This window comes from Thamnophis elegans, chromosome 13 (genome assembly GCF_009769535.1).
Source record: "Thamnophis elegans isolate rThaEle1 chromosome 13, rThaEle1.pri, whole genome shotgun sequence".
Taxonomy (NCBI): domain Eukaryota; kingdom Metazoa; phylum Chordata; class Lepidosauria; order Squamata; family Colubridae; genus Thamnophis; species Thamnophis elegans.
This window is the reverse complement of record NC_045553.1, coordinates 30,244,654-30,388,832: the sequence shown is the minus strand read 5'-3', so window position 1 is coordinate 30,388,832 and position 144,179 is coordinate 30,244,654. Positions and strand designations below refer to the sequence as shown.

The 144,179-nt window shown below is 39.0% G+C and overlaps 1 protein-coding gene across 2 annotated transcripts; it reads left to right on the top strand.

Annotated features, from left to right (window-relative positions):
- The first annotated feature begins 96,974 nt into the window (after window positions 1-96,974).
- ADRA1A (adrenoceptor alpha 1A) lies at window positions 96,975-138,427 on the top strand. Of its 2 annotated transcripts, none has more exons than XM_032229315.1 (4): window positions 96,975-97,213; window positions 97,311-97,390; window positions 101,348-103,017; window positions 137,436-138,427. In XM_032229315.1, exons 3-4 carry the CDS (start codon window positions 102,123-102,125, stop codon window positions 137,951-137,953), a joined length of 1,413 nt encoding a protein of 470 aa, XP_032085206.1. In that variant the 5' UTR covers window positions 96,975-97,213; window positions 97,311-97,390; window positions 101,348-102,122; the 3' UTR covers window positions 137,954-138,427. The 2 variants fall into 2 exon arrangements, with proteins under 2 accessions (XP_032085206.1, XP_032085205.1); XM_032229314.1 differs by having other exon boundaries at window positions 97,306-97,390.
- Window positions 138,428-144,179: the final 5,752 nt, after the last annotated feature.

Below are 144,179 nucleotides of genomic sequence, written 5' to 3'. Positions count from 1 at the left end.
CCTTATTTTGGCACTAAGAACAAACCAAGCTTAGTTTATTCTTTGATAGTTAATCCCCTTCCATTAGCCTTCCAAAGTCATCAACTTCAAGCAATAACACATTAAATGTAGGCTAATGCCAAGCTATGACATTTTGAATAACTGGGAGATGGCTCTTGAGAAAGAGCAAACATCGTAAGAATGTTAACATTTGGTATTATTCGAGATGCTATGTAGTGCTATGTTTTATCTCAGAATCACTCCAAATTCATCACTTTTTTCTTTTGCATACATCTTCAGCTTCAGTTTTTGCAAAAGATGCAAAAGTTTGAAATACTTCCTCATACTCATATAAATATACAGGTCTAGTGAAAATTAGCTTAATTCATGCAAGTAATAGCAATATGCACTATCTCCTCTGAATATTCTCTAAGATTTACTTGAACTGAAAGGCAAGTCCTCTTCAAAGAATGCAGAAAGAAGTCACTCATAGATGTGAATAAAAGCAAAGACTGGCTTACCAATGAGATCTGCTTGTAAAGATGAAGTGCTTTCAAAGAGTAAAATAAAATCTTGCAGGCGTCGTGCACAGATTTGTAACGAGAGAAGTATTATTTCATAAATAAATAAATAAAGTTTGTAATCATAGAGATTTCTATCTTTCAAGTCATTTGCCTACAGTTAAAGCACCTTTAAAAAAAAAAACTGGAAGAAAACCTGTAATTGCTTCTCAGCACATATTATTTGTGGTATGCAAAGTTTTTTAATAGTATATTTTTATGTACAAATTATGCAAATAGAATTTTCACTTTATGGAAGTTCTCTTTAACAATTGCAAATGAATCAGCCACACTGCTGTGGAAGAACGCATTAACCAGGGCATCCTATAATGAATAGATAGTCAGCCCAGGTTGAAGGAATTTAAATTTAATTTAAATGCTTTATTGGTGGGTAGGGAAGGCTTACCTAATCTTGAGAAAATGCAACATAAGCAGAGTGTTGTGCAGCATTCAGTGCCAAGTTATGGAAAAACAGCCACTAGGTTAATCTCCCACAATGCCTCTAGCTTAATTTGAATTTGCAGCATTGAAAATTAAGATAGCGGGTAGACTCAGGCCTCCTGCAAGCCTCCTCCGACAAAAATAGCCTTAAAATAAAGGCATTGTGAACTTGTAAACTGTAATCCACCCATCTCCCAATATGTTGTATGGAAACTCAAGCTTTTTAACAGTTCATTAGATTCTTGGTGGGAAACGTTCTGTAACTAAACAAGAGATACAAGTCTAGATCCATGTTTCATTCCGTATTGTTTTACTACTAATACTGGAGTTGGATATCACAGGGTGTAATAATTGCATCATATATCATGGGAAAGACTATTAAAAAAACTGACTTATATTATATCTTTGATCTAACTAGCCCAAAAATATTGACCCAAACTAACAGGATTTCTCCCAAATATGTTTTTTGAGCCTTAACTGAAATTGAATACAGAAAACATTTGCAAAGTATCGCATGTTGTCTACTATTCTGAGACCACCTTTGTAATATGATAGCTCCATATTTAATCTTTTATTAGGACATGCTCATTGAAATTGTCTGTGTGTACGTGCTCTTTTGAGTCAGCGTTCACTTCATACAACTGCCTGGATAATTGAAAATAATTGAAATAATTCAAGCTGGACATTTTCTTGGCAAGATTTCAGAAGTGGCTTGCCATTGCTTGTCCGTAAGGTTGAGAGAGATTGACTGGCCCAAGATCATCCCACTGGCTTTGTGCCTAAAGCAAGACTAGAATTCACAACCTCTGGTTTCTAACTTGGTCCCCTAACCACTACATCAAACTGGCTGCTTCCCATTGAATGAATGAATGACATTTAAATTCTTTAATATTTATACATTATTAAATCATTCAATTATAATAGTGTCCCCTTTGTGTAAAAATACACATTAAAAGAAAAAAGAGAACAGAAGTAAGAATAGAAGTGAACAAAAAGAAGAGGGTTTTTTGTACCAGAAGCAAAGAACCTGTCATAATGTTCAGTTGTGCCTTCAATGTCCAAGAGAATTAGTCTTTTGGCTACAATCAATGATTCTCAGTGTCATTTTTTATTAATGTGTCACCCTGGATTTGAAGGGAATCCACTACTGGATTTGAAGGGAAAGGGCAAATGTTATACAGTAGGTGAAGGGCAGGCTGTTGCTGGATTGATCTTTCCCTGTGGCCTACTTAATATCTGCCACTTGTAGCAACTGGGAGAGATTGTGGCAGGCTGAGAGACTACTGAAAAGAGCATTAGATATAAAAAAACTAAGAAACAAGGAGGAGAATCCATTGCTAGCTCATCTATAAATGGCAATTCAGCCCAGGTGGCAAAATACCCCAGCAGAAATGGTTCAAAATGTTGCAATGAATTCACCAACACATATGGCTTATAAATTCCAACAGCACTTTCCAAGATTCTTTATTTATCCCCAATTCTAACATAAGATTCTGAAAATTGTTGAAAAGATGGAATTGGGGCTTTCTTGATCTCATGTTCAGCTGTGAGAAATTTAACAGCAACTGCTTCATTCCACAGAATGGAGAACTGGACCTGGATGCAGAAGCTCTCAAGAAGCTGGTCCCTTAACAAATAGCTATTGTGATTAAGTTGAGGACAACTGAGGCCAAGAACATTTGGAAAGTTAGAATTTACTCACTTGTTATCCAAAAGGGTCTAATACTATTGCAAAGCTTTATAAACACTCATAAAGGGGTTTTTAATTGAAGCACACATAATCCATTTATCACCATTTCTCATACAGCTCTTTCCTTGAAGATCCAGGATCATCCTGAGCATTAAAACAAGCCTTTAAAATATGTTTTGTTTTCTTGCAGTGTCTGTTTTAAAATATCTGTGTCCAATAAAGGTGTAAGGATTCAGGAGCATTGTATGCTGCCCAACTGACAGTCAAAATTGTTATTTGTCATACTTCATTAGAACCATTTACATATTCTGCACATATATTCCCTAACAATGTTGTCAATGCTCTTGTCAAGCAACTTATATTTAATATGCTTTCTAAATGTAGAGCAGTCCCCTTTTTCCAATCTTACAATAGTTACTGTCTATCAAAAAGAAAAAGAAACATAATTTACCATACACCAAGATGATTTATTAGGCAATTGTGGCCAAACCACAAATTCTAAAATTGTTTCCTCCCCCCCACCCCCTATGAGAAATTTTAAATTGGGCATCTTCATTTGGGCTAAATCCTCTTCACATTCAGCCCCTAATGTCCATTGGAGTCTAGAACAACTTTCCATGGCTGTCTCCCTATGGTCATCTCCTCACATCCCTATCACTGCGGGCGACTTGCTGCAGCCAACTCAAGTTGCTACAGTGAGATGGTGGCAGCAGGTGGCTATGGCATAATGGCCGTGGCAAGATGGGTGTGGCAGGTTGACCATGATGAGATGGCTACAGCAAGTGTTCTCATTCCATATCCATTGATTCCCACACTTAGGTCAGCAAAATAATGTCATCTTCATGTATGGTCTTTGCTTCCCCAGGCAAGAAGATCTCTGTTGCAGCCCTCCTGCTATAAAATACTCTACTACTAGAGATTTAGGCTTCCTGTTCCCTCCCAGTATTTCATAAAGAGATCAAGACAACTATATTCCGCTCTTTTAACTTTAGTTTATTTATCTGAGGCATGAAGGAGGTATCTTTTGTTTATTGTGTTTTGTACACTACCCAGAGTTTTCAGAGGATGCTGATGGAGAAGGAGGAGGAAGAGGATTTAAATTTGCATCTCATCCAGCATCAAATAATTCAAGGGGAAAAGAATAAAAAACCTGTAAATAAATAAATCTCAATAATTGTTGGGCTTTGTTTTGATCTTTTTCTCCTGTGCAGAACTGGCCCAGTTTAGAAGAGCCCAGTCTCTGTGTTATGAGGATGTGCACAATTTTTAAACAAAGTAAGCTAGGCTGGTGATCTTCAGTGATGACAGAATGATGCTGAGGGATAAACCAAAGGAGATATGCTGCATCAATTCACTGGTCAGACTCCAGCACATAGATAATCTTATAAGTAAATCACATATTGGGAAATGGATAATTTCATTCTCAGCCATTCTGAGAAGAAACAGAAAAGCCAGCTGAGCTTTCTTTAGCCTGGAAAATAAATAGAATTGTTCCCTGGCCAATGTTGGCCATCATTTACCTGCCCTGCCTCATAGAATGGAAATTTCTGCTGCATAAAAGCACATATTTATTTATGGGCAGTAGCATTCCATACAGTAAATGAGTTGCTATTTCTGTTTCCTAAAGTGATGCAAAGCTGAATGACTTAATAACCAAGACAATGTGTACTTTAGAGAAAATCTTGGTCTGGCTCCCAGATTCTTGAGCTAGAAGAGTAAATTTGGACCACTAGTTTACGAAACAGAGCAATGTACAATCAAGGGTACCAAAACTGTGGGAGTCATAACCACAATTAATGGAGGAGGAGGAGGAGAAGGAGGAGGAGGAGGAGGAGGGGAAAGAGAAAGAGGAGGAGGAGAAGGAGAAGAAGGAGAAGGAGGAAGAGAAGAAGGAGAAGGAGGAAGAGGAGGAGAAGAAGAGGAAGAAGAAGAAGAAGAAGAAGAAGAAGAAGAAGAAGAAGAAGAAGAAGAAGAAGAAGAAGAAGAAGAAGAAGAAGAAAGCTTCTGAATCCCACCCAAATGCCCAAGGAATTTTCCAAGTAGAATAGCAGACAATTTCTAAAATGTATTAAGGAAGCTGCACATACATATCTGTCTTTCAAAGCTCTTTGTGGGCATTTGGCCAATGGATGCTTTTTTTAAAAAAAAAATCTCCTTGGGAATGATTATCTATTTTCATTTGTCTTGATTTAATCTTGGCACCAGGTATTACAGAAGCATGCATATCTGTCAGGTAATAATGCTGCATAAAGCTGTATTAATGAGACATAGTTCAAGAGGAAGCAAATGATAAGATCTTAAATGGCAGCGCCTGATGCTTAGCAACCTTCTCTGCAGAAGCAAAAGGAATCAAAGGCCTGGGGCCCTTATGCTATTCTTTTTCTTTCTAGGGGGAGAGAAAAGCCCCGGAATTAAACATGAATTGGGTAACAAGGATCAAATGGTCACATGCTTCAGTCTTAGCGCTGTGCAGAAACAAATTCTCCCGCCTGTTCTCTCAAATTAATTAAACATTGTTGGGTTGCACAACTTGCTTTCAGAATAGATAATTACTGGGAAGTATGTCTGGGTGAAATGTGGCATTGTCAACCTTGTAAGCTTCCACGCTATTTTTTCATAATGTCTCTAGAGGAACATTTCAAGGGAAATTATAACTTTAATGAATTAAATTCCTACGATGATTGTGGGAAATTTAAATGGTGGAGCCAGTTTGCTGTACTGAGTTGGAGGGTCAGTCTTCCTCCACTCTTAGTATTCCGACAGGAACACTGTTTCAGAAAAACGGTCCAATTTTTGTACTTCCTGGGAAAATACAATCTCAGGATATCCTTTCAAATCACTTGCTTCTACCCTTCTACATCTTGTTTCCTTATATGGTAAAAGGTAAAGGAGTCCCTGCAGATTTTACTTCGCTACTTGTTGCCAACTCTAGGGGGCAGTGCTCATCTCCATTTCAAGGCCATTGAACCATGCTGTCCAAAGACATTTGCACAGTCATGTGACCAGTATGACATCATAAGATGTTGCTACCTTCCTACTATTTATGTACTTGCATTGAGCTGCTTTCGAGCTGCTAGTTTGGCAAGAGCTGGGACGAGGATGGGAGCTCACCCCGTCATGTGGCACTCGGGTTTTGAATCTGGGCAGCCTGCAGTCAACAAGCCCAGCATCTTAACTGCTGAGCTACTATGCCACCCTTCCTTATATAGTATTCTTCCTGAATAATAGATTTATAATTCTGTTGTCAACTCGCAAAGCCTTCCCAACCTGCTCTTGAGTTGCCATAGGCAGGGCGATGGGGAATCAAGCATCGCAGCTGTATCAAGGGGTTTGCACTTTTGTCAAAACAAAACACATTCCAGCCGGCAAACGTCAAGGCCATCTCCATGAAGATCCACAGTGGATGGAGGGAGTGACTTCTACAACCCGTGAAATTACTTTGTGGGGAAAATGTGACTGATGACACACCTTGAGGGGAAGGGGAAACAGGGTAAGTGCCAAAGTACGAATTAAGTGAGAGTTGGCTTCACTTGGTACGTGCTGACATGATGCTCCTAATAAATAACTGGATTTCTTTTGAACTTTGGCTTGACATTCGTATTTTAATTAGGGCATTGGACGGAGCCCTGAAATCTGTTTTAACTCATATCCACCATCTATCTATCTATCTCTCTCTCCTCTCTCTCTCTCTCTCTCTCTCTTGTTTTCTACTTTAGGTTTTTGAAAATTTCAGAATTCAATTGCATTTTTTTTCTACTTTAGATAATTATGGATCATCAAAGTTGTTACTACAGAAGGAAAGATTGGGAAGCAGTTTTATAGAAAGCTTTAGTAGTCTTTCTGTCTGACCATTCAGATATCAGCTATTTTGTCACTATCTAACCTATCTGCTAACTGGATTAAAAAATATTAGTTATTTATTATTTTATGAACTCAGCAAGGACAAGTGTTACAAAGAACATAGTGTCTCTAGCCTTTCATTCTAGATTTGCATGCATTAGTAAGTAATTTTTAGACCAGTTTTATAAATAAGAACCTTTTTTAAAAAAAAATTAAAAGAGAAACAATTACAATTAGTGGTGGATTGTCAGTGGGTAGTCAAAATCTGCCTAATTTTACAGACAGTAAAACAAAGTTTAGCCACAAAGAGACTAAATAATACTGATCTGATAACAGCTATTATATGTAAAAAAGATTGGTGTTTCCCGGGCATTTTATTAGGTGAGGTGTTAAAGCAAAAGCATTTAGACTTATAGTCTGCCCCATAATACTTCACAGCACTCTGGACGGTTTACAATGTAGAAGCACTATATGCATATTGCCCCCAACAATCTGGCTCCTTATTTTAATGACCTTGGAAGGATGCAAGGGTGAGTCAACCTTGAGCTTGGTCAGTATTGAACTCCAAGCTCTGGACAGAGTTTTGCCTGCAATACTGTACTTTAACCACTGTACCAACTGGGCTCATTTATAAAGTGGGTCCTTGAGTCCTTATAGAAAGTGCAGTATATTAGGATGTGGGCTGTGGTTTTAATGACCCCTTGTTTGCATCATTCAGGACATGTTGAATAATCTGAAGAGAAACCAGAGTATATATTTGGAAGAAGTATATGTTTTAGTACATGTACAGTACTAAAAATACATGTGACCAGAACTCAATGTACTATGTGTATGCATTTAGGCTTCCTTATAGTGCTGTCCTACAATTGAATGCAATAAAGAGTGCTTTCAGGAGGAAAAATAAGAAAGGAGCTTGTGAAAACCAAGTCCTTACTTACTGATTTTCTCTCTCATTATTGTCAGGGATCCAAGTAACAGATCCAATGCAATCAAAACTCCGAGGCCAAGGTGCTCCTCAAAGTCCAAATTTATTAAGCATATCATATTGGCACATCTGGTGAAAATATGACACTGAAGGTTGCGAGGTTTTCCTCACCCAAATTAAAAAATCAAAGTTCTTTCCCCCAGGACACATGTCCATCACCTGGTCCAACCAGGTCACAGTCTCAACTCCAGCTGCCTTCAGTCCTTGCCTCCCCAGGACCTGGTGGGAACGTCCCTGGTTCCCAGGAGAAAGAATTTTATTTTGGCTACAAGTCCCCAGCTATCTCTACTCCCCCCTCTCATTCCCACACCTCCAACCAGTCTTGCTGTGGCAGCCCTGAAAATGCTCCAAAATGGCTTCAGGGTTGACAATTATTTGAAGCAAACACTTCATTTCCCCCAGGCATACTGTTTTCTAAAGCATATTTCATTCTACCCCATGACTATTCTTTATGGATCCCTCTGAAGATTTGCATGGTGAGATGACCCCATTGCCTAATGTATACCTAAGCAGGCATAGAGGCAATGCTTCTACTGAGCCAGGGCTAAATGGCAGAAGATTATTGGAAGATCAATCAGTCTTTCTCCCCTGTCAAACAATGAATACTCTAGGCGACTCCTGCCTATCTTGCTAATTTTCCAATAGTACGCATCATGTTTATGTGGTATTAATTGTAATTCCCAGAAGGTGTTGCTTGTTAACAGATGCCCATAATTGTTTTTTCCTCCCCAAGAAAGATGTAAACTCTCAAAAGCTCAATAAAATATAGTCACTGTGGAAAATATTAAAGTAAGGTACATAAGCAAGTTGGGCCTGATCCAGTCTAATCTATGTCAGAATGAATGAATGAATGATTTGGCCTTTCTATTTATCAGCAACTGCTTTTATCGTCACAAAAACAAAGAGATAAACTTGGGTTTTTTTAAAAATCTAAAGCCTCCTAGATTTTGCTTCAAAATGTCAGCATTTCATCAGCAATCAGAATCTTAACAGCAGCATAAATGTCACATCCGTTTTTAGTAATCTAGTGCAAACACCTGTTTCTTCTCTGGTGTCTAGAAAACGTGATGATAATTGCTTTGAGAACACAAGCCATGAATATTAGGTTTTCACAGTTCAAGAGTTTTCCTTGCCTGAATCTGGCCAGGGAGACATCTGCTAGTATCTTGTTTTTCATTGTCTTTTCTTTGCTATTCTGCTGATTGCCTGGCTTCCAGTCCCACTAAAACCCAAGAGAAGACTTTATAATGGAATTCAAGTGATGGAGATTTATTTATTTAATTACTTACAAATTAAGAAGTGATATTGGAAATAATGAAAAGGAAGGGAAAGGGAAGGAATAAAAAAGAAAGGAATCCTCTGAAAATCATGACACACACTACACCCCCCAAACTAATCAGATTTTATATTGTTAATAGATGGGACAGATGCATTTAAAATGAAATAAAATCTGTACTTTGTGGCATTCGATGTTAAATAAATATTCAGTATCATTTGTCTGAACTACAGCCATAACTTAGTGGCAGAAATTGACAAGGACTGCACATTTGTGTTCTTAAAGACTTTTTAATCCCAAGGTAGTAGTAGAAACTAATCAGCCCACATATACCTAAATTGCTATATCAAAATTAAACTGAGTAAAATCCTCCTATCTCTTCCAATTTTCTTGCCTGAAACTGAAATTTGCATTGGACAATCAGCTATCCCCAAACAACTTTCACCTTTTGTCTCCCTTAATACAGGTGGTGTAGCTGCAACTTAATCTTTATATGCCACTCATAGTGTTGCATCACTGATCCTTCCTAAATCCTTCCTAAAGCGGATTCAAGATAATACAACTTTACAGAATTTGAAGTTTTAATAGCATTTTAGCCTTCCTTAAGATGTTGGGACCATGGAAATAAATCCATGGATTTAAGGCTTTATTAGCAAATATTAGGATTCAGTGTTTGACAGCCCAAATACCTGTGACTGACTTTAATATTCAAGGAGCCTGTAGAAAAAGAACAGCCCTGAAAACAACAGCAATAATGAAAAAAACCTCACATAATCCCATTGACGTTGAAAATAGAAGTTTGGCATAGAGATGAAAAGAGATTATACAGTATCCATCTAACATGTTATTGCCCAGAAATCTCTATCTACAACTCAGTTACATTTTTAATTATAAACTGCTGGGGAAAGTAGGTTTCCTCCCTTCTCTGAAATTTAAACCCCCTCCCCCTCCAGATGGTTTGAATGCAGAATAAAGAGAGTCTTGAAAATCTTTAGAGGTCTTTAAATCTAACCCCTGCCCAAACAGGAGACCCTTTACAAGAGGTCTTCAAACTTGGCAACTTTAAGACTTGTGGACTTCGAGTCAGTAGCCGAGCTGGCAGTTGAGTTCCCTAGGCTTATGGTGCTGGGGGACTTCAATCTGCCTTCGCTCGGTGAACGCTCTGATGGAGCGCAGGAGTTCATGGCTTCCATGACAGCCATGGGCTTGACCCAGGTAATTCGAGGCCCAACTCACTCAGCGGGTCACACACTCGACCTCGTATTCCTCTCGGAGCAGTGGAGTTGTGATCTTGGTCTGAGGGGTAATGAGATCATACCCCTGTCGTGGTCAGACCACTGCCTACTGAGGCTAGACTTCCGGAGGCCAAACCCCCACCGTAGGGAGGAGGAACCGACCAGGTGGTTCCGCCCCAGGCGACTTATGGACCCTGTAAGGTTCCAGACGGAGCTTGGGGTCATTCCTGATACCCTCGCCCACAGTTCGGCGGAGACTCTTGCTGCTGCCTGGCACTCGGCAGCGTCAGAGTCTCTGGACCGGATTGCGCCACTACGGCCCCTCCGGGTCAGCAGCTCCCGGAGGCCTCCTTGGTTCACCGAGGAGCTCCGGGAGATAAAGCGCCGGAGAAGACACCTAGAGCACCAGTGGAGATCCGATAGGTCCGAACCGAACCGAGCACTTTTGACAGCATGCACCAAGGAATACATCCGGGCATTAAGAACAGCTAAGAGAACACACATTGCCACCTTGGTAGCGTCCGCCGAGTCCCGCCCAGCCGCCCTGTTTAGGATAACCCGCTCCCTCCTAAATAGGAGGGAGACAGGGGACCCCTTACAGGGTAGGGCTGAGGAGTATGTTCAGTTCTTGGCGGACAAAGTTGCTCGGTTTCGGGCGGACCTGGACTCCACTCCCGCAGATCCAGCCGAGACACAAGGGAATGACTTGGCAGACCATCTCTGGGTTGAGTTTCAGGATGTTGCCTCCGGGGATGTGGACAAGGCTATGCGAGCTGTGAGTGCTTCCACCTGTATACTGGACCCGTGTCCCTCCTGGCTGGTTGCCAACAGCAGTGAGGTGACACGAGGCTGGATCCAGGCGGTTGTTACCGCCTCTCTTCGGGAGGGGTACTTCTCCACCGCGCTCAAGGCGGTGGTGGTGAGACCCCTCCTGAAGAAACCGTCCTTGGATCCAGCTGTTCTTAATAACTACCGTCCAGTCTCCAACCTCCCCTTCGTTGGGAAGGTTGTTGAGAAGGTGGTGGCCTTCCAGCTTCAGCGTACCTTGGAGGAAGCTAACTATCTTGACCCCTTCCAGTCCGGCTTCAGGCCCGGTTACAGCACAGAAACCGCTTTGGTCGCATTGACCGATGATCTCTGGAGAGCCAGAGATGGAGGCCACGCGTCCATCCTGGTTCTCCTTGACCTCTCAGCGGCTTTCGATACCATCGACCATGGTATCCTTCTGCGACGACTGCGGGAGGTGGGGGTGGGCGGCACTGTTTTGCAGTGGTTCTCCTCCTACCTCTCGGACAGGTCGCAGTCGGTGTCGGTGGGGGGACAGAGATCGTCCCCGAGGCCCCTAACTTATGGGGTGCCGCAGGGTTCGGTCTTATCCCCCCTGCTGTTTAACATATACATGAAACCGCTGGGCGAGATCATTCGGAGGCACGGGATAAAATACCATCAATATGCGGACGATACACAGTTGTATCTGTCCGCCCCGTGCCAACTCAATGAAGCGGTGGACGTGATGAACCGGGGTCTTGAGGCTGTTAAAGACTGGATGAGAGCTAACAAACTGGTACTCAACCCGGACAAGACCGAGTGGCTGTTGTGTTTTCCTCCCAACAATTTGGCCGATGTTCCATCACTCAGGCTGGGGGGTCAAAATTTATACCCCTCAGACAAGGTCCGCAACTTGGGAGTCCTCCTGGACCCACAGCTGAGCTTCGATCATCACTTGTCAGCTGTGACCAGGGGGGCATTTGCCCAGGTTCGCCTGGTGCACCAGTTGCGGCCCTACCTGAACCGGGAGGCCCTCACAACAGTCACTTGAGCCCTTGTGATCTCTAGGCTGGAATACTGCAATGTGCTCTACATGGGGCTGCCCTTGAAGAGCATCCGGCGACTTCAGCTAGTCCAAAATGCAGCCGCGCGAGTGATTGTGGGCGCACCACGGTTCACCCACATAACACCGATCCTCCGTGAGCTGCGCTGGCTACCTGTTGATCTCCGGGTGCACTTCAAGGTCCTACTTACCATCCATAAAGCGCTCCATGGTAGTGGATCTGGCTATTTGAGAGACCGCCTTCTGCCGATTACCTCCCTCCGTCCCATCAGATCGCATCCTCCGAATTCCATCCGCCAGTCAGTGCCGACTGGCGACTACGCGGAGGAGAGCCTTCTCAGTTGCAGCTCCGACGCTATGGAACAATCTCCCCGTGGAGATCCGCACCCTCACCACCGTCCAGGCCTTCCGCACAGCCCTCAAGATCTGGCTATCCCGTCAGGCCTGGGGATAAGACTTTACTCTCGCCCCTCCCGAATGTTGAATGAATGTTGGGTTTTTATTGCTAATTATTTTTACTCACATTTTCTTTTTGTGTTTTGTCCTGCACTCCCCCCCCCCTATTATTGTAAGCCGCCCTGAGTCCCCTCAGGGAAAAGGGCGGCCTATAAATGCTTAATAAAAATGAAAAAAAAATGAAAAAATGACTTCAACTCCCATAAGCCAGCTGGAGAATTCTGGGAGTTAAAGTCCACAAGTCTTAAAGTTGCCAAGTTTGGGAACCCCTGTCCTCTTTCTTTCTGGAGAAATGGCCATCCAATCTCTTCTTAAAAACCTCCAGTGTTGGAGCACCCAACTTCTGAAGGCAAGCCCTTCCACTGATGAATTTTTCTAACTATTGGGAAATTTCTCCTTGATTCTAGGTTGCATTCTCTTTGATAAGCCTCCAACCATTACTTCTTCTCCCACTCTCAGCGGGGTTTGGAAGATGATTGAAATGTTGCTAATGTATGCAGTGAATAATTATCAAGACAAGAGCCATTTCAAACCAGCTGAACAATATGGGAGCTTATGGTCAGATATGGAATTAGATTCAGAGTATTTTATGATCCTTTATGAGCATTATCTTGCATGAGAAGCTATAATTAGACTGAAAGAACAAGATCATAGTTTTAATGCCACAAAAACTAGACAAGTGTGAAGATGTGAGGCAAACTACTACCAATATTAATATCACTATTCTTTTTGAAACTATGTGCCATCAAATACTTTCTAGATACATTAATGTCTTTGCTTTGGAGGGGGGAAAGCGGGAACAAAATCAAGAAAGCTCCCTAAAGATCTTTAAAAGTAGCATATTTATTATGACAAAGATTTATGGGTGCAGTTCACATATTTCACAAACATTTATGCCATAAAACAAGTCTTTTTGGTGTCTAAAGTTTTCTTGTTTTCTGCCAAGGAATGATACTATCACCCTTCCAAATTTCACACACTAACAGCCCCTCACACACACACAGAGAGATACTTAAAAGTTTGTGAATCTTTTAGAATTTTCAATATCTCTGTAAAAATATGGCCTACAATGTTCTCTGTTCTCCACATAAATCCTAACTATAGGTAAAAGAATCCAATTAAATAAATGAGTACAAAAATATTATACATGTTTGTTGAGGAAAATGGTCCAAAGCTATATATTTATGTATGACAAAAATATGACAGCCTTTGCTTTCAGGAACTGGTGTGCTCCCTTCAGGCAGCAAAACTGCAGTGACATTTTTCCCATAACCTTTTTTCCAAGTTTTTTATTTTATTTTATAACATATAAAAATTCCGTTTTCAATTAAACAGTGTGTTGTCTGGTAAGAATAACTTTAGGAAATAGTAATCACAGTGTTCATTACAATCATCATCATCATCATCGGAAGGTTTAATTAATACTTGCTGCTCAAGAACAAGCATTATAAACTAATGCCATGAAAGCGAAGATACAAAAATCTTGTAGAGTTTTCTAATTCAGTATTCATAGTTCCATCAAATAGTTCCATCAAAGTCAATCTGGTCTAGAAGCAGCAAAGATTCTTATCCAATTTGCAGTGTATTTTTTTTATCAAATATAATGCTTTTCCTTCAAGCAAAAAAAAATATATTTCTATTTTGGTCTCATCTGTTAGAAATACTTCTAACAGCCTTCTGGCTTATCCAAGTGGTGTTTTCCAAATAATAGACTGTCAGCAATGTTCTTTTTGGAGTGCAGTAACTTTCTTCTTGAAACCCTGCCCTTCACTTCACTGTTATTCAATGTTCTTCTGATGTTCTGTTGATTACTTGGCTTCCATTTCCACCAAAGACCACTGTTACTCAGGCAAAGGTGACTGTTCAATAAGAAAGTTCTTATAGATCTTCCTATCAATGGTTACCAGAAGAGATACCTCTCATACAAAGACAGAGGATTTTTTATTGCTTGGAAGAAACAAGACTGGAAAAGCTAAATGCATCCATTTTTCTTCTCAGTCCATTTCTCATCTCTCCAAATAACTTAGTTTGCCCAACTCTGTATCAGTTTGAGAATTACTTCACTGAAGTCAGAACTGAAGAAGCTTCTTGGATGAGACGCAAAATGTCTTCAAGGAAAAGTCCAGCTGCCTTTTGAAAAAGCACCTTTGGGATACCCACACAATTGTATGCATGCCAAAAATCAGAGAAGGAAAAAGTGTATAATTTTTTTTTCATTTCAGCTTATATTTTGATCATTCATCACAGGATAAAACATGAAACAATCAAACTTTGTTGTAATTTCAAATGCAAGCCACAATGTTAGCAATTATTGACTTAAACGACATGACATGAGTGACATCAAGCTGGCCATGCCCCCCCTGATCCCCCCCCAAGGTCAAACACAACCCTGATGTGGTCCTTAATGAAATCGAGTTTGACACTCCTGACTTAAACCAACACTTCTGAAGAAAACATAAGTACATTTTAAATGTCAGTTTTGACATTTAAATGACAAAATCAACTACCTCGGTGTTTATTGCGATGGAAGCTACACCGATAATGACCAAATGCAAATATGCTGATTCTAGCACCAGTGTTTAATTTATTAGAGGAAGAAAATATAAGCACGATCTGAGATCAATAATCGAGGTACTGTGAAATGAATGCACATATTTGATTGTGTTTGCATTTGTCTTTCCTTTCTTCTTTTTTACAGGACATCGAGTTACAGAATATAATATTCCCTCCCCCAACTCTCCCCTCCCCGCCAAGAACAACCTTCTGCATTTCATTAACATAAGGAAGATTGTAAACAATCCAACCATCAGTTTATTCAGTGTTTTTGAGCAATATTTAAAGAAGAGATGCTTGTTCAGTTTGGAAAGAGAAATTCCAAAAGTGGATTCCAGAAGAATCTGTGGGGAAATTTCTATTTCGGTTTCCTCAAGGATATTGCCAAACGAAGTACTTTATTTTTCTGCATGCACATAATTTTGGCTGGGCCTGTCTCCATGTTGCTCAGAGTGCTTGTAAGAACCCCAGGATATTGAGAGCCAACTCCTCAGAGGTTTTCCAAAAAATAGATCACTCGAAGGATACTTGGAATCATTCGGCACTCAACTGGAATGCAAATACAGCATATAATGTCCTTAAAAAGTAAAAAGACTTTTCCTGAATTTGAATAGATCAGCAACTTCGATGCAATAGAATAACCTTACAACTGTGAACAACAGCTTCTGCAGCCCACTCTTCCATCTGAATCTACCAGAAATCAATCCTCAGAAATAGACAAATTCAGTTTTCTAGATGTTCAAAAGAATTTAGACCTGATTGTTTGATTCTGTTTCTATTCTCCCAAATGTAAATTATCCGCAGCCTGTCTGTACTTCAGTCCAAATTTATATATAAAAAAGTTGCATTTGTATAAAAAATGTAAGTGCATGTGACTTTTTCCCCATTAACATATTTTTGTTTACATTTTGCCCAATATGAAGAGTTTTCAAAAAGAGTTTTATTATAATGAATCATTCTATATATTTTCTGAAATTTATTTATTTATTTTAGAAAATTTATAGTGCCACCGATTCACACATGGCGGCTTACACAGATATTAAACCAATATAAAAGAAATAAAAATAATAAAATAGTAAAATAATAACCCCCATTCCCCCCACTCCAGCAACACACTCATACAAACCATTTAATGTAGGGTTCACCAACATTTTGGACCTCAGGGACCACTAAATTCATAATTTAAAATCCCGTGGACCACTAATATGATTTTTTAAAAGATAAATATTATGTAGTGCAATATTAAAAATGCAAATAATTTTTCTGCCGACCACCAAATTTTTCTCGCAGACCACCAGTGATCCACGGCCCACTGGTTGAAGACCACTGATTTAATGGGCTCCATCCCGCTTTGGATTTCCCCTCCCAGGTTGGCAGAACCAGGCCTTCAACACTTTCCAAAAGAATATAAGAGCGCGGGGAGGGGGCAGTCTAATGTCTGGGGGAATGATTTCACATAGAAAACTGACAGCAGAAAAAACCCTAGTGGTCCATCAAGTCTGCCCTTTGAATTTGGTTTTTTCCCCTTATGATTTATGATTGATTGATTTGTTTGTTTATTTATTCTTATATATTGTTTTATTTTATTTTTGTCAGATGAGAGATATGTGTTTATCCCAAGCATGTTTAAACTTAGTTACTGATGACTGACCCACTACTTCCACTGGAAGTTGGAATTTCTTTGTTCTGGAATGAACAAGCCGGTTGGCTAAAAATGAGCCCTAAACCTCACGCTGATGGACAGGTTCCCCCTGGGTGGCAGCCTGAAGGCTGACAGTCCCAAGGTCCCTCCCAAATCAAAACCCAACATTCTTGCGCCCAGGTCACATGTCCATCACATGGTCCAATCAGGTCACTGTCCCAACTCTCGTTAACTTTAGTCGATGCCTTGCCAGCAGCTAGTGTGAACGTCCTTGGCTCCCAAGAGAAATAATTTTATTTTGGCTACACATTCTCCCACTATCCGTATCTTCCCTCCTCAGGTTCCCACAGCTCCAACTGGCCTTGCTGTGGCAGCCCTGAAGATGCTCCAAAATGGCTTCAGGGCTGACAGACAGCCTATATGAGATAACTGGTTCTTGTCTAATGGTTCTAATTAATCACTTGAAGTGTGGAAAATCAACTTCACTTCACTGAATGGCTTTGGATCATCCACTCTCTGTCAACCCAACCTACTTCACAGAGGACTGTTGTGGGTAAAACCAGGAGGTGGCTGATGAATGAAGAACAGGGTATAAATCTAATAAATAAATAAAGAGAGCATCTCTTTTTAATAGTCACTGATAAAATTCCTTAATTCAGTTAATTATAGGCTTAGCGAAATACCTCAGTAAACCTTCATAAGTTAGTCTAGAAAAATAATAGAAAAATTAAGAAAGAGTAATATGAATAACATCATTTTGTGGTAAATTGTTGGTATTTGAAACAAATTATTATAAATTATCCATGGGAAGCAAATTAATTCCAGATGTAATGGTCTCCAGATCATCTCGTGGTAGGAAATGGATAAAGTAGGAAAAATGTTTTTTCAAAAGTGCTCTCAAAAGATTTTCCCACACTTAAAAAAAAATCACTAGGAAATAATTTACTAAAACGAACCTTTTTATGGCGAATCCATGATGATCAAAGCTTCTTTCCAGATATCTACCTTTCTATTAATCCTAACACTTTATGTCTGCTTCTTTATATCTAGATATAATGACAAACGGGTTTAAAATTCTTCCATCCTACCTTTGTCCTTTACCCCCTTTTTTTACTTGTTAGATCTCCAATTCTAATTAAAGAAAACAAAGGAAAGCTCATGTCTGAAGGTACCCTATTGCTTAAAGGGCCAACTTCTTCATCCCAATATCCCTCTTTTAGAAGAAAGATCAACTTTCGGCAAGTTCAGAGAGCTCAATTCTGATCAAAACATTCCAAGCATGGAGACAGCTTCCTTTCCCAACAAATTCACTTGCAAATTTTTTGTCTGTTCTACTTTAATGTCAATCAATGATTCTTCTTTCTCTTGTTAATCACCTCCCCCAACAAGAAGAGAAAGTTGTAGATCTAGTTGTTCCGGAAGGAAATGTGAACCCTCCCTTGTGGCTGAAGTTCTCAACTGAAATAGGAAGCTTAGAGACATAACTAGGTCCATATTCTAAACCTGACACTCAGACGATAAAAACTCAGGAACGCCATTGCTGTGTATGCATAGCATGCTAAGGAAAAGGTTGTTAGACAATTCGGACCAAGCTAAATTGCTGTAAGTAGAACAGACACACACAGACAAACACACACACACACACATACATACATATACACATATACATACATACACACTAAACACACACACACACACAAACACTTCTCTACAACGTGTTTTAGCAGTTGAAACATATCAGGATCAAAGTGGCTTTAAGGATAGCCTGTCCCACAAAATCAATGGTATGATAAATCTTGTGGGTTTGTCATTGTCTGTGGCAAGGTTGGTTTGTAAAAAAAAACTTTAACCACTGGAGTTCAACCAAACCCTGTGCATTTACCTCATGAAGAATAATATAGAATTAAAAAACCCGGCTAAATACATATTATACCCTTAAAATATGTATTTAGTCTGGCTTTTTGATTCTATATTATTTCATTTTTGTATTTTATATCTATCGGGCTTTGTTTTTATGGACATTTTTATTACATCTTTACAAACAATTCAAAACTGGTGGAAAGTAAGTAGTATTTAATACTTAAAAAGAAAAGTAATACTTGCAAGATTATATCTCTATTTTAAAGTACCAGTTTGAGAATCTGTTTTTTTTAATGTAGCTTTGTGAAATCCTTTGCATTAACAGGTAAGTCCCTTATACCAGTTACCCAAAAGGGATATCTATTCTCTTTGTGCTGTACTCAAAGTTCGGCTGATCTTTTGCTTTCTTTCTATTTGATTTCCTCTTCCAAGTGTCAGCGTGGCTGCTTTCCATCTTTGGACAGCTGAAGTGGTTATCGGATCTTGCCTTCTTCTGAAAAACGAGATGCTTAAGTGTCTGGGTTATCCTTTGAAGTGTTCAGCCAAGCCACAGAAGAAAAACAACTCTGAGTCTGAAGAGCTACTTCAACAGGGAAAAAGTAATGGTCATGCCTTGTAAGAATCACTCCAAGGAACAAGAGCTTTTTTTCTACCATACAAGAGAGATTAAAGACCTAAGAGATAAAGTGGCACTCAATGGACATTCTTTGCCAGGCTGATAAATTGCTAATCAAGGCTCTCCTTTGGACTAATGGACGAACCTTGGCAAAAAGCCCATATTTTTGCTGCATGAAGTTGGTTTGTTTACCCCTTCATTCCATCATCTCAACTCCCAATGAATCAAAGCCATGGTGGATTCTATTTTAAGTCCACTCACTCATTCTGATGTGTGAGTCATGCTCATGCCCACTGAGAGCCAACATTCATGGAGATAATTCCACTTTTATTTTTAATTCCATGCAACACCCCCTCCCCCCACTTTCCAACATCAACTAGAATAAGACTTTATACTTTCATTATTTCCAATTTAAGAAAAGTACAGAGAGTTTGGACTCTGTTCACCAGTGTGATGACACTCCAAAACTTGAGCAGAATTAATTCAAATTATGTATAGGGAAGAATTCAGTAAAAAAAAACTTTAAAAAAATTTATATACTGTTTTCGTTTTTAATATTTTATTTGTACAGAGTACCTCTTACAATTTGATAAATAAATATAGCAACTGCACTTAGACTTATATACTACTTTACATAGTGCTTTACAGCCCCCTCTAAGTAGTTTAGAGAGTCCGCATATTGCCCCCAATAATCTGGGTCCTCATTTTACCGAAAAGCTGAGTCAATCTCGAGTCAGTCAAGATTGAACTGGCAGTTGGCAAAATTAGCCTGCAGTACTGCATTCTAACCACTGTGCCACCATGGCCCTATATAAAAGTCATATTAGCAAATGAGACGAATTAGACTACTAAAAATACAATTAGACTACTATGGGAGAGGCAGTTAGGTGGTTGCTCATAATGCTACCAGTTGCTCCTTTCTAAGGTCCATCCAATCACAAGATTCAGAGCCTCACCTGTGTTTCCTAGTGCACGGGTATCAAATTTGCAATGTCGTTTTGCGATGTTTTTTTCCCATTCACAGAGCTGGGGTAGGTGTGGTCTACATGTGATGCATCCAGCCCATGGACCTCCAGTTTGACACACACACCCCTGTCCTAGTGCATCAAACAGTTAAGCACATATAGAGGTAACACAATGGGAGAGCAGAGAGATGTCTTGCAATATTTCGTTACACAAAAGAAATATAAATGCCTCCTATGATCACTATGAAAAATGTTCTGCATACTTTATCTTTCCATGATGATGATGATGATATTTGTCCATTGTTCTCGAAGAGGACCTTGACATCTAATGGGTTGTGGGCTTTCCACGGTTTGTCCACAAGTGACTGGTAAGGCCTATAGAGGAACGGAATGTTCTGCCACATATCGGGCAGACATGCCCGGGCACTCTTGTTGCAACATTTGCAGCTCTGGCTTCGCGGAGTGCTCGGTTCTCTTGTGCTGTGGTTGTCCTTCTGTCCTCAGATGTCTGGCAGCCTTGGTGGATCAGCATGCATCATGTCGATCAATCTTGTGCCAGGGTTTCCCAGGAGGTGGTGTCGATATCGAGGGACTTGAAGGAGACTTTCAATGTGTCTTTATATCGCTTCCTTTGAACCCCGTCTGGTCACTTTCCTTGAGATGGCTCACCATAGAGAAGCTGTTTAGGGATATGGTGGTCTGGCATTCTTGCAACATGGCCTGCCCAGCGCGTCTGGTTTTCATCAGCAGGGTGTGAACTGATGACAGGCTTGCTCTGCGGAGGACTTCTGTGTCTGGCGCCTTGTCCTGCCACCAGATGCTCAGAAGTCTGCAGGTCATGTGGAATTGGTTCAATTGCCTCGGGTGCCTCCTGTATACAATCCAAGTCTCGCTGGCATACTGTACATCAGGGTAGTTAGCACTACTGCTCATGAAACTTTGAGATTTGTAGCAAGGCTTTCCATAAAGATTTCATGCATGTTCAATATACACATATCTCTCTTTCTGTTTGCTACCATTCATCTTTGATCCTGAACAAATGCACTGAAAGCATACAAGCAGTTACAAACATATGGACAACATTCTCTTTTCAGTGTGAATTTAAATGGTCTTAAATCTCTAATGTACAAATCTCTATAGGAAAAAAGAAAGAGAGGAAAACTAATGAATTCTATTATAACCTTTCTCAGCTTAGGACTCAATTGTTGTGGGATGTCAATTTTCACATTTTCTTGTCGGCATTACCCAGAAAGGCAAGGGATTCTGGGAATAATCACATCTTGAGGGCATCAGGTTCGGAAAGGCTGTGCGAGCAAATTAAATATCAGAATGAAATTCCTGAAATAAATGGATCAGCTGTATCAGCTGTCAGATGCTCCTCTATTGTGCATGAAGTAATCTAAAACTCATTTTATTGCCATGTAGATTTTATTTCCGCATTTACAGAGATGAAATTTTCACTTAGGAATAAGTCTATTTGGTGGCTTGATAGAGCTCCAGCCCCCATTGGATAAGCTGAAATAATGGAACAGCAATTTGTTACCAGCATTTTAATGAATTTATATCTAAATATCTATCCACAACAGCTGTTGGTTACATTGCTTTTAATCACTTTCGCATTCGTGTTCATTACTGTAAATGGAAAAAAAGGTTTTATTATTATTCTTCATTTCTACTAAAATAACTGCCAAGGATGATTTATCTCTTTAGGACTAGATGCAATGAATCATATTACGTTAAAACAAAGTTAGATTTTTTTTTAAAGAAAGGTTACTTTACAGCTAAAGAATATTCAGTAGAAAGTGTTCCAGATAATGGGGCTTGGTTTTCTTGAAGAAAAAACTGCTCAACTAAGATCGATTCTTTTTTTTTTTTGCAATATCAGAGTTACAGAGAGATTCTGAGTTCCCAGACTCTGTTCAAAACACAGTGTGCTTTGAATAAGAAATAGCAATAGCACTTACACTTATATACTGCTCCATAGTGCTTTAAGGCCCTCTCTAAGCAGTTTACAGATTCAGCGCATTGCCCCCAACAATCTTTCTCTTCATTTTACTGACCTCACAAGGATGGAAGGCTGAGTCAACCTTGAGCCAATCAGGATTGAAGGAATCGAACCCCTGGCAGTGAGCAGAGTTAACCTGCAATGCTGCATTCTAACTGCTATGCCACCACAACTCAATAGAACCTGTGTACTATCTATGAGAGAAAGATTTTACTGAGGATTTACTATTACTGGATAAGGAGGTAGACATGAATGACAACTATCCACATTAAGATAAGGTATATTAAAATGACTATGATCAATGTGTCTAATTCTAACACTTCCCTTACACACTTCTTTGAATCAATGTGGCACAGTAGTTAAGCTGTTAATGGACAATCAGAGAAACTCATTTCCATCAGCCATGGAAACTCGCTGGATGATTTAAGGACAGTCTCTCTTTCTTTCTCTCTCTCTTCTTTTATTGGGATAGCCAATTTTAAAAAAAAACTATGGATGATTGGTTTGGCATAAGGTGACTGTAGCACAAAGATGGGAAAATACTGAAATACAATAGAAGAATGGACTATGAATGGACTATTAAAATTGCCATTTTTGATCAGAAATTAGATGATTTGATTTGATTGCACTTATATGCTGCCCTATTCCCGGAGGGACTCAGGGTGGCTAACAAACCAAGGGGAGGGAATACAGACAAGAGGAAAAACAAACAAGCAAACTACAGAAGAATTTAAAAACAATCAACAGCCACACAATTCGAGCGGGGACGGGAACTCGTCAGCCCCAGGCCTGTCGGAACAGCCAGGTTTTAACGGCTTTGCGGAAAGCCTGAAGGGTGGTGAGGGTCCGGATCTCCATGGGGAGCTCGTTCCAGAGGGCCGGAGCAGCCACAGAGAAGGCCCTCCTCCCGGTGGTAGACAATTGGCATTGACCGGCGGATGGGATTCGGAGGAGGCCTAGTCTGTGGGATCTAATAGGTCTGTTGGAGGTAATTGGCAGCAGGCGGTCTCTCAAGTACCCAGGTCCAATACCATGAAGGGCTTTATAAGTGATGACTAGCACCTTGAAGCGTATCCGGAGACCAATAGGCAGCCAGTGCAGCACGCGGAGGATAGGTGTAACGTGGGTGTACCGGGGTGCACCCACAATCGCTCGCACGGCTGCATTCTGGACAAGCTGAAGTCTCCGAATGCTCTTCAGGGGCTGCCCCATGTAGAGCGCATCGAATGCTCTTCAGGGGCTGCCCCATGTAGAACGCATTGCAGTAGTCCAGTCTTGAGGTCACAAGGGCATGAGTGACTGTTGCGAGAGCCTCCCAGTTCAGGTAGGGACTTTCCCTAAAGACTAAAAACCTCCTATAAGGTTTCCTGGAAACAGGGAAAATGAATTGATGATTTATAGAGTTGCTGATTAAAATGGATTGAATACAGGAAGAATGGAAGAATGAAATAATTTTAAAGAGAAAAGTGTGAAGATTACCTTGTAAATGCTGTAAATACCAGGAGAAACTTTTGGTCTTTCTTGCATATTTCTTCAATATTTTCCTCTTCTTGTTCCTAATTATTTTTTCTTGTAATGCTTTTCTTATTGTTTCATCTTTTTTCTTTCTTTTCCTTTTTCTAATTTCACTTTAAAGTAAGCACATTTACTTGTGCTTACGACTTCTACCTTAAGGTTTGATTTAATAACTGCTCAATCCAATAATCATGTTTACAATTACAATCTAGAATGTGGTTGGGATTGTTATTAGTATAGTTCTAAAAATAATTAGAGGATAGTCCTAGAAGGACTGAGATAGTTTAAAATTTCTTGGATTGGGTCTCACAAAAATATTACAGCAACTAAATGCCATACTTTAAATAATGATCAAATTACCCCACTGGTTAAAGCCAATATTATTTAATCAACAAAAGCACACACACACGGTGTGATAGTTCAAAGCCTAAGCAAATGAGTCACTTTGCATCACAATGGTTCCCAGTCAATTTCACACTAAGCACCGGCACTTTGTAACATCAAAATATTCATCATTTATGCAATGAAGGAAGGAGTGAGGCTAGAATATAGAATGCCTCTGATGCATTATTCATTAATATTGATATTGGGATGAAGAAGACTGGCAAAAAACACTTGACATTCAGATGCTCCAACATTTTCAATTAGTTTGTGGATATATAGGATATATAGGGTCTGTTAGATTTTCTTGAAGATGAAGAGATATATTTTAAGTGTGCAAAATCTTGGTGCAAAATCTCTTGAGGAAGAGAAATTTCTGTTGACCAAGACAGCATTCTTCTAATAGCTCCAAAATAAGGAACTGTCTATGAGCAATCCCCATCACTGCAACATCAAACAGCAATGACTCATTGTAAGTATTGAGGGCAAATATAAATGAAACCATCATTGTCTTAAACTAGCATCAATGTCTTTAATATAAAGGTCAAAAATTTGGCAAATGATGATAACTAAAATCTACCTAGGGATTCAGAATTTTTATCCAGCTCTGGTTGCTAATGTATATTTATTTATTTTTTAGAAAAAATAAGCTGTGGAAGTCTTATACTTATTAAAGTGTAAAGTAAAAAATGGTAAAGTTTTTCCTATCCAGTCCTGTCTCACTTTAGGACTCGGTACTCATCTCTGTTTCTTGGCTGAGGGAGCCAACATTGATATTTCCATGGTCAAGTGGCCAGCATAGCTATATGCCAAGGTACATGGAAGGTTACCAAAGTGGTACCTATCAGCTCACATTTGCATGCTTTGAAATTGCTAGGTAAAGGGAGTGGCTCAGTGGCTAAGAAGTTGAGCTTGTTAATCAAAAGGTCAGCAGTTTGGTGGTTTGAATCCCTAGCATAACTGAGTGAGCTCCTGTTACTTGTCCCAGCTTCTACCAACCTAGCAGTTCAAAGCACATTAAAACGCAAGTAGAAAAATAGGGACCACCTTTGGTGGGAAGGTAACAGTGTTTTGTGTGTCTTTGGCATTTAGTCATGCCGGCCACGTGACCATGGAGACATCTTCAGACACTGCTGGCTCCTCAGCTTAGAAATAGAAATGAGCACTGCCCCTAGAGCCAGAAATGACTTTACCTTTAACTGCTAGGTGGGCAGGAGCTTGGGCAATGAATGGAAACTCACCCCACTGAAGAGTGCTCAGGTCTCGAACAAGCACATATCTACAAGCACCCTGATAACTGAATATCTTATTAGATATAATAAGTTGAAAATGTCTTAAAACATTATATGACATTGAGAGTTGGATTATTTAGATATCTGGAAACTGGGAAACTATGACCATCCTAGACAAAACTAAATCCAAAAATGCTAGAGAATTCCTGGAAGCTTGGCATTCTGACAAATTGGCCATCAATGGACACAAAGACATAAATAACATCTACATACCATTCAAAAAAGACAACCAACAAGCCCAAGAAGGAACAAAAACACCATAACACCTCCTCACCAGCAATCAACACCCAGATGAGCAAAGATTAACACCAAGATTGACATTAAAATCAACTATCAAGAAGCAAAAAATACTCCAATCAATGTACTGTCCAACAAACTAAAAGAAACAGCAGTCCAATTAAGGAACCATCAAGACCATTCCCACCAACACAGACAGGGAAAGCCACTAGAATACAAAATGAGAGCAAACCCCACTGCCTCCTAGCACTGATGATGTTACCTAGTTTGGGTAATGAAACCCTAGACAGTGAGAACAATCAACCAATGGAACAGAAGTTGCCTTTGGAAGTTGTGGGAGCTTCATCACTGGAGGCTTTCAAGAAGAGACTGGACTGCCATTTGTCAGAAATGGTGTAGGGTCTCTTGCTTGGGCAGGGTGGGGAGTTGGACTAGATGACCTACAAGGTCCCTTCCAACTCTGTTAATCTGTAATCTAGATGTCTGTGAGAAAACAACCAAGCTCAGAGAATACCAAGGACCCACGAACTGGACATCTTTCTAGTTCACCTTTTAATTTGTATTTTTCATACATAATGATCAAAGTTATAATAAACCAAAGGTAGTCCCCAACTTATGCCTGTTTGTTTAATGATGGTACAAAATTATAATGACCTTTGATAAAGTGACATAACCTATATTCACACTACCTGTTACACAGTCTCCATGACTACCTCACATTTACAACTGGTTGCAACTTCCTATAGTCATGATTGCAATGTTTTTGCTGATTTCTGGGGAAGCTAAATTTACTTAATGACTGTGTTATTCACTCAAAGAACATCTTAAACATTGTCATAAAGTCAGGCGCAACCTGACTTATGACAACAACTTATGATAAAAATTCCTGTTCTAGTTGGTGTCATAAGTTCGGATCTACTTCTGTGTTTGTTTTAAAGCATTTGAATAGCTGCCCATCTTAAAACCAAACTCTGGATGACAGAATAAAACAGTACATTCAACATTAAATAATATCTAACAATCTAACTCTAAAATACATTGCATTATATGTGACCTAGGTTAAATATACAATTTGAAATATATTGTAAATAAGCCATGTCATTTAATTTCACATTAAAGATGAAACAATAACTGCATTATTTAATTCTGTTACTTTAATGTTATTATTAGATTTAAAATATTCCCATTTTACTTCATCAAGTGACTGTTATTGGCAATTATTCCGAAATGCAGACTTTGGCCAAAACATATTCTAAAAGAATTTAGCAATGTTTCTATTTGTCTATTCTATTCTTATTTAAGGATGTAGACAATTAAATAATATTATTAAAGGAGATAATAAGTTTCTTAATACAGTCCAACATCCTTTAGTGTTTGTGGAGAAAACAACAGAAAGTTTTCTGACATCTTAAAGATGAATACATTTATTATGGTATAAATCCTCATGAAACTACAACAAGCTCCTAAGGAGAATGGAATGAGTTCTGGAAACATTGTAAATACACACACACACACACACACACACACACACACAAACAGAGAGAGAGACAGAGAGACAGAGAGAGAGAGAAAGACAGAGAGAGAGAGAGAGAGAGAGAGACAAAGAGAGATTATTATAATTAAGTATTTTTCTGTATATATCAGCAATAAAAATTAAAGGAAAAGAACTAAAATAAAAACATAAAAATTGAAGATTAAATCAGTCATACTGGTGACTGTGATAAATTTTATTCAAGGACTGAATGGATTCCTGTCCTTGCTCTTCTACTCACACAACACAGTTCACACTCACACATGTTCAAATTCTGGATCTTCACATATACACCTGGCATTAGAAATGGAAACCCTATTATGTTCTGGGAGGAAGAAGGACTCAGCTGGACTCTGCAGGTTGGATTGGGAAACCACATGAGTTGAGTGGACAATTGGCAAAATGATGATTATCAAGAAGAGCAGAGGACTTGGAGGTGGTGAGGCTGAAATTTTGGGCCTGATAATTTAATTTCAAAAGATTAAAAATGTTTTACACTGTGGAATTATGGCTGTAACATTTCAGTGCCAAAATGGCAAAGATTTAATAGCATAATTTTAATATTTGAGGTTTGTTTATGGATGTTTTGGTAAAATATGGTAGAAATGAATATTTTAGCAGCACTTCAAGGGAACATGCACCCAGTTCCATCCTTAAAGTCCTAACACCCCAATCCAAATAGTGTAAAATCTTCCACATAGTTAATGATGTGGTATCTATAGCAATATCTCCACTGGCTGTCATAATAAAAAAAATGGAATGATTAAAAAAAAAAGTGTCCATCCCTGTCATGACTGATATTCCAACTTGAACAGGCTAATAAAAGTCCAATCTAAAACACCAACATTACTCGTGAAATATTCTTTTTCTTAATACCCATGTTAAAAATCATACTCTGCAGATGTTCAACAAATTTATATTCTCCTTATTTTTCAATGTTATTTGCAACAAGACTAGAAAGCTACCATTCCTTTTTCGTGGGTTTTTGAAAGGAGCATGGATTAAGAAAAACTGGATTATTAAGCAACTTTTCCTGGAGATTTCCTTATTCCCCATCTGGCCTCAATCATGATGTCTAAGGAGAATAGAAGGAGAATATAATAATATCAGGGAGAAGGCATCAAAGCATAGCCAGCCGAACAAACAGGTTTAAAGATAGTTTCTATCCTTGGGCTGTGAGGCTTTTAAATACAACCACAATCACTCCATGCACATGCAAGTTTTTTTTTCTTTTTCTTTCTTTTTTCGTTTCTGTTATAATTTTGTACCAGTGAGGTTAAAACCAATTTTGTTGTATTTAAGTACAATGACAATAAAGATTGGATTAAAGTGGATTCCTGTTGAATGAATGCATGCATAAAGTTACATTAATTTGAAGTTTGGAAGAAAAAAATAAATGAATTTGGTGAATTATGTAAGAAATGAAGGAGAATCAATTATAATTCTGTGGAAAAATCTATTCTGAAGGGTTTCACCGGTCTCATTCAATGGGATGAAAAGCAATTACTTGTCTTTTTTTTTTAATGAAGACCATTTCAGCAAAATTCTCAGTGGGGAACAAAGTTTTGGGATTCCAATTTACAAGAAAATAGTTGAGAGATGAGTGTCTGTCCCCAGTTTTCTCTGTAAAAAATAGATAGTAGAATTAAATTCCAATGGGAAACATCAGAATGAAAGTCTCCCCAGGATTTTTCATATTGGAAAGTCAGATGGCAAGACCTGCATGCATATTTTAGAATAATATTTTTTTAAAAAAACAGAAACTTCTTTTGCAGAAAGAAGAAAGCTTTATTTTATACAAGCACAGCCTTGCAAAATCTTTATTTTATACAGTGTCAATATGCAAATGGATTTCTACTCCATTCCCATGACCCCTTTGGATAAACTTCATTAAGGAATCCCCATCCAAAGGATATGTTCCTAGACGCCCTTCATTTCTGTAGAAACAGCCAAAAGTTGTGTTTTAATGAGGACTTTGTATCTTTGATACACTGGACAGCTATTATACTGTTACTTATAGTTCTATCTAGTGCAGCATCAAGTTTATTAGTTTTTTAGTACTTATGATAGATAAAAGATTTTTTTAGCACTCCAAGTGGTCACTCTAGCTAAGATATAGCATTTTCTTCTCCCACAAAATAAATTTTCAAGGGTTTTATCCATCTTTCATAAATTCCCAATTCCTATCATTAGAGCCAAAGTGTTTCTCTCGGGCAGGGGTGCCAAACTCAAGGGCCAGGGGACGGATCCTGCCCATGGGGTGCTTAGATCTTGCCCAGGGGGCTGCCCTAGAAACACCAAAGGACCACCCACAGTGCCTCTGCCAACAAAAATGTAGCTTGGGAGGGCCGCAGGTGGCCCTCCCAAGTTCCATTTTCACTGGCAGAGGCTTGCAGGAGATGGTCACAGCTGAAAACAGAGTTTGGGATACCATTTTCACTGGCAGAGCGCTTGGGCCATCACAGGAGCACCCAACATGAGTAATGTCAAGCTTGCCACACCCATTTTGGCCATGCCCCCCTGCCCCCCAAAGTCAAACACAGGCCTAATGTGGCCCTCAATGAAATGGAGTTTGACACCCCTGCTCTAAGACATTTCAGCACAACTCTCCTTAATTATGTCATAGAATCATAAGGCTGGAAGGGATCTTGGAGGTTTGAGCCATGGTGGCGCAGGGGTTAGAGGGCAGTACTGCAAGCTACTTCTGCTGATCACCAGCTGCCAGCAGTTTGGCAGTTCAAATCTCACTAGGCTCAAGATTGACTCAGCCTTCCATCCTTCCGAGGTGGGTAAATGGAGGACCCAAATTGTTTGTGGGCAATATGCTGATTCTGTAAATCGCTTAGAGAGGGCTGGGAAGCACTGTAAAGCGGTATATAAGTCGCTATTGTTAGTCTAGTCCAACCCACTGCCTCTGGCCGCAGACTTTATATTATCTTGGAGGAATAGTTGTCCAATTCTTTCTTGAAAACATCCAGTGACGGAATAACAATAATTCTGGGAGGCAAGCTGTTCCATTGACTAATTGTTCTTACTATCAGAAAATGTCTCCTTAGTTCCAGGTTGGCTCTTTCTTTAAGGAATCTCTACTCAGTGCTTCTTGCCCTGTCCCTGTCCCTGTGTCTGTTTTCTGTCCTCACATTTCTATTACCTTCAAAGCAGAAAGTTACATGCAGTGACTGATTTACCCTTTTGGCAAGAGGGAAAAGGTAGAAACGCAACTTTGGCCCTGATCTGTATGAATGAGGAACAGAAGGGGGAAAAGGATCTTCCTTTCCATGTGATACTCCCTGCCCGAGAGGAAGGAAAGAGTAAGGTTCAGCCACCTGCACCTTGAATTCATACATTTGCAGACTCACAGAAAAGCGAGGCCACTCCTTTGCACTTCTATCCCAACAAAATGCTGAGACTGCATTTATTTGTATTCCCACTTCATGTGTCAACACAAAACAAGCGCACGATTATACGCAAACATTTCAGAAACCTTTGCTCTAGGTGGTTTTGCTTTGGTGATTGTTTGCTAATTGGGCAGGTGGCTTTTCTCTCCCCCCCCCAACCTCCTTCTGTAAGGTGGTTTTTGAAAGACAAAAAAGACGTCATTGAGCTTTTGCGAAAAATTATACAAACATCTATCTAGAGAATCTAAGTGTGCACATCACTCAGCAGCTTACAAATCATTGCACAGCGCTAACCTTTACAGGGAGAGTTAATCCATTAGATACATTAGAGGACTAAGGGGGTATATAGCAGTAACATGTGCCCTTCGCCCCTTGTTCAGTATTGACATTGTGTGCACACTTACTTGGGAAGAACTTCTACTTATTTGGAGAAGGGCCTGACTTCATATCTTGGGTAAAGATAGGGCTGGCTGAGAAGAATCAAATCGGAGTTGGGGAAGATATGGAGGAAGGGTTATGAAAAGTAAGAAAAGGGAGAGAAACAGTAGAGAAAAAGGTAGTGGAGAGCATGCAGAAAACATGCTCACCCATGTCCCAACAAAGGCCAAGGATTGTTCAACTTGAGTTGCTCCGGCATTGGCACCGGCAGTCATAAATTTAATCATCAGGCTTAAAATATGTTTAAGATTTTTGTACGATGACTTAATATTGTCATATGACAGTAGAAAATCAAAATGTGTAAGTAATGCTCACTATGAAATAAAAAATAAAAGCACTGTAGACAATGAGTAGAGTAGAGTAGAGTAGAGTAGAGTAGAGTAGAGTAGAGTAGAGTAGAGTAGAGTAATGGAATGTGAGTGCAGAGAGGGAGGGACTTGAAGTTTTAACTTTTTTCCTATGGAACTATAATGACCCCCAGGGGTATCCTATTTCCTTTGGCATCCTATTTCCATCTATCTAGGTCTCCATCATATATTTTTTATGCAACTCAAGCAACTAGCTCCTCATTGAAAGCCCACCTTTCTTATTTGCTTCAACAAGCACCTTGGAAGCTAAGACGTCAGACTGGTTAATACTTGGATGGGAGACCACATTGGAGAGTTACAGGAAAATTAAAATAAATTCCCAATGAGGAAATAACTGATCCTTTCTATGGTGTTGCCAAAAAAACAGAATCCTTAGTAGTAGAGCTGTTTTTGACACTACAGATTTGAAGGCAAAGAAGTGCTTCAGAGTGTACAACAAGATGCTCTGGACAGCAGTGAGCATACAGTGATTAACCGGTAGTCTTATGATCTAAGATAAGACATGTTTGGTTTAGGAAGTTATAGATGGGTCCTATGGGTGTACACCAATGTTACCTTTTAGGCTTGTAAACTTCAAAATATTACCATGAGTCAGATTCAGCTTTTCATCATCATCCAATATTTTTTTTTACATTGAGATTTACTAAATTGAAAAATGAAAATGGAATTCAGTAAAAGATTTCCTGCAGACTTTACTCCAGCAGTTGTTGCCAACTATAGGGGGCAGTGTTCATCCCTGCTTCAAGGCCATTGAGCCTGCCCTTTCCAAAGACATTTCCACAGTCATATGGGCAGCATGTCAAGAAGCTCAGTTACCTTCCCACCAAAGTGCTACCTATTTATCTACTTGCATTTGCATGCTTTCAAACTGCTAGGTTGGCAGGAGCTGGGTGAGAACGGGAGCTCACCCTGTTGTGTGGCACTTGGGTCTCAAACCTGAGCTGCCCACTTTCCAGATGAAAAGCTCAGCATCTTAACTTGTTGAGCCACTGTGTGGTCCTGCATCAGTAAAGAGAAAATAAAAAGAGAGCAGGAAAAGAACAATCATCAAAATGAGACGGCAGAAAAAAAAAACTTCAAGTTTCAGGAAGATTTATAGACCAGGAATCAGGAGATCTTTGCTTTAAAAAAAAAGTGTGTTGGGAATTTCAAACATAAATCTATATCTCGGGGTCGAAAGAATGCATTCAGAATTTAGAGACTGAATTCTGCCTCTATTATGGCCATCTATTACATTTTTTTTTTGCCTTCTGCCCATTCGGAGCACATTGGAAGATGCTTAGTAGCATGAGGGGAAAGTAACCTTCAGAAGATTAGAGAGTAATCACTATTATTTTGTCCCCATGGCTGGAGGGAACGAATTTGAGCTGGCAAAGTGAGAGCCAGACTCTCTTTTGGCAAAATGTGTTTTCCTTTAAATTAAAACACCAAGAAAACAATTCAAAGTGCCCATGCTACAGTTTTGCCTTTAACGTCATCCTAAGAAGATTTGTGCTTGTTCATCTGAGTAAATACTCCAGGAAAAGACAATGTTTGCGATAATCCCAAAGATAAGCACTGTTAGTAAATGATTACTAACAGTAATGCCACATCTCTGCCTGCAGATCAAAATAAAATTGCTTTCTTTGCTTCCCTAAATGGAAAAAAAAATAATATTTGTTGCTACAATGATGCAATATTTGTCGGTATGATGTGGTGGGTATTTAATTTTAGCTCCATTGAGGATATTTGGGTTAAGATGCTATTAATCCCTGAGCTTCTTATTTATTTATAATTCTTCCTTCATAGTTATCCATTCAGGAAGCTTATAGTAGCTTTTATGAATCCAACATTGGTTTTTCAAGCCAAGCACAAGTCTGGAGTAGTGACAGATTAATTTTCTTTGGACTGCATTCACTACCCCCTTGGTGATTATATTAGCTTTTCTGGGACTCTTAACATTTATCCAAGTTTTCTTCCAGCTCATAGTCATGATGTATGAACAGGTATACATCAAATCAGGTGTATTGCCTTATATGGCTCATCATGTTTCATATTCCATCCTTCTCTCATAAGCATTAGATCCAGGAACAAAGGAGGAGAAAGAAATAGAGAGACTTTGATGTAAGCCTTGCATTTAAGAGCCGTGGTAGTGCAGTGGTTAGAATGCAGTAGGCTAATTCTGCTGAAGGCTGCCTGCCAGCAGTTTGGCAGTTCGATTCTGACCAGTTCAAAGTTTATTCAGCCTTCCATCCTTCCGAGGTTGGTAAAATGAGGATCCAGATTGTCGGGAGCAATACCTAACTCTGTAAACTGCTTAGAGAGGGCTGGAAAGCACTGTGAAGTGGTATATAAGTCTAAGTGCCATTGCTATTTAATAACTTGCAAAGTGCAATATTCAATTCCCCACATTTGCTTTCCCTGCTGCCAACAAAACCAGCAGCAATCTTGGTCGGAAATAATTCTGTAGATTTACCCTTAAATTCCCGTAAACTTTAATTTAGGCATCAGAATTTACCAGGAGCACCAGAAAAGCCATAATAATACTTCTTGATCACCTTGCAACTAAGACATATAGAAGAATTTAGTGTCCTACTCATGAGAAATTCAAAAGCAGTCGTTTCCTTATCTATTTGGAGAAGGAGCCAAAAAAAAGAAAAAAGCCATTTTTAACACAGCACTGTTTTTATCTACATTGTTACTGCATTTAAAGATTCCCAGAGCTTTTACTTGTCTCATAGGCAAAGCATATAGTTATTATTTAGCTGCTCCTCTAGGGAAATTAGAATCTTCGGGGAAAAAGGATTTCGGTGGGAAAGTTTAGCATGCAATATAGGGAATGGGTTAAAAGTTTGTTCCTTAACTCTGCTGTCATGTTCTGAGTCATGGCTCCAGGTGGCTTTCTACAAACAGTGCAAAACAAGCAGATTGAGAGGAGATGTATTATTTAAGTTGCCTCTTGCAGGAGTGCAGTTTGACTCTTTTGCAGGTCTCAAATCAAAACAAGCTTATTAAAAAATAATAATAAAGCTAAAAGGATATGATTAAAACCATGCTTAGGTAACCCCAGAACTCTGCTCCTGCTAAGGGTGGAAAGAAAATTGCTTTGGACAAGAGATAAGGGAGACCATTGTAAACAGCAGAGAATTACAAGAGACTGAATCTGTAAGTTGAATTGGCTAATAGCACAATTTCCAAGAGGTCCATTTTCCAGGAGATCCATTTTAGTTGTATGGATGTTCAGCTAGAACAAATGTTCAGCTAGAACATTTTATTTACTAATATTTTTCAGCCCTATATAGAAATATTAAAATATAAGAACAGTCCTGCTTGATTAATCCCAGACCCCTGGGGCTACAGCGGCTCAAGTGATTGAGGCGCTGAGTCAGAGAACTAGTAAGATCAACAACTCAGAAGTTCAAAGCCCAAGAGTGATGGAGTGAGCTCACCTAGTAGTGCATGCAAATGCAAATAGATAAATCTACTCAATGGCAAAAAAACAGGTGCATGAAAGGAATCACCTGAAGATTGCATTCTTGGCAATTAGGTGTCCTTTGGGCACCCATGATGTCACTGGTTAATCCTTTCAATCCAGAAGCACCTTGCTTCTTTTGACACACACACACACACAAAAATCCAAGGCCCATCTTTGCCCCGCATTTTGTTTCTCACAGCAATCACTCAGAATGTGTCTGAGCATCATGTGGCCCTATCTTATTGCCCTTTGAACACATGACTCTTTCTCCGTGCCTTGAGTTAGGTGAGGAGGGAGCCTTTTGCTTGTGGATAAAGGACAGAGTTGGCTGCAGCTCCCTGCAAGTGACACTATTGCAATCAATGAAGGAGAATATTTGTAGCTCCTGGTTGAAATGAGGGGTCCTTGGTGCTCTCAGACCTTGGTTGTTTCTTTGCAGATGTTTCATTACCCAAACTAGGTAACATCATCAGCATTGGAACCTTCAAATTGCTTTATCTTTTAAGTTGCTTGGAGGTTTCGCGGTTGGGTGGCCTCATCATTTGAAATATAAGCATAATCACAAAAGTTCATAAGAAAGAAATTGAATCAGAGCCCTCTCCCATCATATTTTCTCAGCAACTGGCCTTTGGAGGCATGCTGCCTTCAATGTAAATATTGAATTTCAAGACTAATGGCCTTAACAGCCTCCATGAATTTATCTTATCCAGGCTTTAACGCTCTACAACTATCACCACCTATTTTATTGGCCGTAGACCAAGTTTAAAGACTTCTTTCTAGATTTCCACTTCAATCACCATGAAGCTCAATAGTGATTTTTTTTTTCAAACACTAAAGACACCTCAACATAGCAGAATATGCCTTTTTTAATTTTAAATCTAAAAAGAAGGATTTAGCTAAAGCTAGGTGGCAGCACCTAGCTAACTTTTGCTGACTACAAAAAAGTTAAATCAAGATCAGATCAGGTTCGTCCTTAGTAGGGCATAAACAGAAAAAAAGCAAAGTCTGAAATTTACTAACTTAACCCATCCTAAACCATGCTTTGTATAGTGGAAAAGTCGGAGGTGGGGCGGAAATAAAGCTTCCATTTAACATTTTGTAGCTGGAAGAGTTTCAAATTTTGCCTAAGCCTGAAGCCAAATTTTCCAAGTTTGGCAGACTCTGCATTCTTGTTCTCTGGCTTTGTAATTCTTATTTTAAAAACCCATATATTTTCCAAAGCATTTTTAATGAAGTGGACAACAGCTAGCTGTCTCTTGTCAAATGTTCTAATTAATTTCTTGGAGCTTCTTCTTTATTATCACTATTAATATTAACAGCTGACATGAATATGACATAAAAAATGATGAATTTCATGAAACAAAAGCATCTTTTGCACTGCTTGCTCTGATTCAGCTTGCCTGCCTGCCTGCCTGCCTGCCTGCCTGCCTGCCTGCCTGCCTGCCTCCCCCCCCCCTCTCTCTCTCAGCTTTAAAATACTTTATAGCAAAAGCTTTTATGTATAATCACAAGACAACTTGCAGAACATGTACAGGTCTACATATCAATGTTTCTTTGTAAATAAATTTATCTATACAGAATTAACATTTCAGAGTCTTTATTATAGACAATAGTGTTAAGGTTTTTATGATCTTTTAAAAATAATAATAATAATAATGAATTTGTGGACGCAAAACACCGGTGATATAAACAGAGTGAGACTTAAATGCCAACTATGGAATGAAATTTCAGCCTAGGTAGAGTTAAATGTCAAGCTGAACATTTATCAGCAACTGAATTACTTTGGTATTACTTGAGGGATACGTTTCCATCCCTACCCTATGTGTAAATGTGATGTAGTAAAGATTTATTCCAATGTACATCAGTATATTACATTTATATTACAGGTATCTGATTTCTCAGTCCAATATAATTTTCAGATAAGATGGAAACTCAATATGTGACTAGGAGTTAAGATTTTCATGATATTATTCTACCATCTACTGTATATGGACTAAAAAACAGCAACAATATTGCTGCTTATTTTAAAAAAAAGGAATAAGGCACAATACAAAAATATAACTGTATGAGGGAGGGAGAGAGGGAGAGACAGAGGGAAGAAGGAAGGAAGGTAATTTCAAGGCTAAATTCTTCCTCAAAGTACAGAGGCATACAGAGCGACAAAAGAAATTTTGTTCTATGGAACGGAGTCAAAATAAAGCAAAATAAAGTAAAGACTCACAAAGACTCCCTTTTTTTGGTTAAGAGTGATCTTCATATAGATCGAAGGCTTAACACTAAGGGCTATTAGGGATCTAGGAAGCTACCTTAGATAATTGATGGGATGCAAAATGACACATCACGGAAATGTTTCTTATTTTAAAAAAGGGGTAGGAAAAAGGAGAAGGGTCAGAAAAAGAAAATATGTAGATATATCTTAACAAGTTTTGTGTCAGTAATGTCTACTTACAGACGAGCCATTGTGCTAGAATTCGTAGAAAGGGTATATCTAAAAGTAACTAGAAACAGAACAATAAGAAGTAATTTTTAAGGTTGTAGCTGCAGATATGTGTACTTTGACTTTGTACATAGAAGTTTGGTTTAGTTTGGTTTAATGTATTTCTGTATATATGTACATTTACTCACAGAGCCTATAGAAATGAAATTTTGGTAATTCCTTTCCTGAGATTAAAAAAAGTAAACGCTCAGGAAGCAAAATAATTGTCCAGTGGGAACATCTAGTAGCCTGCAGCCCCACGGTGGAATAGCTTATAAACTACTACCAGAGTTTTTCAATCCAGACTAGATTTTCCTAAGATTGCTTATGTCAGGCATGAGTAGTTTAAACAATCAATGTGGGTATTATGCCCCAGGTCTGCACAGATGCTTCTATTTCTATAATAAACAATTCCCCGTGCAAAGACAAGCATGTCATTTGCATAGGGTTGCATCAAACTATGGGACAGTGAAGCCACCATCGGTTCCTAGAAATATCAGCATCTCTGGCAACAATCGTGCCTTGCATCCAAAGGTGGGAAATTGATTTCTGCTGCCATCTCATCCGTGCCCCATGGACACAGTTTCTCCACATTCAAAAAACCTAGGAAATTAGAACTGCCAAGTAAATGGACTCATCACCGTCTCTGCATTTTGCAATTATCAGGGTTGGAGAAGTGTGGCAAGGGTGGGGGGGAGTTGATTATTGGAAGCAATGTGTTCTAATTCCCTACTGAAATTCTGTTTCTCCCCCCCCCTTCCCCTTTAGGACATGAGAGTGAAGGGTTCATCTGTTGCAAAGCAGACTAAGGAAATTCCAGCAGAGAAATGTTTTTCTACTTACATCTCCTTTATTTCTTGAGGCGCTTAGGACCATATTACACATCTTAACATTTTCTAGTAAAACAGTTATTTCTCACTGCTCTTAATTTTAGGGTGTTTTCACAGTTCAGCGGGACAAGGTGACCGATTAGGAAATATCCTTTTTATGTGTTTCTGTTTGCTGCAAATCAGATGGGGAATTTAAAGAGATACACGCATTGTTTTAGTCCACGGGTTAAACTGCTTCCATGCATTAATTTCCAGACAGATATTTCTGACTTTCATATCATTTACTTTAGGAATAATTCAAAATATCAACCTCCAGATATTAGACAACCACTCCCCTCCCAAATTTCAGAAGGACAGTATTTAACTTTAAAATATTGATTAATTAAGTTTTTTTCCCTGCTCTGAGTAGTGTTTTTACTTTCTACTTTTGCACTCCGAAAGACTCTTCACTGCGGCATCAAAATAGACTTTGCTCGTTTGCTTTTTATATTTTTCTAGCTTTTTATTAGTCTTCCGTTTTTGAGAACACTAATACAATTATTGTCAAAAAAAAAACCTCCATTTGTTTTAAACTATTAGTCCATTGTTATTCATATCTGCTAGAAGGGAAATAAATAAGATTGATTATTTATTTGTTGCAATCAGATTGTGCAGATCTCCTGGGTGCTGCAGTTAATGTTGGTGAGTGAACTTGGTGCTTTTCAACCCCTCTGCATTGTGAGGAAGAGAAATGACACTGAATATGGAGAAGATAAGACTGCGATGAGGCATGTTAGCAGACTACAAGTATCTGAAAGGTTGTTATGAAGACGACAGGGCAAAATTGCTCAATATTGTTTTGGAAGTTATGTCAACAAACAGTATGTCCAGCCTGGAAGCCATCTTGGACATTGGATCTTCAGGCCTGCCACATTTAGTGCTGTGGGAAACTGGGAAGGGGCATTGTATGGAGCTGGGGCAGTGGTGGGTTTCAAATTTTTTTAGAACCTCTTTTGTAGGTGTAGCCTGCTTTGTGGGAGTGGCTTGCTGGCCATGTGACCAGATGGGAGCGGCTTGCCAGCCATGTGACCAGATGGGAGCGGCTTGCCAGCCATGTGACTGAGTGGGAGTGGCTTGGCAGTCATGTGACTGGGTGGGCATGGCCAACTTGTAAAATGTGGTGAAACTCACTTAACAACGCTCTTGCTTAGCAAGCAAAATGTTGACTCAGAAACTCTGCCATTTGAAGCATGCAAGTCTTAAAGCTGTCAAGTTACAAGACCCTTGCACCCTTAACTCTTTAGAAAAAAAAACCCCAGGGGTGTTCAAACTTGACAGCTTTAAGACTTGTGGAACTCCCAGAATTCCTCCTCTTGCTCTTCATCTTGATGACGTGCGGATGGGCGGGGGGAGGGAGCTGGAACCGGTTTTAAATGGCACTGTAGATTTGTGGAACCTCTTCTATAGAAGAGGTTAGAACCGGCAGGAATCCACCCCTGAGCTGGGGAGATATATATAGTCAAAATAACATTCCTTTCTCTGAGAGTCAAGGCCACTCTGCCCTGCACCTGGATGGGTGTGACTGGGGAGTATCTCCAGTTAGGAAGGTGCATTGATTGGACCATGTAATGGACCTCTGGGTACTGGGACAGAAACTTGGTCTTTCTTTTGGGAGTGGAAATCCTGGAAGCTTTCAGATTTTGGTTTTCCCAGATGTGCCAATATGACATCTCTAATAAAATGGAACTTTGCCTAGCCTTGGAGTCTACTTTTGTTGGGAGTGTTACTTGGAACCCTGACACAATAGGTTTAAATTACAAGGAAATAAATTTCAGTGGCCATCGGGGCAAAATTATTGACAATAAGATATGTTCTGTGACAAAACAGACCGCTAGTGGTTGGTGTCCTGCATGCATGAAACATATGGTGGTTTTAACAAACTGAAATTGCTTAGGTTTAAACATTGAGCACTTCTTAAGTTTTGTTACCTTAGGTTTTTTTTTTTAACCAAATGAGTTGAAAATGTTTCTTAACACTCTAAGCAAGTGGCGGCCAGTTTCTTACCCTCAAATGGTTAAATGCATCAGGTGATGGGAACTCCAGGTGTTCTGTTCTAGCAGAAGTGCTTAAGCCAACTGTGCTGGTGAGGACCCCCTAATTGCATTTCTTTTCATTCATATTGATCGATCAGGACTTGAAGGCAGCAACAGTAGTCCTAATAGATAAAAAGGAAATGAGCACCGCTAGCCAACTATAGACCTATCCATCTTTTGAGTATAATAAATGACCTATACTCAAAGCACCCAAACCAGAAGCTTTTAGATTAATGGAATTCTGAAGGCAGAATTAGAACAAGCTAGAGAAAATATACCACCATAGATCACATACTGGTACTCCATTAATATATACTGGTACTCCATCAACCTATACAGGTCATATACCATCAACCAATGGTACACATAAGCATTTGCACAAATTAAAATATTTATGGGTTCTTTCTCAACCTCAAGTTGACTTTATCTCATGAAGAATCCTGCAGGAAAGTCTTCGAAATACAAACATAGACAAACACCCACTTTTCTAAATTTAGAAACTGTCTTCATGTACACTCTCAAAGGGAGGGTATGTTCCACATGGGAGGCTCTTTAGATCCACATGGGAGGGCTATATATCAACCCACAAAAACCACCCCTTTTTGCCTAATTGCCTAAAGGACCTCAACTTCTAGGCTCCCAAAATTGTTGAATGCAGAATCTCTTCCTTTAGCACAGATAACACAGCAGTCCAATGAATTTCTACTGGATGTAAAAGGGCCTTAAAGGGCATGCGCACACCACCGCCCCTGCGACACCCAGCTACTCGGCAGAGGTCGCACAGGCACCGCACACTGTATACTCATGCGCAATTGGCCAGTTGCATTATAAACAGATATGGAACGTGGGCAGGAAGGTGGGTCGCTGCTCCTAGTTACTACCAGTATGACCGTAGCGGGCCATACCGGCCGGAGCCCACCACTGATGGGTGAGCTTTATATCAAGACAATGCAAACAATGAAGAAGAAATCATAGAAACAATGAGGGAGGGAACATCCGGATGTGATATAGCTGAGCTAGTAACATCGGACAAGAACAGAGCTAAGTAAACTGATTCATGGTACATACTGCAGTCTAAACACTTAGCAAAAGTCCTGCAGACAGTAAACCAGAAGAATTTTAAACAAGCTACAATTGGATTTAAGAAAAGATCAATCTTAGTAAGAATGGAAAAGCAGGGATGAAAATGCAAGCGTAGAGGATAAGAAGGGAAATAAACCTTGAAGTGGTTGAATATGTTCACTATTGTGTCTTTTTTGTAAGGCAGAAGCAGGAGCTTCCAAAAGAAAGCAGCATGCTTGAAAAAGAAAATCTAGAAGGGGGCCATAACTGTATAATCATGCAATCAAAGCACCCTTTTTATGTGTGACAAATGTAGAAAGGAGCAGGGATACAATTATGCAGTTGCAGCTGTTTCCTTGGCCTCTCTTATGAATGTTCTTGTAAGTGCATTAGCTGAAAGTCCATAACCATTAAGCAGCCTCTAAGAATCTCAAGTGGACCACCCAGAATTTTTCTCAAAATTATAATTTTAGTGGGAAAGAAGAGATAATGATTGAAGACCTCTGCTAATGATACTTAAGGAACAGTGGTTAGAATGCAGCATTGCAGACTAACTCTGCCCATAATTTGAAGTTCAATCCTCAACAGACTCAGCCTTCCATCCTTCCGACGTTGGTAAAATGAGGACCCAGTTTGTTGGGGGCAAGATGCTGACAGAGTAAATTGCTTAGAGAGGGCTGTAAAGCTTTATGAAACAGTCTGTAAGTCTAAATGTTATTGCTACTTAATTTTTAATTAAGTCCAAGTGTAATGAAATAGAATTTCATTTCCCTCCTGGCCTCATCCACCCAACATCTTGGAATAGAGTCTGTAGAACATCATATTGTGAAATCCAGGATTTTTAAAATTATTTTTACCTTTTGGAAATGTTTAACATGGCTGGTGTCAATGTTGAACGATTCAATATATTGCTAAATCGGTGCATTTCTGTGCTTTCCCTGTTCCTCTCTTGCAGAAATGTTCTTCAGAAGTTTGGCAAAGGTTTCCAGCAGCTTAACATCTCTATCAAGAAGGTACGCAGTGTGTAATTAGAGCAAGCATAACTATTAAGGGATTCTTATTCTAACTTGGAATCATAAAGAGCAAAGAAGGTCAGGAAGCTTAAAGCTGTAATTAGAGCTAGTAGATTGTTGCATTTTCAACCGTGTTGAACATGGAGAATTTCAGGTGACAGAACTGAAATAAAGAACTGTCTTTATTTTCACAAGAAATGTGAGGAATACTTTTAGGTGACTGCAACAGAACTACGATTACAACGATCTTCCTGTACAGCTACAAAATATTTTCTTGCCAAATTTTGGCTATGTTAAGGTCATCCACTCCATCTGCAATATGCAACTTAGATTGGAACAAAAGTAGGTTTGAAGGGCTTTTTTTGTCCCACCTTTTAAAGAAATGATAGCCAAAAGTCTCAAGGTACGTGGAAGTAATGTGATCATGTCATGCTGGGGGAAATTAAAACTTCCTTCATCCCAATTTTTGGGTATTTATGGATATTTCTAATATCCATCCATCCATTAAATAAATAGCTCATTCATCCAATAGACAGAATATTCCTCTTCTCATTTTCTCCCCACAAAAAGTTTAGTTGAATGAGAAAAAAAAATCACTCCGTAAATATTTCAACCACTATACCAATATACATTATTTAAGTGGTGTACATTGTATTAAGCTCTGAATATTTAACATAGTTTTTTGACTTGATTCCCATCCAAATATGGACAGAAGTTCCACCAATGTTACTTGGATGGTGCGCTACTGAATTTTTGTGGCACAAATCTGTGCTCCATGGACTAACCGCCAAAAAAAGGATGCTTGGGGGTGGGGGGGTGGGGTTCTTCTCAATCATGAGTTATTTTCTATGGCTAAGAAAAATTAGGGAAAGGGTCAGTTCCACATTGTCTCATACTGTTCTTGATGAGGTCAATGCTAAAGTTAGAAAGTGGATTGAAAGGAGATAGAGCGTGAATCACACAGGAAAATGATCAAGGGAAGAAATTTTGTTTTGATTGTTTGATTTGATTAAATCCTATGGTGGTATCTTTTTTTTAGAAAGAACATGGGAAAATAAACAATCTGTCCTATCTATCTATATTGTTTAGAGTATTATTTGCAGTCAATGGATATTTTAGACTACGATATAAATTTTAACATCTCAGAATTAAGAAGAATGTTATAGAAAATTATAATGCATTTCCAATGATGGATAATATTGAGTGAAGCAGGCTGAAATAATGTAGCATAGCAGGAATTGAGGGAAGGTTGAGACTTAATCATTTATTTGCATTAAACAGTATCCCATCTCTCCCTCTTGCTGTATAATAATTTAAGCATAGGGTAAGAAAGAGTTGCCCAGAAGTCCCATGTACCTACAATTTTGCACTGTATTTTTGAAATATTTCAGAGGGGAGGAAAAGTAATTTTCAACTGTGCTTCTAAACCCTCATGAATAAATATTGGGAAACAATGATACAAGCATTTTTTTTTACAAATATGTATATATTTGCTACAAGTTGTTTCTACAGCTCACAACATATTATCACATTAAATTTTTATGAGAATAAGAATGACAAATATATGGGCTACAATTTACTATTTAGGAGGAAAAAAACTACATTTATTATCACTTGCTGTTTTTTCCAATAACATTTTATGAGGCTTTAGCCATCCTACCATTTTTACAAGTCTATCAAGGCACAGTTTTGCAAGCTGAAGGAGCTAGGAGAATGGGAGAATGGGCAAACGGGTAAACATGTAATCATGTCACAAGAAAACTCCTTCCTTTCTTTTGAAAGAGCAGTAAGAGATTTCACATATTCCCCATTGGTTCTACGCCTTATTATGGACAAATTGGATATTCAGGCTGTGGCTTCTGAGTTAAACTAATTGTATCCAAGTCAGGGGTGAAATTCATCAGGTTCTGACAGGTTCGGGAGAACCAGTAGTGGAAATTTTGAGTAGTTCGGAGAACCGGCAAATACCACCTCTGACTAGCTCCAGAGTGGGGTGGGAAAGGAGATTTTGCAATGTCCTTCCTCCAGGAGTGGGAGGGGGGAATGGAGATTTTGCTGTATCCTTACCCTGCCACTCCCACAGAACCGGTAGTAAAAAAAATTGAATTTCACCACTGATCCAAGTTTATAGGAAAAGTACATGGATGAGAAATAGAATAACAGAGTTGGAAGGGACCTTGAAGGTCTTCTAATCCAATCTCCTGCACCACTTCAGACAAATGGTTATCCAATATCTTCTTAAAACTTCCATAGTTGGAGCATTCACAACTTCTGGAGGAAAGTTGTTTCACTGATTAATTGTTCTAACTGTCAGAAAATTTCTCCTTAGTTCTAACTTGATTCTCTCCTTGATTAGTTTCAACCCATTGCTTCTTGTCCTACCCTCAGGTGCTCTGGAGAATAGCTTGACTCCCTCTTCTTTGTGGCAACCCCTGAGATATTGAAACACTACTATCATGTCACTCCTAGTCATTCTTTTCATAAGACTAAAGGTAAAGGTTCCCCTCTCACATATGTGCTAGTCGTTCCTGACTCTAGGGGGTGGTACTCATCTCCATTTCAAATCCGAAGAGCCAGCGGTGTCCAAAGATGTCTTCGTGGTCATGTGGCTGGCCTGACTAAACATCGAAGGCATACGGAATGCTGTTACCTTTCCATCAAAGTGGTTTCTATTTTTCTACTTGCATTTTTACATGCTTTTGAACTGCTAGGTTGGTAGAAGCTGGGACAAGTAAAGGGAGCTCACTCTGTTACACACGCTAGGGATCCGAACCATAAGATTAGACTACCCAGTTCTATCAACCCTTCTTTATATGCCCACTAATCATCTTTATTGCTCTTTTCTACACTCTTTCTAGATTCTCAACATCTTTTTTACATTGTGGCAACCAAAACTGGATACAATATTCTAAGTGTGGTCTTACTAAAGCCTTATAAAGTGGTATTAACACTTCATGTGATCTTGATTCTATCCCTTTGTTTATGCAGCCTAGAACTGTGTTGGCTTTAGAATAGCTAAATTTTGTCTTTCTTACAATCCTGATTTTTACAATGCAGCTGATATAGATATAATCACCAGAAGGGCTTGCCTCCAGAATTTGTGGGTCTTCATCACTGGGGGTTTTCAAGAGATTGGATAGCCATTTGTCCAGAATAGTTATAGGGCAGGCATGGGAAATTAATGTAGAATAATTTCTTTTGTGAAGGTTAATTACAAAAAGGAGCAGAATGGATTTAATATGGACATCTCATGGATGGCATGGGATTTACATCAAGTCAAAGGATTGACCACTCTAACACAGTATAAACTACACCCGACCTGACAATGGCTCAGCAGATTTAGAAATGAGCAATTTTGTCAATTTTAGAATTCCTTGGAATTGAGGCAGGATAATCACGCAAAACATGTCTTCTATTGAAACAAGACCCTCTCCTAAATCCAATCCATCCTTGTCCATTAGAAGTAGAAATCAGAGCAGATCCTGATTCTGTTGCTTTTCCCTGACTGTCACTATTTGGGAATTCCAAGTAACTAGGAGACTTTCAATCATAAATTCTAATGCTGGTGGGGTTTTTTCCTGTAACTTTCAGCCTCTTTCATTAACTGGCCTCTAGGCCAACAAATCACCTCCTCTTTATTAGAGCATCTGGCTCTCTGTAGCATGTAAAAATGCTTTCAGAATTCAGTATGTTTCTTAAGATACTCTTGAAGACCAGTTTATCTTAACCACAAAAATGCCTCTGAGTCTTCTCACGCTTTCCCCATAAGATGCTAGTATAGGTCATAAATGAGAACATCAATCAAATCTTTATTACGATCATAGATCATCATAAGAAGAGTGGAATACAAACAAACCATAATTTTAAAAGCTAAAATATATAAAATACACAAGGTTAAAAACCATTTTATAAAATTAATATGTGTTTGAGTGTGCATGTTTGTGTCTATGTGTGTATAGATATAGAGGCAGAAGCAGAGAGAAGGAGGTGAAGGAGGGAGAAGGAGAGAGACAGATAGACAGACAGACAGACACACACACACACACACAAAATTCTAAAAAATAAAACATGGAGGATGTGTGTGTCATGAATCCTACTGTGACCACAAGGGAAGGAATGACAATGTAATATTGTAAAACAACAAATAATATAGTTTGGAGTATGTTGTACATGGATCCAAAATTTATCCCTAGGCACCTAATTAAAACAACGAGGTAGGGTAAAATACCTTTGGATTTCACCTAGGCAGTAGCTGCATGAAATTGAAAAATAGCCAAATAAAACAACAGAAAACAGCTAATGTGTTGATTCCCATTTTGGGAACAAGGCCAGGTGAATTAAATACGGAGGAGAAATTGCAATGCTGACAAATTTGACAGCGCATTTAATTGCACCACTGAGAATTTGTTAACTCAAGAATCTTTATTTATAGCACTCTTTTGGCCTATGATTCAACTAAAACTCTTTTGGCCTATTCTTCAACTAAAACTAAACAAAACGAAAAGTTGACGAATAGGCTGCTCACCTAAAGTAGCCCCACAGCGAAATAGACAGCAAAGAAATTTAACGAATAGCAAATAGGTTTAGAAAACTCGATGAATAGATGGCCTGTTCCAGCCCTTATCTAGGAAATACTAGGAAAGGAACTGCTGGATGAAACTGAGTCTCTCCAGGGCCAATTGAACTTCAAATTTGCACTAGATTCATTCTCAAGTCTGACTGTCAGAGTGTGTTTTGGGCCAGTTGTTCTTTCCATTGCTTTCATCAGGCTGGCATACAAAGTGTCCTTGGAAGAATTCCAATTTTCCATCCCCATCAGCAATGTTTTAATTCAGTACCTCTTCTTTTTTCAGATAATCTCTTTTTTATGTTACCATGCCATGTGACTCTTTTTTTTTAACTTGTAACTGCACCACCTACCCTCCACTCCTAAGAGAATGCTTTATCTATTTCTTTTCTTCAATGAGACAATTAGAACAATTAACCAGTGGAACAGCTTGCCTTCAGAAGTTGTGGTTGCTCCAACACTGAAGGTTTTCAAAAAGAGATTGGACAGGCATTTGTCCAGAATGGTAAAAGGTCTCCTTCTTAAGCAGGGGGTCAACTAGAAGACCACTAAGGTCCCTTCCAACTCTCTTATTCTGGTATGCTTCTATCGTCAGAACAGTTATTTGAGAAGGAAAGACCACTGTTGGAAGCTGAATGCTAACAGCTCAGCAAAAGTCTGCACACCTTTTTCCTCACATCTTAAGATGGTTCTTCAGAAACACTTTAGGGTGTGTGTTCTCCCTTCTGTGAAACAATAGAACCCAGAAAACATGTCTTGTCTATTTGCCCTACGGAATACCATCTTATCCCCACCTGCATTTTCTTTGAGTTCTGTATAGCTTGGTCACTGTTAGCTTTTAGGAAGAAAACAAGAGTTTTCCCTCTGGGGTGAGGGACAGACTATAAGTGGAGTATAAGTATATTATAAGTATGGGATTTTGGTTATGAGAAGTTTTTTTAGAAGACTTGAGTACATCAGAATGTGTATTTATGATATTTTTATGTGTTGTACATTGTGAGTTTCCTATACTCACAATGTTGAGATGATGACTATATAAATTTGACAGTGAGAGAGAGAAGGGCCACCAAGAACTAAAACAACTTATTAGAATCCTTGTTTTATTTCTTCCCTATAAAAGAGTTTCAGAAAGGTTCATCAAAACAGTTCTCACAACCACAGAATGACTGAAGGAGTTTAGATTTCATTTCCTATAACTGCCATCTTTACATAGACACAGAGATGATGCTTTTGTGCCAGTCACAGTTCTCATAAAGGTGACCACCCTTTTTCCATCTTCCTGTTGTCCAGCCATTATTCCATCCATCTAATAAGACTTGTGCTAAACACAGATGGTGAAATGTTTCTACTCATCATCACTGTTGATTCCCAGCTCAACAATTTTTGTAGCAATAGAGGGAAAGTAGAAGACAAATTGGTCACTATGTCTACATAAACTAAATTGGATTAACCTTTAGAATTTACCATTGTAACTTAACAGACAATCATAAGCTTGGTGGTATTATGGAAAGACACAAAATTGGTTTCATATTTTGATCCCTTGTGTGTGGAGCAAACCTTACTTTCCTCACTCACAATATTCTGAAAGTCACTAAAGACTTTCCTTCTCAGGAGAACTTTTGAATATCATATGCATATGATCATCTTCATAAATAATTATTCCTCTGACATACACCCCCAACTATTCCCACATCTTTCCCCAAGGATGATACCAATTCAGAGGAGAGAGAGAAAAATCCTTCATGTGGAGTCTCAAAATACGAATCATTTTATCATCATCCTAGTTATGCTCTCATGGAAAATTGCCTCCCACAAAGCTAGGGAAGTAAAGTGGGGGGGGGGAGAAATCTCATGTTTTGTCTATCTATATGGACATTTGAAAAATGACTTTGGTGAGCATCTAAAATCAGCAGAGCATCATTAGAAGACATAAATTAGTTTTACAATGATTACTGGGAAGTCAATCTCAGCATACAGCAAAACTCGTTCGTAGAAAAATACATGCAAGACACTATTCTTAAAATATTAATGGAATATCAAATGTTGAGTAAAAGGACCGAAACTACCCCAGCTGTTTTATTTGGTTCAAAGCACAACTTTAGTCCCCTTTTAGAAAAACAAAAAGTTAGAAATAGAAATGAAATTCACCAGAGTGTGTAGCCATTTGTGGGAACTCTTGTACCTCATCACTACTCCTCTGAATCACACAGCCCCCTGACACTTAACAATAATTTCCTTTTGTTGGATGACAGTTTCTGAAATGTTGATTTGTTCCAGATGCTAAGTCTCAGGAAGGAAGGAGGCCAACCAGCAAAGCTGCAAAAAAATATATAGAGCGAAAACAAGTTTGCAAGAAGCAGCTGCTAGATGAGAATGGTATTCAATCCATTCTCTGAATACACAGCCTTTTTTTACCCTTTCCAGTTTTAGCATTCAGAGTACCAAGCTGAGGTCATCATTCACAGATTAGAACTCAAATTTTTGAAATAGAAGACTCTATTTACAGCTGGAACAACTTAGAACAAGTTACAAAATGAGAGAGACAAAAGCAGGGACATGCCAGATGTATATTCAATGGATGCTCTCTGAGAACCACATGGGGGGGGGGACCTCTATTCCATGAAATACAGAAATTGCTGGGTAAAGCATTCAAATCTAACTAGCCTAAACACACTCCTATATTAGGTTTGTGTGTGTGTGGCCACCTTTAAAATGTGGAACTGGTCACGTTTAAACAACATCTGTTGTCAACGAAGCATGAAAGGGCTAGTATGGTTTTTCAACAACCAAGCAAGCCTAAAGGTTGAATAATGGCAACTGGACCAAACTTTGTTAAAGTGAGACGTTTTGTTGCTCATCCAAGCAACTTCATCAAAATTTTGTTGTTGGGTGAGCAACAAAATGTCTCAGATTAACAAAGTTTGGTCCAGTTGACATGATTCAACCTTTAGACACCTTTGGCCTGGGTGATTGAGCATTTATTGACATAACCAAGCAAGTCAGTTTAATAATCTGACTTTTAAAAATAAATACATTAGATTTTTTAAAAATAACATAATAAAAATATTTCCTTGAAATAAGCAGGGGTAGTCTGCTATGGGTTTGCCCAGGTTCAGGAGAACCCATAGCTAACGTTATGGCCAGTTCGGAGAACCTCCAAATACCACCCCTGGCTGGCCCCACCCACCCCACCCCACCCTGCCCTTCCCAGGAGTCTCCACACAGCCCAATTTGCAGGGCCCGGTCAGAGACTCAGGGAGAGGGGAAAATAAGTCTCCCTAGAAGTTTGGAAACTGGCCCATTGCCGGCCTCTGGAGGGCCTCCAGAGCCCAAGGGAGGAAGTTTTTGCTCTCCCAGAGGCTTGAGGAAAGCCTCCGGAGCCTGGCAATGGCAAAAATGCTCCCCCTACCATGGTGCAGGAGGCTGACTAGGCCACGCCTACCATGGCCACACCCACCCAGCAACCAGGCAAAGAACCCGTTGCTGAAATTTTTTGAAGCCCACTCCTGGCAATAAGCATACCACAAGATCACCAGCCGAGTAACTGATATTCATTAATATATTGTCTGCCTCCAACTATGTAGGTTTTAAGTAGTAGGTTTTATGGATAAAAAAAACAAACTAATAAAAAATAAATTCTCTGCTCCAAAATTATGGATAATGACAAAAAAAAAAAATCCCAGTCCTGCTATGTATGTGACATGGCCTTGCCTTCAATGTGCCATGGATTCACTCTTTGAGTCTCCAATTTTCACTAAAAATATTAACTGAGTTACAAAGAAGTTCATAAGGCACATATTATGATACAGCATACAGTCTATGCTGTAGGAGGGAAGAAAGGCACATATGTGCTAGAATCAGAATAAAAGAAAGAGACTTCATATCATGATAGCAGCCCTATGTGGCTTTGTGAATTGTTTCTACCTTATGAAAAAAAAATGCCATAATCAGAAGATCTGAAATATAGCAATTGGAATAAAAAATAGACCTTACGTCACTATAGCAACGACTGGTCACACTACAATTGCTTGTATGTAAAATGTTATAATCTGAACATTACAAATATCATGAATATGTTCTATGGTTCTGCAAGATCCGTTGTATGACTGTATCTGGAAACTTTTCCCCCTTAAATAAAAGTGTGGGAGGGAGAAACAAATTCTCACGATACAAGGCAAGATTAATTAGACACCGCAATATATGGTAGTCTGAGACTTGTTTAGTTTTCAACTTTAAAAATAAAACTGTGCTATTTGGCTGAATTCTTTCCAGAAACATGACTACTACACCGTTTCTATGTTGTAAAGGAGAAGGAGGATATTCTTCATAACAACTGAATTTGAACAGAAAATGGTTGGTGAAAGTAAGTAAATATAGGATGAACAATCTTGTCTAATCTTTAGTAACGCATAAAGTATTGATGTGCCACATAACCACGGAGACGTCTTTGGACAGCGCAGGCTCTTCGGCTTTGAAATGGAGATGAGCACCACCCCCTAGAGTTGAGAATGACTAGTACATATGTGCAAGGGGAACCTTTACCTACACTAATTTTGGCTCTTTGAAGAAGAAGGGCTGTATTAAAATTATATAAATATGCTACCAAAATATTACAAGAACCTTCTCCCAAGTCAAGGTCAGTCAAGTTGTTTCAGAGTCTAAGACAGAATATATTGCAAGAACTATCCCTTTTCACACATGGTAAAATAATTATTTATTACAATAGCGATAAATTCCATATCTTAGATTCCATATCTAAGAGTCCTATTTAAAAAAATACAAAATTGTTTACCTAAATAGAAGGCTAGCCCTAATTTTACATTTCTCTCTCGATTTTGATGTGTTTATATTAGAATGCATTGCAATCCATTTAAATCCTTTTATTTTAATAGGAAATTGCTAGATCTTTCCATCATCTTTTAATTCCTTTCTTCTTCGCTTTTCCTGTCTCTCCCCTACATCCACACTAAATATGTAAGGACAAGCTAAGAACAAATGATAAATATCTTTGGTGAATATTCCATTATCTACAAATACATTCTCATTACACATTTAATCTGTCTGCTGAATTTTGCCTGTTGTGGATTCAATCCATCCCTTAAACCAGATAATAAGAAAATGGGTTTGGCCTAGAATACACCCTAGGTTACAGAAAATGTAATTGACATGAATTCATTAGCATTGCCTTGTGCATACATCTGCTATCCCCTGGCCAGACCTGGCTAAGCATTTTTAATAATAATAATAATAATAATAATAATAATAATAATAATAATACTCCGCCGTTGCCGGTCCCAAGCCCGGATGAGAAAGGAGGAAGGTTGGGATCAGGTTGGCATCTGGTCCCGTAAAAAAAACCCCTGCCAACCCATACAATATGGTGAAAAAAAACGAATAAGAATTCCATACCGCATCGGTCGTCGCGCGGGTTAACAAGGGCCGCGGCGGATGTTGGGGTCCCTGGACATCCGTCGACAAGTGGGCTACAAGTGGACCAGCCAACAAAACGACAAAAATATAGTGCAGATGAAAACCGTGCCATAGTCAGCTGCTGTAAAAAAATCGCGCAGACTGATTATAAATTGCGGCACAATTCAGTAGCACAAATGATCCATTGGAATTTGTGCAAAAATTATAATATTAGAACAGCAACAAACTGGTGGGAACATCAGCCTGAAAAAGTCACCGAAAATCAGATGGTCAAGATCTTGTGGGATTTCCGTATACAAACCGACAAAATACTGGCGCATAATACACCAGACATCACACTGGTTGAGAAAAATAAGGTCACAATCATAGACATCGCAATACCAGGTGATAGCAGGGTCGCCGAGAAGGAACATGAAAAAATCGCAAGATACCAGGACTTAAAAATCGAAATTCAACGACTATGGCACAAACCAGCAGTGGTAATTCCAGTGGTAATTGGCACACTGGGTGCTATTCCAAAAGCACTGGAATTACATTTAAAACAGTTAAAAATTGACAAAATCACCATCAGTCAAATGCAAAAAGCCGCACTGCTTGGATCTGCACGCATATTACGAAAATACGTTACGACGTCCTAGGCCCCTGGGTGGGGCCCGACTAGTAACCAATGCCAAATCCGGCGAAACAACTGGCCACTGTGATACAATTGTACAACAACAACAACAACAACAATAATAATAATAATAACTCCGCCTTTGCCGGTCCCAAGCCAGGATGAGAAAGGAGGAAGGTTGGGATCAGGTTGGCATCTGGTCCCGTAAAAAAAACCCCGCCAACCCATACAATATGGTGAAAAAAACAAAGAATTCCATACCGCATCGGTCGTCGCGCGGGTTAACAAGGGCCGCGGCGGATGTTGGGGTCCCTGGACATCCGTCGACAAGTGGGCTACAAGTGGACCAGCCAACAAAACGACAAAAATATAGTGCAGATGAAAACCGTGCCATAATGGCCTGTTACTACAACTCAGAGCCAGAAAAAAGAGGCTATTTAAAGCGAATGTATGAATTATGGAAACAACAATATCCAGATTCAAATGTTAGTGAACAACGACTAGCAGATCAAAGGCGATTTATTATACGGAATAAAGTGTTTAGTGAAGTTGAACATGAGGAAATTCAGGCAAATTGCAAAACCCAAAAAACAATATCACAAGCGGAAATAACTGATATTCAAGACACAACTAAAGACATTATAGTAGAACTCCCAGAAGAAGCTCTTGGGGAGGAAATAATATCACCACCACTAGAACCAGTTATCACTGAACCAACTGATGAACTAACTCAAAAACAAAAGAATTGAAGGATAAGATCATGGAGCATTTTCTGCTTAATGAGGAAAGGCAACGTTTACCATCACTAAAAACTGTGCCAAAGAAAATTTTGGCCCCTATCATGAAATGGTTAATGCAGTGTTTTCAACAATTGAACCAGGATCCATCTTGGAAACAAACCAGTTAATGTACAGCGCAGCTGTAATAGTCACTAATGAACTAGGCATTAAAATTAAAGTACCTAGTCATACAACAGAAAAAGCATCAAAGCCAAAGTGGAAAATCCGTTTAGAACAAAAAATAAAAAAATTAAGGGCAGATGCTAGTAACTTAAAGAACATGCATGAGCAATGGCTTAAAAACAACAAAATCATAGATCGGCTAATCAGGAGATATAGATTGGATACAAGAAACATCAATGAAGCTGTAGAGATTGTAAAACAGCAGATAACAGCAACAGCTAGAAAAATTGAAAGATATGAGGCACGAATCATCCAATATAAACAAAATCAGCAATTTCGATCAGACCAACGGCGTTTTTATCAAAGTCTTAATGTAAATGGTGACACCAAAAGTGAAAAACCAGAAAAACAGGCCACAGTTGAATTCTGGAAAGAATTGTGGGAAAATGCAAAGGACTACAACAAGGAAGCAAAGTGGATACATGACTTTGAGAAAAGCATTGGCAACAAACAAATGCAAGTATTAGAAATAACAACTGAGATGGTCAAAAATCGAGTTAAAAAGATAAAGAATTGGACATCACCTGGAAAGGACCAATTACATGGTTTCTGGCTCAAATATCTGACCAGTTTACATGCAATATTGGCCAGGCAACTGAATGAAATTTTACAAAAGGGCCAAATTGATGAATGGTTGACAACTGGAAAAACATACTTGATTCAGAAAGATCCAACTAAAGGAACAACACCTGAAAACTATAGACCAATAACATGCTTACCAACAACCTTCAAATTACTCACAGGCATTATTGCAGATAACATGATGGATTATTTGGAAACAAACAACATCTTGCCAGTAGAGCAAAAAGGCAACAAAAGAAGGAGCAGGGGCACAAAAGATCAGCTTCTAATTGATAAAATGATATTAGAAAATTGTAAGAACAGAAAAACGAACTTGAATATGGTCTGGATTGATTACAAAAAGGCATTTGACTCACTGCCACATAGTTGGATCATAAAATGCTTAGAAACAACTGGCATTAGCAAAAATATTACATCCTTTACTGAAAAGGCAATGAAACAATGGAGAACTGAGTTGGCAGTAGGGAATGAGATCTACGGAATGGTTAATATCAAGCGAGGAATTTTCCAGGGTGATTCACTTTCACCTCTTCTCTTCATCATCGCAACGATCCCACTATCAGTAATCTTAAAAAAAATGAAATTAGGCTACCAAACAGCCAAAGAAGCTAAAAAAAATTCGCATTTACTATATATGGATGATTTGAAACTCTATGGAAAGTCAGAAATAGAAATCCAATCATTGACAAATACAGTCCGAGTATTCAGCACCGATATTTCAATGCAGTTTGGCATGGAAAAATGTGCCACTGTATCCATAAAAAGGGGCAAAATCACTGCATCTGAGGGAATTGAAATGCCCAATGGCCAACTAATTAAATGCAAAGAAAATGAAGCCTACAAATACTTAGGCATTCTGCAGTTGGATAACATCAAGCATGGAGAAGTAAAAACTATTGTCAGACGAGAGTACACCAACAGAGTTAGGAAAATTTTGAAATCTAAATTGAATGGTGGAAATACAATCAAGGCCATAAATACCTGGGCAATACCAGTTATAAGATACACAGCTGGCATAGTTAACTGGACACAAGCTGATTTGGACCTTTTGGACCGAAAAAACCAGGAAACTAATGACAATGCACTACAGTTTACATCCACGTGGTGATACTGATAGACTGTACCTGCCACGAAAATCAGGTGGCAGAGGATTATTACAAGTGAAGCAAACAGTTGAAGAAGAAAAACATGCACTGGCTGATTATTTAAAAGAAAGTCAAGAACATCTATTAATCGAAGTAAAGAACAAAAATCTACTGAAGGCCCAACAGACAAAACAAGAATACAGAAAAGATGTGATAAAATCAAGAATGGAGAGTTGGCAGAACAAAGCACTCCATGGTCAATTTCTGGAAAAAATAAAAGATAAAGTGGACAGGGAACAAACTTGGTTATGGTTAAAAACAGGTACATTAAAGAAAGAAACAGAGTCACTAATCCTGGCTGCGCAAGAACAAGCTATCCGCACAAATGCCATTAAGGCCAAAATCGAAAAATCCTCTGATGATGCCAAATGCAGACTTTGCAAAGAAGCTGATGAAACTATTGATCACATACTCAGCTGCTGTAAAAAAATCGCGCAGACTGATTATAAATTGCGGCACAATTCAGTAGCACAAATGATCCATTGGAATTTGTGCAAAAATTATAATATTAAAACAGCAACAAACTGGTGGGAACATCAGCCTGAAAGAGTCACAGAAAATCAGATGGTCAAGATCTTGTGGGATTTCCGTATACAAACCGACAAAATACTGGCGCATAATACACCAGACATCACACTGGTTGAGAAAAATAGGGTCACAATCATAGACATCACAATACCAGGTGATAGCAGGGTCGCCGAGAAGGAACATGAAAAAATCGCAAGATACCAGGACTTAAAAATCGAAATTCAACGACTATGGCACAAACCAGCAGTGGTAATTCCAGTGGTAATTGGCACACTGGGTGCTATTCCAAAAGCACTGGAATTACATTTAAAACAGTTAAAAATTGACAAAATCACCATCAGTCAAATGCAAAAAGCCGCACTGCTTGGATCTGCATGCATATTGCGAAAATACGTTACGACGTCCTAGGCCCCTGGGTGGGGCCCGACTAGTAACCAATGCCAAATCCGGTGAAACAACTGGCCGCTGTGATACAATTGTATAATAATAATAACAACAACAACAACAACAACAACTGTAAAACAGCAGATAACAGCAACAGCTAGAAAAATTGAAAGATATGAGGCACGAATCATCCAATATAAACAAAATCAGCAATTTCGAACAGACCAACGACGTTTTTATCAAAGTCTTAATGTGAATGGTGACACCAAAAGTGAAAAACCAGAAAAGCAGGCCACAGTTGAATTCTGGAAAGAATTGTGGGAAAATGCAAAGGACTACAATAAGGAAGCAAAGTGGATACATGACTTTGAGAAAAGCATTGGCAACAAACAAATGCAAGTATTAGAAATAACAACTGAGATGGTCAAAAATCGAGTAAAAAAGGTAAAGAACTGGACATCACCTGGAAAGGACCAATTACATGGTTTCTGGCTCAAATATCTGACCAGTTAACATGCAATATTGGCCAGGCAACTGAATGAAATTTTACAAAAGGGCCAAATTGATGAATGGTTGACAACTGGAAAAACATACTTGATTCAGAAAGATGCAACTAAAGGAACAACACCTGAAAACTACAGACCAATAACATGCTTGCCAACAACCTTCAAATTACTCACAGGCATTATTGCAGATAACATGATGGATTATTTGGAAACAAACATCATCTTGCCAGTAGAGCAAAAAGGCAACAAAAGAAGGAGCAGGGGCACAAAAGATCAGCTCCTAATTGATAAAAGGATATTAGAAAATTGTAAGAACAGAAAAACGAACTTGAATATGGTCTGGATTGATTACAAAAAGGCATTTGACTCACTGCCACATAGTTGGATCATAAAATGCTTAGAAACAACTGGCATTAGCAAAAATATTACATCTTTTACTGAAAAGGCAATGAAACAATGGAGAACTGAGTTGGCAGTAGGGAATGAGATCTACGGAATGGTTAATATCAAGCGAGGAATTTTCCAGGGTGATTCACTTTCACCTCTTCTCTTCATCATCGCAACGATCCCACTATCAGTAATCTTAAAAAAAATGAAATTAGGCTACCAAACAGCCAAAGAAGCTAAAAAAATATCGCATTTACTATATATGGATGATTTGAAACTCTATGGAAAGTCAGAAACAGAAATCCAATCATTGACAAACACAGTCCGAGTATTCAGCACCAATATTTCAATGCAGTTTGGCATGGAAAAATGCGCCACTGTATCCATAAAAAGGGGCAAAATCACTGCATCTGAGGGAATTGAAATGCCCAATGGCCAACTAATTAAATGCAACAAGAATGAAGCCTACAAATACTTAGGCATTCTGCAGTTGGATAACATCAAGCATGGAGAAGTAAAAACTATTGTCAAGCGAGAGTACACCAACAGAGTTAGGAAATTTTGAAATCTAAATTGAATGGTGGAAATACAATCAAGGCCATAAATACCTGGGCAATACCAGTTATAAGATACACAGCTGGTATAGTTAACTGGACACAAGCTGATTTGGACCTTTTGGACCGAAAAACCAGGAAACTAATGACAATGCACTACAGTTTACATCCACGTGGTGATACTGATAGATTATACCTGCCCCGAAAATCGGGTGGCAGAGGATTATTACAAGTGAAGCAAACAGTTGAAGAAGAAAAACATGCACTGGCTGATTATTTAAAAGAAAGTCAAGAACATCTATTAATCGAAGTAAAGAACAAAAATCTACTGAAGGCCCAACAGACGAAACAAGAATACAGAAAAGATGTGATAAAATCAAGAATGGAGAGTTGGCAGAACAAAGCACTGCATGGCCAATTTCTGGAAAAAATAAAAGATAAAGTGGACAGTGAACAAACTTGGTTATGGTTAACAACAGGTACATTAAAGAAAGAAACAGAGTCACTAATCCTGGCTGCGCAAGAACAAGCTATCCGCACAAATGCCATTAAGGCCAAAATCGAAAAATCCTCTGATGATGCCAAATGCAGACTTTGCAAAGAAGCTGACGAAACTGTTGATCACATACTCAGCTGCTGTAAAAAAATCGCGCAGACTGATTATAAATTGCAGCACAATTCAGTAGCACAAATGATCCATTGGAATTTGTGCAAAAATTATAATATTAAAACAGCAACAAACTGGTGGGAACATCAGCCTGAAAAAGTCACCGAAAATCAGATGGTCAAGATCTTGTGGGATTTCCGTATACAAACCGACAAAATACTGGCGCATAATACACCAGACCTCACACTGGTTGAGAAAAATAAGGTCACAATCATAGACATCGCAATACCAGGTGATAGCAGGGTCGCCGAGAAGGAACATGAAAAAATCGCAAGATACCAGGACTTAAAAATCGAAATTCAACGACTATGGCACAAACCAGCAGTGATAATTCCAGTGGTAATTGGCACACTGGGTGCTATTCCAAAAGCACTGGAATTACATTTAAAACAGTTAAAAATTGACAAAATCACCATCAGTCAAATGCAAAAAGCCGCACTGCTTGGATCTGCACGCATATTACGAAAATACGTTATGACGTCCTAGGCCCCTGGGTGGGGCCCGACTAGTAACCAATGCCAAATCCGGTGAAACAACTGGCCGCTGTGATACAATTGTATAATAATAGCAGCAGCAATATCTGGTGATGTACGAATTGAAGATAAGCAGCAAGAAAAAAATCACAAAGTACCGGGAATTGCAAATTGAAGTTGAGCGACTGTGGAAAAAGAGTGTTGCCCCGATTGTAATTGGAGCCCTTGGAGCAATATCTAAAAGGCTACCTCGCTATTTGGAAATTCTAAATTTATCGAACTTGAACATTCTGACTCTACAAAAAACCAACCTACTTGGAACAGCTTATATCCTCCGATGTTACCTTTACAGTTCCGAGGTCCTTGGTTAGAACTCTAGCTGTTGAGCTACCAACCAGCCACAAAGGCTGTGAATCTCATCAAAGATTATCATCATCATCATCATCATCATCATCATCATCATCCAGAATAACAGGAAGGTACCTTGGAGGTCTTCCAGTCCAACCCCCTGCTCAAGCAGGAGATTCTATAACATTCCAGACAACATTCTACTTAAAAGCTTCCAGTGATGGAGCACTCACCATTTCTGAAGGCAAGCTGTTCCTCTGGTTAATTGTTCTCACTATTAAAAAAATTGCTCCTTAGTTCTAGGTTACTTCTCTCCTTGATTAGTTTCCATCCAATGTTTCTTGTCTTAGCAGTTAGCAATAGCAATAGCAGTTAGACTTATATACCGCTTCATAGGGCTTTCAGCCCTCTCTAAGCGGTTTACAGAGTCAGCATATCGCTGACTTGAAATACAATCAAGGCCATAAATACCTGGGCAATACCAGTTATAAGATACACAGCTGGTATAGTTAACTGGACACAAGCTGATTTGGACCTTTTGGACCGAAAAACCAGGAAACTAATGACAATGCACTACAGTTTACATCCACGTGGTGATACTGATAGACTGTACCTGCCCCGAAAATCAGGTGGCAGAGGATTATTACAAGTGAAGCAAACAGTTGAAGAAGAAAAACATGCACTGGCTGATTATTTAAAAGAAAGTCAAGAACATCTATTAATCAAAGTAAAGAACAAAAATCTACTGAAGGCCCAACAGACGAAACAAGAATACAGAAAAGATGTGATAAAATCAAGAATGGAGAGTTGGCAGAACAAAGCACTGCATGGCCAATTTCTGGAAAAAATAAAAGATAAAGTGGACAGTGAACAAACTTGGTTATGGTTAACAACAGGTACATTAAAGAAAGAAACAGAGTCACTAATCCTGGCTGCGCAAGAACAAGCTATCCGCACAAATGCCATTAAGGCCAAAATCGAAAAATCCTCTGATGATGCCAAATGCAGACTTTGCAAAGAAGCTGATGAAACTGTTGATCACATACTCAGCTGCTGTAAAAAAATCGCGCAGACTGATTATAAATTGCGGCACAATTCAGTAGCACAAATGATCCATTGGAATTTGTGCAAAAATTATAATATTAAAACAGCAACAAACTGGTGGGAACATCAGCCTGAAAAAGTCACCGAAAATCAGATGGTCAAGATCTTGTGGGATTTCCGTATACAAACCGACAAAATACTGGCGCATAATACACCAGACATCACACTGGTTGAGAAAAATAAGGTCACAATCATAGACATCGCAATACCAGGTGATAGCAGGGTCGCCGAGAAGGAACATGAAAAAATCGCAAGATACCAGGACTTAAAAATCGAAATTCAACGACTATGGCACAAACCAGCAGTGGTAATTCCAGTGGTAATTGGCACACTGGGTGCTATTCCAAAAGCACTGGAATTACATTTAAAACAGTTAAAAATTGACAAAATCACCATCAGTCAAATGCAAAAAGCCGCACTGCTTGGATCTGCACGCATATTAAGAAAATACGTTATGACGTTCTAGGCCCCTGGGTGGGGCCCGACTAGTAACCAATGCCAAATCCGGTGAAACAACTGGCCGCTGTGATACAATTGTATAATAATAGCAGCAGCAATATCTGGTGATGTACGAATTGAAGATAAGCAGCAAGAAAAAAAATCACAAAGTACCGGGAATTGCAAATTGAAGTTGAGCGACTGTGGAAAAAGAGTATTGCCCCGATTGTAATTGGAGCCCTTGGAGCAATATCTAAAAGGCTACCTCGCTATTTGGAAATTCTAAATTTATCGAACTTGAACATTCTGACTCTACAAAAAACCAACCTACTTGGAACAGCTTATATCCTCCGATGTTACCTTTACAGTTCCGAGGTCCTTGGTTAGAACTCTAGCTGTTGAGCTACCAACCAGCCACAAAAGCTGTGAATCTCATCAAAGATTATCATCATCATCATCATCATCATCATCATCATCATCATCATCATCATCCAGAATAACAGGAAGGTACCTTGGAGGTCTTCCAGTCCAACCCCCTGCTCAAGCAGGAGATTCTATAACATTCCAGACAACATTCTACTTAAAAGCTTCCAGTGATGGAGCACTCACCATTTCTGAAGGCAAGCTGTTCCTCTGGTTAATTGTTCTCACTATTAAAAAAATTGCTCCTTAGTTCTAGGTTACTTCTCTCCTTGATTAGTTTCCATCCAATGTTTCTTGTCTTAGCAGTTAGCAATAGCAATAGCAGTTAGACTTATATACCGCTTCATAGGGCTTTCAGCCCTCTCTAAGCGGTTTACAGAGTCAGCATATCGCCCCCAACAACAATCCGGGTCCTCATTTTACCCACCTCGGAAGGATGGAAGGCTGAGTCAACCCTGAGCCAGTGAGATTTGAACAGCCGAACTGCAGAACTGCAGTCAGCTGAAGTAGCCTGCAGTGCTGCATTTAACCACTGCGCCACCTCGGCTCTTGGTTCTTTGAAAAATAGGTTGGCCCCCCTCTTCTCTGTGGCAGCCCCACAAATATTGGAAAACTGCTAGGGTGTTTCCCCTAGTCCTTTTCTTCACTAGACAAGAGATACCCAATTCCTGCAGCCGTTCTTCATACATTTTAGCCTCCAGCCCTCTAATAATTTTTTTTGCTCTTTTCTTCACTCTTTCTAGGGTCTCAACTTCTTTTTTTATAATATGGTGACTAAAACAGGATGGAATATTCCACGTTTGGTCTTATGAAGGCATTATAAAGTGGTAGTAACCCTTCATGTGATCTTGATTCTATCCCTCTGTTAATGCAGCCTAGAATGGCATTGGGGTTTTTGGCTGCTCTGCTTATATTTCGGTGATTGTCCACCAGGACTCCAAGATCCCTCTCAGAGTTACTGCTATTGAGCAAGTTTTCACCTGTACCTGTACCTTTGTTTTTTCTTGCCTGAGTGCAAAACCTTACTTTTTTCTTCATTGAATTTCATTTTATAAACACAGCCAATGACTATAACTGAAGAGTTGCCAAATAGAATATTGATCAGTTCTACAGAATCATAATAAATTTACTTCCCATTTAAGGTTTTATCAACATATAACAGTCATGTACAGCAGAAAACCAGTGTGTTTATGAGCTAAAAACAGAGGGCCAGCTTCACATCTAAAAATCCACCATTTAAGGAGAAGGAAACACAAGAGTATCCAGACAGAAATAAAAGAACAAAAGAGGAATGTCAGTTCAATGCTACTTGTAAATAACACATGCATTCCCTTTGGCTATTTACAAGTTGAAATCACAAGAGATGTTATCATAATTGTAATAATAGTTTTTTATATATCTCCAGCCTTCCTTTGTGCCAAAACCCATTATCCTGGCAGCTAACAATGGAGCTAAAATATTAAAAACCAACTTCATGAAAAACATAATTAAAAATGAAATTAAAACTCCAATATGGAAACAGCAGTAGTCCAGCTCAGCTGCCAAAGCCGCTTTTTAAAAATCCTCTTGAATGCCTCCTCTCTATCCACCCACAAAAGGATCGCAGGAGTGGGGAAAAGTGGATTGTTCTCGTGAGAAAAAAAAAAACTGATTGGTGATGACACAAAGGGACTCCGCAGATATCTCTTCCTACTCTAAATCTGACAACTTGTCTATCAGTAGGGTCACATTTTTTAAATCGATAATAAATGACTCAGGCAGGTTTATTGTTTTTTTAAAAATACTCCCTTGCCAATAAATTGCAGTTTTCCATTGTGTACATCTCCAAGTAAGACAAATACAACCCAAATATTCCTGGCGTTGGGTCAAATGCTAATTTTCTCAACCCAGAATCCAAACAGGCAGGCAGAAGTTGATAGCCATCATCGGCCATGGAAATGTGCCATCTTGATCTCCGTTAAAAAGATGCTCAGACTGTCCTGGAAAGAGAAGAACTTTTTAAACAAGCCTAATAAAGAACCTTTCTATGCATCTCTTGGTTTTAAAGGATTGCTTTCGGTGAGATGGGAGAGAAGAGAGGGAGATAAGGAGGGAGGTGGCAAGGGAAGGTGGAAGAGAGAGTGGAATGAGAGAGGAGAGGAGAGGGAGATGGGGAGGGAGAAGGAGGGGGATGGAGGAAGAGGGAGAGAGAGGGTGAAAGGGAGAGGGAGATGGGGAGGGAGAGAGGGAGAGGGAAGGGAGGAAGAGGGAGATGGACAGGGAGGATGGAAGAGAAAGGGAGATGGGAAGGGAGAGAGGGAGAGAGGGAGAGGAAAGGGAGGAAGAGGGAGATGGACAGGGAGGATGGAAGGGAGAGGGAGATGGGGAGAGAGGGAGAAGGAAGGGAAGGAGGAAGAGGGGAAATGGGGAGGGAGAGAGAGGGGAGAGAGGAAGAGGGAGACGGGGAGGAAGGAAGGAAGGAAGGAAGGAAGGAAGGAAGGAAGGAAGGAAGGAAGGAAGTAGTTGGTGACTGGTGACTACTACTTCCTTACTACACTTTGCTAAAAGGATATTTTCTTATTTGCAATGATGAATTTTATATAGATGAGCAGAACATAAAGCACACGAATGTGAAAAGCAACCCTAGGAGTCTTCAAAGGAAGCAGTGAAGGCTGCCTTTAATTCCCCCACCTTCATCTGGCTCTGCTTATGAAGCAGCTCTGATGGGACCCAGTTGCTACAAAGCATCTTTGCAAGCTGCAGGGGCCCTTGAGGATATGTGCCAAACAAGAATCCTTTGGATGCCCTTGGGCAGAAAAAGGGGATATTTTCCAGCACGTCTAGCTTTTTAATGGCAAGAAGCATGCCGGAGTTGGCACAAACCAAGAGAACTAACAATCAAGCCCATCTGCTTGGAATCAGTTTAGACTTTTCTGCAGCCTGCTGGATTCCCTATGAAAAGCACATTAGGACGTACAGAAAATGAGAGCAGGGCAAAATGACTGCATAAATTGGAACTCTGGTAGGTTTTTTTTTCTCTCTCTAGAAGATATGGTTTCATGGCCAGGCTGAATGTGCACCATTCACATTGGAAAGCAAATTCAAGTTATGGCAGCAGATCTATAGACCTTTATACCAAATTTAAAATTGTGAAACATAAGAGAGCCAAGTGAAAATGAAGAGAACTACAATGTAGGGATAACAACACGAATAACTGCAGGTTTTCAGACAGGTATCAACTGCAAGCTTGATAGCAGCTTCCAGCTTTTTAAAGCATAATAAAGAGTTATGGTGGCACAAGGGTTAGAATGCAGTATTGCAGGCTAATTCTGCTGACTGCCAATTGCCAGCAGTTCAGCAGTTCAAGTCTCACCGGTGGAAGGTTACTCAGCCTTCCATCCTTCTGGGCCCAGTAAAATAAGGACCCAGATTGTTGGGGGGCAAGAGGCTGACTCTGTAAACTGCTTAGAGAGGGCTGTGTCAACCCAGAAGCGAGCCTGGCTGAGCCCATCTTGGAGGCTTCAAGGTTGCCGCAAGGAAGAGGGAGGGACAGGGAGGGGGGAAATAGCTGGGGTTTTGTAGTCAAAGTTTTTCCTGTGGGAACTAAGGACATTCCAACAAGTGGCTGGGGAGAGAAGGAGTGGAGTAACCAAGCAACTGGCGAGCACCTCGATTGGAAATTGGACTGATGACTTGGGGGAAGTGGGGACTTGTACTTTTTAATTTGGTGAAAACTCTGGGAACCTTCAGAGTCTGTTTTCACCAGTTGTGCCAATATGAAGTATTCAATAAATCATTCCTTGTGGAATCTACCTGCTTCGGAGTTCTGCATTACTTGAAACGCTGACAGGTTGTAAAGCATTGTAAAGTGGTTTATAAACCACTGCTGTAAAGCATTGTAAAGTGGTTTATAAGTTCTATTCCTAAGTGCTATAATCATTGTGGGGGTTTTTTTGAACACAGGAGCCTCAAACAAAGCCCTATTTTATTATTTTATCACAAAAGTTAAGGCAATGCACACATGATTCTGGCTTGGCATCTGATCCATGTAAAAGTTAGTATAAACTTCAGAAACCAATATGATATTTATCATAATGCCTTCAAACCAGTGGTGGTTCCGGATCCCGTCGCAACCGGTACGCTGCGATAGGGCCAGGCGCCCACCACGTGCATGCGCACTGGCATGCATGCGCACCCACCGATGATGATGCTCCAGCTGCTCGGTGGAGCATCTCGCAGGCAGCCTATGCTGCATGAGTGTGCGCAAATGGCCCCGTTGGGTCAAATACAACTCAGGAACAAGGGAGGGCGGGTGGGCCCTCCGAAGCACCGTACCAGAATGGTGCCTGCTGTTCCCACCAGGCACCAGTACGCCAGTACCAGGGTGTACCTCCCGCAACCCACCACTGCTTCAAACTATCAAAGGCTAGTCTCTTTTGAAATTTTCTAACAAGCAAAGTCCATGGGGATTCCAGATTCACTTATTAACTGTGTGACTAATTGAACAACTACAGTGATTCATTTAACAAATGGGGAAGAAAAGTCGTAAAATCGGGCAAGACCCACTTAACAAATTTCTTACTTAACAACATAAATTTTGGGCTCAATTGTGGCCATAAGTTGAGGACTAACAGTAACTCCATACATTGTAATAGCAGTTATTCCACATTTGTTTTTTTAAAACCTAGTTAAATATAAGTTTGCTCAAGTTTTAATCTGCCACTTAACTATAATATCCAAATCCATACAGATTTCAGACATTGCTTCCAAAGATATTTATGTGTCTTGTGTCATGCTGTAGAAAATTGCCTGAAGAACTAAGCCCCAAAATTGGGTAATTAAGTCATAGCAAGAGTATAAAAGATATTAAGAACTTTCTTTTTGATTTTCAAAAAAATTAACACACACATCAAGAACAGAACAATCTGTTATGTACTATTTAATTATTATTAATACTACCCAGAGTAATGTTTTGGGAGATGGATAGCTAAAGATATTTTATTTTAAAAAGTGAAATAATTAGGAGCAATTCAGAACAATTATTTAAAGTACTTTCAAAAATTCAGAACAAAACAGTAAGTTATTGCACTGATGATAAAGCACATTTCTGATCACTTTTTCACTTCGTGTCCTCAATATGGAGAAAAATAATGGATGGGAAAGATGACAATTAAGATTGATACTGAAAAAAAGCCCAACAGCTTGTACCACAATGTGACTTATAGTTCTACTGGTAATAGTTTCAAGTTTGCCAAAACAGATCAGAATGAAAAAGTTGCCCTGAAATTGTGTCACTGCTAGTAATTGATGGTTTTTTTATATGGAATATTGAGTTTTTAAATAAAACATTTCATGTAAAAATATTCCTAGCATCTGTTGGATTTATGCAGCTGTACAACTGAAGATCATTTTTTTCATCTTGTACCCCATTACTTATGCTTCTGAAGATCTTGATCAGAAATATTTCCTATTAAACAGAAAGCCAATAGAAAATGGCCATTATTTTAAGTGGAACTTGTAACTTACAAATATGAGTTCCATGTCTCAACCATGGTCTTTTCTCATACTACTATGATATATATGTCTGGAAACGTTTCATTCTGTGATGCAGTCCAGACTTGGAATTCAGCCAGTTCTGACAGGTTCTGGAGAACCGGTAGCGGAAATTTTGAGTAGTTCGGAGAACAGGCAAATAGGCTGGCCCCGCCCCTGCTGCCACCCAGCCTCCCACCTGATCGTCTTTTGTTGCCCTGAACAGGAGAACGGAGCTGGAAAGCAGATTAGTGAGGTGGGGAGGGAATGGGGATTTTGCAGTATCCTTCCCCTTCCACGCCCACAAATCCAAGCTATGCCCACCAAGCCACACCCACAGAACTATTAGTAAGACATTTTGAATCCCAACACTGATGCAGTCCTATATGGTCCTAGACATGAATTCCATAATATCTAAGGGATTTTGTACAATCGATACAATGCACAGAAGGCTGTTCTGCATCCTAATTGCAAATACAGATAACATTTTCTGAATGTGATTTAGTAATGTAAACTTAATTAACATTAAATTCAGCACATGGCTTATAGCTAAAAATACACAAAACAACAATTTAATCCATCAACTTGGATCCAGGACATAGGCAGCAAATCATCAGTCTAAATGCAAACCGCAATTATTTTCTTGATTAAATTCATATCTGGTTCCTAATTGTTGAACCAAAAAGGATTACATTTTAAGAAATGCTACAGCTGCAAAGGGTTCATTTTAGTCCATAATAACCCAAAGTTAAACATTTCATTCTGCTGCTAACAGAAATGTTGAAGTATTGGAGCAACTATACAAAATTATGTTAGAAATTCCATTTTAATTTTACTGTCAATTTGGTGATAGGCAGATTCAACTTTAATTCAGTAGCCAAAAAAGGAATGGTTTTGTCAGAACAGCAGAATAACAGAGTTGGAAGGGACTTTGGAGGTCTTATAGTCCAACCCTGCTCAGGCAGGAAACCCTATACCATTTCAGACAGATGGTTGTCCAATCTCTTCTTAAAAATTTCCATTGTTGGAACATCCACAACTTCTGGAGGCAAGTTGTTCCACTGGTTAATTGTTCTAACTTTCAGGAAATTTCTCCTTAGTTTCAGGTTAGTTGTTCCTTGATTAATTTCCAACCATTGCTTCTTGTCCTGCCTTCAGGTGCCTTGGAGAATAGTTTGACTCCCTCTTCTTTGTAGCAGCCCCTTTGATATTAGAACACTGCTATCATGTCTCCCCTACTCCTTCTTTTCATGCCCAATTCCAGCAACCGCTCTTCATATGTTTCAGCCTCCAGTCCCCTAATCACCTTTGTTGCTCTTCTCTATACACTTTCCAGAGTCTCAACATCTTTTTTACATCATGGTGACCATGATCATACTTCATTGCTGGTTGTTTGCTGTCAAGAGGATGTTGACTCTTAGCAATTACATAGGCTGTTTCCAAGTTTATCTGTTCCCATAAAAACAGTAATTAAACCCATCCACCTTGCTGCTGATTGTTTTCTTTTTTTCCCTTCCACTTTTCTCAGCACTATGTTCTTTCTCAAGGAAACCAACACTTTTTAAGAAGAGATTGGACAACCATTTGTCTGAAGTGGTGTAGGATATCCTGCCTCAGCAGGGGGTTGGACTAGAAGACCTCCAAGGTCTCTTCCAACTCAGTTATTTTATCCTATTCTATCCTATCTTTACAATCTACCAGTTGTCTGCTGAAAATTGGTGTTACAGCAAAGAGCAGTGAGCTTGGTGATTTCTGTTTACAAATCAAATTGAATCTGGTTTTCTTTAGTCTATTCTCAGGATGTGCTTTAACTAGGGGTGGCCCATGACTTACAATAGTTCATTTAGTGACTATTCAAAGTTACAGTGTCACTGACAAAAGTGACCTATGACCCTTTTTCACACTAACAACCATTACAGCATCCCCGTGGTCACATTATCAAAATTTGGATGCTTGGCAACTGACTCATATTTACGATGGTGGGAGTGTTCTGGGGTCACTTGATCATCTTTGGTGACCTTCAAAGCCAATTGAGAAGCCAGATTCATTTTACAACTGTGTTACTAGCTCAACAACTGCAATGATTCACTTAACAACTGTGGCAAGAAATACCTTGGTGACCTGACCGTGTTTCACACTTATGACCTTTGTGGCATCCCCATGATCATGTGATCAAAATCCAGGGGCTTGGTTCGTAGTTATGACTGTTGCTGTGTCCCAAAGTCATGTGATCCCCTTTTAAAACCTTCCAACATTAATCTGACAAGCAAAATCAGTGGGGAAGCTAGATTAATTTCGTAACCATTTGACTAACTGAACAACTGCAGTGATTTATTTAACAACTGTGGCGAGAAAGGTCATAAAATGGGGCAAATTCACTTAACAAATATTTTACTTAGCTTAGTTTAGTTTAGCTTAATTTAGCTTAGCTTAGTTTAGCAATAAAGATGTTAGGCAAAATTAAATTCATAGATCCAGGCCTAACTGTACTAGAATGATAACTGTCCTTCTGAGCCAAAAACTAGCCACATTCCAGATGGGTTTGATTGCTGGACATAGAATACAGGCTGATAGATACTGACAGGTTAAAATGTAATTAATTGGAAGCAAGTCGTGCAGAATTGTAATCACTGGATTTCTTTTCTTTGCTTTCTTAGTTTTTTTCTTTGTTTTCAATTCTTTTTTACTCAGCAGCTTCGATTTTTTTCAGAGTGTATATTTTTGTTTTCCACGTGATGTTTCTAGCAATCCTGACAGCAATTTCCATCCTAGGATTTTCTTTAAGAAGGAATTTGTAAGTGAGTAACAGTTCTGTCAACAACCTTCATTGGAAATAAATCAGCCAATTTGGTTTTAGATAAAATAAATTATTTCCTGACTCTTTCTAAACACACTTTTGGTCTTTCCAACGTAAAACAATCTATACTTACAGAAGAAGCCAAAAACTAATGAACAGCCTTTCTCTCTTCATGAAATGCACCATTTTTCATCAAGCATAAACAGTCTGTTAACTTTTACCAAGGTAGCAAGGAACATTTCAAATTAAACTACTTAATATGTAGAGGGGTTACTGCTCTGTGTGCCTCAAAATTTAATCAGCGTTAGGTGTGCCTACAGCCAATTTTCTTAGTTTGAAAAAAGATTCTTATCTTTCAATATTAATTTGAAAAAATAGCTTTCAATAACATGTAAAAAAGCAACTTGGGTCCACAAAATGATCCTTTGTCTTAAAACTTCAAAAGTTTTTCTTCTTTTATACTTTCCCCCCATATCTTCATTGGGAAAAATGGGGGGGGGCTGAGATTCACACATTATATAGCCAAATCAAAACTTGTCAAGTATTTGGCCAAAATAACAGAAAGACACAAAGAGATCTCCCATTTCAATTATTATTTTACACTATTCATCATTTTTTTACTAACTCCAGTTTTGGGGGCAAGTACTAGAACAACTATGCTCAAGGAGGAAGATAGAAAATACTGTGTGATGAACACTGAAATCCATATAATTTCCATTATATGGAAATTAAAATACAGGATCTAAAGCAAGGGGTGCATTGAATTTGGGATCTTTGGCCCTCCCACTCCATATTATCCAGCAAACGGGCTGGCAAACTATTCATTCATTAAAATGCAATTTGTCACTGGGTTGTTGTTGTTGTTTTGTCCAAATAAAATATATGGAAAACTCTTCAGATGGATTTCATAGAGGTAAATATTTTTAAAACCCTCACCTAGAAAAAAAAATAACCTGGACTCCAAATAATCAATTTACAAGAGAAGCAACCTAGAACTAAGGAGAAATTTTCTGACAGTGAGAACAATTAACGAGTGGAACAGCTTGCCTTCAGAAGTTGTGGGTGCTCCATCACTGGAGCCTTTTAAGAAGAGACTGGACATTCATTTGACTGAAATGTTACAGGGTTTCCTGCTTGAGCAGGGAGTTGGACTAGATGACCTCCAAGGTCTCTTTCAACTCTTTTGTTCTGTTATTATCAGGAGGTCATCATAGCAATCCCTGCAATCAACCCCCAAAAGGTTGTTTTGTGGTTCTGAAATTGCATTTTCATAAGCAAGGCTGAAGCTTGAAAGTTTGATAAAGTAAAGCAGTTTATAATAATTCTAGCTGGGATTACAATGGTAGTGGCTGATTTATTTTTCACTGAAATAATGCCTTAAGTGAGCACTGTATCTGGAAAAGGTCATCCATTTTTGGTCCTCTATATCAGTTCCAATCTCTTTAGTCTTCAATCTGTGTCCCTTGATTTTTCCTTTCTCAGTGATGTTCTTACATCTTTGTTCAGAAACATCAGAAGGGAAAGCACTGGTCCCTGGGAGATGTAGTTTGATACAGAGGAAACAGTGAAAGGGATTTGGCCTGGAACCTAGAATAATTTAATGACGGATATATCTATTTCTGTAGCCATTACATTAGGAAGACAAACTTGTTTGTACTGAACCTAGGGTTGGGTTGCATGACATAGCAAAGATTTGGCTAATTATCTTGAGTGTTTAATTCTAGAGGCTCCAAGGAGACTGAAGGTTTTCAGGTTTCCTTCCAACTTCCACAAATTTATGTTTTTACGAAGAATGTGTCATATTTTAACATCCTGGTCCAGTGAGTGATCACAGCTGATCTTTCAGTCATAGAATATCGTAGCAACAGAATTGGTCTTAGAGGACACTCTTTTGAGTCCTTTGTAGGTTCAAATCTGTCAGAGATTTTTGCATAAATTCAAATCCAGAAAGCACATACAGATAACTGATTCAGCTGGATTCATTAACTTCTTTATATACATAAGAATAGGTGAATGCCAACAGGTAATTCTTCCAAGTAAACACAAGGCAGGAGACTTACAGGCAAACACAAGCAATTAGTTTCATTTCAGGAGACAAGCCCAGACAGACTGCTAGTTTACTTCTCAGAGCAGCAGACTGCTTAAATTTCTGTTTCAATTCTCTGCACAGACTCAGGCCTGTTTAAGCTCCCATTGGCTGACTTAGTTGCTATGCCTATTCATTGGCTGATCTTGTTCCCATGTCTCTCCCAGTCATGAATATTTTAACAACATCATCATTTTCTACCTGCAAGATCTTATAGACGCCCTATAAGTGGCTGAATTATGGGCAATCAAATGCAATGTCAACTAAGTTAGGAATATTATTCCAGATAAAAAGAAGGTACAAATGAAAAGTGGTCATAAGAACATCATTAGATTATGTCAGAATGTCATCTAAGTCAACATTCAGCCTCATCCAGTGGCCAATCAGATGCATTTCAGTTTCAGTCTTAAACATGAGGGTGACACATATTTTCTATCATCCCTAGTAGCAAATACATGTGCTATCCATATTAAGAACATAGTGCACAGTCATTGAAAATCCAGGTCTTTCTGGGTTTGTTTATCCTCCCTTTTAATCATCTAGATTGGCAATCATTAGAAATTTCAAAAGTAGTGAATTCCATTGTTATAATTATTGTGTAAAATGAATACTCCTATATTTCATTTTTTCCTATCTGTTGTTTCTCTGGATGAGCCTGACTTCCAAAAGTGAGAAAAATATTAGACTAAACTTATCTCTGTATATATTTTGTACTTCAGGCAGAATTCGTTATATTTCTATCATGCCTCTCTTATCTCACTCTGCTAAAACCTTTTAAAGGTCCCCAAGTGTATCAGTTTTCCTTCTTTAAGAAGTACTCTAAACCCACCACATAATGCATTTTTTTAGCACTTAAAGGCTGTGCCCTGGAGAAATGTGATTAAGAACAGCTCTTGAGGATTTCAGTAACCCTTGAAGACCATCTGGTGATGCTGAAGACTAAAACTAAGACTTTTGTCATGGCAAAGATGCTCTGTAAGTGATCTGTAGCCCTTGCTCAAAGTGTATATATGTGAGTTTGTGAGTTAGAGTTTGTGTCTATGAATAAAAGAACAGCAGATTGGAAAGGACCTTGGAGTCTTCTAGTCCAACTCCCTGCTCAGCTCAGGCAGGAAATCTTACACAATTTCAAACAAATGACTGTTCAATCTCTTCATAAAAACCTCCAGTATTGGAACACCCACAACTTTGGGAGGCAAGTCATTCCACGGACTAATTGTTCTATCAGGAAATTTCTCATTAGTTCTAAGTTGCTTCTATTCTTGAGTTTCCATCCATTGCTTCTTGTTCTGCCTTCAGGTACTTTGGAAAATAAGTTGATCCCGCTATTCTTTGTGGTAGGTCCTTAGATGTTAGAACACTGCTATCCTATCATCCCTGGTCCTTCTTTTCATTAAATTATACATACCCAATTCCTGCAACAGTTCTTCATATGTTTTAACTTCCAGTCCCCAATCATCTTTGTTGCTTTTCTCTGAACTCTTATTAGAATCTCAACATCATTTTTATATCGTGGCATCCAAAACTGGATGCAATATTCTAGGTGTGGTCTTACCAAAGCATTATAAAGTGGTACTAGCACATCACGTGATCTTGTTTTTATACCTCTGCTAATACATTCTAGGACTGCAAATGTATATGACTCCCAAGTCAATATATTTCTAGTGGAATTGATTTCACAATCTCCTGTCCTATTCCAAGTTATTATCAGGGGATTTTAAAAGTTATTACTGTACAAAAAATGTGTTTCAAAAATGCATGTGGATCCAGATATGGCAGTTTTATAGCTAATAACTGTGACTCCAAGAATTTTCTGGGAAACTTCCACATCACTTTAAAATCAAGTCTGAAAAAAAAATAAAGAGTTCTTGGAAGAAGAAAACAAAATTCTGGAGTGTTTAAAGACACAGAGTTGAAGAAAGTTAAGACTGATTGCCCAGCATTATCTCTCTCCATTCCTTAAATACCATTACTTAAATCTTATCATCCCACAGAGTACTAAAATCACATTTACCCATATGCATTTTCTCTTTTATGCTTCAGAGTTATATGATTTTTAATCAAGCGGTGCATATATATATTTTTAAAGAAAGAAAGCTTAACCCTTTTTTTTACTTTATTTGATATATTGTTTGTGGTAGCACAATCCTTATTCTAATGTATGATTGATAAATGTTTAAATTTGAGCAACCTCATGCAGAAGACATTTGATCATCTTGGGGTTTGCTCAACAGACATACAGATGACAGGAGAATACGGGGAATTCTCGACTTACGACCATAGCTGAGTCCCACTTCAAGGCATCATGTGACCAGATTTGAAATTACCACTTTTTTAGGATTGTTAAGCAAATGCCATGGTCATTAAATTATCACTGCAGTCATCAAGTGAAAGCATTTTCCTCAAATGACCATTCCTTTTCCAGAAGTAAATGCCGAAAACTGGCCAAAAAAGAAAAAAAAAGCCCATTGCAGATCATGCAGAATACTGCAAATTGACACAAGGGGAACCAGTTGCCAAGAATCAAAAATGCAATTACATGAAATGGGATGGGGACGTAGCTCTGAAAAGGGGTCATGCATAATTCTGGGGAGGTCCATTATAACTTCAAGCAGTCATTAAGTAGCCAGTCATAAGTCAAGGACCCTCTGTCCTGAGAACAAACCCTCCATCTTATCTGTGTTCTGATCTAGGCTTCCCAAGAGCATGAAGCAAACTCCTTGTCCTGACAAAAACCCCTTTTATGTGAATTCTGCTCATTCATATCCAGCAAAGTCTTTCAAGGTATACTCACAGACCTTATCTGGCTTGGAGAGCTGCCAGGCTGATAGCTGCAAAACTTGGCAAGGAGCCTCGGAGAGTCATGAACCAATTAAGCAAACTAATTTTCTCCTGCAAACTCCACTCCCCTTTCGCTCTTCTTTCATTCCCTATGGGAGGGGCCATTCATCATCCACCTGTGGCCTTACTCCCAAGTCGACCATTGTTCTTTAGCTGTTCCCTTCATCTGGCAACTCTACGCATGAGCACACTGGGAACAGGCTCCAATTGTTTGTCCGCCTCACTGATGTCTGACTCTGAAGGCAACTGATAGATGGCATACGGCTCTGGTCCCCTCTCTACCTCTGACACAGAGCCCTCATTGGAGCCTTTCACAGTCTCATCCATCTTCCTCCCCAACCTCCTCACTGTCTGAATCTCCTGCCATCTCCGCTGGCCATTGGCAAGCCACCACAATCTGCACGTATAGCATAAGCCCAAGACGCTAGCCAATGACATCACTGTTGCCCTGGGGACATCCAGTTTGGGGCAGAATGGTTTTATGTAACACTGGGCAGGAAGTTAGTGAGCTCATGTTTGAAATCCTTTTATGTCTCCAGCAGGAGCTGGAATGAAGGACGAGAGCCCAACCCTGTCCCACGGCAGCTCTGAGGTCTCAAACGTGGGCTCGCTAACTTCCATCCCAGTGTTCCATCCACTTGAGCCACTATGCAAAAGTGGCTTTCTCTCTGCTGACTCTTATTTTCTTTCTTGCTGTAAATTGTTACATAAAACCTTTCTTAACCTTCTAAGTAGAGAGTTAAGAATGATTGATGCCTATGTGCCAATGTGGAAGGGAGAAACTGTGAACATTCATCTCTTTTTTCCTTTCTACAATTTCTTCTCCGGTGCATCTTTATTCACGAGTAAGACTTATTACATCCAATGGGACTTTCTCTGAGGTGATCTGGCAGGTTTAATGGAGTGTTCTAAAAAATGGCTGCTCTGGTAAAGAAGCGGATGGCAGAGGTCAGACCAAAATTGTATAAGTAGTTAATGTTCCCCCCCTCCTTTCTCTTCTGGATTAAGGTCATTTTCCTTGTCTAATCGAAAAGTACAGTTGCCTATGTGATTTAATGGAGAACGTATTTCTACTTTGTATGCCTCTTAGGGAGAATTATCTGAAATGCCTCATATCGTAACACTGAAGCTCTTAATAAGTCAAAATATGTTGCTATTGTGAATTTAATGAGCATTTCCTCTCCCTGCTGGCATTTTTAGAGGAGAATTTGACTGCTACTCAGGTGGGAAAGCCCGTTACTCTTGTTTTGTTTTTCATGAAATAATAATGTGCAATTATTAAAGAAGGGAAAGGGTGGCCCAGTCTGATTAGAAAAAAAGAAATCAACTAAACAAATAAACAGAGAAGGAAAGAGAAGAAAAAGAGACACAGCAACAAGTCACTACAAAGCTCTTCATGAGGATGTCACCAAACAATCAGGAAAAACGCATGTGTCATAGCCCAAATCTGTGATATACACAGAAGTGGCGTTTCTCTAAATTAAAGCACCTGTATGTGGTTTGCATATTGGAGAAAAACCAGAAAGATTATAAGCCACACATTTTGCCTAAGAACACTGAGAAAAGAAAAAGCACTTTTAAAATCGCAATCAATTTCAGAAAAGATGATTTGCTTTTAATGAAAGAAACTGTGAAATTATCTTGGGCGGAGTATGCATTTGTTCAGTTATGAGATAACCAAAGGTCTGCAATAAATTTTCAATAGAATAAAAAGAGAGAGGAGGACAGAGGGGAGGGGAAAGGGAGAGGAGGGGAGAGGAAAGGAATTATCATTTCCACCCTTCTTTCTATTAAGTAAGTATATTCTTACCCTTCCCCTCTCTTCCCTTTTAACCATTCTTATCTACAGCCTATACATTTCGGTCTTTTGTTCTTTCAGCAAAAGGTCCATATAAGGTTTCCACTTTTTTAAAAACATAAGGTTTTTCCCCCAAATTGGGTCCTCACACTGCAAGAAAATCCTAACATTGGTATCATGACAGAACTTTTCTTAGATGATTTTTAGATTATAAAAAGTGACAAAATGATGGGAAGATGTGCAACAGAGAAGTCCACCATTAAAATCCTCCACCACTTTTTACCAATAAAGTAACCTCAAAAACACCACCAAGAGAAATTCAACAGACAATCTCAAGCTGCCTAAAACTAAAAAGAAAAACAAAACCTTCCATCATAGGGGATAAAAAAAATTGAGAAATTCAAGACATATTCTAGCACAGCATCAGTTTCATTTTTGGTGCATTTATGCCAAAGTTTTTCATTGGTACTATGCAATCAAAAGAGAACATCATTGCTCTAACAACACAACACAGCCCATGTTATTAAAAAATCCTGTCTATGTCAATTTTGGTTGCATTTAGTCCTAAATGTATTCCATCTGTCCGTGAAATTAACAAGAAAATATGTGCATCTTTTTTTCTATGTATCTACCCAAATATGTGGAAAATAATTTGCAACATTTCCTAATATGTCCATTTTATATTCAGTATTCAAGTTAAACTCTCCTCTTCCAAGTGTGAAATCTAGAACTACGTGCCGTCTGCATTTTTTTTAAAACAAATCACATTGCCACATAATTTCTCCTATAGTAAAGTATTATTCTAAGACTTGCCAATGACAACACTTTATAAACACCTACAGTATGTCTGCAAACCAGGAAATCCCAGTATTTTAAGCTAGACCAGAGAAATTTTGTTTTATACATCATGTATAGTGACAATAAAGGCTATACTATAAATTAATAATAAAACAGAAGTATTGGCCATCGCTTTTGCCCAGACTACACAAACATGTAGCTATAATGAGTCACATTAAAAGGACTTTGCCTTTTAAGTATGAAATTCCCAACGCTTAAAAAGTGTGATGGGAATGGGGATAAGAATCCCATTATTCTCCAATTAATCCATCTTAATAAATGTGTTTGGGATTGAGCTGAGGCTCTGATTCAAGTCCATGGGACAGCCTTGAGGGTGCATCTGGCATACAGTAGAAAATATAGAAGAAGGGGTGTGGGAGTTCACAATTTGGGGTCACGATTAAAGCTGAAGTAATTCTTTCTCCAACTCTCAGTTGGGTGATAGAATTCACAATCATCAGAGATGGTTATGGTCACCATTATATCCACCTGGAAAAAAGAATTTTGAAAATAGTAAAGAAGCAGCCAATCAGTGGTTATTTATTGTTATGGTGGGAATAACGGGCAGTATATCATAAATTGGGAAGAAGGCAAGGAGAAACCACATCTGAAAAAAAATAACCTTGGCAAGAAAACTGGAGGGATTTGTCTCTAGGCAGTCATCAGAAGTCAAAAACTGACTTTGAGGAACACAAATTAAAATTTTTGCATCATAAATACCATCTGCTAGGGAACTATAGTGAAAAGGAGCATGTCCATGTCTGTAACCTTCTTGATTGATCATCTGATTGTGGGAAATAGAACGGTGGACTTGGCAGGCTATTAATTAAATCCAGATCTCTTTTGTTCTTATATTTCATAACCATCTGTATGATGATATAGATTTCTGATTTAACAAACATACTTTTTTAAAAACTTAGTAAGCAGGTATTCCATTGCTTTCAATCCAAATGTCTATTTTAAAAAAATGGCTCCAACAAATGAGAAGAAGGGGAGGAGGAGGTAAGAAGTATGTATGTATGTATGTATGTATGTATGTATGTATGTATGTATTCTGCACTAATTCATATGGATCCTTGAGCAACAATCAAACCAATTTAAGTTTATAATCTAAGATGATTAAATTTCTCTTCATCATGTTTTTTTTCCCTTTTTGTTCCTTAATTTTCTTTTTCTGCTGGATATTTTTCAGTTAAATGTCTGGACTTTAAAATCTGTCTTATTGAACAATAGTCCATTTCCAGGTGAAGGAATAAATAAGAGGTAATTGTATTGACAAGTTTGATATACAGGGCAATGCCCTTGTTGAAAGAAAAAAAAAGAGTGAACCAAAATTCCACAGAGTAATTTACTATCAGCTATGCCAGAATGTACCCTCATTGATCTGCTGGCTGATTTAAATTTTGACGGTGAAGAAATAAGAAAAATAGCTTTGCTGTTTCTGTCCCCTATTGTCATTAAATCAAAAGGGTACTTTGCAAAGCACTTTTTGTGAAAAAAAGCCAATGATTCATCCAGCCACTTTCTATTGAATGAAATCTTCCATTTAAGCACATACACCAGGCCTCTGCTTGGCTGAAATGCCATAATATCCCTTAACCATCCATATTTTCCACAGAGCTACTATTGGATTAGAATGATGGATAGAAGAGAGGATATTATACCAATTCAGTTATGAACTTGCAAATGGGATCTTTGATTTTTTTTAAAAATTCAGTTTAGAACTGGATGAGGGTTTTTTCTAGAGTGGAGGGAAGAGGAGGGAAGGAGGAGGAAGAGGAAGAAGAGTATGTAAGAGTATTATTATGGATTCCTGAGAAATAACCAAATCATCATGGTTATTGATCATCTGAATCATCTTTGAGGACTCTTACTACAATGCTATAATAGCAACACTATTCCAACACACCAGGAAAAAAAGCTAACATGAATTGCCCAAATGAGTTAATGAATCAGCCAAAAATTCTAACATTTCATCTGTAGAGAAAATAATTTAAGTATGATCAACCAAATGAATGATCAGATCTCATCCTCTTATTAGAAACATGGATCATGGATTGGACACACCTGACTTGGGGCTGTATCTGTGACATTTCCCCTGTATTCCTGCTGAATGACTGGTCATCAAACAAACTGGTCACAAAAATGAGGAGATTCCTAATATAGTATGACAACTAATTAAATATGAGCCAACAGTGTGTGGTGGCAGCCAAAAAAGCCAATGCAATCCTATGCTTCATTAACAGAGGGATACAATGAAGATCAAGGGAGGTACTAATACCACTCTAGAAAGCCTTAGTAAGACCACACCTACAGGTGAAACTCAAAAAATTAGAATATCGTGCAAAAGTTCATTTATTTCAGTAATGCAACTTAAAAGGCGGAACTAATATATGAGATAGACTCATTACATTCAAAGCAAGATAGTTCAAGCCATGATTTGTCATAATTGTGATGATTATGGCTTACAGCTCATGAAAACCCCAAATCCACAATCTCAGAAAATTAGAATATTACATGCAATCAATAAAACAAGGATTGTACATAGAACAATATCGGACCTCTGAAAAGTATAAGCATACATATGTACTCAGTACTTGGTTTGGGCCCCTTTTGCAGCAATAACTGCTTCAATGTGGTGTGGCATGGAAGCTATCACCCTGTGGCACTGCTGAGGTATTATGGAAGACCAGGATGCTTCAATAGCGGCCTTCAGCTCTTCTGCATTGTTCGGTCTCATGTGTCTCATCTTTCTCTTGGCAATGCCCCATAGATTCTCTATGGGGTTCAGGTCAGGCAAGTTTGCTGGCCAATCAAGTACAGTAATCCCACAGTCAATGAACCAGGTTTTGGTGCTTTTGGCAGTGTAGGCAGGTGCCAAGTCCTGCTGGAAAATGAAATCAACATCCCCATAAAGCTCGTCTGCGGAAGGAAGCATGAAGTGCTCCAAAATCTCCTGGTAGACGGCTGCATTGACCCTGGACTTAATGAAGCACAGTGGACCAACACCAGCAGATGACATGGCTCCCCAAATCAACACAGACTGTGGAAACTTCACACTGGACTTCAAGCATCTTGCAGTGTGTGCTTTTCCATTCTTCCTCCATACTCTGGGTCCTTGGTTTCCAAATGAGTTGCAAAAGTTGCTCTCATCAGAAAAGAGGACTTTGGACCACTAAGCAACAGACCAGGTCTGTTTTGCTTTAGCCCAGGTAAGATGCTTCTGACATTGTTTGTTGTTCAGGAGCGGCTTGACAAGAGGAATACGACATTTGAAGCCCATGTCCAGGATCCGTCTGGTGGCTCTTGATGCACTGACTCCAGCTTCAGTCCACTCCTTGTGAAAGTCCCCAACACTTTTGAATGGCCTTTTCCTGACAATCCTCTCCAGGCTGTGGTCATCCCTGCTGCTTGTGCACCTTTTTCTTCCACACTTTTCCCTTCCACATAACTTTCTATTAATGTGCTTTGATACAGCACTTTAGGAACATCCAACTTCTTTTGCAATTACCTTTTGAGGCTTTCCTTCCTTATGGAGGGTGTCAATGATGATTTTGTGCACAACTGTCAGGTCAGCACTCTTTCCCATGATTGTGATTCCTACTGAACCAGACTAAGAGATCATTTAAAGACTCAGGAACCCTTTGCAGATGTTATGGCTTAATTAGCTGATTAGAGTGGGACACTTTGAGCCTAGAATATTGCACCTTTTCACAATATTCTAATTTTCTGATATTGTAGATTTGGGGTTTTCATGAGCTGTAAGCCATAATCATCACAATTATGACAAATCATGGCTTGAACTATCTTGCTTTGCATATATTAGTTTCACCTTTTAAGTTGCATTACTGAAATAAATGAACTTTTGCATGATATTCTAATTTTTCAAGTTTCACCTGTAGAATATTGTATCCAGTTTTGATCACCATACTATAAAAATATGTTGAGACTCTAGAATGAGTATAGAGAAAAGCAACCAAGATGATTAGGGCACTGAAAGCTAAAACATATGATGAACGGTTACAGGAACTGGACAGGGCTAGTCTAGTGAAGAGAAGAACCAGGGGAGACATGACAGCAGTGTTTCAATATTTGAGGGGCTGCCACAAAGAGGAAGGGATCAAACTATTTTCCAAGACACCTGAACAGCAGACAATGAAAAATGGATGGAAACTGAACAAGTAGAGATTCAACCTGGAAATAAGGAGGAATTTTCTGACAGTGAGAACAATCAACCAATGGAACAGCAGTTGCATTCAGAGGTTGTGGGAGCTTCATCACTGGAAGCTTTCAAGAAGAGACTGGACTGCCACCTGTCAGAATGGTGTAAGGTCTCCTGCTTGGGGGGGGGGGGTTGGACTAGATGACCTACAAAGTCTCTTCCAACTCTGTTAATCTGTATGTATCGATTGAATGCTCTCCTTACTTGATTGACACAAGGTTATCTCTTTTAGGCCAAGGCAGGAGGAGATTGCCCTCTTCTCAAGCATTTCAAGGATTGGGCTACAGATCTTAAAGACTTCACTGCTTTAGAAAGATTTAAGCAACATATATAGTCAGTAAGTAATGGAAAATGATATTTCTTGACCAAATCCAATAAATTGTCTAGGCTCATAAAACTTTTTTCTTGTTCCTCTTTTAAAATGTTATATAGCATAATATTGCAGACTCAGAGATTTGAAAAGGAGTTAAAAGGAACTTGGTCCTTACTAGTTCAAGTGTGGCAAGAACGTAACTTTACATGAAAAATGAACTATGATTTACGAGAAAAACAATTTAGAGACCAAAATGGGCAGCCTAAAATGACTACACAGGCCCAACTGGGAGTTGAACAGTTAGAAGAATGGCAAGATGATACCTTTATGCTGTTCATCAACACTAGATGGCAAATTATGGATTTACAAGTAAAATAATAATAAACTTTGCTGCTCTAGCAACATTAAAAAATAAGAATTAACCTCAAACTGAAACCACTGACCTTTGCAAAAAAATAAATAAATAAACTGGCTTTCATGAAAAAAATCTCTTAGCAATAGCAGACTTATATACAGCTTCATAGGGCTTTCAGCCCCCTCTAAGCGGTTTACAGAGTCAGCATATCGCTCCCACAGTCTGGGTCCTCATTTTACCCACCTCGGAAGGATGGAAGGCTGAATCAACCCTGAGCCGGTGAGATTTGAACAGCTGAACTGCAGATAACAGTCAGCTGAAGTGGCTGCAGTACAGCACTCTAACCACTGCGCCACCTCGGCTCATATAACATTCTTGAACATTCTTAATGCAATTATTGAACTAGATACATTGTTCAGGACCAAGATGGCCCCAAAACACCTGCCAACTCAACTTAGAGAACAGAAATGGTTTATTCTATCTGTTGTTTTTTTTTGTTTGATGCTGATGAAAGGAACTTCAAGTAACAAATGGTTAGTTTGCCTGCAGCCAGCAAATCCAACATTCAACATCTCTGCTTAAGGATATAGAGAGGGAAAAGAAGAAACAGCATGGACAGTGTCTCTATTTGAATTGATGGGGTCAAGAATACTTCTGAGATTGGAGATTCATAGAAAAGTTGGGCGATTTGCTCCATTTTCCTATGGCCCAGCCCTGTCCTATATATTCCTCTTTTCCCTTCATCTGATCAGTCCAGTAAAGAGAATCATGAAAACCAATTGATATTGATCTAGACAGTGCATTAATGTGCTATCCCTCTCGTTTATCTAGCAATCTTGATAATTATGGTTTTCTATTTTTCACATCTCCCAAACTTTGCTTATAGAATGTATCAAATTCATAGAATATTTTTAAAGAATATACTGTAAAGGAAGAAATGATACACAGAGATGGCATAGAACAGATAAAATGCAGGACCCAGAGAACTAGATGAGGCATTTTGATATGGCTCCCATACAGAGAAAGAGAAAGAGAAAGAGAAAGAGAAAGAGAAAGAGAGAGGGAGGGAGGGAGGGAGGGAGGGAGGGAGGGAGGGAGGGAGGGAGAGAGAGAGAGAGAGAGAGAGAGAGAGAGAGAGAGAGAGAGAGAGAGAGAGAGAGAGAGAGAGAGAGAGAGAGAGAGAGAGTTTTCAAAACTACTTGTGGACATTTTCTTTCCCTTTTACATTTTAAAAGGTGGTCTTCCCAGTTAATAAAAATTATGTGATAATTTCTGAGAAGACATGGATGGCTTAAAAATGAAAAAGCATGTTACATAGGCCTCTAAACAAACCTTAGTAACACAATAATTGTTAATGAAATTTAACTTAAAGGAGTAGGGAACACTTGTTTCACAGTTGTCCCAATGATGCTTTTCAGTAGTGGATTTCAAATTTTTTTTAGAACCTCTTCTGTAGGTGTGGCCTGCTTTGTGGGAGTGGCTTGCCAGCCATGTGATTGGGTGGGAGTGGCTTGCCAGCCATGTGACTGGGTGGGCATGGCCAACTTGTAAAATGTGGTGAAACTCACTTAAGAACGCTCTTGCTTAGCAACCAAAATGTTGGCTCAGGAACTCTGGCATTGAAGGGTGCAAGTCTTAAAGCTTTCAAGTTACAAGACCCTTGCACCCCTAACCCTTTAGAAAAAAAACCCCAGAGGTTTTTGACTTGTGGACTTGTGGACTTCAACTCCCAGAATTCTTCCTCTTGCTCTTCATCTTGATGATGTGCGGATGTGCGGGGGGGGGAGGGGGAGGGAGCTGGAACCGGTTCTAAACGGCACTGTAGATTTGTGGAACCTATTCTATAGAAGAGAACTGGCAGGAACCCAACCCCTGGTGCTTTTTCAAAAGGCAATTGGACTTTATTTTTTCCTTGAAAACATTTCGCTTCTCATCCAAGAAGCTTATTCAGTTCTGAATGGTGGAGGATTGAAGGATTTATATTCCTTGCAGTTGTCTGGTCATTAGCACTCCTTCTGAGAGTCATTGAGGCCACTTGGAGGTTTATCTGTCCCCTCAGGGTCACCTGAATAGTGCAAATGGGTGTGGAACTTTCTTGGAACTTCTGAAAGGACTGTGTGGCAAACAGGAAATGGCGGGTGGGTGTCATATCCCTCCCTCAAGTGGCCTCAAAGACTCCCAGAAAGAGTGTGAATGATCCGATGGCTGCATGAATATATAAATCATTCCATTCAGTCAGAAATGAAGAAGTTTCTTCAAAGAGAAGCTAAACATCATCAAGGAAAAACAAAGTTCAGTTTCCTTTTGAAAAAGCACTTTTGGGACAGCCATGACCTGGATGACTGAGAATCTCCATCAACACTTGCTTCATAGCTTTCAGACTCAGGAAACATAAGGATAGTGTAGATCAGGGGTCTCCAACCTTGGCAACTTTAAGACTTGTGGACTTCAACAGCGTTGCTGGCTGAGGAATTCTGAGAATTGAAGTCCACAAGTCTTAAAGTTGCCAAGGTTGGAGACCCATGGTGTAGATCATGAAAACATTAAACAATTAAAACAACACAAGATAAAAATATGTGTTTTGAATATCTAAGCTCACTGTTCAAAACCACATTTTTCAATGCAAACTTACATATGATCTTAATTATAATCATGTCAGGAAATACGCCACAGTTGTCTTTCATGATCCGCCTAGAATTAAATAATTTTAAAAAAGCATTCACCCAGAGCCCATTATTTATTGTCTTAACTACCCCATTTGTTTCCAGTATGCTCATAAAATTTCTCTCTGATTCATCTCTATTTAGGGAAGGTGCTGGGGATACATTTAAAATCTTGATTCGTGATGTACTATGGTTAATTAATTCTCTTGCAGACTTTATGAGCTAAATATCAATGTCCTGGAAAAGACAAACACAACTTAAGACAGACTTTTGTCATAATCATGCATACATTATTCAGTAGTGTGCCGTATTATCTATAAAGCGTAAAAGGAGTGTTTTTATTCAGATGGAAATCTTGCTTTGTTCAAGAGAACTAACAGCACAACCTAACATATATCTTCAAATATTCTCTTTCGTATTCAAGGTAGTTTCTAACCTTGAATATGAATCAAACAACATACTAACCAAATCAGACCTGTTTTCATTGGACAATTCTAAATTTCTACAGATTTGACAAACATGTACTTTAAAAAAAACTCATATTCATTCATCCATTCGTTCAACATTCTCAGACAGCACAGATGTCAAACCTGCGGTGTCATGTTGCCATGTTTTTCCCTTCGTGAAGCTGAGGTGCGTGTGGCCTCACCTGACTCATCTGGCCTATGGGCCGCCAGTTTGACATCCCTGTCATAGAGTTATGAGGATTCACAAATGTAACAGAATAACTGAGTTGAAAGAGATCTTGGAGATCACCTAGTCCAACTCCCTGCTCATGCAGGAAACCCTGTAACATTCAACAGTCAAATGGCTGTCCAATCTCTTCTTAAATACCTCCAGTGATGGAAAGAGCCGAGGTGGCGCAGTGGTTAAATGCAGCACTGCAGGCTACTTCAGCTGACTGCAGTTCTGCGGTTCGGCTGTTCAAATCTCACCGGCTCAGGGTTGACTCAGCCTTCCATCCTTCCAGGGTGGGTAAAATGAGGACCCGGATTGTTGTTGGGGGCAATATGCTGACTCTGTAAACCGCTTAGAGAGGGCTGAAAGCCCTATGAAACGGTATATAAATCTAACTGCTATTGCTATTGCTAAGCTCCCACAACTTCTGAAGGCAACTTCTATGCCACTGGTTAATTATTCTCACTGTCAGGAAATTTCTCCTTAGTTCTCAGTTGCTTCTCTCCTTGATTAGTTCCCACCACCACCACCACCATTGCTTCTTGTCCTGCCTTCAGGTTGCTTTGGAAAATAGCTTGACTCCTTCTTCTTTGTGGCAGCCCCTGAGATATTGGAAGACTGCTATCATGTCACCCCAGTCCTTCTTTTTCATTAAACTAGACATACTGTGGTTAAGGAACATTTTTAAAATGTGGCAAAATTCACTCAACTGTCTCGCTTAGCAACAGAACTTTTGGATCCAATTACAGCCGTCAGGTGAGGACTACGCCTTAATTTCCTTGTCTAGGTAGAAGGCAGTAGCTAGCTGAAGTTCACCGGTTCGGAGAAGTCAATTAGGTCAGGACCTAGTTAATAGCCAGATGACAAACCATGAGATAATCCAAGGGACGTAAGACAAAAGTTAAAATAAGTACCCTGGAGACATCTAAAAGCAAACCACTTCCATATTCTTGCCAAGAAAACTATGTGAAGGTCCCCCTGAAGGCATTTGGAGTCAAGCAGCTTTCACTTAGTATTAATTACCTTAATCAATATACTGTTCAGTTTGTCAGTTAAGTGTTGACAATGTCATTTATCTCTGTGGAAGGACTAAGTAATTCCCTGAGGGAACTTGGCAGTTCCTTTCAGCCATATATATTTGCACGTATCTTAAAAAAAAAAAAAAACCTTCAGCAAGCCTGTTTCAGAGCAAATCCACAAAGCATCAATCTTGGCCAATTGTGGCCATTTTTCCATCACAACCAACTAACCCTGCAGATATAAGCTAAATATCAATGTCCTGAAAAAGGCAAACACTACTTAAGACAGTCTTTTGTCATAATCACGCATACATTATTCAGTAGTGTGCAATATCTTATATATATATAAATGGCTGTATATGTATGTTCCAGCATAACTCTGGAACACCTCAGGTAATTACAAACTTGATACACAGATGACTTACTCTCTGGAAAAAAATACTGTGGGGGTAAGACACCCCTGACACCCCTAACACCCCTTGGTGTATGTGTTCCGTTATGATACAGCCTGTTGTGCCTTAAAATGGCTTCTACTGTACAGCTCAGTGGAGTTGCCATGGTAATGGCTTCACAGTACTCCACAAGGGGGCTCCCTCTGGTAAGGTGGAAAATCCAACATTAGAAATTACATTTGGTCTGGACATTTTCCCCCTATAAATAAACACGCAGGCAACACCGGGTTATTGGCTAGTTACTTATAAACAGTAAAAGGAGCATTTTTGTTCAGATGTAAATCTTGCTTTGTTAAAGAAAACTAGCAGCACAATCTAACATGCAAATCTAAGCCAACAAATCAGGAGTCTGGTATCATCTTTTCCAACTAGCACATTTTATTAAAGGGCACAAGCTTTTCTGAGCTGATTATATTTTTACTACCACAGACTAACAATCACTTTCCTCCTACACAATCTACAATGAGAACCACCCTGCAGAGATCTCTCTGTTGGGGATCATCCATGGTATGTCTACTCCCAGATGCATTCAAGCAGATCAGAATCTAGTGCAGGAAGTCTGCATATATGTTAACTTTTTGACCATCAAATGTATGGGCAGAAAAATTGTGTCCATGCTCTGTCTCTATTTCTCACTAGGAAGTAGAAATTGTCCAGACTTTGGCCAAGAGTAGGAATCTTCACGTTAATAGATGCATCATAGCCAAGAAGGTTCATTGGAAATAACATGGAAAGACCTTTTTTGAAGTCATCTCTCTTTAGATTTAATGAAAAAGTGGGAAGGCCACAGAGATTGCAGATGCCTCTGGAAAGGCTTGTAGCAACACAGCTCATAACAAAATAAGTTACAAATAGCCTTGCATGAGATTTTCTCCCAAATTATCTTCTCCTTTGAAATCCAATTTTAATTTCAAGTACATTACAAACAACTCTGGGAAAATTCCATTTTGAAGTGAGACATTTTTAAAATAAAATTAAAACAAAAGAACTGAATTCATAAGGAAAATGCAGTTAAAAAGCTAAACTTCTGAACATTAGAAAAGTTAACATGTCCCTTTTTGGAACTATTATACAGGTTGCTAATGGTAACTTTTAAACAGCAGTGGGAATTGTCATAATGGAGCTCTGACAGGTGTCAATCTCAATACACTCCAGAGGTTGTGAAATAGCAATTCTGTGAGCAACTGCAAATTATTCTTTCAAGAGCTTCATATCAGCTCAGATAGAAAATGTTGCATAAACCAAACAGTAAGGCCATAAATCCCCAACATCACCCCTCCATCTGTAACCTGGTACATCATTACATGTTGCATTTATTTCGAAAGAAAGAAAAATATTGGCTGGACTTTTGATCCTTCTGGGAAATTGTTGTGCAATACATTTGCTGAAACAAAATAAAAACCTTCTCTCAACTAGTCTTTATTTCTCTGGATTCTGTTATGGCATTTTCAGTATTCAGGAAAGAATCTGCTCAAATCTTTCAACCATCTTTGATGGAAAATGAAAAATGAAGAACACAAAAACCTTGCATTTGTTTCTTTATTGATATTAGTCCTGGGAAACTGATAGCAATGGATATATTCAGCTAAATATGATGGAAGGAACATTTTGAAATTCTTCTCTATCCCTTATCTTGTTGTTAGTTGTGAAGTCATGTCCGACTCATTGCAACCCCAAGGACAATGTTCCTCCAGGCCTTCCTGTTCTCTACCATCCTCTGGAGTCCATTTAAAACTCACCGCTACTGCTTCAGTGACTCCATCCAGTCACCTCGTTCTCTGTCATCCCCTTCTTCTTTTGTCCTCAATCTTTCCCAGTATGAGGGTCTTCTCCAGGGAGTCCTTCTTTCTTATTAGGTGGCCAAAGTATTTAAGTATTTGATTATCCTTTATCTTACTTTATCTTACCTTCCTTGGATTGGCCCTAGAATTGAGGCCAAACTTCTCAGAATTCTGCTATCCTGAGGACATTCTCTCTGTTGGGAAACATCTTCAGGAGAAAGTTAAGTATACTCTTTTTGGTCTCTTTTAGAAATGAAATACACTTTCATATCCTTCCAAGTGGTGGAGTAATCAAGATGACAACCAGCTAGCAGCTTCTTTAAAAACTCCTGACTTATGACCAGCTATTCAGGGCTTAAAATGTCAATGCTATTTTTGAATGTATTCATTGTTAAAATATACTTAGAAGTGTAAGGAGATAGTAAATTAGACGTGGAGTAAGTTAAGTAAAATTAGTTATCACTAAAATCATTGAGATTTAAATATTGACTAACTGGACAAAGTGATTTCCATGGAGTAAGCTTAATTTACTTAGCTTGGATTCAGTCCAACATCCAGCCATCCTTTATCCATGTTCTTGGCTTCCTTGTCATGAAGTTCAATTCTTGAGAGAATTAAAAGTGAGCTACATTATAAATGTTCCTGGTTTTAAGGGTTACATTCAGCACTCTAGCAATTGATTATAAAACATAATAACTCGTTAATTCATTGCCTTTGCTTTTCCCTCCTCTTCCCACTAGTGTCTTACTGATGAATTTAATTTCTAACGTAGTGAATAGCAGTTTTTCAATTTCCTATAATTACTTCTAAAAGTGAATTCAGAGAAAGAAAGAAATTTAATAAGTTAGAAGGCTGATCAGAGGAACATTCAACAAAAGGGTAGAAAAAAAATTATCTCCCTCCCTCCCTCTCCCTCCCTCCCCCTCTCTCTCTTTCTCTCTCTCCTCCACCTTAAATTGTGAGATGGTTTTGCAGATGGAAAGCTATGTATAGTTGAGTTGCTAACCACAATTTACTTCCAATCTTGCTTTAGCCATTCCTCCTACAGTTTGGCATTTGGCACCCCTGTGAATTTACCTTCATTTTATATATGAACACGGATGTCAAAAGGGAGAGCTTCAAGGTGTGAGCTGGCAGAGCTAAGGTTCCACCATCCAAATTAGAGTGTTTTTGGAAGGCAAGGATATCACAGTTTTGTAAAACAAAACAGCATTGATACCTCCTTCCCTGAGGCATACAACAAATGGCAACATAGTGTTGAAAATGGAAAATGAGTCATTTTCTGAGTCACGTATTCCTGTGATGCATCCAATTCAAATAACTATTTAGATGCAGATTTATCTACCACCTTATCCCGAGACATTGGGCAGTTTGCAAAGCAGACAATAAAAATCAATAAATGCCCCATCACAAAGCAAGTCCCATAAAAGAATCCCAAACTGTAACTTTAAAAATGTCGGCACATAAGGATGCCCCATATCCACAAAGTCATTGGAGCAATATGAGCTTCACTTTGAACAGGTGAAAAATGGGCCATCGCTAAAAAAGGAATGCCTCTTAGTTTCACTCCTCTTGGGATTGGCATCAACAAGGAGGGATGTCCCAAAGGTGCTTTTTCAGAAGGCAACTGGACTTCCTTGTTTTTCTTTGAAGATGTTTCGCTTCTCAACCAAGATGATTCTTCAGCTCTGACTGGGTGGTGGGGAACCAAACATGCAGCAATGTGGCCAAAGTTAGGCCCTTTGCAAATGGATGGGGATTGTCATGTTGCTGCAATTGCTGTCTTGATTATTTTTTTTTGACACTACAGTGGGAATAGGCATCAGAAGATCTAAATCTGGGCAGCAGACACCATGGGAATTGAGTCCTCATAGGCCCAAACCAGCATTTTAAATGGAGCCAGATCACATGGGTATCTGGGACAGCAATGAGAGCACCAGGATTAGCTGACACACAATAATATAATGGATCTACATATGGATCTATAGCGGGACTGTGGGAAGCCTCCCCCTCCACAACAGAGGAATGAAATATTTTGGGAAATATTTTAAAAAAGGCAGACGATTATATTTCCCTAAAGGAGAAATGGAGAAACATGTTTTCAGAGGAAGAAAGCAGCCCCCAGTCTTTCTTAATAGCCCTCAGCAGGTGCCAGCACTAAACAAGATAAATAGCTTATTGAAAGAGGAAGCCAACTATCTAGATGGCTCCATTCATAAGCAAAGCAAAAACTGCAAGCAGAAGCCCATTCAAAGACAGGATATTTTGAAACCTCTTACAGCAAAGTTTGACAGCTAACAAAAGCAGAATGGTGGGTTATAACAAGCACCCGTGAAATACTGAAATACCAAGATATTGTAATTCTGCTTTAATATTGGCTAAACAATCCTTAAAAATGAATGGATGGATATGTGCATGTGTGAACCTATGCGTGAAAACCATTACAATTTTACTTACTCTTTCAAGTATGAGAAGTTGTACTGCACAGTAAATTATATGCACCTTAGACAAATTCAACAAGGTCTATTTGTCTATTATTACACCAAGAACATAGATGGTAATGACAACATTCCTCAACACTCAGAAGTGACCAAATGAGGGAAATTGAGCATATTAAATGTTTCGGACAGTGTTTCTCAACCTTGGCAACTTGAAGATGTCCGGACTTCAACTCCCAGAATTCCCCAGCCAGCGAATGCTGACATCTTCAAGTTGCCAAGATTGAGAAACACTGGTCTAGGAAAAGGGGAAACTAGTCACTAAATTAGTCTAATTAGTCACTAAATCATCAACTGATCTAATTAAACATGCTTTACTACTGTATTAAATTCTTATTAGTATAGCTGTTTCTCCTTTTTTTTTTTTTTAAGAAAATCCAGGTCACCCAGAAGAAAATGAGAGGCTCAAATTCCAGACCTGGTCAGAGAGTTGGATTGTTTCCTATTCTTCCATTCTCAGTTGATATGACTTTACCTTGCTTCGTTTAATAATGGAGGGGGGGAGAGGGAGAGGGAGGAGGAAGGGAGGGAGAGGGAGGAAGAGGGAGGAGGGGAGGGGAAGAGGGAGAGGGAGAAGGGGAGGGGAAGAGAAAGAGGAGGAAGGAGGAGTGGAATTAACAGTTTAGCTATCTATGTTTTGGCTTCCCTATTATTAATGACCCATGTCCCCTGAAATTTTTGAAGGCATTTTTGGCAGCACAGGCTGTTCCCTTTCATTAGGCTGGTTCATCTGTTACCATATAATAAACTTATTAAACTGTTTTACTCCAGCCTTTCTGACTTAAGCCTTTCTCCGGCTAAATTGCAGGACTCTTCCAAGACAAGGCCATCTGATGCAGTGAGCAAGGTGAGGGAAGGTGCACCTCACTCCAACCCATCTTGGTAGGCACCCCTAACATGTATAAGCACCAGAAGCCCTGACTTCCATTGAGGACCTCCATACTGCATGAGTCAAAAAGAGGGCTGTGAAAATATTTACAGATCCCTCGCAACCTGGGCATAAATTGTTTCGACTCCTATCCTCAAAACGATGCTATAGAGCACTGCAACATCAGAACAACTAGACACAAGAACATTTTTTCCCGAATGCCATCATTCTGCTAAACAAATAATTCCCACAACACCATCAAACAATTCACTAAGTCTGCACTACTATTAATCTTCTCATTGTTCCTCATCTCCTCCCACTTATGACTGTATGACTGTAACTTTGTTGCTTGTATCCTCACAATTTATATTGATAGTTTCCTAGTATGTTTTGATTGCTTATTTGTACCCTATGACTATCATTAAGTGCTGTACCTTATGATTCGTGACAAATGTATCTTTTCTTTTATGTACCCTGAGAGCATCTGCACCAAAGACAAATTCCTTGTGTGTCCAATCACATCTGGCCAATAAAGAATTCTATTCTATTCTATTCTATTCTATTCCATTCTATTCTACTCTACTCTATTAAATTTCACTTTTGAATGTATTCATTGTTAAAATATACTTAGAAGTGTAAGGAGATAGTAAATTAGATGTGGAGTAAGTTAAGTAAAATTAGTTATCACTAAAATCATTGAGATTTAAATATTGGCTAACTGGACAAAGTGATTTCCATGGAGTAAGCTTAATTTATTTAGCTTGGATTCAGTCCAACATCCAGCCATCCTTTATCCATTGATCTTTTTTTTACTTAAAACCAAGTTCCCTGTATATTGGAAGGAAGGGGAAGAGAAAGAATAGAATTGCCCAAATGGGGACAAGTTATGAAAAGGCAATTGATTGCAAGTCTCCAAAACTTGTTTTTAATAGACGAAACAAAATAATATCTTAAAGACAAATCCCATACCCATTTCTGTGATGATGACTGACTACTAAATAATCTTATGCTCTAAAAAGAAATCTGCTTTCTAAAATTATAAAATTAATGTTTCTGCTTCATCTTTTTCTTCTTTTTCTCCTTTTCCTGCTCCTGCTATTTTATACTTATTACTATTGGCATTTAGCTTTTTGAAAAGGGGGAAGGGAAGAAGAAGAAAAAGTCAAAATGAATCAACAGAATTTACATGCATCCTAAAATTTAATTTCTTAGATAACAATTTTCAGTGTTTCATTAGTTGGTTTGACATAACTGAATTTTTTTTTTAAAATCAAAAATGATAAAATTATGGTGGCATGCAAATATCAATGGCAATGATCAGGGACAGAATAACTCATAAAGCAAAATAACAGAACATTGAAAGTTAGAATACTTAAGAGAAAGAGAAATATTTCCTTAGATTGGCTTTTTCCATAAAGGTGAATTCGATATGCACAATTCTCATAAGCATCATTTGTATATCTTACCATAAGGATCCCCATGTTCTTTGGCATAGAGCTGTGGTGGTGCAGTGGTTAGAATGCAGTACTGCAGGCTCCTTCTGCTGACTGCCGGTTGCCTTCCAGTTGGCAGTTTGAATCTCACTGGCTCAAGATTGACTCAGCCTTCCATCATCCTGAGGTTGGTTAAAGAAGGACCCAGATTGTTTGGGGCAATATGTAAATCCCCAACTGACTCTGTAAACCACTTAGGGAGGGCTGTAAAGCACTGTGAAGTGGTATATAAGTCTAAGTACTATTGCTATTAAGCACTAAGCTTAACCCAACAGATCAAGAGCTACCCTCCAAAAGGGAGTGCAGTTTATGATTCCAATGTTGTGGTGAGTTCAGGTGTTTTAAGACATGAAAAGTTGATTTAAGCTTCTATCTCTAAACTTCCTCCAGCACTTGAAAATAAAAGAAAAATATACAGATAGTCCTCAACTTACAACCATTCATTTAGTGACTGTTCAATGTTACAACCGTTCATTTAGTGACTGTTCAAAGTTACAATTCCACTGAAGAAAGGGACTTATGACCATTTTTCACCCTTATAACTGTTGCAGCATCCCCCTTGTCATGTGATTTACATTAGGCTGCTTGACAACTTGTTCATATTTAGGATAGGATAGGAAAGGAAAGGATAGGAGTAGAAAATAGAATAAAAAGTTGGAAGGGACCTTGGAGGTCTTCTAGTCCAAACCCTTGCTTAGGTAGGAAACCCTACACCAGTTCAGACAAATGGTTATCCAATCTCTTCTTTAAAACGCCCGGTGTTGGAGCATTCACAAGTTCTGGAGGCAAGTTGTTCCACTGATTAATTGTTCTAACTGTCAGGAAATTTCTCCTTAGTTCTAAGTTGCTTCTCTCCTTGATTAGTTTCCACCCATTGCTTCTTGTCCTGCCTTCAGGTGCTTTGGAGAATAGCTTGACACTCTCTTCTTTGTAGCAAATCCTGAGATATTGGATGCACTGTCCCAGGGTCAGTTGACTCTCTTTTGTGACCTTCTGACAAGCAATGGAGAAGCCAGTATTCACTTAATAACCATGTTACTAACTCAGTGATTCACTTAACAAATATGGCAGGAAAAGAAGTAAAATGGTACAAAAGTCACTTAATAAATTCCTTACTTAACAACATAAATTCTGGGCTCAATTGTGGTCGTAAATGGAGGACCACCTGTATCACTCAGAGAGATTAGGGGGACTTCAGATGGAGGCCAATGGTACTTGATTCCCCTCCCCCTTAGCTATGGTTTCAGTTGTACAATGAAAAATATGCTCCCTTGAATGCAGTAGGAACTCCTCCTGAGTGCAAATGAATGCAATTAATGGCAAGTTTTATAAGAAATAAATGGAATTCACTTAGATATAGTTTTATTTTTTTAAAAAAAAAAACTCATTTTAAGTCTATAATGACTGATTTATCTTTAAGCCCCTTGAAGCATTCTGCCCCACTTATAATCAGTTAAAACGGGAGAAATATTTAAATATCTGTATTGAATGACCAGACTGGGTTTTTCCCCCCTCTTTTTCTTTTTCAAGTCGCAACAGGAAATATTGAGTGGGCATAATTGACAGAATCAGATGGAGGGTACGGGGAGCCCTGCCACTTTTGGGGAACACCAGCTGCTACCAAGCTGCTTTTAAATGAAAAAGAAAATGATTCAGAGCAAGATTCCTTTCCGTGTCAAAATGTTTAAAAACTGTCGTTTTACATCAATAAATGTTTATATGATGTAGTCTTTCCTGGCATTCTTTGATACACATACTGAATGTATTTTGCCCACAGTGACCAGTTATGGAATTTTAGCCTCTATGTTTAAAGCATTTGTCCCCAGATATTCTCCGTGAAGAATTGCCTTCTGATGGGCCCTAAGAAATGTAGCATCGAGCTTATGGAAGCACCTTCTCCTAGGGATACTGGTGGCCCTGGGACCTGCTTTTTTCCCTCCACCAGGCTCTGAGACCCAAATGTTAATGGACCTCAGCTTTGGGTATGAATAATAAGATTTCTTATAGGGACTTCCGCTTAGGATTTGATGGAACAGTTCATTTAATTGATATGTGTGTGTGTGTGTGCGTGTGTGTGTGTGTGTGCGCACATATCAGATATGTATATAGTATACAGTGTGTTTGTGTGTGTGTGTGTGTGTGTGTGTGTGTGTGTATCACATATGTGTGTATCAGTTCCTACCAGATCGGACCGGTTCAGCCAAACTGGTAGTGGCTTGCCGGCCTGGGTTGCCAGAACCAGCAGTGACCCAAGTATGCCACGCTTCCGGACTGGTCAAGGCAGCATGTATTTTTTTTTTCATTTTTTTATGTTCTGCACATACACAGAGCTATTTATGGACAACTGCGTCCGGAGCAAAATTGCCAACTTTGCAATGTAATCCTATCCATTTTTTTATTTTTTTCTAGTGCTGATTTCAAAATGTTTTGCAATCTTCTGTGCCAACAGCTTCAAAAGTGTTTGAAAGAGAGCAGCATATGTCTCTTTTTAAATAATCACACAACAGCTAATCAAAAATGTAACAATCACATTAAAGGAAGCCATAAAAGTCTGCCTTTTTGCAAAAGAGATGCCTGGCCAAAATAACTAAAGATTTCGCTAGAGAGAGTCAGGAGGAGGGGTGCATATTTGTAAGACGATGCAAATTTTCAAAGGTGTGCTTCATTTTCATGAAGGTTCAGGTAAAGCTTTCCCTAAAAACTCTCCCATTAATAATGTCCTACACATCCAAAAGCAAGCTGGAATGACCACAGTTCTATGCTCTGGTTCTCTCTGGAGAAGGTGCTGCTCCCTGATCAAATGTGTTGGCATGCACCATGGAAGGAACAGAGTGCCAACTCAATTCCTGCAGCCTGGTTTACCCCATTGTTTGACAAGCTATTATGGAAAAGATGCCTCTACCTTCTACCCTCTCATAAACCCAAGAAGACCTCATTCTGGATACAAGACTTGGAGATGGAAGCAGGTTCCAAACAACCTTGGTTCTTTCTTTGCCCAAATTAAGCATGTTGTGTCCTTGGTGCTCTGTGAGCTTGGTTGTTTTGCTTGCAAACATGTCAGTGCCTGAGTAGTTAACACTACCAGGGCTCCAATGAGGTTACCTAGTCAATCATAAATCACTTGCAAGCAAACAACCACTCTCAGAGACCACCAAGGACTCCATCGTTCAACCCTGAGCTATATATATTCTCTTCTAAAATAAAACATGCTCTTTCAACAATAACAATTGAGTTCCCTCTTGGTATGAATCTCGCTGTCAAACTCAAAATCAGTTGACATTTTACAAATGCACACCTATCCACAGACTCAATGTACATCCTTTTCTTCACAGTCTTGTTACTCCTTTCTTCCCCCTCAGCCTTAACAAACTGCATTTATCCGTATTTCAGAATGTGAAAACACCCAGCATAAATACGATAAGTGGGGTGAAAATGCTAACTAGCTTCTCACCAGTTTGCTGTAGTATTTCCTTTGCCACACTGTTCCTTTACACCCCCCTTCTTTAAAGTAGATTGAGTAACCAGTATTTGCTCACAGCTGACAAGGAGACTCAGACTCACACAGAAAGAGGGAGGGAGGGGGGGGGAGAGAGAGAGAGAGAGAGAGACGGAGGGAGGGAAAGAAAAGAAAGAGGAGTCAACAGAAAAAAATGTTGACAACTGTCAGAAGTGCCCTTTCTTGTGCTGAAATACGGTAACCAGCAAGAGATTACGGTAAATCACAACAGGGACCGTAGTGCTGCCTGCATCAGCTCCTACAGCACACTAAAGTTACTGCTTCTCCTTCACAGTCGAGCAGGGGGGCATTATTCACCGAGGAAGAGGGAGGTATCATAAAAGCAGCACTCAGCCACCCTTAGCCATTGGGACAGAGGGAATTCATGTAATTGTGAGTCATCAAAATATACTAAGGGGGAGAGGGTAAGGGTGGGAATGCTGATTCCTTTTTGATTTATTTATTTCATTATTGTTATTTGCAAGCAAAGTGCCCCACTGTGCCATTCGGATGACTGCTTGTGATTCGTCCCCTTTCAATCAGCCTGCAACAGGAGGGTTTCAGGAGGAGGTAAGTAGATGGAGATCTTTGATATCTATGGAAAAGAAGTCCTTAGCTAAAGACAATATACCTGCCTATTTTCCTTCCTTCCCTCTTTCCCTCTTTCCTTTTTCCCTTCTTTCCTTCCTTCTTTCCTCCAAGTAATGTTGACACGGTCAACAACATTTCTTTTATATCCTGTTTGGGATATGCCTCCATCCTACATTCCCTGGATTTCTCGTATTTATTTAATTTCCCCGAGTCCAACAACAATCAGCAGAGAAGAACTAATGAAGAGAAAATTGACTAGAAATGTGTTGCGATGTTTTTATTTACATGCCTGCTTACTAATATTCATTGATTCCTAAAATTTTATACTGGGTTGCATTCGCCCAAGCCCTGTTTTTTGTGATGTTGGGGCCACAATTTATTGTTGAAATTACCAATTGGCTTTGAAATATTCTCCCACTAAAGGTATGTCTGAATTTTCACCTATTTTCTCCATTGCAATATAAGCATCGTCAGCTTTTTAAAGAAGGAATACCTTTTCTTTAAAAAGAAAGAAAAATGACTGAAGTTTTTTGTTTAAAAAAATTACACATTTAAAATCAAATTAACTATTATTAGTTCAATTCTCATTTATTATCTTGGGGATATCCAGCGAAGTTTCTATTTGTAGGAAGTGAGTGTCCTATTAAAGACAAGGAGGGTATTTTTTTTACTGCATGGAGTTTAGCTTATCAGATGGATAGATTGTTGTCCTTAATTGACCAAGCCTCTACCCATAAACATGGATAACAGCTGTAAACAGTGGGTCCAAAAGGCCAGAAAATGCAAGGCACCGGACAGATCTGTACTCTATACTATTTGTATGCAAAACCCATTTGTATCCAAAGAGATAAGAGCAATGACCCTTCAAGTCAGAAACAACTGGCAATAACACAATGTTCTGAGCTTTGCTGTTAATTTGACCCATGCTGTAGGATCCCCCGAGCCCTAAAGAAACAAAATCTAAGTTTAAAATATCATGTCTAAAGCAGCACCGCTGTGACTTGTGTGTGCCTGTGTATTTGTACTCTACTTATGGGAGATATGGTCAAACTCCTGCACGATTTCAATTTCCCTCGCCCTGTTATTATTAATCTTATAGAAAAGAGTTCCTATAAGAGTTGTATGATGTCATTGTCTTTGCTGTTCTTAATTGGGAACAGCCTTTGGCGAAATCGTAGCTCAGGAACACAAAACATGTTTTGTGTCCTAGGTGCTCTTCTTGGACTGTCAAGATGTAGCTGGAAGGACACTTTGCTGTTGTTCTGGATGCCAATGCCATGCTAATCATCCAGGAGTCTAGAATAGTCCCACACCTTTTGCTTGGTTTTGCTAGAACCAGCTTAATTTGTCTGCTTTGCGTTGCCAATTGTTTTTGTTCTCTGCCTAATAAATTTGGGTTGACAACTTCTCGTTGATGGGCTACCAGTGGACCCTAAACTTTTTCTAGCCTCTGGAATTTCCCCAAATTACTGCACTGAAATTTGGCAGCAAACCAACCAATTAACTTGGTATGATTTCCAACTGTGTTCTTTTTTTTTTCTGGGAAATAAAAAGAAATCCATAATAGGCTTAATACACCTATTAAGAATTAACCACTCAAAATCGCAACCCATAAACCAGAGTTTCCAAATGTCAGTCCTGGTTTCTTCAGACTCCAGAAGCACTCATCAGTCAAATAATAATAATAATAATAATAATAATAATAATAATAATAATAATAATAATGCCATTAAGGCCAAAATTGAAAAATCCTCTGATGATGCCAAATGCAGACTTTGCAAAGAAGTTGACGAAACTGTTGATCACATTCTCAGCTGCTGTAAAAAAATCGCGCAGACTGATTATAAATTGCGGCACAATTCAGTAGCACAAATGATCCATTGGAATTTGTGCAAAAATTATAATATTAAAACAGCAACAAACTGGTGGGAACATCAGCCTGAAAAAGTCACAGAAAATCAGATGGTCAAGATCTTGTGGGATTTCCGTATACAAACCGACAAAATACTGGCGCATAATACACCAGACATCACACTGGTTGAGAAAAATAAGGTCACAATCATAGACATCGCAATACCAGGTGATAGCAGGGTCGCCGAGAAGGAACATGAAAAAATCGCAAGATACCAGGACTTAAAAATCGAAATTCAACGACTATGGCACAAACCAGCAGTGATAATTCCAGTGGTAATTGGCACACTGGGTGCTGTTCCAAAAGCACTGGAATTACATTTAAAACAGTTAAAAATTGACAAAATCACCATCAGTCAAATGCAAAAAGCCGCACTGCTTGGATCTGCACGCATATTAAGAAAATACGTTACGACGTCCTAGGCCCCTGGGTGGGGCCCGACTAGTAACCAATGCCAAATCCGGTGAAACAACTGGCCGCTGTGATACAATTGTACAATAATAATATAATCTATAATGTAACAAATTTAATCTAATAATAAGAATGTTATTTCCTCCCATCAGCCAAAACATGGTTGCCCACCTCTAAAATAAAAGGTAAAGGAAGAACCTAGTTATTTCCAGGAGCTGTTAATCTATAATTCCCAAAACCTCTAACCATTCTGATTAGCATTAATGGAATTTCAAATCCAACAAAATCTGGAATCCCAAAGGAAGATTAGTGAAACCCAAGATAAAGAAACGGGGACTGAGAAAAACTCTGAGAGTCTGCGGAGAAAACAGATATTCCATGGTTACACAATGGGATGAGTGCTTGAGCTTAGCATGGTGGGAAGGGAGGGGAATTTTAAAATCTATGGAAACTAAATGAGTAAATTATGAAACTAACTTGCTTGCTTATTTGGAGCACCCAGAACTGAGTCTGTGGAGATATTGATCTGGCCGCTGTAGAGAGAAATGCCTGTACTCTTTTCACCAAGGATGCCTATTGTGGTCTAATGCACAAGCCTAATTGGGACACCAGGAACAACATGCTGTTGTTTGCTTGAAAACATGCATTTGCTCAAAAATGCTATTCTATTCTATTCTATTCTAGTCTAGTCCAGTCCAGTCCAGTCCATGAATGCCCAGCATTTTAATCTTGAAACATGAGATTATTATTTTGACACTTATTTGTCAAATCAGACATACAATCCAATAGTGTTTCTTCTTCACTTTCAAAAGTTTTAGAGAAGCAATTGGTCTTTATAGTCATTGTAATTTGTTCCTTTTAATTAGAGATCCCCAAATCTGGCCCTGGGATCTCCTGCATGTGTATTACAATAGACATCATCTATGCCAAAGATATTTATTACCGAGCCCAGGGCTAAATTCAGATATTTCAAACAGATGATACCAATCCCTGATACCAATCAATCTGTTTTGATTAGACCAAATAAAAACTAGGCTGCAAGGAGAATCCCATACATAGGGTTTGCAATTTCAGCCATGCATCTCAGATCACAAGGGGAGCTTTCTGCTCTCCTTTCAAGTTAGCATAAGGCTCATTTGTAATGTAGAGCAGGAAGAGAAACCACTTCAATATTGGTTCTCTTATGTTGCAAACTAACATGGAGATGTCCATGATTTCTTCTTAATATAAAGTTGCAGAATGTTTTGCTTGCAAAAGAGTTAACTGAAAGAAATCACACATAGATCTGCTTGTTCTAAAGGACCTAATGTTGCCTTTCCCCGCTCCGCCCCCCCCCCCGGGGGGGAGGCTGCAGTGTAATCAATGGCCAATTTGTCAGAGATCAACATTTTTGTTGCCCAGGATTCAGAGGTGTGATTTGATGAAAAACCATAAAAAGCAATCAGGCTGAGAAGCATCAATTGATGAGCAAGCAGTGTCAACAGCAGTCTGTATGCAATGATATTAACTCAGTAAAGTTTGATTCCTAATTTTGGGGAAATGTTGCCATCAGGATATTTGCTCAACCAGAAGTCTGGTGTTTGAAATATGTTTTCTCCTTTTGACCTCTTTAGGAAACAACTCATCTGTCAAACAGAAGAGCACAGATCTCCATCTCCTCCGAGTTCCTAGCAGGTCCATAACCATTGTTTGTTAAAAGGATTATATGCTGGGTGAAGGTGTCACCGTTTTACCATTATTACAGCTTCTTGGAATCACAAAGTTAGTCATGGATGAAAAGACTAGATATTGAGAAGTGTCAGCCAGAGTGACAGACAGCAATCTTCTTTCACCTGGGAGGATTTTTCAAAGTCAGAAGAAGACATAAAAAAGAACAAATAATACTCTGCTATTATTTGTGTTGCATCTTTCCATGAAGAACTTTTAAAGAGTCTGGAAGTTGAAGTCCTTTCTACCACAGCAACTTTCCTTGCTTAGTAACAAAAAGCATCTGGTGGCTCAATGGGCATTATTTTAAAAGAAAGAGGTCTTTAGTCAGTCTTTAATATGGTTTCATCATCAAACACCCAGCAAGGTATGATAAACACCAAAGAGACTGTTCTAAAGAGAACCATTCTAATTGCTTTGGAATTATTTTTGGGACAAGAAACGCCTGTGTTTTTCTTCAGAGCAAATGCAAAAGAAGAAATGTGGATTTTCAAATATGTTCATTAGTCAAGGGTTTGGCTCTCTCCTCTGCATTTATAAAGCCAGACTAGTATTTCCAATTAGTTTCTATCTACAATGTGGAAATAAAGCTTCACCCAACACTACCAAATATTTGCTCTTGGCTCTTTCAAAGAAAGGGCAGCGAGAATCACAAACACACTGGATGTACATTAACCAGTTATGATAATGGGACTGACCTCTGAGAACATCTCTGCCCTTGACTGCTTCAATTGCACTCAGACTGTGGAGCAATTAAATATTTCCAAGGCCATATTATTAGGAGTCATCTTTGGAGGTCTGATTGTTTTTGGGGTCCTGGGCAACATCGTGGTTATCCTTTCAGTGGCCTGTCACAAACATCTGCAAAGCGTAACCCATTACTACATTATCAACTTGGCTGTGGCTGATCTCCTCTTGACTTCTACTGTTCTCCCCTTTTCTGCTATTTTAGACATTCTGGGCTACTGGGCTTTTGGAAGGATCTTCTGCAACCTCTGGGCAGCTGTTGATGTTCTGTGCTGCACAGCTTCCATCATGAGCCTTTGTGTCATCTCTATAGACCGATATATTGGAGTCAGCTACCCACTGAGATACCCAGCCATAGTGACTGAAAAAAGAGGTATCCTGGCTCTGCTGTGCGTGTGGGCATTGTCAGTTATGATATCCATAGGTCCTCTCTTTGGCTGGAGACAACCAGCTCCAGAAGATGAAAAAAACTGCCAGATCAACACTGACCCAAGTTATGTCTTATTTTCTGCTCTTGGGTCCTTCTACCTCCCCCTGGTCATCATACTGGTGATGTATTGCCGGGTATACGTGGTAGCCAGAAGAGAAAGCAAAGGATTGTCGTGTGGCCTGAAGACTGAGAAGTCCCATTCAGAAGAAGTGACTCTCCGCATCCACCGCAAGAACAACACTGAAGCTGCAGGAGCTACCCCTACCACCAAGCACAAGTCCAATTTTTCCATAAGGCTTCTAAAGTTCTCTCGGGAGAAGAAAGCAGCCAAAAGCTTGGGAATAGTTGTGGGATGTTTCATCCTGTGTTGGCTTCCTTTCTTTTTAATCATGCCAATTGGTAAGTAAAATATAAATACACCGGCCAATGAGAATGTGAGGTTGTGGGTTGAATATCTGAGATTCTAGATGAGTTCTTCATCTGATGTGAATGAGGAATGTCTGAGTTGAATCAGATATAGGGATAGGGTAACTTATGAGGTAAGAGTGATGTTATTTTTGTACTCCCCTGTTCTTTTCTCTCTACTGTTGAGAATGCACATACACAGAGTTAAGCAGCTAGGTGATTATTGGTACTATCTAAAAGAAGATGGGATTTTGGCACTGGTCAGAGGGATCTAGATAAGGCAGAGGATGATTCTCGTTTTTGATCAAAAATTCAGGTATCACATCCTGTTTAAGTCACAATGAAAACAGGAGATGATCAAACAAATGAGGCTCACTGGGCATCATTCCATGAAATTTCCATACTTGTGGAATTTACTTTTTAAAACTAGGATATTGAGCCCAACCATTCAGAACCTGTAAGGATATATATGGTCTTAATTAATAACAGAATGCCTCTGAGAACATAATCAGGCTAGGAATTTGTGATCCCTGGACCAAAGCCAAGTTTACAATTCCTTTCACCCAAAACTCCTCCCCTTGCTTCTTCTCAAATATGTATTATTATTTTCAGCAACTTGGTTTATAGGCAACGATCAACTAATCAACTGTTTTGATGGTTAAGTAAATAGCAAGAGTTTTTGACTTCTGATCTTCTGCAAGTCACCCAAACATCTATCTATCTGCACACAACTATCCCACATCTATTTGGCATTAACCTTTCACAAAGTCCAGGTTACATTTGAGTAAATCTTTGAGTAAACATACACAGAACCAACCTTCCAAAGATTTACTGTCAAGACAGAGCTTTGGATTGCATTGAACTTGTCTTACTCTCATTTGTAAGGAATTGTCTTTTCTGTGATTTTCAAAAAGTTTATTTTTCTATCAAATGTATGAAACCTATTTATGAGGGTTTATCAAAACTATTTTAGCACCTGTTGCTGGAGAAAATTGTATAAAAAGTCATGGACAGCCCAATTCAAACAACACTAGCTAAGGGGAGACATCTTAAATTTTTCTTTTATCTACGTTGGGTTGTAAAAAAAAAAAGACATTAAAAATGAGTAAGATGCCAGTGAAAGGTTTTAATGTATGCATTTCAGAAATGAAAGTAAGCAATTGCACAAGCAAAATTTATCTGGAAACAGTTCAAATCCTGCTTTCAATGGATGTCATTCCCAGCTTAGAAGGAATGTTGATTTTTGTTTTAAATGCTGAATATGATAAGGTTGAGGTGTCCTACTCAATCTCCTTCAAACAGCTCACTTGCCTTCCATAATTTACACCAGGGGACTTCAAACTTGGCAACTTTAAGACTTGTGAACGTCAGAATTCCTCAGCCATTCATGCTGGGTGGGGAATTCTGGGAATTGAAGTCCACAAGTTTTAAAGTTGCCAAGTTTGGAGATCCCTGACTTAGACATTTGGAGGGCAATCATACTGTTTGGATACAGCTTAGGTTAGAGTCCACTAACAAATAAATATTTGTTAATTTAAATGCTAAGCAGTTTAAGAAAAAAGCTGAATGTAGAAAGGGATTCTTCTAGAAACGCATAGCATTGGATTTAAGAAAAAGGAGCAAAATTCTTAAAAAATGGTGTTTTAGGTCAGTCTTCAACTGCCTGATTATTGCCAAAATGTGTGGAGGTAAGAGACAGCAGAACAATAATAAGAATTTTAACAACAGTGAAAAATAGCAATTAGCCATGTTAATGTAACAGAGGTGGAAATAGCTTCTCGGCTCATAGATCTGTTGATTTAGTAGCCACTTTTCTAGTTAAGATTTCTGATCGGGTGGAATCCTTGAGTGGATTCATAGATCTCAAAGAAATAATTTATATATAGGAGTCTATGTTAATGCCCAGAATTTCTTTGTTTAAAAAAGGCACCTTTTCTTTGTAATATTTACTAGATTTTTTAAAATCTAAAACTTTGATATGAAAGTCAGTTTTAATTACAGCCAACTCACTTTGGGGAACAAATTTCATTATAAACTCAATAGACTGTGGTTGTGTCATTTGGTAGCTGTAAGTGCAGATGGTTTACTTGGTGATTATTTGAAGTTTTTCCTTAATGGAGTTATGAAACTATGTGTTTCCAGATATATAATGTGTGCATTTTGTAAGATATATGAGCTGTTGTTTCTCAAGAATGCTGCAGTCTATTGTGGATGGAAACTGTTACGGGAATTCAGCAAATCACACACCCACAACTGTGATGGACAATCCTAGCAATGCTTTTCAGCTTGGAGTCAAAATAAGTGTGTTGAACAAATCATATCAAATATTTCTGATTTGTATAATTATCATTCGTGTTGTCTGTGGAGATTCTCAGTCATCCAGGTCACAGTTGTCTCAAAGTTGCTTTCTTCTTCAAAAGGTAACTCAGCTATTTTTTTCTTTGAGGAAGAAGGGAAAGGAAAAAAAAGAGAAATCTTCTTCCTCCTCAAAGAAAAAAATAGTCTTGTAGATTTTTGAACAAAAAAACACCTTTGAGCTAACACTTGTCTTTTAATTTTTCTTATTCAAAACTCTGAGAATTATTTTTTTCCTCTTTTAAATGATTTCTGCTACATCAATTATAATTTAGACCTATAATAAAATATAGATTTCTACAAAGCAAAATAAAAAAATGGCCAAGAACTGCATACAATTCTTCTTCCTATTTTGGAAATACTCTGAATGAAACATCTTTTACAAATTCTGGATATTGAATTAGTTCTAGTTCATACTCGATAGAGCTTTAAAATTGCCAGCTTGTAAATCCTACGATGTGGTCAACCATGCCCAAAGGGGTGGATGGATTAAGCAGTTTTTAAATGCTGGCATCTTATTCTGGGAAGTACAAATGCCAAGAGTGATTTAACAAAGTTCATGAGATGCAGCCCGATTCAATTAATTTAAAAGAGAGGTTAATCTACTTTTGCTTAACTTTATTAAATTCATCGTACCTAGTTTGGGGTTGAAATACAAAAGAGTAGACAGAAATAACTGAAAGGAATACTTTTAAGAGAAAGGGTTAATTGGAATGGCAGGGTTTCATTTAATACAAACAGTATGTTTTGTAATCCATTTTATTGTTTTATTACTTTCAAATACGAAACTCAGTTTGGAAAAAAATTAGGCTTTGGTAAAAATTCTAAATTCCCTTTCATCTATCCTTAATTAATTTCAAGGACTTGTGTTCAACAAAGTTCACCATCTTAGTAATTTAAATATTATTTAATTTCAGATATGTCCTTCAATTATTTCCATCATTATTTTCAAGATGAATTTTCAGGATCATTCTTTTTTTATATTAATATTAAATTGTTTAGCAACCTCAGGAAATGCCTTTCTGTAGATTATCTGTTCATCAGTAGTTTTTATGTCAATGTTTTTACTTAAACACCTTTGGAAAGTCTGTAATTCAGTTCAACAAAGGAATCTTACTGTATTATTTTCTTCCTACAAAAACAATTAACTTATCTTTAAAATCTTCCTTTATGTACACATCATCAAACAGTGAAATCATTAAATCCAAAGAGTGGCAGTTTAGTAATCACAATTTGGGATTGTGTGAACAGCTGCTACAACTAAATATTATGATTAGAATGTGTATTAGAAACAATTGACTGCTCGGTTTATTTATTTTTTCTTCTTTTAAAATTATTGTTTATCATTAAAGGCAAATAACAAAGAAAAGTTAATGATTAAGAAATACTGCCAATGAATCTGTTACTCTAAAAATAAAAACATAGTAACTTGGAAAGTTTGTTCTTTAAAGCAATAGCAATAGCACTTAGACTTATATACCGTTTTACAGTGCTTTGCAGCGCTCTCTAAGCAGTTTACAGAGTCAGCATATTGCCCCCAACAATTTGGGTCCTCATTTTACTCACCTCAGAAGGATGGAAAACTGAGTCAACCTGGAGCCTGGTGAGATTTGAACTGCCAAATTGCAGGCAGTCAGCAGAAATAGCCTGCAGTCCTGCACTCTAACCACTGTGCCACCACGGCTCATGTTTAAATTATTTTTATTTATTTATTACATTTATTTGATGCCCATCTCACTAGAAGGTGACTCTTATGTTCTAAGGTTTAATAACATGTGCATGCTAGTAAATTTACAATTGTTGCTTTAGCAGCCATCATGTACATTTACTTCTAAAAAGTAATTGCATTATTTATAATTACTAAATTCATAGGAATCCACTGTTAATGCATTTATTGATGACTTTTCTACTTGGTTGAAGTCTTAGAGATGTTGACTAAATTTGCTTTCATGTTGTGGTTTTGAATTTGGCATCACATGTGAACCTACTCCATAGTTTTTTACTAAACAAATTGTGTTGAAACAAACCATTGCTATGTCCAGCCTTGGAATTCATTTCAGCAGTGCTTATGTTAGAGATGTTTAATCAGGAGGTGAACAATTACCCCAATCAAAGAACTGCTAAGTAAGGCAACAATAAACAACCCAATCAAAAAACCACTCCCACCAACACTGACAGAACAAGCCAATAGAATATGAATAGAGAGTAAAGCCCACTCCCATACTAGCACTGGTGATGTTACATACATAGCTTGGGTAACCAATTTAGTTGTATTTAAGTACAATGACAATAAAGATTATACTTATAATGAAATCTTTGCAAGAAAACAATCAAGGTCAAAGAGCACCAAGGAGCACCACGTCAACCCTGAGCTATGAATATTCTCCTTTATTGACATGTTTCTATGTACAGATAGTCCTTCACTTACAACCATTTGTTTAGCAATTGCTTAACGGTGTAACAGCACTGGTGGGGGGAAGTGACTTACAATGGGCCCTTGCATTCACACCATTCAGAGCATCCCCATCAGTGGTGGGTTCCAGATCCCATTGCAACTGGTACGGTGCAGTGGGGCTGGGAGTCCACCACATGAACATGTGCAGCAGGTGCACATACAGGTGCAGTGCACACATGTATACTTACCGCCTGTGATGCTCCACAATGCCTCCGTGACACTCCAGCTGCTCGGTGGAGCATTGTGCAGGCACTGTACGCTTCCGTGCGTGGAAGCCCCAAACAGCTCAAATACTGGTAAGGAGCATGGGTGGGCAGGCAGGCCCTCCAGAGCACCATACCAGAACGGTACCCGGTGTTCCCAGCAAGCACCGGTACGTCCGTACCGGGGCGTACGGGTCGTAGCCCGCCACTGATCCCCATGGTCACATAATCAAAGTTCATGCAATTGGCAACCCACACATATTTATGAAGGTTGTAACATCCTGGAATTATGTGATCATCATTTGTGACCTTCACAGTTGGCTTCTGACAAGCAAGGATAATGGGAAAAGCTGGATTTGGTTAACAACTATGTGATTAACAACCACTGTGGTGATTAATTTAACAAGCACAGCACAAAGGTTGTAAATCAGGTGTGACTCACATCACAATGCTCCCAATTTTGGTCATAAGTCAAAGACTGCCTGTACTTTCTTTCCAGTCAACCAGGTTAACTAACTTGAAAGGTTGATGAGCCACGGTGACACAGTGGTTAGAATGCAGTACTGCAGGCTACTTCTGCTGAATGCCGTCTGCCTGCAATTTGGCATCTCAAATCTCACCAGGCTCAAGGTTGTCTCAGCCTTCCATCCTTATGAGGTGGGTAAAATGAGGACCCAGATTGTTGGGGGCAAATATGCTGACTCTGTAAACTGCTTAGAGAGGGCTGGAAAGCACTGTGAAGCAGTATATAAGTCTAAGTGCTATTGCTATTGATTAAAATAAGTAGAAGATAACTATAAGATTATCCAGAGATTTCTATAACTTAATCTTGACATGGGACTCTCTTTTCTTTTGGTAAGAAAGCAAGCCTTCAATTTTGATTATTTTTTTCCCTTTCAAATTCTAAGAAGCTTCCAGAGAGGCTCCATTTAAACCATGTAGTTCAAGAGCCATAATCAAATTTCACTCTCTCTTTAGAGCAATCAGTGAAGTCTGGCAAATATCCTGAGGGTAACATAGCTAAGTTTCAACAAAGGGAAGTCATCACAAGGCTAATTCTGTGGGACCTAGCTGTCATAATATTGGAATGTGGTTGCCAAGAAATCATAAGCATGTGCCAAAAAAAAAAAAGATTAGAGACATAGTGTTCCCTTTCCCCCCTCTGTGAATAGGCCACCTGAGTAAAATTCTTGCTGTACAAGTTCTTAAATGAAATGCTTCTCATTTTGAAATTTAAACCCTCATAACTAGGAGCCATTCCTTATAAGGATTATAAGGACAGTCATCTACAGAATTTCTATCTTTGCATCATCCACATTACTTTAGAACAGTGTTTCTCAACCTTGGCAACTTGAAGATGTCCGGACTTCAACTCCCAGAATTCCCCAGCCAGCGAATGCTGGGGAATTCTGGGAGTTGAAGTCCGGACATCTTCAAGTTGCCAAGGTTGAGAAACACTGCTTTAGAATCGCATTGTTTGTCTTTCTTCTCAAATCTGGCCCTTGACAAAGGCCACACGGCATTACTACTACTGATCTGAGACACAAACTACAGTAATGGCAAGATTCCTGTAAGGAGATCTTGTAGGCTTCTCAGCAGGGGTGGGATCCTAACAATTTAACAACCAGTTTGCTGAGCACGCACTTCACGCAGTTTAGAGAAGACTTACCCTCAGGATTACTGCTTGGAAAGGAAATGTGTGATTCAGCTGAGAAGATAAAGGTAGGTAAAGCACAGGGGCGGGTGGGCCCACTTGCAAACCAGTCTGCTCCCATCTGGGCTTCAGAGCTCCTGGTTTGGCCCAACCAGTCTGAACTAGTAGAATCCCATCCCTGTTTCTCAGTAACTTCTAAGATCTCTCTGTGATGGTGTGCAAGATTATTATTTAACTGAGAGCAACATCAGCTTTGGAGTAGAATACCAGGGGGTTTCCTTCCAAAATTTGAAAGTATTGGGACAGTAATTGGATAGAGCCAAGACTTAGCTTTATCTGAAGAGAGATGGGTAGTTAAGAAGTATGAAATATAAACAAATAAATAAACATCCAGGTCAATTATTGTAGGAGGAGGAGGAGAGGCAGAATCTGGGGGTGGAATCAAGAGAGGAAATGGTATGGCATCATTATGTTGCCACAAACAATCCAAGTCCAGCCTCCTTTGAATTCTGTTGACTCGTATTTAGCGACAATTTAGTATTGACCATTAATTGACTAGATTTTGTGTATAGGCTTGAGCAATAAATCTTTTGAAATAGAACTCAACATGTGATCCCGATTCCTTGCACATGGCAGTTACAGATCTAACAGTTCATATAACATGCTAATCTTGGTTAATTTTTTGTGGCTTATTAGTATGAAATAGTTATGATGTAGAGTTTTCTGCAACTCAGAAAATTAGTTAATCTTGGTAGGCAATTTAAGCATCTTATATTATTTCATCCACTATTGGTTTTAATTGTATTCACTGTTAAAATTAAATTAATGAATAAATATAGGGAATATCATCAGTCCTCATGTCTTAAAGCATTTTCCCTGTGCAGTTACATTTCAGGGGGGAGAGAGTTTCTGACCAATTTTGGAAAGGCTGGGAATCTGTTTCCAATATTTGTTCTTGGGAAAATGCACAATTTGGGGACAGTGCTCGGATTTTTCCAGTGGTGGTATTCTGCCGGTTCGCACCGGTTTGGGTGAACTAGTAGTGACAGCTGTGCAAGGCTCTGCCCATCCACCTAGATGCCATCAAGGACCTTCTGCACATGTGCAGAAGGTTTGGCATATGCCCAGTCTAGCGCGCTCCCACAACCAAACCAGTAGTGAAGATAAGAGGATACCATTACTGGATTTTTCATGGCATACCCTAGTGGGCTGGATCCTATTTGTTTCCCCCCTTTTTAACTGTCCTTTGTTTCAGCAGATCAGGATATCTCATTACTCAATCTCAAATATATTGTATATAATACCAATATACTGTATATATCAGCATAATATACCAGTATATAATATACCTCATCGTTATGACTTTTTTCACTCAGGAATAGACCACACTTAGGCACAGAAAGTATATTTGTTCCTTCCTGGCTTCTTAGTAGGTGTTAATTCAAAATTCTATTTTCTATTTAAGAAGGCCAAGGTTGGCCAAAACTAAATACATACATACATAGAACATACGGTTCCATTGCTCCTACTGTGTTTGTTCTGTCTTCCGCAAATGAATAATTAGCATATTCATTTTTTAACCTCTGGCGTCATTGGGATGTGAATTGCCTTCTGAGTTATGAATGGAAATGAAGCACAGGAGGAGGGGCAGAACAGGGGGATGGAAAGGCAAGCAATGCAAAATCAGTTTTGCCCAACAGTTAGGATGAAGGCTTCTCCACCAAACTGATCTCACAGATTGTTATAATGATAAAATTAGAGTGACCAGATGATGAGAAGAGCCCAAACCATAACTTTGGAGAAAAGGTGGGCTTTACATAATGATTATGTGCCATTGTATCACTGTCAACTTAGCAACTTATTGACATGACAAACTGCCTACTTTTTTTATTTTTCCAATGGTGCATCCAATCCCTTTGTAACTTACTCTATCCACCTTGCTGCTGATCATCCTCTTCTTCCCTTTCCTTCCATTTCCCAGCACCATAGCCTAATTTATAAAATAATAAGGCATTAAGCTGATTGTTAAAGCTGGCAAGTTTAGGAGTAGAACATTCAAATGAAGATACACACATTCACAGATATTCCTGCCAAGACACTTTCTTCTCACTGCTTACCATGTCAATGTAATTTCCCCTCTACATTGCCTTTTGTTCAACAGCTCAATAAATAATAGATGAAATTCAAACTTCTGAAACTATTTCACTCCCTTGAATGAGAGAAAGTGATGCATTTTATCACTCCAAGCACTAAACCATATTTGGGATGGAATGTCCTCAATCTGTGGGTGCTTTCTTTCACCTTTAAAAATAGAAATGCTAATATATTTGTTCATCTGTTTATTGATTTATATCCAGTAGCTTTCATCTTACCTTTCCCCCAGGAGATAAAAATAATATGCACAGGATAATGTCCTTTTTTTCCTCTTCATATAGCAGTATTTTGGGGGAGACAGAGCCAAGGAAACATTATTTGCTCAGAGTTACCTGATATGATCCTGAATGTCCTTCATCCTAGTCCCAGGGGTGGGATTCAGCTGGTTCGGACCTGTTCGGGCAAATGGGTAGCACCGACGAACAGCTGGAAGCCAACCAGTTCGCTCCGACGATCAGTTTGGCCCGCCCACCAGCTCCTGGGCTTTACTTACCTATATCCTCTCAGCTGGTTCACGCAGCAGAGCAGATTGCTGCGCCTCAGCTATGCTGCTCCCCAGAAGTAATGTGGAAGATAGGTTTCATTAAAACTACTGATGTGCACGGAGCACGCATCAGGCATGGGCACATGGGGAGCACATGTGCATGTGCAAAGCACGCAATCACCAAACCGGTTGTTAAACCAGCAGGATCCCACCATTGCCTAGTCCAGGGGTCAGCAAACTGCAGCTCTGGAGCCGCATGTAGTTCTTTCCTCCCTCTGCTGCGGCTCCGTCACCAGTCGACACCACAATTTTGAGAGGAGCTTCTGATGGTGGGGGTGGGGAGAAGCACAGTGCACCAGGAGAAGACTCTATGGCAAGGGGAGGGTTTTTCAGTTGTCTCCACAATTGATAGGGCTTTCAGTTATGACAGGTAGAGGAAAGAGTATGCTGCGCTAGGAGGAGACTCTATGGTGAGGGAACTGAACTTCCGGTCAGCTCCAGAATTGAACAGGGGGCTTCCAGTTAGGAACTTTGTGGCTCCCGGTGTTTTCTTTTCTGTGGGAAACAGGTCCAAATGGCTCTTTGGGTGTTTACGTTTGTCGACCCCTGGCCTAGTCCAACAGCTTAACTATCATGGAACAGTGGCAATCACAATCCTCTATAAGGATTCTCCCGTGAAGGTTTTGGATCAATCCCATCAGGTGCATTCATTAATAGGACTATGCAAAGATTCAGATTTAAAGGCAATCTGATTGAATCATCCTTTCCAATTCCATCCTCAAGGTCATTTAGCATGCTAAATTGAATCAGGTGCCTTGAATCAGTTGAGAGATCTGATGGGCTGCTGAGCATAAGCCTCCATCCTTTTATCATGTCTTCAAAACTTTTTGATTCAAGGGCATAAATTGTAAACTTGAAGTAGCTTGACTCTTTGAATTAATGAAAATTTAAAATGAATTGTACTCTCCTAATAATTGCATTCTTCCAGTGGATTCAATAGGAAGGCGAGAGATTGCAAAGTATAAATATCGTATGCTTTTAAAGGCCCAGTTCTTGCCAGCATCATCCAGTGCTTCTAAAGAACTTGAATTCTCTCACATCTTCTATCTTAGACCATGACTTAAGAAACTGAGTTCTCTTCCCTTTATCCCACTTAGGATTTTTCTGCCAACTTTTAGAGTTTCCCAAGATTTCATGGGAGGAAGTCATGACAGGGAGATCTTGGTATGTAGCTTCATCGTGCTTCTCAAGATGCTGTCTCTGGAATCCTCTACTTCTGCAGACATGCTTGGCAGCATCTGGATTCTAATCATTCTTCCATCCATTTTCATGAAGTTTTATGGCAAGGTTCATTTGCAAAAATAAATTGAAATGAAATAAAAATAGAGGAACTGCTCCACAAGAGCAAAGACATCTTGCTTTGGGAGCAGACTTAATCTATCTTTCTAATGAAAAACCCAAAACAGTTTGTGGGGGGGAAAGGGGTGGAATGAGATGCCATAAATCTTGAAAAGATTCAAAGTCATCTAATGCTTTGGGTTTTGTTTTGTCTTGTTTCTGAGAGCCATTGCAACCAATGTGTGCTGTCTGGGTCTTTTTAACCTCCAGACCAAAAACAAGGACCATTTGCTATATACCATTCTAGGCAGAAATTAACATATTCCAGATGGTACATCATGTTTAAATGCTATTGATAGGTGGGGGTGATCATTCAATTGCACTCTTTCGTTTTGCTTATTCTTGCCAACTTTGGATACATCATAAACTTGAATGTCATCAGCAGCTTTACTATTGTTGACTATGGTGGACCATAAAGGGCCAGAACAGGAAGGGAAAAAGAAATAACATTCCAATTTTAAGACATAGAATAATAGCCTTCCAGTTTTGTTAATATTTCCTGAGGCAGAGATTTTAACAAATTGAACTAAAATGCAGTATGTAAACAAATGCATTATCTATAATGTACCATTATTTCTCTTTTAGATCCTTTCATAATATAACTACAAGAGAGAGGGGAGGAGGGAGGGAAGGAGAGGGGGGAAACAAGCCATTTGAGGGGAAATGAATTAAAAGCTGCTAATTTCCAGTTGTGTCCAATTTTGTGGGGTGATGCTCATCTCCATTTCTTAGTCAAGGGAAGCCAGCATTGTCTGAAGACACTTCCATGGTCATAGTGGCCAGCATGACTATATGCTGGGGTCATGGAATGCTGTTACCTTTCCAACTAGGTGGTATCTATTTATCTATTCACATTTGCATGTTTTAAAACTGCTAGGTGGGCAGAAGCTGGGAGCTTCCCCTGTTGCCCAACACTTGGGTCTTGAACCCGGACCATCAAGCTCAGTGTCTTTAACCACTGAGCCATTGCGCCTCCTGCTCTGAATGCTTAAATATATACCATTTTGCAGTTGTTCTGAGCTCCTTTGCAGGGTAGTAGAGAATACTGTGCTCAGTTTTATTTGCTTTTACCTTTTTGTGTGTGTGAATTGATTTGTCCCTGATCTGAAAAAACTTCACAAATGAGTCCCCCCCAGGACTGAAGTGAGATACAGGAAGTCAGGAAGAATACTTGAATGTGCCTACACATTTGTTAAGCTACATAGAAAAGTGTCTTTACTTATTAATAGAAGAAGACAATGGAAACTACTTGACTTTCCATTCCAGAAGTCCAAATCCTATAAGTAGCCACTGAGAAGATCCACTCTCATGTTCCCACCACACTGATCTCTGGCAATTGTGTGAAAGCGAGAGAACATCTTATGATGCAGATCTTGTTCTTTAGAGAGATTTAAAAGACTCGAGACTAATGGGAAAGGTTGCGATGTGATCGGAATGTTCTATCTACGATGCCTGATTCACACATGAAAGTTCCCATTTCTTGCTACAGCTACCACATAAATAATGCTATTTTAAGAAGCCAGGAATCTATTAAAGCAGTTGTTTCATCAAAGGATATAAGACAACAGCTAAGGAGCTAGCCAGCTTCGTGAATACGACTGTGCAATTGTTCATTTTAAACCATGAACATCTTGCTGGTTCGACTAATTGCGTCATTTATCTAAACTCTATTAGGGCAAACAATTTTTTAGTAAGCAGTGAGCTAAGAGAGGATTTAGGAGAAGAAATTAGCGAAGCAGCCATTGAACGTGGCTTAAGGGAGGGGAGATGGCAAGATAACATTCTGTACAGCTTGGGTCAGAACTGAAGGAATACAGAATAATGGAGATGCAAAATTTCTGCACTATTGCAAATTATTAATAATTGTGTAATTTGCCTTTGTTTCTATAAAAGAAGGACTGCAATGTAATTCTGGCTGCAATATACCTTGCAGCCAGAATATGTCCATTCATTGGTCTTGCCAACCACCCACAGATTATAATGATCTATTCCCCATCTCATCTCCAATGTTACCTCTTTTCACCCCAATAGACCATTATTCTCTCTTAGCATTGTGATTTGCTTATCTTATTACAAAGGAGGAGGAGGAGGAGGAGTCTGGCAGAAGCAGCCTTCTAGTGCTCCTGCCATTTCCTTTCAATCAATCAATCAATCAATCAACCAGAATAGAGCTGGAAGGGACCTTGTATGTCTTCTAGTTCAACCCCCTGCTCAAGCAGGAGACCTTATACCATTTCAGACAACTAACTGCTCAGATTCTTCTTAAAAACCTCCAGTGATAAAGCACCCACAACTTCTAAAGGCAAACCATTCCACTATTTGTTCTCACTGCTAGGAAGTTTCTCCTTAATTCCAAATTGCTTCTCACCTAATCAGGTTTCCATCCATCATTTCTTGTCTTGCCTTCTGGTGCTTAGGAAAATAAATTGACCCCCTTCTATTTGTGGCAGCCCCTCAAATGCTGGAATACTGCTATCATGTCAACCCTATTCCTTCTTTTCTCTAGATTAGCCATATCCAGTTCCTGCAACTGTTCTTCATATGTTTTAGTCCACAGTGAAGAAATTGTGCTACTTTAATTTCAACACCCAAATCTTCAGAGAAGACAAAGCAGGACCCACAAGAGTTTACAGCATTTTTCTTTCTAAATTTCTAGCCAAATTCGTTGTAGTCCTCAAGTTGTTAAATCCCATCCTGTTCATAAAAGAGAGTTATAAATGCTAATATAAGTTCTTGCCAAGTCCAAATCAAATAACCTCGCCTATGTTCATTAGCCCAATATATTTTCTCCCTCCCGCCCAAACTTTTCCCAGCCTGGAGACAACCAACTTGTACAACCTGATTACACAGCACATAATTCAACTTTGGGGGTTTCTGTGGTGTTAGCTACCAGCTTTTCTGACTTCAAAATAGGGTTGGATCAAGTCATGGGGGATCAATGGATGTGAGCTTTGATTGCCTCTCAAGGTCACCAGCTGGAAAAGTGGGCTTCTAAGTTAATTGGCCTCAATGAGAATAGACTGCTGGGGGAAGGGTCTGATCCACAAGGCACTAGATATGTTTTCATCTGCTTCCTTTGTGAGAGGTTAAACATGTGAGAAAAAAATGTCAACCTAATTCAACTAATCAGATGGATTTCAGCTAAGGATACAACTGAAAGCTATAAGCATAGATGAACCTACCCAAAGTTGATTTAGCGCCTTTTCCTACTGGTATCTAATCATGGTACAAGCATGTCCTGGCTATGTATATTTTTCACCATTGCACGACATTGCCTTTATCTTATCCAAAACACAAGGGTGTAGTGGATCATCTTCATTTGTACCAATGTTAAAACAGCATTTCCTCATTATTCTAGCACCATTTAAGGAAAATCTTGGAGTGTGCAAAATTCTCCAGGCCTCTTAACCTTGGAGGGAAAGCAAAGGATTTCAGTAGTTTGAAGCAGAAGCAGTAGTGGGTTGCAGGGGGTAGGCCCCAGTACGCGCATACCAGAGCCAGCCTGGAGCACCGAATACCATTCCGATACAGGGCTCTGGAGGGCCCAGCCGCCCGCCTGATGTCCTTACCAGAGTTTAAAGGCTTTTGCAGTTCTGCGCAGGCGCCTGCGCAACGCTCCACAGAGGAGCTGGGCTGTCATGGAGCATTGCGGAGGCACTTGAACGGGATTTGCAACCCACCACTGAGCAAAAGTATTAGAGAAAGGATAAGAATCATCCACAAGGACAGCAAATTTCAAGCAAATACAGATATGGAATAGCTCAGTGGGACAGATAGGTACAGCGGTGGGGAAAGGCTTTTAAAGAGCTCTGGGAGTTTTCAAATCCAAAGAGGAATCCTCCACAAAACTTCTTCTTGGTCGCATATATCCCTGCAGGATCCAATCTGGGTTAGTCACAGTGGTGAAATTCAGATTTTTTTTACTACCGTTCTGTGGGCGTGGCAGGGGAACTATACTGCAAATTCTGCATTCCCACCCCACTCTGGGGCTAGCCAGAGGTGGTATCTGCCAGTTCTCTGAACCGCTACCGGTTCTCCAGAACCTGTTAGAACCTGCTGAATTTGACCCCTGGTTAGTCACCCGGACCAGAGGTTTAGTCTTCCAAGTTTTCAGACTTTTTCTGGAGCCCTTCCTTAGGGAACTCTCTAGCAGAAGGTTAGAGAGAACTTCCATGAGGATTGGCTCCAGCACAAGCCCAAAAGCTCGATAGATTGAACTTCTGCTCCAGCTGACCAATCCAGATTGCATCCTGTAACATTATCATGGAACATGTATGTTTGCCTTCATTCATATATCCCTTTTAACCAGTGGTAGGATTCAGACGGTTTGCACCAGTTCAGATGAACCACTTGTGAAATTACCCTCCCACCGCTATCAAAGTGGATCCTGGGCACTGCACTGCATTGCAATGGAGAAACAGGCAAAAGAGTAGCTGGTGCGAGGGAAGGAGGAGGCTGCTTTCCCTCTTTCTTCTTTCTGATCCTCCTCCTTTCCTCCTTCTGGCCGCTCCATTGCCTGTTTCTCCATTGCAGTGCAGCACCCAGGATGCACTTTTATAGTGTGTATGTTGGGGGGGGGGGTAATTTAACAACTGGTTCACCCAGGATCAGGTTGGCTGTCATGGGAGGTTCATCCCATATATGTAGCGGAGCTGGAGGACAGGGATGGGCCACACCTCCCACAACAGCCAACCTGACCCTGGGCGAACTGGTTGTTAAATTATTTGAATCCCACCCATTGCTTTTAACTCCATGATAGAGCACTTGGCATTAGCTAGTCTTCATTTTTCTTGCATGACGCCCTGTGGGACCAGCCAAAGGACAAATCCACAGGGCAGCCCAATTGTGCATGAAGTTAAATCAGCATGTGCAGTTCAGACACGGTTCTTTGAATCTGGCATTCAGTGACAACTACTTACAGTAACCCATAGAAGATCTTGGCACAATGTCATTCTTTTCCTTTCAGATATGTAGCCTGGTTCTCAGATTTCAAATAGGCAAGGGAATAAATTGTGTTAGTGCTAAAAATGGCTGTTTGTTTGGAGATAGGATGACTTGCAACGGTGTGTGTCCATATTGGGCTCGCCCGGCCACCAGTCTTTGGGACATTTGTGTGATCTCAGTTACACCGTTACTTGTTAGGTTGGCATGGTGTTCAAAAATAATATTTTTTTTAAAAAAAAAAGAGTGTGAGAGTAATTAACAAACTTTCAATTAAGTTTTCATCTGGGCCTTACAAACTCAAGCAATTTCAGAACGGATCATTGTTCAAAAATAACATAATGATTTTACAAGAATTGCACTCTTTTTGGTAAATGAGACTTTTGTGGGGGCTTGTCCTATGCAATTTTGTTTAGAAAAAGCTGGGGGAGTTGTTGTTTCATTTTTGAAGAGCTGATACTTAAGAGATCATTGTAACAGCAGTCAGATAAATGCAGGGATGAAATTCAGCAGGTTCTGACAGGTTCTGGGGAATCGGTAGCAGAAATTTTGAGTAGTTTGGACAATTGGCAAATGTCACCTCTGGCTGGCCCCAGAGTGGGGAGGGAATGGGGATTTTGCAGTATCCTTCCCCTGGAGTGGGGTGGGAAAGAAGATTTTGTAGTATCCTTCCCTGCCACGCCCACCAAGCCACGCCCACAGAACCAGTAGTGAAAAACATTAATTTCACCACTGGATAAATGGGGTGGTGGTGAGAGGGGGCTTTTCAAGGTCAGGGAATCATGCCACTAATTTTCATACTAATAACAATTGAATTAAGAATAATAAGAATGGAATCAAAGTTGCCGTGTTGAATTAAGGTTCTTACTAGCTCATCAACATAATCAAAATGGGTTACCTTACAGGTAGTCCTTGCTTACAACCATTTTTTTTGAAGTTATGATGGTGCTGAAAAAGGAGACTTATGATTGGTCCTTGAAGTTGTGGCACCCTTGCAGTCATGTGACCATGATCTGAGCACTTGGCAACCATCTCACACTTAAGATGGTTGTCGTATCCCCTGGTCACATGATGGCTGTTGGCAAACCTTCCTTCCAGTTTCCCATTGCACACCCTGCCTTACCTGCCTCCTACTCTGCTTGTGAGCTATGTGGGACTTACTTAACGACATGTGAGCTGCTCTTGAAGTGCCAGGATCACTGTTGCTAAGCAATGCGGTCGCATGACATCGTGCTTTACAACAGCATTACTTAGCAACAGAAATTCTGGCCCCAATTGCCTTCCTTAACCCATGACTACCTACATTCTATTTCAGATCAAATTAGCAATATTAATTAACGGGAGAATTCCTGGCTTAATGAAGCACTTGTGATGTTAAAGTAGGAGAAGCAAAAGCCCTATGCATCCTGAAAATAAATATATAAATAAATATATATATGTATGTATGTATGTATGTATGTATGTATGTATGTATATGTTTTCTGAGGTTTTCGCGGGTGTTAGTATGTAGGTCTCTAGTTGTTCGGGTTTTCTCCCGCGTAGAATTGGAGATGCCTTGGCGACGTTTCGACGAAGTCTCATTCGTCATCTTCAGACTACTTCAGGCTTGGTGTTTCCAGGAGTAGTGGAACACCAAGCCTGAAGTAGTCTGAAGCAGACGAATGAGACTTCGTCGAAACGTCGCCAAGACATCTCCAATTCTACGTGGGAGAAAACCCGAACAACTAGAGACCTACATATATATATATATATATATATATATATATAGTATTTTTCAGAGTATAAGACGCACCGGAGTATAAGGCGCACCAAGGTTTTGAAGAGGAATTTTTTTTTAAAAAAAAAAAGGTTTTTGCACTCTGCAAACCTCCCCAAAAAGGCCCTTTTTTCGCAAAAACGGGCCCATTTATTTTCTAAAAAATTGCATGCATAACCTTTAGGAGGCTTATAGAGTTCCCGTTTTTTACTCATTTCTGCCCTCCCCAGCCCCCAGGAGCTCTTTGAAGCCTTCTACAGTCTCTGCACAGCCATTTTGGTGAAAGGGGTTGGGTTTCAGGAGACAAAAAATGCTGTATTCAGTGTACAAGACACACCCAGTTTTTCAGCCTCTTTTTTGAGGGAGAAAGGTCCATCTTATACTCTGAAAAATACAGTGTATGTATGTACTGTATGTATGTATATAAGTATGTATGTATTATTTTCTTATTAAGAAATTAGTTTTGAAAATGGAATTGCAATGTTCTCAAAGCGCAACATTAACAGGAATAACAATGTTTTACTATATGAAAGAAACATGTTTTGTCTGCAGAAAGATTTGGGAGCAAACCTATGTTTCCCAGATAAAATGGATCAGAAAACATGTCATGATAAATATTTCTTTGACCCTGTAGCTCAAGGCAGCCGGCTTTTCTGCATCCAAGGATGCACTTAATTGTTAATATTATTACTCCGGAGGGAGCAATAAAAACTCCTTTAAGTATTATGACAAAGATATGAACAAGCTGAACAAGGCTGGATGTTTTCAGCCCTGTCGGGAATAAAAGATGGAAATTGATGTGTTGTGCATCAGAGAGGCATCCACTTCTATCCTTGTTTTGCTTAAAAGTAGCAAATATAACACTCCTGAAAATATTGTTGCTGCTAAATCGCAAGATGCTCTACCACAGGTACACTAGTCAAGCTATTCTCCAAAGCACCTGAGGTCAGGACAAGAAGCAATGGGTGGAGACTAATCAAGGAGAGAAGCAACCTAAAACTAAGGAGAAAAGTCCTGACAGTGAGAACAATTAATCAGTGGAACAACTTGCCTCCAGAAGTTGTAAATGCTCCAACACTGGAAGTTTTTAAGAAGAGGTTGGATAACCATTTGTCTGAAGTGGTGTAAGGTTTCCTGCCTAAGCAGAGGGTTGGACTAGAAGACCTTCAAGGTCCCTTCAAACTCTGTTATTCTATAATCTATTCTAAGACTTGGGGTAACCAATGGGGCTCAAGAAAGTCAGGGTAGAGGTTGCAACTGTGTGATCAAAGCTCAACCCTTTTAAAATGTGTTGAATGGGGGGGGGGGAAACCCACGAAGAACAGGTGCACAGACAGAAATAAACCATGTTGGTGCAATGGTTACAATGCAATATTGTAGGCAAACTCTGCCCACAGCCTGGAGTTCAATTCTGATGGGGCTCAAAGTTTTACTCATCCTTCCAAGGGCAATATAACATTGTAAACCATCCAGAGTGTGCTGTAAAGCACTATGGAGTGGTATATACAATAAATCTAAGTACTATTATTATTACTATTCCCATTTTGACTTTTGTGATTGCCTCCGACATACCGGTATGTGCAATTATTTCCTCTATACAGTCTCAAATACCTCCAATTTTACAACCGTACACTGTTTTTGGAAATCATTTTCCCAAAGCACATTATGACAGTAATGAATGTGCACATTTTATGAGGATACCTCCTACAGATGTACACAGACTTCGCTGCAAAATCCACTGATGTGCAAAGTTCAAAAGAATGCTAAATTTCCATGTAGGTTGGTTCAAAGATACAAAATTAGGTACATTAATTCAAGTGCATCTCCCCATCTCTGTTTACCCTCACCTGCCTTCTTTCTCTCTCTTTCCTTCCAGGAGTCAACAAAACTGATATCAGAAGCAAAAAATGCTAATAGCAATTTATCAGACAAGTAACAGATGATCAGGGAACATGCATTTGTAAAACACATTAAAACACCCCATGAAAGAAGGACAAAAACACTGAGGTTACAAAACTGTACTAATAACTTTGTAGTCTTCTTATTTCTTACTTCTTATCAAAATCAGAGGATTAGAAAAGAGGAGAAAGGAGAACTATATCATTGGCAAAGGAGACAGAGGTTAACACAATGACAAAACAGCCACTATCCTAAAAATAATTTATTTAATTATTTATTTAATTAGCTTGTATGCCGCCCACTCTCGGAAGACTCGGGGCAGCTTACAAATAAAAAGGGAAGGAGGGGATATAAAAAATAAAAAACAACAATTTAAAAATTCAACAACATTCATAACTTAGGATGGGGCTGGATAATTCAACAGCCCCAGGCCTGCCGGAACAGCCAACTCTTGCTCGCTTTGCGGAAGGCCGGAAGGGTAGTGAGGGTCCGGATCTCAACAGGGAGATCGTTCCATAGGGTCGGAGCAGCTACAGAGAAGGCCCTCCCCCAGGGGGTCGCCAGCCGACATTGGCCGGCAGATGGAATCCGGAGGAGGCCTAGTCTGTGCGATCTAATAGGTCTCTGGGAGGTAACTGGCAGGAGGCGGTCTCTCAGGTAGCCAGGTCTGATACCATGTAGAGCTTTAAAAGTAACGACTAGCACCTTGAAGCGTGTCCGGAGACCAATGGGAAGCCAGTGCAGCTCGCGGAGGATAGGTGTAACGTGGGCGTACCTAGGTGCACCCACAATCGCTCGCGCGGCTGCATTCTGGACTAGCTGAAGTCTTCGAACACTCTTCAGGGGCAGCCCCATGTAGAGCGCATTACAGTAATCCAGTCTTGAGGTGACGAGGGCGTGAGTGACTATCTGAAGGGCCTCCCGGTCCATATAGGGTCGCAATTGATGCACCAGGCGAAGGCCCCTCTGGTCACAGCCGACAGATGATGTTCTAGTGGCAGCTGCGGATCCAGGAGGACTCCCAAATTGCGAGCCCTCTCTGTGGGGCGTATAATTTCACCCCTCAGGCTAAGAGATGGAATAGCTGGACCATCCTTGGGAGGGAGCATCAATAGCCACTCAGTCTTGTCGGGATTGAGTGCAAGCTTGTTCGTTCCCATCCAGACCCTCCAAATAATGGAGAAAAACATTTCATTTTTATCTTATAGTCACTATTCTTCAAAGTAGCTTGGTGCCACATTGTTGATATCAGTTGAGATGTTATCTCTTTCATGAAAATATGGACAAAATTACTGCATTGGAGAACATTTTTTGCCAAAAAAAAATGCAGATTGTAGCTAGTGGTTTTGGAGAAATGTAATCTAAAATACAAATTCACAAAAATGAAGAGACCTAAACAAAATCAAGCAGAATTCCTGCCACTAAGTTGGCAGAACAAACCCAATAGTAAGAATTGGTTTACTGCTTGTATGAAATAAGCCTTGAGTTAAATACATTAAAAAGCAGTTAGAGGGTAGTTATTGTCAAGATATGATTAAACTACAACTCATGGCATCCTTCACCATTGGACATGGATATCAATTATGGAAAAGAGTTTATGATAGGTATAAGCTAATGCCAATTAATGTAAAATTTATTTGCTCTTTTATTTGTATATTTATTTAATGCATTCATTAATACATTTGTAATACAAAATGTATTTAATAAACCCCGTGTACAATAAAAAAATAGCAATGAAAGCAATCCCATTGAATGTATTTATTAATACATTCAAACCAGTGACAAAATCTGGAATCACAATTGAGAAAATCATTGCACTACTTTATAAAATTTCAGAAAGGAAAAGAAAGGAAAGGAAGATTACAAATGGGAGGTAGAATTCTTTACATGTTCATTAATTCTACTTTTCCACTGCACCTCCAAAAGTGTGTACCTCAAAATTCACTTTTCAGTGAACAGCACAAGAGCTTATAGTGTTATGCAAGTATTTGAAACTTCCTTTCACTATTGTACCAAAAGATTGGGAAATGTGCCATCACAATTTTTAACAAACTTGGCATTATCTCAGGATTTCACTTCAAGTTTGCCAAAAGTTGCAGCAAAATTGAATTACTGGGGGAAATTTTCTCCCACATCTAAATCTGAATGATTTAATAAATCATTTTCTGTGTTGCCTCTTGTTTACCTCGTGTGCAATACATTTGAAGAAGGAAAGCTAAGAGGAAAATATTTGTACTTTGTTGCTACAGAGAATTAATACTGATGTGTTAAAAGCTTTTTTTTTTTTTTAGTACTGGCTCCAACTATTTCTTCTATTATTTTCCATCAACATCATCTTTCCAGTTATCTTAACCTCCAATTCACACCAAACACAAACGTTGCACAGGATTGATATATCATTTTAGTCATTACTGTTTGTGTTAGCTTAGGTCCCATTAGTCATTTTTCAACTATAACTATTTTAATCAGCAGGATTTTGATGGCTCCTCCTCCACTGCAGTCATAAGTAAAGATGATCTCTCTCATGTTAAAACACTACATAATTCTAGTGAAATCTTATCATGAAGAAAGAGAAAGAAGCAAAGAATTATACAGTTCTGTAATAACCATCAAAACCTGTACAATAAAAAATAGCAATCAAAGTAATCCCATTGAATTGATTGAATTTAATGGATTTTTAATGTAGAGGATGGTATATATTGATCTGCACCTAAGCTACAGATATGAGTCCAATGAATTGAGAATTATAATATGCCAATGAGCACAATCCTCTCGCTTGCTATTGCCCACACAAACACACAAATATGGTCAATTCAACATAGTTATTTATTTGTTTCTTTGTTTGTTTTATTTGTAAAATTTATTGGCTGTCCATCTTACCACAGGGTAACTCTTAATTTTACAATCTTAAAATTAAATACTAGTAATCAGTAACTTAAGCAAAGTGTGTAGGGTCATAGGCCTTAGTTCAAACTATAGCAACATATTCTTTATTATCAACAAGCAATGAATACAAAATCCCATACTAGTGAGACAATTCCCTAACTATTCTGCTTTTAAGTAGTCAGCTAATGTTTTTAGGGTAGCTATACATTAAGGAATCCTAGTTTCATTATCTTATAAGGAAGAGAAAAAATGGTGGATTTGGTTTATGAAGAATGAATTATTTCTATCACGCAGCTAAAGAACTGAAAGCAATAATAGGCAAATCTATCTGGGCTTAGCCACGAACGCAAAATCTACTGCCAAACAGATTGGGTCAACCTACTTTGAAATCTTTAATCTTTAAAACCCAGGCATGGTGAAAATAAACCACATTACTTACATACATAACTCTTTCATTAGTGGTGGACTTCTTTTTTAAGGACATTTAAGAATCTGTGCAAACTGTCATCTGGGCTTTATAAATTGATGGGAAATTAGAACAAGGGAATATGCAGTCAACAACAACAACCAACCAACCAAAGTAAAGTTGACAGTTTGCCAATATTTGATAACAACCTTAGGAGAAAACATCTGAGAATATTTGATAACAAAGCTGCAATAAAAAAGCCCGAAATAAATTCTGCATTATCACGGAAATGCAGTACAGTAACTCTGTTTCCTATATTGAAAATGGATTCCCTGAATCTGTTAAAAATAACAACATCTGTAAAAGAGGCAAATATTCAAAGTCAGATACCCTGAGTACTAAAGATAAATTATCAGCCAGAGGCTTAGGCCCTGGATGAGCTTTTTATAGACCAAACAGCTGTCCCCAGAATTCACTGGAATATTAAAATCTTTGAACACCATTTTTATCAGCCATCTCTCTTCTTGCTAGATTACAACATGGCAAAAACAAGAAGGGGGTGTTTACTGCTGAATCCTTGCCAAGTCTTCATTCCCATAGGATTTCGTCTTTAAGTCAGTTTAGTGAATATATTTCAGTATAAAGAGAAGTGTTGACAGATTTTTTTTCCACTTAGAAAACAAAATAACATGGAAATTACTCCAGCTGTTTTATAACAAACATGGTCACTTGTTGAAAGGTATAACAATGGGGGAGTTTATACTGGATTTAGCTAGCTAACCATTTTCACCAACACAGGCAATGGATTGTATCAACCCTTCAAGATAGGACTTGTTAGGAAACAGTTTACACAATATTGTCAGGATTATTAAATTAGAACTCAATCTTGAAAGCTTGGCTGTGCCTTCCCCATCCTCCCTCTTATATACCAGGGTATTCAGATAAGACAATCTGAGCTTCTTTCTAGTACATTCTCTGTTTAAATCATGCTTCTGTTTTGTAACCATTCCTCCAAATTTCTCCAAGGTCACCTCCATGGCCCGATTTCTACAAGTAGGAATGTGAAAGAGATCGATTAAAATCTAGAAAGACTTTTAATGAAAAGAAGGACTAGGGGTGACATGATAGCAGTCTTCCAATATCTCAGGGGTTGCCACAAAGAAGAGGGAGTCAAGTTATTCTCCAAAGCACCTGAAGGCAGGACAAGAAGCAATGGGTAGAAACTAATCAAGGAGAGAACTAAGGAAAAATTCCCTGACTGAGAACAATTAATCAGTGGAACAGCTTGCCTCCAGAAGTTGTGAATGCTTCAACACTGGAGATTTTCAAGAAGAGATTGGACAACCATATGTCTGAAGTGGCATAGGGTTTCCTGCCTCAGCAGGGGTCGGACTAGAAGAGCTCCAAGGTCCCTTCCAATTTTGTTATTCTGTTTTTCTGACTTTGCTTCCCTAGGCATTACTTAATAAATTTGCTGGGAAAGGTTGGTTCATCCCATAGTCCTACCAGTAAAGTATGAAATGGAAAATGAAGCTTGGACATCATTGAACAGGGTGTCACCAAGCAACTTTTTAAACTTTCTCCAGCGCAATGTATTTAACATAGGTTAAATTTAACTGCCCTGATTTCTTATGATCTTAGCCAACGAGCATGCTTATTCAGAGATTGTGGAAACCAAATATATCTGGTAGCCATAAGATTAGTAAAGGTTATTACAACTTGTACTCATTTTACTTTGTGAAGTCAGGAAGCATTGACTTTTTAATGCCTAATTACTGCTTTGAAGTTGACACCTGATCACCAACTGATCCCTTGGGCCAGATCCAACTGTTTGAAGAGTATAATTTTTCAGAGGTCAGAATGCCTGCATATTGGCTCATTACAATAGGGATAAAGGGCTTCAGTTCCTGGAAGACAAAATATCTGGCAAGGTGTCATTGTATTAAAGAAGTCAGGCCATCTGTTGGCCCACCAACAGGGAAAATGAAGATATTGTGTTTCCTCAAAGCAGATTCTGCCAACTCATAGAAATCCCATTAGGATACGCCCCAAATGTCAATTATTTTACATTGTGTTTTTAAAATTCACATTTATCTGCCTTTTCTGACCAAGGATTTTCTGCACTCTGAAGGACAGAATTAGTTCATCACTCCCCCTTTCTGATTTTAAGGGCCAGATTACACAATCCACAGAGATCAAATTGTAAAACTTTCTCAGGATCATTTCACTCCTAAACTGCAGATTGTGGGGCAATTAATATCCTAAAATGTTCCCACTAGGAAAAGCCAAAGTATCTCTGCATGTAGAAAAACAACACTTATTTCTGTCTTTGATGATCTATTGGTTTTAGTTATTCTTTTTGAGTAATCCATCAAGACAGCATTTGTTATTGAGTGAAACTACTTTCTGTTGTGCATTTGTCTTTGTGGAACCATCTGTATTGGAGCCTTCCCTCCATCTGTTTAGTGAAAAGTTAAATTTTATTTTGTAGGTTTCTGCTAGAAATAAGAACACTGATGTCTATGGAGATTCTCAGTCATCCAGGTCATGACTGTCTCAAATGTGCTTTTTCGAAAGGCACCTGAACTTTTTTTCCTTTGTTTTTTCTTGAAAAAGGACAAGGGTGGAGGAGATTCCTGTCAGAACTAAACCTCCCATCTCCCCCACCACCCTACCAGAACCAAAGAAGCTTCTTTGGTGAGAAGTGAAATGTCTTTGAGGAAAACCAAAGAAAGTCCAGTTGCCTTTTGAAAAACCACCTTTGAGACAAGAACATTGATCTAACTATTGAAAGTGGGGGTGTCAAGTCCTTTTGAACATATCAGAGGCATAACAAAAATTATCCCCTAGGACAAAATTATTCACTGATTCACAAATGGTTACTGTGATAAACATTATTAGTCATAAAGGACCCATTTTTAAGAAAATAACCAATTGAGTTTCCTCCCAACAACTTTCTGTACCCCATTGTTCCAAAATTCCTCACCTCTCCAACTTTAACTTCCTTTCTTACAGGGTAATGCTAGTCAAATAGCATATACCCATCCATGGTTTTTATTTTATTTTGTAAGTCTGGCCCATATGACATCTAACCATTTTTTTTTTCAAAAAGACAACAACATTAGAGGTTTGTGGTTCATTTTGTGATATGCCTGTTTCTCCATTTATTTATTTATATGTAGGTATGTATGTATGTATGTATGTATCAATTTTAAAAAGTGCAGCAGAACAACAGACTCAACTGAATATTCTTGATAACTTTGCAACATTTTTTCGAAAGTAGGATTGTTTTGATGCAGGGATTTGGCAGGGTTATCTGATGTTCAGAAGTTCTTTTGTTATTGAACAATAAGATAATTAAAGTTTCTGGATATGAACATCAGAATCCAATCAGGAATGCTAGTTTACATGCATTACATTTTTAAAAATCCTAGACTCACCTGCAGGCATCATCAACATCAACACAGGTAATGTTTAAAAAAACTTTTGAGTTTTTGAAAATAAAAAATGATATTTCAGTTAAAGACCATTTAACCTTTACATTTCCATAGACTCAATATTCTGTCTAAATGGCAGGTTTAGACCTATTTGCAAAATCTATCTAGCTATCAGAGTATACAGTGCTGAAAAAAATGACAAATTAATATTGGCATATTTTATTTATTTAGTTTGTTTGTCAAACATGTACAAGATAACAGGTATAAGCATAAATGTAAGTATGAACACAGTAAATTGGTATGAAAAAATGGAGATACTAGGACAGGGATGTTAGGCACACTGGTGCGCTTATGCATGGCCCTTAAAGACCTCTTAGGAATGGGGTGAGGTCAACAGTAGACAGTCTAAGATTAAAGTTATGGGGTTTGGGGAAGAAACCACAGAGTCAGGTAGTGCATTCTAGGCATTGACAACTCTGTTGCTGAAGTCGTATTTTCTGCAATTGTGTTTGGAGCGGTTTACATTGAGTTTGTATCTATTGTTTGCTCATGGATTATTGTGGTTGAAGCTGAAGTAGTCATTGACAGGTAGAACGTTCTAGCAGATAATTTTGTGAACTACACTTAGGTCAGACCATAGATGGCATAGCTTTAGGTTTTCCAAGCCCAAATTTTTAAGCCTGGTGACATAGGGTATTCTGTTGTGAGTAGAGCAATGGAGTACTCTTCTCATGAAATACCTCTGAACTCTCTCAATTGTATTAATATCCAATATACAGTGCTGATTCCAGGCAGACGAGCTGTATTCGAGAATTGGTCGATCAAAGGTTTTGTATGTCCTAGTTTGCAGTACAATATTACCGGAGAAGAAGCTTCACAAGATTAGGTTAACAACTCTTAATGCCTTTTTTGGCACTGGTGTGGTTTTGGAAGTGAGCTGTGGGGTTTAGATCGTTTGAGACGTGTACTCCAAGGTCCTTGACAGAGTGAGGGTCGTCTACAAGGTTGTGTCCACTCAGCTTGTATTTTGTGTTCTGATTTTTTGCCAATGTGTAAGACAGAGCATTTGTTGGTTGAGATTTGGAGTTGTGTGTGTGTGTGTGTGTGTGTGTGTGTGTTAGATATATAGATAGAGATAGAGATAGAGATAGAGATAGAGATAGAGATAGAGATAGAGATAGAGATAGAGAGATAGAGATAGAGATAGAGAGATAGAGAGATAGAGAGATAGAGATAGAGATAGAGATAGAGATAGAGAGAGATAGAGATAGAGATAGAGATAGAGATAGAGATAGATATAAATATAGATATTATATAAAATGTGTGTGTGTGTGTGTGTTTTATTTGTGCTGATAAATAAATAAAGGGAGATTAGTATAGATCTATTTCAAGCTATTTAGCTCTCATCAGCTAGCCATACCCTTACTGGGATTCGAACCTGTGCTGTATTGCATCTTAGGCAAATGCCTTAGCCATTAAGCCACAGGTCTCCTCCTTATCAGCTGATATATATATATACACACAAACACACACACACACACACAGAGAGAGAGAGAGAGAGAGAGAGAGAGAGAGAGAGAGAGAGAGAGAGAGAGAGAAGAGGGGGGAGAAAGAGACAGACAGACAGATCCTAGTTTGGTTTAATTCAATGACTAATAATATTAAGTAATAGTTGTTAAAGGAAACACTAGAGTTATGTAAATATACAATTCTGAGATTCAATCTGAAAATGAAGTTGATTCAAAAAGTTAAATCAAATATTTTTACATTGAGACAATTTGAATGAGAGTCTATGTGTATAGAAATATCTGTTCCCAAAATGATTTGGAAATATAAATCTATTCAATTGGAATGTCCAAATGAAATTGAGTTAATGTTCTGAATTGGTTTAAATCGGATACATATCTTTGGTCTGATTATTTACACAGGACTTCTGACTAAGAGATTATAATCTAAATTTATAGTTTGGAATAAGAGAAACCATCTGGCAAAATAATAATAATTCATCAGGAAACAGCCAAGACAGAAACAGAAGAATTGTACAAAGTGTAACCAGTGTAGTAACTAAACAGATTGTTAAAAAGGAAAATATTGATTGGATGAACCTTCTCAAATATAACCCCGTTATAATACTTAAACATCATCTGAAATAAGCATATTCTATCTTTCCCTGATATTTGAAACTTCCAGGTTACAATAATTATTGTTTCTTCTTGATGGTGGTGATAATGGCTACTGGAACAAACCCCAATGATATCAAATGTTGCTTCTAGATGAGATGAGCGTCATATAAATCTAATAAGTAAAATGACACATATGTGTGCTGACTTCATAATTACCATAATTCTGCACATGCATATATGACACAGGTATACAAGTCATGGCATTGATGTGACAGTATTATGACACATATGTCACTACTGATATATACTTACCATATTTTTCAGAGTATAAGATGCTCCAAAGTATAAGACACACCTCGCTTTTGGGGAGGAAAACAAGGGGGGGGGGGGAATTTGCCTCTGCTGCCCAGCAATGTACCTCCTTGCAGCAAACAGCACAGACGATATACATTGTTTGTGGTGTTACATTTCAGACTATACTTGTACAGATGTTGTAAAAATTGGTGTGGCTTTCTGGGAGTATATGTTATTCTCTGCTGCTTAAAAGAAGATACAATAGCACTGGGTCTCTTCAGAGCAAGCATTTATTTTAAAAAGTTTCTTCATTTTGTTAAGTCGTCTAGAACAATAATAAAGCAGCCTTTAAAAAATAAGTCTAATAATTTTGAATATTTATAGTTATTGACTTACCTCCTTGCAGCAAACAGCCTCTTTCAGTTTAGCTTGATTAGTGCAAGAAAAAAAAAATCTGCCTCCCAGCAATTTGCCTCCTTGCGGCAAATGGCAAGTTTCACTTTCAATTTCAGTTTCAGCAAGGGGCTCCCAATGATCAACTGTTTCAGAGTGCAGAGATTGCCATAGCCTATTGCCGCCTCTGCAAGCCACATTTTCCCATTTGCTGCAAGGAGATAAATTGCTGGGAGGCAGAGGCCAAAGGGTGGGGGCCGGTGGGTGGACAGGACTACATTCAATATATAAGACACACCCCAATTTTCACCCTTTTAGGTGGGGAAGGTGCACCTTATATTCTGAAAAATACGGTAATATACTTATTATATGTTAATGTACTTAGACATAAGACATACTGTTTATTTACCCATGTAGTATTACTGTTATCCTTCTCATCTTTTCTACTACTATTACTGGTATCACTGTTATGATTACTATTACTTTGTTGTTTTGTATGTATACTGCACCAGAGACAAAATCCTTGTGTGTTTAAGCACACCTGGCCAAATAAAGTATCCTATTCTTTTTGATAGAATAACAGACTTGGAAGGGACCTTGGAGGTCTTCTAGTCCAACCCCCTGCTTAGGCAGGAAACCCTACACCACTTCAGACAAATGGGCATCCAACATCTTCTTAAAAACGTCCATTCTATTCTATGATACTTGTGTTTGCCTCCCTGAAGACATTCAAGGATGGTGGGAGTTTTAGTCCATAGCATATAAAAGATGCTACTTTGGAGAATGCTGCAAAAACCTTGTTTTATAAGATGCAAATCATCCAAAGTGCTCTCTCTCTCTTTTTCAAAGATGTAATCAAAATGTTTGATACACCTGTCAGCTTTGTCTTTGCTTACATGAAGGTAGAATGGCACTGTTATTAAGGGACGGGATGGCAGCTTGCTAATTTTGCATTAAGAAAAAGCTGAAATCATTTTTTCTGATCAAAGTTACTTTACCTCTAGCTATCTTCCCTACCCACCCACCCACCCACTCATCCACCCCTGCTAAAGAATCTGAAAGACTGCCTTGGCTCTGTGCCATTTTGCTTTCCACATTATAATTACTTCAACAAGAGAGTGCCTTCCTCTTCTTTCAGTGTTGGAGTTAGAAGCTGCCCTTGAGCACTCATCGCAAAGCCTCAGGCAGAAACTAAGATAATATAACAGTATTTTAAAAGGGGGGTTGCAGGTGGGGGGAATAAATCACCATGGAGAAGATCATACTTAACTTAGGTGAAGATCCAAGTTTTGCTCTTACCATTCAGGCTAAAAAATTTCAAGATTGCATAGCTAATAAACATCTAATTTCTTGGTGTTGACCTTGATGAGTTCATGTGCTGCTTAAATATAAAACTATTTTCTATTGCATGGCCACCAACTTTTGGGACACCAGAGACCAGTTCCCTGGAGAGAGGTTCTTCTGCAGATGCAGGGAGGTGTGATTTTGCATCACAGAGATGGGGCTTCCCTGGTTTCTGGCATGCCATGGCCCAGTGCCATGGTTCTATTGCATTTATAGTTTCTAATACTGCATATTAGATACAATAAAAACAAATGGGTCCTATTGTCCCTATTTATTTTTATTCATTTCTTTTTTTCATGTCCATGTTTATATTTATACCTGCTATTTTGTACATGTTTGACAAACTTATATATGTTGCATTTTAGCACAAATGCAACACAAAAGTAACAAAGGCAACATTAAAAAATGGCTTTCTGCCTGGATGGCTCCTAGGGTGAGCCGAAAGACAGAAAAGGGAAGCAGTATGCTCCCTCCCATATTTGCCTATGTACTGTATACAGTACTGTATACTATACTGTACTGCATACAGTATGCCATATGCTCCCTCCCATATTTGGGCATACCAGGGGTTGTGACATAATATATATCTATATCTATATCTATATCTATATCTATATCTATATCTATATCTATATCTATATCTATATCTATATCTATATCTATATCTATATCTATATCTATATCTATCTAATCTATCTATATCTATATATCTATCTTTATCTCTATCTCTATCTCTATCTATCTCTATCTCTATCTCTCTATCTCTCTTTACACACACACACACACACACACTTGTCACATATGCCACTGAGTACACAATTTTATGTAAGCCTCTAATTGTAGGAGATGAGCAAGCAGAGCCCGAGGGAGGGGTCTAATGCATCGTACGTCATGAGTTCTTGCACACCCACAAGAGATCTATGTCCAGCCCACCTTTAATGTCTTTATTCCCACTTATTCCTTTTGACCGCTACTAGGTCAGACTTTTATAGAGAATTTAAGATTGCACAAAACCTTTAAGCTCATTTCAACTGCTTGAATCTCCTGAGGCACTTGACAAGAATATGCTTTGAAATTAGTCCTCATGCATAAATCATGCTTTGTGACCAATTGCTGGATTAATGCAATATACCTAACTTGGTTACTGAATTAACACATTTTTCTCCCTTTACAAACATTACATCATGAATTAGCTAAAGACTTTGGGCTCACACACCATACTAAGCTACAAAATAAAATAAAAAGTCGACAAGATTAAAACTTAGCCCACACGCAGACTTTGACCAGTTTAAGCATATCATTAAACCATGAATGGTCATGGTGAACCATCCCTGTTGTGATTTTAATATTTTACAACAGTATTTTTCTGTTCTAGCGTTCTTTTAATAGAATTGTTAAAGAGATTGCCTGCAGCTTTTTGCATCAATCTGGGTAAGAAACCTGGGACAGATACATAACAAAATAAATAAGTTGTGGGATTTGAAAAAAATAAAATAAAAACTTACTGTGATGCAAAATGTAACATCCAGTTGATGACTCTAAGATAGCCGGGGATCAGTTCTCCAAACTATCTTCATTGATTTCCCATCTGTTTCTATTAACAATGATAATTTTACTCTTTAAATCCCTAATTCAGCCACCTGAGCTTTTCCAGACGTGGCTGAATAGCAACTCCCTAAATTCCACTGTCACTTAGCATGTTCTTGAAATATTACCTCTTGGCCTGTTTAGTACAGGAAAGCAATCCAGCATTTTAAGACCTAGATGAAATTAAATCACCATTTTTTCTGTTTATTTTGGCAAGCTACCAGCAACCAATTTCCATGAGTTTCATAGAAAGAAACTGATGAAAAAGTCCGGTTTGTACAGCGTAGAATGGAAAGAGGAAAATGGGTTTGAGTAACTGCAGATGTTCCTTAGAGTCTTTTAAAAAGGGGGATTGCAATTAGGAATCATTATTAATTTCCATTAGCAGCTCTCTAAAGTATCCTATATGCTGATTTAAACTTGAAGCAAAGAGGCTTTGGGAATGTCATTGTACAATGCTGAATTTTACCATTAATGTTGAAACTGAATAATCAATTAACCTGCATGGTGGGGGGGGGAGAGTCCCTTTTAAAAGCTGCTTTACAGAAGGCCTCTTAACTTTGTATTTAGTTTAATTATTCTAAGTGTTAACTACCCTTCTTGAAGAAACCATTTTAAGTAGATATCTCAGTTTCTGAATCCTGAAGATGCTTTCCACCTTTAACAACTTCAGGCCATCTGATCTATCTAAAACCTGGTCATTTTGTTTTCCCCCTCTCCCTTTTTATTTGCTTTAAACTAATAAAAAGTCTAATAATTCAGCTACTGATTTCAATATCTGTCCTGTGTATTTGAGATACGAAGAGCCATTAAAGCTGAGTGTTGAGCAAAGTCATTACCACGCTAGATCTCTTCTGCTGTGCTCTGCAAGTATATTGCTCTCCTTGTAATATAATACTGTTTGATAAATGTTATTCCAAATCCATGACCTAGGACACATCTAGTCTGATTGATCCAAAAGGCCATTTTAACATCTTTTCCTCCAGTCTAGGAGGCATTTCTGAAATATTAGCTTCCTCTGAATAGCTTCAGTAACAAAATGCTGGTTGTTACCAAACCTTTATTGCAGGACAAGTTAAGATGTGGGGATTAGTGGCCATGCCTCTCCTCACACCAGTGTCTCAACATCAAGCAATCTTAGCCAGGTTGATTGATAGTGCCACGCTGCTTCAGGTTCTCTCTTCCACCAACAACCCAATGGATCACCCACAAAGCCTGATCTTCCATCACTGTCATCCCCATTTCACAGATGAGATATTGCAGATGATTCATGCAATTGGGCAGGATCTCAGAAGCACAGGCTGCCTGTGATGGGTAGGAAGAAAATAAGCAGGTCTTGTAGCATGTACGTGATCTAAAATTACCTCCAGCCAATTCAGCTTCTTTCGAACTCATATTCATGTTTCCCTTCCAGGTCTCTTGACTGTTCTGCTGATAGATGGGTTGATTCATTGCACAGGGAGAGCAGCCCACAGGGTGGACTTTAAATGGAAATAATCCTCTGAAATAAAGGTGGTCTCTACCACACAATATCATGTTGGTTTGCTATAAATGATTCCCATAGATCCAACTAGCTCTTTTTAGTATTGTTGCCTAAGACTTCTATAGGATGCTTTGACTATAAGAGCCGAGGTGGCATGGTGGTTAGAGTGCAGTACTGCAGGCTACTTCAGCTGACTCCTAGCTGCAGCAAATCTCACCAGCTCAAGGCGAGCCTTCCATCCTTCCAAGGTGGATAAAACAAGGACTCAGATTCTGGGGGGAAAGATGTTGATTCTGTAAACCACTTAGAGAGGTCTGTAAAAGCACTATGAAGCAATATATAAGTCTAACTGCTATTGTTATTGCTATCTGAAGTAGAATGATGCTTGCTTTGTAATATCAGTACTTGTACAATGAGCACGATTCAGGCATGAGAGGCTCTATAGCCAAAATTTGCAATGAGGATGGTTTCTATTTCATTTGGATTAAGTTTAATTATGTGCAACAAAGGCATAATGATTATGTGCACCTTGTTCCCTGATCCCAGGTAATCTCATTAAATAAGGTTAATGTGCGTTTTGCTTCTTTGCAAGGGCCACCATATGAAAAATTGATCCTGCCTCTAAACAAATAAAAAGAATAAAACAGACTAAAATTCAGACCGAATTAAGTCTTTCAGAATTCTATGGATTTCAGTATTTCAACCTCTCCTGGCAAAATAAACAGGGACTTAAAACATTTAGCTGGACTTTTTTTTACATTATGTTCTGAAATAGTTTTTCAATTCCAATAGAAGAGAATATCTGTAGCTCCATGGAGTCCTTGGTGGTCTCTGAGCTTGGTTATTTTCTGGCAGATGTTTCATTGCCCAACTAAATAACATCATCACTGTACACTCCACAACTACATAAGTCACAGTGCACACTGATGATGTTACATGGTCAGGTAATGAAATGTTTGCAACCAAACAACCAAACACAGAGAGCACCAAGGACTCCAGATATGCTTTCTTGCCCAGAGATTACCTCAGTTACGATGATTCATAATTAAAAACTTTGGGGAAAAGATATTCACTTTCTTTGATTTCTTACCCCTTGATCCTCTGAAGTTGCTTTTTTATAAATCCATTAAAATTCTTTTTTTGCTTTGTTTGCATTTCAGGTTCTTTCTTTCCTGACAGCAAGCCCTCGGAAACCATTTTTAAAATTGCCTTTTGGCTTGGGTATCTAAACAGTTGCATCAACCCCATCATTTACCCTTGTTCGAGTCAAGAGTTTAAAAAAGCATTCCAAAATGTCCTAAGAGCCCGGTGTCTCCACAGGAGGTATTCCTCCAACAAATATTCCCTGAACTTCACCCACAATCACCCAAGCAGCCATGTTCCTGAAGCTGACAAAGATATTGTCCGGATACCTGTCGGCACTGGAGAACACTTCTATAAGATTTCCAAATCGGATGGCGTGTGTGAATGGAAACTTTTTTCAGCCATGCAAAGCATGTCAACCAAGAGCAATGCTCTGAAAGAGAGCCCCAGCTGCTCTACGGCCAAAGTGAAGAGCAAAGGCCTCCTGAGAGAGTGCTGCTGTGCAAACACCTCAGGAGAAAACCCAAAGGACCAGCAAATACCCACCATTAAAATACATACTGTCTCCATCAGTGAAAATGGAGAAGATGTTTAAAGACCTTCCATTATTTTGATGGGAGTTCTGAAGTTTTACAGTGTGTTTTCATAGTTTTCTGCACTGGCGAGTCGATCACAAAAGGTTTCAATGGGTCACAACAGGAAGGCAAATAAAGCCTAGATCAGGTCAAACTCTGTAGAGATGGAAACCATGGGAAGACTTCCATCCATGCTGTTCCATTGGATTCTGTGAGGAGTAGTACGGGGGTCCCTGTGGGGCTGGACGCCTTCAAATTATTCAGATTTGATTTCTTGTTCTTTTAAAGGTTTTTATTGTATCCTGTTGTTTTAATTCAAGTTATCTAGCCTTTCTTTTTTTAATGATCAGTGGCGTAAAAACATCCTTGAAATATATCCTACAACAGAGAACCATTAATATATGTTCCAGCTTTCATTGCAAATGCTTTTCTTGAGTGGTCAGCTCTTTTTTTTTATTACTCTGCATTGTGAAGATAAATTTGACAAGGCTGCAGTGCAAGCTAATAGACAAATTTGAGAGAGAGGGATATGACAGGAAGGTTCTTAACTTAACCCTCACCTTTTTATTAATGGAATGATTGTGGTTCTGTGACATTGTGAGTATCATAAAGGCTCAATTGATGCAATGGGAGCTTATATCTAAGCCGTGACTCCAGTTTTTACTTTTTAAAGTTTGAATATAGCTGTCTTTCCCCAATAGGCTTAGCTATGCTGCTGAGTTGTATTGAGTTAATGCCGATTTAATTTATGCCTTCCCAACAAGAATGCTGAGAACTATAATGCATTTTGAGTGTTCAAAATTGTCTTTTTCTACCTTAGACCTTAGGGTAGCTTTGGCAAAAGAGGATTAGTATTAAATTTGTTAATATTTGTAGTATAGCTAGGGCACAGAGCTTTCTTTCAATTGACTTTAGCTACCATAAATTAAATTGCTTTGCTTGAGATTACCAAACCATAAATCAATCCTCTACAAATTGGATGAAATCATTCATCTGTCAGTTATTTATTTTCTATGAGATATTTTCCTCATGAGTATACTATTAAAAAAAGGAATGCAATGCTTTCTTGTTAATCCAGAATATTTGAATTTGGTTTATAGTTCGAAACCAACCAGGAAATCATGGCAATGCAAAATTTTGAATGTTTTCAAATTTATGAATGGACCCCAGTACAATAAAAACCTCATTGTCTTCTATTAGTTTCAGCATTGGAAAATTATCCTCGTTCATAAAGAGTTGCATAGAATATTCCTCAACACTCAGATTAATGAGAAATCCTCAACTCTTGGCAGGCTCATGTATTTATATTTCACACATTGCCTCCTGGAAAATCAAGTGATGACTGAAAAGGTAATGGGGCCATTAGAAATTAAAACAGAGTGGATTGGATCTAGGCAAATTTAGTAACAGACTACAGTCAGTACTACGTCTTGGCTTCAACTTAAGGTGTTGCTTAAACCCAGCCATAGTTTAGGGAAATGTATGAGCCAAGGGGCAATTTATTTTAATAATTACTTACTTACAGTGGTGGGTTCCGGATCCTGTTGCAACCGGTTTGTTGCAACAGGGCCTGGCATCCACCACATGTACGCTCGCAATGCACGTGCGTCCTTACCTCTTGCGACGCCTCTGCGAGCCTCCGCAACGCTCCAGCTGCTTGGCGAAGCGCCAAAGAGCTCAAATGCAGGTAAGGAGGACAGGCGGGCAGGTGGGCCCTCTGGAGCACCATATCAGAACAGTACCTGGTGCTCCCGGCAGGCACCGGTACACCCATACTGGGGCGTACCTCCTGCAACCCACCACTAACTTGGGAGCCACAGGTTTTGATAGGAAGAAACCAAAACTAACACGGCAATACCAGCAGTCTAAAACAATAATATATAGATCAGAATAACAGAGTTGAAAAGGACCTTGGAGGTCTTCTAGTCCAACCCCCTACTCAAGCAGGAGACCCAGTACCATTCCAGATATGTGGCTGTCCAGTCTCTTAAAAGATGGAGCATCCACAACTTCTAAAGGCAAGCATTTCTACTAGTTACAGTAATTGTTCCCTTTGTTAGGATATTTATCCTTAGTTCTAGATTGGTTCTCTCCTTGATTAGGATATTTCTGGATTCTTAGAACGTTAGGACCGTATAACAAGTGACACAGGGTTGGGAAATGCAATCTAAATTAATTTGAATCCAGCCAAACTATTTTTAATAAAATTACTCACACTGCCAGGACTAGTCAAGAAAAAATAAAACATGGAAGGATTGTCCCATGTGTGTTATCTATGTACATGCAAGCCTGAGGCTATTGTGCCCTATTATTTGGGATTGCGAAATCTTTTTTTTTTCCTGGTGACATCAATTTATTATCAATTAATGTTAATCCAAGATCCAAGGAAGTCAAAGAATGTTCTCATTTCTCAGCAATTTTCTATTGCTATAGTGTCAAAGGATTACATGGAATGAATTACCCAAAATAATCACAAGTTTAATAGGAATTAGCCTGCTGTCCTTTCTGCTATAGCCTCATCCTCCAGTTCTACTCTAGGTTATAAGCCAACTCTCAAGAGGAGATGAAATGGTACAATTTTTAAAAAGGAGACATCTTGTATCAAATAGAAAGGAAGTTCATGTTCTTAATTGTTTCTCAGGAAATAGCTATTGTAAAGATTTCCCAGGACCAAACTGGAATTGACTGAGTAGTAAGATTCACATGGGAAGTTTGCCCATGTTACATTCCTCTTTTATTTTATTTTTTTTCATTTAATTTTCCTGCACAATTCTTCTGATGCAAACCAAGCACAAAATACTTAGAAAGGGGATTTAAAAACTGCTTAAAACTTAGAATTTCCATTTTATTTTTATTTTTTTTCCACTCAGGTCATTACAGAATCACCTGGTGCTACTATTTTCATGCTGGGAAGATTTAGTATAGAATCTTCTTAATCAACTTTCTTGCTTGCCCGCAGTGCTAATTTGCTAGCAGGTGGGGTGAGAATGCTTCTAGACTTTATAAGATGGAAGAGCAAAATGTTGACTGTAGATATGGCTGCAGCCTAGGCACCTGACCTCTGTTTGCAAACATTTAAAGGAGTCACTGTGGATTTTGCTCCGCTAATCACTGCTGACTATAGGGGTTGGTGCACATTTTCATTTTAAGGACATTGAGCCAGTGCTGTCGAAAGACAATTCTGTGATTATGTGGCCAGCATGATGTCATGGAGCATTGTGGTACCTGTTTATGTACTTGCATGCTTTGGAACTGCTATGTTGGCAGGCTCTGAGGTGGAGGATAGGAACTCACCTCGTCATGTAGCACCCGGGTCTCAAACCTAGGCTGCCAGCTGTCCAGCAGACAAGCCCAGCATCTTAACAGAGAATCTAAAATGCTGATTTCTGTCCAGAATCTAAATTGGGAACCAGAGTCTACCATTCTTGTTTTTAAAATGTCCTGTGACTGTGTATGTAACAGTGCATTGGAAATAGAAATGGATCTCTACTCAAAATGCTGCAATACGGGCTAAACAATTGTATTGTCTTTTTCCAGGCTGGCATTTTCATGATGAAAACTACTATATTGTGGGCACAGTAAAAAAAACACTTGTGAGAAACTTCAGTGTGTGGCTAAGAACTATTTATTTTGGTGGAGTCATGATGTAATGATAAAGTACATTTTTTTGTGGAGAAATTCCTTGTTTTAAGCCTCATATGTAAGATTGGAGAGAAAACTAGGACTGGTGGAGCTAATGCTATGTTAGATGGGCCAGTGATTTGGTGCAGTACATACTTATTTCATGCACCATCATTTGAAGATGGAATATATATTACTGTACTTAATAGATACCTTGTAATGATTCTTTACCATTAGTCATTCTGATAGGATTCAATGGGATCCGAAGATCAAATAACCAGACAATGAGAAGATATATTTTGTTACCACATCAACGTGGGGAAAAGTCTAGATAATGATGGTCTAATGTGTTTTTTTCAATATCTCTGTATAGCTGTCTAGTGGTCATCCAGATTTTTGCAATATAGATATTGTAGACCTAACATATGCGATTCCCTTGGCTCATATCAGATTAAATCAGGGGTGAAAATCCTGTATCTCCAAATCAGGGGTGGGTTTCTCACCCCGTTCCAACCGGTTCGGTTGGAATGGGGCCGGCGTCGTCCTCGTGCACGCGCGCGGTGCACGCATGCGTACTAGCGTCTGCGCGATGCTCCAGCTGCTCCTGAAGGATCGCGCAGGCGCTGTATGCGTCCTGCGCATGCGTAGAAGCGCAGAACTCGTCAAAACCGGGTAAGGACCGCGGGCGGGCGGGCGCGCTCTTCGCCGTTCCCGGAAGTTACTTACTTCCGGGTTTGCCGACCAACCGGTTCGCAGGGACCGCCGTGAACCGGTTGAAACCCACCCCTGCTCCAAATGTTACTAGATGACCATTCTTTGTGATCACTGATGAAGACTACTGTTAGCTGCAGTGTAGCTCCACTATATATCGAAGTACATTACCAAATCAAAGGAAATTTTAAAAAATCTCAAAACTTTGAAAAGAAGAAAATAGTTCAATTAGGAAGACCTTTTCTGACAGCATAGCTGTAGTGAACAGAGAGGCAGCGTACTAGCTTAGTGCATGCCTGAAACTTTGCATGAAAAGGGGGTTAAAATTCCACCTTTGGTACCTCCAGATTGGTCTGGAAACTTTTCTATCAGAAATGCTGAAGAGCTACTACCTGCCAGGGTAGTCCAGTGGTCGACCAAATATGGATCCATTTCCTATGCCTTTCCCATGTATAAATCAGCTTCTTTATTTTTATACCATGGAATCTCTTGCAGCCCTGCGGCTTTATTTAGCATCTCTACAATATTTTTAGTGTTCAGAAACACTATCATGCTGATCTTGTTTGACCTTACCCAAACTGTTTTTCATTAGGGACTGAAAGGCAGAGAGATTCAAGGTCAGCTCCTCATATGGAATATCCATTTCCAACAGTCTAAGGTTCATATGATTAAATATTGAAATTAAATTAAACAAACCTGCAAGAATAACGCCATTGGGATGAGGGTGGGGTGGAAGATCAAAATTGCCACTTGCCACTAGAACTCGCTTCTTCTAAAGATGGATTTGATTTCTAAAAATCAAAAATAAAGTACGAATTAGTTTATTTTCAAGGAACGCCCAGGACAATGCAGAGCTGGGAATTTTAACAATGCATTCTGAGATTAAAGCGGTCACTTGTGTCTCCAATATAGGAAGTCCTTGACTTACAACCATTTGTTTAATGATTGTTCAAAGTTACAACAGCACTGAAAAAAAAATGGTCCTCGCATTTAAGAACTGTTACAGCATCCCCATAGTCACATGATCAGAATTCTGGTGCTTGGTAATTGGCAATTGATATTTATGATGCTTGCAACATCTTGGGGTCACACAGGGTCACTGTTCACATAGTCACGAGTCAATGGGGGATGCCTGATTTGCTTAACGACTATCCAATGCACTTAACAACTGCAGTGATTAACTTAACAATCACAGCAGAAAAGGCCATCAAATAGGGTGCAACTCACTTAATAACTGTCTCGTTTAACAATAAAAATTCTGACTATTTATTCAGTAATCAGATTCACATAGCTGCCCATCTCACCAAAAACAACTCCTTTTTCCACTGATCATGTGAGTATTGAGAAGAAAACTGGAAACAAAGCCAGTGTGGGGCACATTGAATCTCAGCATATTAACCTGTTTGAACAAGCCATGAAAGTAATATGTATTCATGCAATCCACGTGAACGATACACCTGCAAAATTGCATTATCCACACAGTTTGGTGCGGAAAATCTAAAAAAGGTGCCAAGATTGCGGATCAGAAAAACAAGCTCCTAATATTGTTTGTAAAAGCTGTTTCTAGGTGATTAAAACCTAGGTTCCTAAATAAATTATTTAATATCATTGTAGCAAAATAAGGCAAAAAAAGAATCTCAAACTGAAGCACAGAGACTCTGGATTAAAAATAAATAAATCTAAGTAGCAGAGAGTCATTCTGGATGAAAAGATAACATATAATTTGGAGCTTCCGTATGTGCTGGCTTCCTTTGTCTTTCTGGAAGAGGCAGCCCCAGGAGTAGAGATTGCAGCTCTTTTGTCACAGCCAAGACATTGCAGATAAATCCAAGAGCTCGTAGCAATCAGCCTTGCTACTCTGTTCAGGAGACAAGCATTAGGTAAAAACCCTACATTGGATACCTACATCTTCAC

Bases quoted from the DNA above. Each gene is read 5' to 3' on its own strand.
- ADRA1A (XM_032229315.1), top strand. From the start codon at position 102,123: ATGATAATGGGACTGACCTCTGAGAACATCTCTGCCCTTGACTGCTTC. The intron at 103,018-137,435 runs GTAAGTAAAATA...TTTGCATTTCAG, and splicing joins CTTTTTAATCATGCCAATTG to GTTCTTTCTTTCCTGACAGC.